The sequence below is a fragment of the Paramisgurnus dabryanus genome, chromosome 7, assembly GCF_030506205.2.
Source record: "Paramisgurnus dabryanus chromosome 7, PD_genome_1.1, whole genome shotgun sequence".
Lineage (NCBI taxonomy): Eukaryota > Metazoa > Chordata > Actinopteri > Cypriniformes > Cobitidae > Paramisgurnus > Paramisgurnus dabryanus.
Window position 1 is genome coordinate 21,716,530 of NC_133343.1, and position 143,587 is coordinate 21,860,116.

General features: G+C 36.0%; 3 protein-coding genes across 6 annotated transcripts; 2 read left to right on the plus strand and 1 right to left on the minus strand.

Annotated features, from left to right (window-relative positions):
* The first annotated feature begins 1,170 nt into the window (after positions 1-1,170).
* On the plus strand, positions 1,171-64,036 carry ghrhrb (growth hormone releasing hormone receptor b). The gene is made up of 13 exons (XM_065298708.2): positions 1,171-1,496; positions 8,380-8,485; positions 22,748-22,855; positions 38,193-38,293; positions 43,202-43,299; positions 43,700-43,832; positions 48,239-48,392; positions 48,724-48,784; positions 49,007-49,076; positions 51,144-51,238; positions 51,546-51,675; positions 52,309-52,350; positions 52,441-64,036. Exons 1-13 carry the CDS (start codon positions 1,413-1,415, stop codon positions 52,621-52,623), a joined length of 1,365 nt encoding a protein of 454 aa, XP_065154780.1. The 5' UTR covers positions 1,171-1,412; the 3' UTR covers positions 52,624-64,036.
* Positions 64,037-64,109: 73 nt separating this feature from the next.
* Positions 64,110-100,952, minus strand: adcyap1r1b (adenylate cyclase activating polypeptide 1b (pituitary) receptor type I). Of its 4 annotated transcripts, none has more exons than XM_065298687.2 (14): positions 100,496-100,952; positions 90,988-91,162; positions 82,427-82,523; positions 72,731-72,841; positions 72,363-72,463; positions 71,924-72,024; positions 70,374-70,506; positions 69,875-70,028; positions 69,725-69,785; positions 68,908-68,977; positions 68,697-68,788; positions 68,464-68,593; positions 68,100-68,141; positions 64,110-66,561 (listed from the first exon to the last, which is right to left on the minus strand). In XM_065298687.2, exons 2-14 carry the CDS (start codon positions 91,042-91,044, stop codon positions 66,373-66,375), a joined length of 1,338 nt encoding a protein of 445 aa, XP_065154759.1. In that variant the 5' UTR covers positions 91,045-91,162; positions 100,496-100,952; the 3' UTR covers positions 64,110-66,372. The 4 variants fall into 4 exon arrangements, with proteins under 4 accessions (XP_065154759.1, XP_065154742.1, XP_065154768.1 ...); XM_065298670.2 differs by having other exon boundaries at positions 72,363-72,466; positions 100,496-100,951; XM_065298696.2 differs by having other exon boundaries at positions 71,924-72,021; positions 100,496-100,948.
* An 18,413-nt stretch (positions 100,953-119,365) lies between these two features.
* Positions 119,366-123,966, plus strand: LOC135788769 (membrane-spanning 4-domains subfamily A member 4A-like). The gene is made up of 8 exons (XM_065298131.2): positions 119,366-119,411; positions 119,706-119,865; positions 119,943-120,056; positions 120,133-120,189; positions 121,157-121,285; positions 121,393-121,506; positions 123,249-123,323; positions 123,496-123,966. Exons 2-8 carry the CDS (start codon positions 119,707-119,709, stop codon positions 123,646-123,648), a joined length of 801 nt encoding a protein of 266 aa, XP_065154203.1. The 5' UTR covers positions 119,366-119,411; position 119,706; the 3' UTR covers positions 123,649-123,966.
* Positions 123,967-143,587: the final 19,621 nt, after the last annotated feature.

Here is a 143,587-nt window from a genome sequence, read left to right on the forward strand (position 1 = left end):
GAGATCCTTGTTGAAAATGTCTCTAAAGACCTACTGTAAATCATTAAAATGAATGTCCTTGGTGCTTCACCACCTTAATTATGTTAAGAAAATACACTCCTTGCCTACAAAATGTATTGTAAACCTTGTGATTAACATACTTTAACATTCCAAATCCTCAAATAAAAGCAATAAAATATTGTAATAGCGCAAGACATGTAATTTATGAAATGAGTAACTTTATAAATTAGGTAAAATATTCTGGTATTAAATGAGTAGCCTGTAACAATGTGGATCAATTTCCCAAATGCCTGATTCGCAGTTCAGAAACACATGGGCTGTAACCTTACAGTAAGTGCTACCATAGTTCTCCATTGTAAAAGAAGTACAGAACTTTATATCATGATATAACCTAGTAGCACTCATCTTGGGAAATTAACTTTGTCATTTTAGGACCTTAAACTCTCTCTCTCTCTCTCTCTCTCTCTCTCTCTCTCTCTCTCTCTCTCTCTTTCTCTCTCTTTCTCTCTCTCTCTCTCTCTCTCTCTCTCTCTCTCTCTCTCTCTCTCTATATATATATATATATATATATATATCCTCATACAGGACATACATGTAAACATTGTATTTATACAGGACAGGTATTTGAATAGCAAACAAAACACATTTTATGGCCATGATCTATGCATATCCATATATTTTAACACTAAAGTAGAAAACATAACCAACTGCAAAAGCTAATATTTAATTATACCCAAGTGTAGAATGAAACGTTTATACCAGCTATGTTCCTGTAGTTCAACTGTAGATCATTGATTTGGTCACAGAGTGTTCCATTCTCAGAAAAGACACGTTTACATAATGTTTTTTTGCATTGAATGCACTATTAGTTAATTTGGATAAATGCGTCTGCCAAATGCATATATGTAAATTGTATTTAAGAAGGGGATGTGCAAACTGAAGTCGAGATGGGGGCACAGATCAAAACGTAAAATATATCACAAATGATGTCACTTTGCAGCAAGTTTTCTAACGTGTAAACCTTTAATTTGATAAAAATCCAGTGCTGGGATTAAGTCTCTAACTATCAGACGTTGTAATAAGTCACTTGCCGTTTCAGCTGGTGCGCGCGTTTGTGCGTAAAAGGGGTGGCGCGCTGGGACTTCAAGTAGTCTACTACATTTCTCCACAAGCGCAGCATTAAAGTCCAGTGTGTGCTGGGTCCAGACAGCGATATTGATTACAGTCTGTTAGAAGGGAGTTATATTAAGATTGTCTTTATAAGATAACATGTAGGATTTAGCGTTTGTGCCGAACTCCAAAGCGCATTATGACTGAAAAGGAAAATATCCAGAAATCTGAAAAGAAGCTAGACGGTTATTATTTTGTTAGGCGCTAAGAAACTTTATTCAGTTTTCACCGGAGTCTTGAAAATGTTACTCTACAGAACTTCGTCAACTTTAAGACTGGTTGCCGTTTTACTGAGTTTTTGGATTCACCAGAGTACTTGGAAAGCAGTAAGTTATTTTTGACAGTTGTTGTATTTGTGTATGCGCGGGTGCGCGCGCCTTCAGTAAATGCCCTGATGTTCCGCAATTTCCATGTTTTCTATTTATTGTGATATTATAAAGAGAAAGTATAAACATAAAAAAAGTGTAAGTGTATGCTTACATAAACGTAGTTTAAAAGGTGATACTTTCATAATGGTCATGATTCAATCATCAAAGATTTCAGTATATTTGTGTTCCTGCAGCTCAGCTGGTAGTGAATTGCGTAAGCAGCGCAATGGCAATGTGTTCGAATCTAGGAAACCGACACATACAATATGTACAGCCGTACATTTCTACCACTGCTTAAATGTAAATATTGAGGCTCTATCTTATAGTTTTCTGACATCTTATTTAGATTTTTTAATGTGGGTAAAGTGACTTCCGTTGTAAACTGAAATTAGAAAACTACTAACAGTTTTGATATGTAAATAGATGCACACAATACTTTTAAAAGGCATCACTGCACCAGATATGTAGACAAAGTATAAAGCATGCTTTTTGATGGCCAATATATTCTCTGGAGTTCAGTTCTGTGCTATATTTAAAGTGCTTATGCACCACAGAGGTTGATGTGATTAGACTGTCCTGATCTAAGAAATGAGAGCTTGCCCTAATTTTTTGGATGTATACCTTTACTAAGCAAACACTTTCTGTTTTTACTCAAATTACAAAAATGGTATTTAAACATACCAAATTAAATGACTTATTGGACATCAAAATGAACTAACAAGTCTCACTAAACCACCCTATACAGTTAATACAAAGTCTTTCCTATTTCTGAGTAACACGCAGGCCACAATGAGGAAAACAAATCAATGTGGTAATTAAATGTAGTTGTTGTTTGGTATGCCCTCTAATGATACTGCTTTCCTATCGTGAATGGTGCTTCATTTCCTATAATAATGATTCTGTGTATTCATCAGCTTCTTCAATGTCAGATGGATGCAGGATGATAACAGGATGTTTATCTGTCAGTTATTGTTCTCATATTTATTTTCTCCTGAACATCGTGTTTAACATTTGTAATCAGGTCACCAATATAGTCTCAAAAAGCTAAACCAACTGAAGTTAACAGGTGTCTGTTTAGTTGCTGTAGTAGCTGTACAAAGCCATAAAGATAGAATTTGAGGATATTTAAGGACTCTGCTTTGGATAGTTTGTTTAAACAGCTAGAGCCGGTGGTAAATTTTATTGTTCATTATGGTGTAAATCTTTGCCTACAGTGTTGAACAGATATAGAAATTATTCCAGAATCCTTTTCATCATCAGTTGTCCCCAAATTGCTTTGGATGAGATAGGAGCGTTAGGGGTTTACAAGTGCCACTCCGGTACAATTGCATGTCTTTCTGCGGGATGCAATTTAATCAAAATCAAGCACAATATTGCACAGGTATGTCACCAGCGCTGGCGGGGCACTGGTATGGTCTTCACTCGGCACGTCTCTGCTTTCTCATGCGCCCTCGGGACCCTTGGTGCAACTCTAGGCCCTTTGACTCAAATTAAATTTGCTGGAGTGATGCATTGAGGGCTCCGCTCATTACAATTCCTCTCACACTGTCTATATGTCCTTAGACAGATGAGCTTTGGCTTGAGCAAATGCCAGAGAGATTTGTAGTATCAGTGAGAGGACAGGTGGGGTTTTATATGTAGATTACATGCAATGCGAGTATAAGAAGGCAGGGACTTTTTATTTATTCTGGTGTAAAATGTCCACTGTTCCCAAAGTTTATCTTGCTAAAAGCAATTGAGACATATCAGTATGTTCGGTATGCATTCTCTTTTTACTGAGTAGACACACACATGTAGATGTTGCATTTTACTACAAAATGAAAACTCCATCACACATTCATACATTCATTTTTTGTAATAACATTTAGATTCATTTAAAGTGGTCCTGGATTATGATTTCTTTTTAATCCAACCAGAGAACTTTGAATGTTGGTGTTTGTTGCATTTGTGTGATCGGTGTAAATTATTCTTTGATTAGAGCTTTTATGTAGTGTTTACTTACATGCTCTTACAGGCACGCTAAACATGGTTCTGTGTTTTGTTTGGCCACTGTACAGTATTAAATCTATTGTTTGTTTTTGTAATGGGCTCATAGTTCTGGTGACAGATATTTGGCTACACTTGTTGTATAAAGACCAAGCGAACAGTGCTTTACAGTCAGTAGTGATCACTGTACTGTAAATCCCAGGCCCGGATTGGCTAATCGGGAGCACCGTGAGAATTCTTGGTGGGCCAGTCTATTTTATTTTTTAACAAGAGGGACAATGTTGTTATGCCACAGGGTTGAAGGTCGCTACCCCTTGGCTGCCTGCACTCACAGCAGCTCCAGTCGCGTAATATGCAGGTGGTAGATGTCCCCACCGCTTTATGCCCAAGTTTATTGTGTCCAGACCACTTTTTGTAAGAATTTTTGCATTAGGGTCCATTGACCTCTTAAACTCATGGAAAACACAAGGCATAGATGTAACAATGAATCATCTTTGAATCATCATTATCATCTTTTGCAAGAGTAACAAAAATGTATTTGATGCAAAACGTATCTCAGTTTATTGGAAAAAATTTCAAATTGGAACAGATTTGTAGATCCTACAAAATAATACCTGTATTTGTAGTGCCTACAAATAACAGCGTATCTTAAAAGTATGAGACAATTGCAAACAAAAAACATACCATTCTGAAACGTCCTGTAAGATCTGTGCTTGCAAAGGTTCTGCTCAATCATCTTCATTAATATTCCCCCGGACCAATACGGGCTCAAATTGATAAGACACTATTGACGCCACTGTTTACAATACACCGGAGCACATGCAACTACCTGAAATGGTAAGGGGCATCACGTTTCCAGACATTGTGTGGTAGATGGTTAGCGAATTACAACACTGGGCCAGCTTACCATTCCGAGAATATAGAGGGTATGCATTGACGTCACTTTTCCACGTGACCGGAGCTCGTCCTGTTGAGTGCCAGAACATTCAACAAAATGGCTGGTTTTTATAGCAGCTATCATAGATATGTATAAAGGCTAGATGTCTTACGACCGAGTCCCTAACGGCATCACCTGGCGGCCATCTTACCACAGGGCACTCGCTCACTCATTGAGTTTTAATGATGCAAGTACTTTTAAATGACCATAACTTGCTCAATTTTCTACCAATTTTCAAACGGTTTGGTTTTTTACAAACTTTATTAACGTGGCTATAATTCTGGTTTCATGAATTTTAAATTTTTTTTTTGTATAGGTATGCAGTATCATAGGTACATCTTTGACATTTATAACAAACCAAACCGTTTGAAAATCGGTAATACATTAAGCAAGTTATAGTCATTTAAAAGTACCTGCATCATTAAAACTCAATGCTAAGAGTGAGGGAGCGCCCTGTGGTAAGATGGCCGCCAAAATGCGGACGTTCCACTCAATTGGCCAGCAGCGCGTGCGAGACATCTAGCCTTTATACATATCTATGGCGGCTACGGCAAAACAGCAGTAAAACTGACTATTATCAGCTTAAATTGAATTCAGTTTGCCTTAACAGTGACCCTAACAACTTGCCAAACAACCAGTAGCCTGTGGACATTGGCAAATGGCCAGACATTGCTTTTCCTGACATATATGTTTGTCTTGCCTACACTATTAAACCATTCCACCTTTGTAGAACACAAAGCTCATCATAATTTATGTTTTTTAATGAAGGCTCACTGACAAAACTTTGCAATTACACATAATAAGAGTATTCATTGGTGTATTTTTATAGGATTTTTATCCCAAAATTTTACATACCTGGCATATGTCTAACGCTTTACTGCTCTGGAAAAAGGCCGTTTCAATGTTTTGTTGAATCTGTTAGCACTGTCGATCACAAATTTTTCCATTTTTGACGCGTTTTCACACTAAGTTAATGCTGTCGGTCAGCCAAAATGGCTGGCTGTTCTAGCGGCGGAAGCGAAAATATCTGACAATTAACTTACAATTATCAGCAAAAATTTAATTTAGTTGGACTTGATACAGTAGTGACCCTAGCACCTTGTCAACCCACCTGTCAGTGGACATTTGCATGGACGATCAATTAACTTCTCCTTTCTGTGTTTTTTGGATGTCTTTTAAATGATAGCTCCGAATTCTTGTTAAATCTGTCGCACAACAGCTTTTTCCCATTTAGACGCACTTTCCCTGTGTTTTCACTGATTTCACACTGTACACAAATTCTGCCGCTCTGTCTTTTGCCACTCAGTTGGCGTAAGCGCAGTCACTTTTGCCGAAGGTGATGTCACTTGCATAACCCTCTATTGCGTATTTCTGAGGGAGGGGCTTCATAGAACCAGGAACTCATTCGTTATTGTTTTTTTTTATGATAATCGTACGTTTTTGCATGATTAACATGATGAATTCATACGATTTACCAACTCGTAAAATATGTACAAATGCTTGTGAGATTAGGCTGGTGAATTCACACTGTACCTTAGTTCCAATATATCACTCAATATTGCCCAAATGTGTAAAGGCAAAGGCAGTAGGTGGTAATAAAGGCGGTTCATTTTTGCATTTTTTTGAAAATGTAGATAACTGTTAAATGAACCTTTATGTCGACCAGCTCCATCCTCTGCAGTATGATTAGTTAATGGCACTGAAATTCATACAGTTACTATGTGGAATGTAAATTACCTGAGAAAACGAAGACCCAGATCCCTGTTCTACTCTCCTATCAGCAGGCGACAGAGGTCACTGAATCCAACAGTGTTACCATCTGCTCTGGACTTGATTATAATAGGTACTTTCAGAATTCAAACTTATATATAAGCTTGCTACAGTTACAGTTTATTGGTGAGGACAACTTCATATCAGGCTGCTTATATATAGTAAAGGACCATCCAAAGTGTCGTCAGTTTTTGACACATTTGATTGTAAGAGCACTTTCAAACATTTGCTCTCATTCATGCATAAAGAGCTCAGAAGTGCTCACAGGTACATACACAGGCAATTTACTTTAATGATAATAACCATGAATGCCCTGTCATAAACTCCTTTTTATTGCATCAACTTCTCTAATAACATTAATTTTGCCCCTGTCTCTTTAAAAGAATATAAACACTATGCCACTGGAAGAATAATAAAGCAGTGATGTCTGTTTACCTTGATTTCAATACTTAGGTCATACAAATGATTTGATTTACACTTGGGAAGAATTAGTGTGACCCTTAAACACAGCCCTGAGGCACCCCTATAAATCTAATTATTGCATTTTACACTTGATCTAAAATCACTAACCTTACAGAAAGTAGTAACGTTTTGTCAATACCGCTATGATTCACCATCTCCTCATTTCTTTGATTTGTGGATCTGTTTCAAAAAGTTGTGAATCTGTTTGTACTGGTTGTTCCATCATAACCCCAGGCTTAATCAGATCATTAGCATTCACCCACCTCTGACTTTATGCCTCATTCCTCTCAGGAATAAGTGGGCGGCCATTACAAGCCTTTTTATACAGCAAAAGGGTGAAACCAAGGCAGGTTTCCATTTTTATTTTGTAGATGAGATAAGGGGATTTAACATCCCACATTTTATCTCCATATTTCTCCCTCAAACATGTTGTGAATTGTAGTAAATGATAGCAAGAGATAATGAGATTTTGCTGTCTATTTTGTGTGACTTAGACTTAAAACTTAATCTTCTATAAATTCAATATATCTGAATATGAAGAGTTTGGTTCCAAAACGCAATAAATCCATTTTGACTAATCTGGGTAAAAATGTGTTTTATACCAAGAAGGTGTGACAAGATGAAAATCACTATTTTCTGTTACAAACTCTCAAATAGCATCTTTAGGTGATAATAAAATAAAAAATTTCAAATCCATAATTTGATTTTCAAAGATTTATTATAAAAACTGATATTTTTTTCCGCAAAATGCTATAAATCCATGGCAAGTTTTTTTTTCAAATGCTAAAAATCTATTGAATCAATATATAAATGTGCATTAATCTTTGCCATGTTATATTCATTTAGTTGACTAGTGGGATGCACTGATTAAAAAAAAAAACTTTGTCATATTAAGAACACTGTCATTGCTGCTGTCATCCTTGGGACGTCGTTGCTGAACTTTTTTGAAAGCGATCAGCTGTAAAATGTTTTGGTCCTGCCCGTTTTTCGTTGACTTTGAGTAAAATAATGGAATGTTTTTCATAAGATCCCCAGTTATAGTTGTAGCAATGGACAACAATACATTTTGTTGGTCAAAATTATCAAGGTTTCTTTTATGCAAAAAATAAATAAATAAAAAACAATTAGGATATAATGTAAAAATCATGTTCCATGAAGATATTTTGTAAATTATATCAAAACTTTATTTTTGCGAGTGAATTGCAGTAGCTATTCCCCAATATTTAGCTTTTTTTGCGCCATCAGAATCCAGATTTTCAAATAGTTGTTTCTCAACCAAATATTGTCATATCCCAACAAACCATACATCAGAGTATGTATTAATCTCAATTTAAAAAAATTGACCCTTATGACCAGTAAGGGTTATAAAGTATCCATATGTTTTAATGTCTCCATGTCTGGTCTAAAAGAAAATAAATGGATGCTTTAAAGGTTAAATGCTGCATTTGCTGCAGAAAAAGATTATTATGTGGCTTGGCTGAAAATAGTATTTTGAATCATTCTGCACGTACTTGGAAACCACATGTATATATCATATTATTTTTCTTGATCTTGAGTGTTAATTTTCATAACAACAAGTGATTGAAGTTGGGAACAGCTTCTTTTTCATGTGGTTTTCTGATGGCCTTGAAATGTTTTTGTGCTTCTCCTTCCTTAGATATTTATGATTTTGATTATGGTTTGCAGGTGGAAACGATTCATCCAGCATGTGATCTGGTGGCTGAACATATGAAGGCTCAGGAAAAATGCATTCAAACACAACGACGAGAGGCCAAAAGTCACAATATCACTGGTGAGCTTGCCCATTACTGTATGGTTTTCTAGCATCACTACCACTTATTACCTCATTCAGTAGGTTAAGTCCTCATTCAGGTTTCAGTTTAACTTTTCAGTCATGACTACTCTCAGGATAACTTTAGCATGTTAATGGTCATGTTATTTGAACGTTATTTGGGCTTACAGTAGATCTGTTTATGCTAATAGCAATCCAAGTATGAAGACTTTATACATATATAATGTTAGACACAATTCCTTGAACAAGTGGAGATGGGGATATAGGTGGGTGGTTTTTTGAGCTCTACACTGTAAATTAACAAAACTATTACCTAAAGAGAGATGGTTTGTCAAGTTGATTTGCAAGCTGATTGGTTTGTGGATTGCTATTGTTTCATGACTGAACTAGGACATTTATTTATTTGTATTTTTGGGCTTTAATATAAAAGCTATCAAAGTTAATGTATCTAGTGATTTGTTGGTAACACTTTATATTACGACCCGTAATGTACCGCGTAATTAAACCGAATTTACAGCGTACCTATTTGTAACAACAGTGTACCTTTCTTAGTATGTACTTGTAGGTATAAGGGAACAATATTTTAAGTTTGGGGTAATAAGGGGGTAAGAATATATGGAAAATTATAAATGATTTATTCTCTAAGTATTTCATAACTACAGGGTACCTATTGTAATATTACGTGGTATGTATGACTTTAGGGTTGCCACCTTTGATTTGTGAAAAACCGGGACACTCAGATGAAATTTATTTTGGTTTTGTTTTTTGGAGGGGGAATCAATAATATTTGCAAATATACTATGTTAACAGTTGTAGGACTCTATTCCCTCTCTTACCTATATTTGTCCACTCCTGACATATGCTTTCCCTGAAGTAGATGTACTCCCTGATGTAGATGCACTCCTTTCTACATTAAATACCCTTTTGTATAAACATTGTGTAAATATATACTGCATAATTATATTCTATTATAAAATATAATCATTTGTACAAATATAGGATATATTCTTTAGCAATTGAAACACGATTACATGTATTATAATAGATTATAAACAACTTTTTGTTTTTGTTAACTTAGTAAATTTGGGCAACCTAAAACTGACATTTCTCACCTCTTTTTCCATGTGTATTCCTCATCCCTTTTTGCTGCCTGCAGAAGTTTTGGCTGTCCCTCAATGAATGCTTTAAACTCCAAGCATGATAATTTAAAGTTTAATCTAACTTGAAGTTCAGCTTTGACCAACCCCACGGATCGTTTTAAAAGCTGACTAGCAACTTAACTCAAACTATTTCATCCAGGATGTGTGTGTGGAATCTGTGGATGCGACGCGTGCGACCAACCGAAAGCATAGGTTGTTGCTAGGCGATAAGCTGAGCTTCCAATCAAATAAAAGTGTTAACTGTTCTATTTTACCCGGTTACGGACACAGGATTGGATGAACACAGAAACAGTGGAAGGAAACACTTAAATTTGAAACCAGGAAATTCTGCTTTAAAAGGTCATTTTCACCAAAAACCGGGACAATTCGTGTCCCGGGAAAGAATATAAATTTTCCGGGACTGTGACTCAAAAAAGAGAACAATCCCGGGAAAACCAGGACGGGTGGCAACGCTATATGACTTACGTCTATGGGTAATATGGTCTATTGATTTTTTTGTTTCTTATTTGCTACTTACCTGATGAAAGTGTATTGTATACAGTCGATGCAGCTGCTTTAATTTGATCCTCTGTGTTTTAAGGCAAGTACAATAAAAATAATAGCAACTTGTACCTCTTTGATCTGTATATGTATATAGGAGTTACCAGGTAACTCTTATATATGCGGGCTGTAAATTAAAGTGGTGCTTCATCTGTTGGTGTTCTTGTCCACTGGATGTTGAGTTGATGTCGTCTCACAAATGCTGTTCTGCATTACATATAAAAAACATAAATGAAAGCCTTCAGTAAATGTTTCTTCACTGTGCCTTGACAGAAACTGAGTTTTTGAGCCAGTTATTAACTTTAGGCTAACTGATGTGCTAGCTAACCTGCTGCTACTGTTAGCTGGCAACTGTCTTGAAAAAACATTTTTTGAAACGTGTTGTCATGTATTAACAAATCCAGTCACCTTATCCAGCATGCGGAGCCTCCTCACATCACTCGCAGTCGTACTCCACAGTGTAGAAAGTTTTTAAAAACTCTTTCACCTCAGGATCGCGTTCCAGCAAACCTCCTGCAGACGGGTGCACGCTCTTTGCCTGGGCAGTACGCATGTAGTCGTCTTTTGCTGCAGCGCGAGCTGGATACCCATCTGCTGTTGTTTCATTTAGCATATCCGATTGCAAAGCATCACTTCAAATTTGTCCGCAAATGTTAGAATTACCTGGTAAATAGGGAATAAGTTGCTATTTTTATTGTACTTGCCTTAAAAAAAGATAACCACATTAAATCAGCTGGACTTTTGTTATTAAAAGCAAGTAATATAGGCTACTTGTTCCCTTATACCTACAAGTACGTACTGTAGAGGTACCCTGTTGTTACAAATAGTTACGCTGTAAATTTGGCTTAATTACGCGGTACATTGCGGGTCGTAAAATAAAGTGTTACCGTTTTGTAAGAGAACATGTTAAGGCAGCTGCCTGTACATTATCCCGCTTATTACACAGCAAGATTTGCAGCATCCGGGTTACCGTGTGTTATTTGTTTTAAACGGTTGTTATCTGGGAATAGCATACCCGCCAATCAGAATCAGACATTCCAACAAACCATGCTTTAAAAATCACAAACCCATCTTTTATTAATACTTTGTTCCATTTTCATGCCTGTAGGCAGGTTGTATTATAGATTTTAGGTATCAGATTTTAAATTATTAGAAGCTAGTTCCAGTCTTTGCTCATTCCAGACACTGCTGAGAATATTTCTGTCTCTGGATGTTATCGTAATTACTGAGGTCACAGGTGCAACTATCTATATTTATATATCTATAAATGTACTTTTATATGTATTTACAACAGGAATATTCCCACCAATTCAGTATCTGCCAACTTCAAAACCACTAAAATAATGTTAATGTTACCGTTTTTATTTAAAGTGTGACTAAATGAATAATCAAACATGCATGTCATGTTTTTTTTCTACATTTCAAGTGCGCTTTATCTGTATTCGACAGAAAAGTAGGATTTACACTTTCCGATAGAGATCAGGTCAGCCTAGGGCAATTATAGGATGTAATCGGGTGCAGAGGTTTAGGAGATTAAAGGCAGTTAGTTAAACAGAAGATGTTCAATTCCGGCTGCTGCTGATGAAGGAAGTGAAGATCAGGAGGATGGATCAATATGACTCCTCTTATTGTATTTTCTCCCTGATCAAAGGATAATGACCCGGCTCTAATTTAAATGCATGCATGTTTACTACAGTAAAAAAATGCTGGGTTATTTTTGACCCAGCATCAGTGTTCGAATCATGTCAACGATTATAGGGTGTCCCCTATTTAAGAACCACCCCACCCGCCGTCATTATAGGGCCTCAGTGATTTTACAAAGTAAGATGTGATCCTGGATTAAAAAAATTTGTGGATCCTGCACTTTTAATAAAAAAGAAAATGAAATTTACCCTTAACTCAAATGTTAACCATTTATTACTCCTCAAATTGGTGTGAAATAATAGTTTGAGACAGAAATATATGGGACAAATATTGGAGAGTATAACTTTATAGCAGTGCAGCACGAGAGTTTAAAATTCAGGTAGTATTTTAATTTGAATTAAAAAAAACAGGTCCCCCTATATATAATTTGTTTCTTAATAGGGGTCTCTAAATGCTTATAGGAGGTCTGGGACCACCTCGGCCCCCCCTCAATTCGAACACTCCCCAGCATTGGGTCTAAAGGGATGAACCTTACCCAACCTGTTGTGTTGTGACTTAACGGGGTTGTTTCAACCCATTGTTGGGTCAAATGTTAATTTGAATTTGGCCTGGGGAATCATTTAGTGAATCAGGCACTAAAACAAACATTACGTACAGATAAACAGCATACAAAGCACAAAATTCATGTTTAATGCTTCCCCTGAGTTTCTAAACATTAACGTTAAACTAAGGATATAAATATACACATTTATGTTTAAATTGTTTATCAGACCCCATATTTCTCTGTAGCGCAAAATATGTGTTTCCAATTTACCCTCTTTTGCTAACCTCATTTGTGTAAACGTAACGGCCACAGTCTCCTTACAGGGACTTTACACTTTGTTTCATGTTCTTTGTTATATTTAGTTTGCCAGTATGCGATGATTGTAAGATGTTGCAATCAGTGTTTAATTAGTAAACTATTGGATCCCTAATGTATCCGGCAGGTTATTAAATATAATTCATGGCATATAAATGAATAGAGTGTGTGTTTAACACCCACATTAGGTAATGTAACGAAACTACTGAACCCCCAGGTGTGGATCCAAATTACTGCTGACCTCTGTAACACCCTCTCTAAACTAATGTGATAATTTCTTGGAACGGTTTGGAGGCCCACATGGTATTATTGCTGAAAAACTTAAACCCGTGCACATTTCTACAGTATGGCAGCTGAGACACATGAATATTCAGCCCTGTTTAATAGTCAGGTTTGTTTATTAAATATACACACTTTAAACCAACTGGATACGGGTTTCTTTTATATGAAAATTAATTTTATGTCTGAAAGGATACTCACACATCAGACATTTTTTACACTCTAAAACGTTTTGTCAGGAATAACTTAAAATGTGCTTTATGTAGTGCCTCTTAAAGTAAGTAAACTACTTTCATTCAAGTCAAAAAATATATAATTTAAATATAAAAAATACAGATGAGATCTTCAATTTATTTAATTAACAGTGCAGATAATCCAGAAAATATTAGAACGCTACAGGATGCACAGAACGGATCTAATCAGTTGTGATACACAATATGGACAGTGAGCAATATGTACCAAAATCGGATTTGGACTGACAGTCTTAAAGTCTCCCTTTTGTCAAGAATTTTATCAGTTACAACTCATCTATGAGCGTCATAATATCATATGTAAAAGTTTTACCTGTCACAGTAATTTCTTTATGCTTTAAAACAGCTTGAAAGTATATGCGGATCTTTGAATATGCAAATTAGTGCCTGCCTCTACTCAATAAGTTTGCACCATAGGTATGAATATGCGAATTAGTCCCCGCCTCCACTCTTTTGCCACCACCTCAGACCATAGATATACAGTACCGTATATTTAAAGAGCTACATTCAGCAGTTTTAGACACCTTATTGCTAAGTTTGGTTTCACACAATGCATACGTAAACTGCACATTTGCAGCACTAATCTTTAAGCGCTGATGTTAACAGGTTACAACACTCACCATACATGTGTGAGCACCACAGTGTGCTGCACCCTTTCAGAGCCAAGTCTATGCGGCATCCATTCATAATATCTATAACTCGAACTACTGATCCACGCGTTCATGATTGATTACATGTTTGTAACGTTGGAAACCCAGACGATTTCTAAAAAATGCTGGGCTGTTTTTACCCAGGGCTGGGTCAGAATTGGACAGAACACACTGCTGGGTTAAAACAACTCAGCATTTTTTTTGAGTGATAATAAGACTATCCAATTTTATGGTGCTGAAAGATGAATTTGCACATGGCTTGTCTTAAAACATATTAAAAACACCACAAAGACATATAAACAACAATAAAAAAACAGATTTTCCCCACAAGTGGGACTTTAAATGAAGAGCACTTGGAACCCAAGCCTCCCGTCTAAGTGTTTTTATTAAAAAATATATTTATTAAAGATTTCAATATAAAACTTAAATACTTGCACCCAAAACCATATTATTTTATCTATACAGTCAACATTCATTTTATAGCTCCATTCTTCTAATGTTTTTCAGCAATTGCATCATTTTGTATCGATTTCCAATCTAAAAATATTACTCCTAATCAGATATCCTGAGATAGGAAAAAGCTACATCTCCGCAATAATTTTTTCTCTGGGAAACGAGAGAAAAGCAAAGAGAAGCGAAATATTGTTTAGGGTTAGATAAGGTAGAGATATCTCCAAGTCTTGCCTGTGTACACCTTTAAAAGTGTACAGCACTGTGATATTTCTAAAAGATTCTGTGCTGGATCAGCTAACATCTTCTCAAGAGACTCTCTTTGGCATAGCAAAATGTTATACTTAAACCTGTAACTAAGCGTACTAATGAAAAAGCAGACTCTGCTGGCATGACAATGTTGATGTGATAAATTAATTTTCTTAATTTAAGTTAGTGGAGCAAACAAAATGTAGAGAATTAGAAAAGAAATGGTTATGGGAGTGAATAATAAATAATACTTAAATAATACTCAGTCAATCAATGGAACAATACATCTTTAATCTGCTGAAATTAAAATATATATTTTGCATAAAATAGGTTTAATGAATTACATAACATAAACTTGCCCTGACTGGTTTACTGGTAAATGAGGCATCTTGGTTGCATCCTGACAGTTGGTAGTGCATCGACAATCGTGGTGGAGACATACTGACAGATTTTTCAAGTAAGTCTCCAGACCCGGAATCAGTGCAGGTGGAAGTGTTGCCCTTGAGTTCTTAATGGTGGCCCACGCTGATCTGACTTCTGCTCCACATAGACTTTAATTAACACTGAGCTAATGAAGGAGTAGGGCAGGCGCCATCTCTTCATTTGATTTATTGCAGACCAGCCTGGAGAAAGAGGCAGTGCATAGACTCAATGGGCACTTGTTAGCGGTCAGTCAATCAGATTGGTGGTTTAGTATACAACATGTTCCAATGCATGAAATAATTGGCCTTAAAGAATAATAAAACATAATGAAAATAGTAGAAATTTGAAGGTGCTCAAGAGTAGGATACTTGGATAAAGTACCAAGTGAAAGATTATATTGTCCAAAAGTAGCTTTTTTATAGCAGGAGATTTATGTCTCATAAATTGTCTCAGATGCTCCTCCTTAAATTGTTAAAGAAAAACGCGAATAGATACAAATGAGACAGCATAGTAAAGTATAGAGGTTACAGAGTTTCCACTGGTCCTTAAAATTTTTGAAAATGTGTGAATCTGAGGAGAAAAATTCAAGGCCCTGGGAAGTTTTAAAAAATATACATACATAAATACAGGTCTTTGAAAGTGCTTGAATCTATTTTATGCAAGAAGTTTTCTGGGGAAAAAAAATCCATATTATTCCCTGTGTAGTGTAGGATAATATCATACAATTTTAGACTTTTTAAGCACACATACTTACACTGTTCACTTTAAATGCTTATATCCTCTGTATGCGAATGTTGATTCATACCAAAATGCTTTTTTGCATAGTTGTGTTTGATAAATGAAAACGTCTCGGGTTACGTATGTAACAGTTGCTTCCTGAGAAGGGAACGAGGTGCTGCGTCTCCCTTGCCATACTTCATGCGTCCCAGTAAAGACGTCTTTGGCAATATTTCAGATAGCGATATACTTCCTGGCTCCCATGTCACCCTGTCTTAAACCTCACCATTGGTTGAATTTGATATATACATTCAGACCCACTTACCCCTGGAGGCGTCCCCAAAGTGTCATCACAGTGACGCAGCGCGAGTTCCCTCGAAAGGGAACTGTAACAATGTATCTTTAAAGGTAACACAATGTAACCTTGCTCTCACTTGAAATGTGTTCCCACATTTAGTCCTTGATTTTGAGAAAATTGGACCTTTGAAAGGTCCTTGAATTTGAAGTTAACTAAGGTGTTGGAACCCTGAGGTTAAAATAGCATATTTGAATAATATAGCTTGGAAAGATTTGAAAAGAAATCTTAAAGTTCATACTAAACTGAGATTTCAACTTTAAAGGCTTTTTCCTAAGACTGAGATTTAAGACTTTAGTGAGATTGTTTCAAAAACTTTTGAAGAAACACTTACTGAGTCCTCTTCCCAGAATTCAGAATTATTTGGGTGGGGCTAAAATGGTGGCTCGTATCCAATCAGGTTGTAGCTGGTTTTAAAAGTTGCCAAAGCTGACACACCTCAGTTTTTCCAAGAACTTATTTTATTTACTTGGCATTTATTTTGTAATCATTCAAATTTGGCTGGGTGGTTAATAACATATTTTTTTTCTGTGGTGTGACAAACTGAGAACACATTTAATGTTGGCTTTACGCAGACTTTAAAGGAACAACTGAGATGTTAAAGATAATTTATTTTTGAGAAAAATAGACAAAGAGATCTCTTTGAAGACTCTTTAAAGCTGTTCACGTAACTTGTAATGTCTAATCAGATATCCGATATCGTCAGCATTGTGATGCTCTGCCTTTCCTCCAACTGACAAAGAAGTAGAAGCAGCAAAGGTCATTGATGACCATAACCCCCCTATTTATAGCATATCATGATCAGAAAGTGATAGAAGAGCCCCCCACCGAATTCACAATTAGATTCCATTTATCCAATGACTGCCAGATAAAGATTGAATGGCTTTTACGCTTTGCCCTTGGTATTTACACGGCACATTACACACAATGAGATAAACATCCTCTTCTAGGTGGTAAAATAAAATTGGCCTTTAAATTCACTACAAGCTTGAATATTTAAGTCCGTTTTATTTTTATGGCATTTACACGTTGCGTTTACCATTGAACTAAGGGCAACTTTTGGCAAATTCACTTATGGCTAGTACTCACAGATTGTCATAAAATGTACAGTTAGTGTTCCTGGTAACGTAAAATTATAAAAGCAGGCATATTTTTTTATTTTTATGCAATTTAAAATGATGATCCAAAAAATAACATGGATCGTGATATGTTCTGTATCTGCAATTGATTGCAAGCCGGTTAGTATTGTTGCCATTAAATAATCATTTTCATTTTGGATGTCAAGTGATGATTTGGAGTGTTTGTTTGAGAAATGTTGTTTAAAAAAAATCCTATTTGCTTTTGAATGTCACCTGTTTTATAGCTTACCATTTCCTTGAGCCTTTTATTGACAAGCACTTAGAGACACATTTTTATCAAGACAGAACGACACATCATGGAAATCTTTCTTTTTTTACAATTTTTCTTTGGCTCCCTTCCCACAACCTTGCACTTCACACACAAGCATTAATGGACAGTCACTGAAGAAAAGAGCAAAATAAAACGGACAAGAACAGACAAATAAAAAGGGAATGATAAGACCTTTCTAAATATTTAAAAGCCTCTTCTAAATATTCTGTTCTTTTCTGCCTCATAAAACAGTTGGCAAGCTCACACAAAATTCTGGTGCTATACTTCCAACAATTATCTGATATACAGTACAAGACTAAATTTATGGAAATATATGATTTTAATATGTACCCCAGCTGTCAGCTGTCATTACGTACCATTTACTGTAAACTTTCTGGTTGTAAAGAGACTGCGAAATATTTATATGTGGTCACTGTACCATTGCAAAAACAATAAATCTAGTGGTGACATGGTGACATGGACAGTACTGTGGGAGAAGACAAATGCAGTAATAAGTGTTTGATTTTGGTTGGGCAGAAGAAAGAATAGTACATTTACCATCAACTGACAAATATGATCACAGAGAAAAGTGATAAATAACCAATAATTGTGTTAAAGGTAATATGAGAGTTCAGAGAAAAATGGGAGATTTTATATCAGGATCAATACAAGGCGGACTGAAAAACTAAATAAATGATGTGATTTGGGGTCACTGCTATATTTGTGACCTTTGTACAAAGGGATTCACCCAAAAATAAAAATTCTGTCATCATTTTCTTTACCTCACGTTGTTTTAGACCTGTATGCATGTCTTTTTTCTGATGTAAGATAAACAAATACTATGGAAGTTTTGTGATTAAATGAGTATGAAGATATTTTAATAAAATATGTAAGCATACAGTTTACAGTTCCCATTGAATTCCATAGGATTTGTTTATGGAAGTCAATGGTTTCCACCAACTGTGTGCTTATCATCATTTATAAAATTTTCTCTTTTTTGTGTTCATCAGAAAAAGAAATTCATACAGGCCTAGAACAACATGACTTTTTTGGGTGAACTATCCCTCTAAGTGCTAATAAATCATATAGATATGTTGTTATGTTCCAGTCTCTTTCTCTTTAAAGGGGACATATCATAAAAATCCAACTTTTTCCATGTTTAAGTGCTATAATTGGGTCCCTAGTGCTTGTATCTACCTAGAAAATATGAAAAAGATCAACCAAGTAACTTAGTTTTGGTAAACCATTCTCTGCAAGCATGTGAAAAAATAAGTCATTGAAATCTGTATCCCCTTGTGATGTCAGAAGGGAATAATAACGCTGCCTAATCTGCACTATCCAACCTCGGCCCTGCCATTTAGTGCAGAGATCAGCTCATTTGCATTTAAACGAACACACAAACAGCACATTTTTGCTCACACCTACAAAGTGGTAATTTTCACATGCTATAATAAATTATCTATATGGTATTTTGAGCTAAAACTTCACATATGTACTCTGGGGACACCAAAGATTTATTTGACATCTTAAAAAAGTGAAATGTCCCCTTTAATTGACAGTGATTTCACATAAGCAGGGTTGGATTGAATGACAACACAGACAGAAAGCAAACTATTTAGGCGTATCGCAATGCCATGAACTAGCATACTCTACATTGACACTACTTAGTCACTGAGCTATGAGCCTATAACCGTTTCACTATATTAAGCTGAATTATCTGTGAAATTATTTTGATTGGCAGTTCTGCTATACGGCCAAATTTGATTGCGCTTCAATAATGAGAGTTGAAGTTAATGATGTTTATCTCTCCAATCCGTTCTCATTAGAGCTGCAGATCTATAGATATGTTAAACCACCTTATGCAATGGCAAAATCTACTTTGAAGAACGTACTTAAAGTGTTTTAACTGTGGTTCTTTGATTATATGTACATTAATGAGGTGACACTAGGCCTTCAAAGTCTTTTTATTCCTGTAGGGATCAGTCCAAGCTTGCATAAGTCCTGACTGTGTGCGCTATGCCCGATCACTCATTCTCCTTTCTGAATTTTCCATATATTTTATGTTAGTGGATAATGTAGAAGCAGCCCTTTTTTATTGCAAACCCTGACAGGGTGATCAGGACCGGATACAAGTGAATGGGTCTAGTATCACCCTGAAATGAATTTTAAACAAAACAGCAAAACAAGATCTTCATATTAACTTTGTGTTTAAATAAAAGCTGTTTTTATTTACTTACCCTCTCCTCATTCCAAAATATTACTTTTTAAAGGGAACATTTCACAAGATTTTTTTAAGATGTCAAATAAATCTTTGGTGTCCCCAGAGTACATATTTGAAGTTGTAGCTCAAAATACCATATAGATAATTTATTATAGCATCTTAAAATTGCCACTTTGTAGGTGTGAGCAAAAATGTGCTGTTTTGGATGTGTCCTTTTAAATGCAAATGAGCTGATCTCTGCACTAAATGGCTGTGCTGTGGTTAAATAGTGCAGATTAAGGGGGCGGTATTATCCCCTTCTGACATCACAAGAGGGACTAAATTTCAATTACCCATTTTTCACATGCTTGCAGAGAATGGTTTACCACAACTAAGTTACTGGGTTGATCTTTTTCACATTTTCTAGGTTGATACAAGCACTGGAGACCCAGTTATTGCATTTAAACATGGAAAAAGTCAGGTTTTCATGATATGTCCCCTTTAAGGAATTTTCACTATGAAAGATTTTTTTTAACCATGAGCTATAAAGGACTTAAAGCCACCATAAAAACAGTAACTCATGCTTCAAGTCTACTGAAGCCAGCTTTGTGACATGAAATGTAAACTATTATTCAATTGAAAATGATACAGCTGTGGTCACCATTTACTTTCTTTTTTGGAAAACAGCAACTTTTGCAATACACTGTCAAATGTCTACTAATTGCAGCCCAGTCTCACGAAATTTCGTTATATAGTCACGTATTTTTTTGATTCTTTTTTCGTGCTATTATCACGAATTTTCGCGTTTTTTCGTAATCGTATCACGAATTCCTGTTTTCGTGTGATTATCACGTATTGGTTACTCAACTGTTTTGTCCTATTTTCTTACCATTGTCGCTTCGGTTTAGGGTTAGATTTACATAAAATGACATCCCTAACCAAACCCAACTCTAACCCTAACGCCAGGCGACATATAAAAAAATAAATCAGGAAAAATAGTATAAACCAATATATAAAGTGACATTCTAATGCAAGCACCAAATCTAACCCTAAACCGAAGCGACAATGGTTTAAAAATAGGAAAAAGCAGTTGAGTAACCAATACGTGATAATCACACGAAAACAGGAATTCGTGATACGATTACGAAAAAACGCGAAAATTCGTGATAATAGCACGAAAAAAGAATCAAAAAAATACGTGACTATATCACGAAACTTTGTGAGACTGGGTAGCCTAATTGCCATTGGGGCGGGCGGTATCCTTAAAGTACACATTTGCACCTTCACAATACATATTTTAAATTCAGATGCACATACTGTACCAAAGAGTACATTATGTTGTTACCAAATGTATATACCTGAGTAACAGCTAGGGTACATTTTTTTAACTGTTTTTATGACAGTGTAGATCGCTCTTTTGTGTTCAATAGAAAAAGTATGGATTTTGACAGACATAAGGGTGTGTAAATGATGGGATTTTGGGGTGCCAGTAGCTGAACAGCACGATAAATGATAAAACAGTTTCAGACAGCTTCAGTAGGGTATACTAAATTATGAAAAAGTTCTCTCAATATGTGTCCACCATGTCCTCATGGCCCAGATCTGACCAGCCGTCACCATCATGTGAAGACAGATGCTATCACAAGTGAAACTTTTAAGGAGAATTTTGCAATATCCTGTAGAACAGAATGTTGATGATATTTAAACCTGGACACATTGCAGTGTTGTCTTTCTTATTACATATTTTGTGCACAAAGGGGCAATGATGTTGTAAAGATTAATAGACGAGTCATTGTGATAATAGAAAAAAAGGAACTAATGGATTAATTTCTATAATTCAGAAAATGCCACGACTCTTTAAAATCAGAAGCAGGTTTTAATTTTCACTCTGAATCAGATTTCCAGATCTTTCCGTTCAGGAATGAGGACACTTTATTTATAGACATCATTGCGGTATTACTTGATGTGAGCAACAGTTTTCCCGAATTTGCTTTTAAATTAAGCAGTTCCTACACTCTTAAAAATGCTGGGTTATTTTCAAGGGACAAACACTGTTGAATTAAGTTATTCCAGAAAATGTTTATATTCAACCCAACAATGGGTTAAAACAACCCAGCATATGTTAAAATACAACCCAGCATATTGGGTTTGTCCCTTTTTGGGTTGAAAATAATCCAGCATTTTTAGAGTGTAACTTGTTTGAAAAGTAGTTGCTAGTTGCCAGTGTGTAAGTGAAATGTGTGTGTATATACAGTACTGTACAGTATTGAAGATATGTACAACCGGTGGAAATTTGATTCATGGCTTAGATGTGTCAGTCATGTTTATTTAGCCATGCCTTAATATGATCCCTGTGGCTCTCATTATACGCAAGATCTTCTTGGTTGATTCAGCTTCTGTTGTCTTATTTCTCAGTCAAAGATCTTTTATGAACAGCGGAGATGCCTGACTTATCTAAAGCTTTTTAGCAATTCTCAGTGTCCTTGCCCTCTCCCGCTCTCTCCTAACATCTTAGTGCCCATCGTCTGTGCTCCTGTCAAACTGAGGGGAGACAATCTCCTTTGTTCTTTTCTTTCTCTGAGAGTACACATTCTGTTGCTTTGCCTGCAGCTTCCAGCTACTTGCTTTTATCTACTGTATGCTGTAAAACATTTGGTCAGGTAACCAAAGTAATGTGCTTGTGGTTAATCTTAATATGTTAATTACTTCAAATCAAGTCATAAATATTACGTAACAAAACTGTATTGTAGAACAGTGGTTCCAAAAGCTTTTTCACTTCAAGGCCCAAACAATATTTGAAGGCCCCCCACTCACTTAATTTTTCCACATAAAATTAAATAGAATTTGAAAGGACTAGACAATGTATATTCTCTACTAAAATGGCCAAAAAAATAAGAAACATCTTGATTTTTGCTTATTTTAGCTTATTTTGTTTTGTCCAATTTTTTTATAATTTTAAGTCATCTTAAGGCTCCCTTGGAAATCTGCTGAGGCCCCCCTGTGGCCCCCTGGTTGGGAAACACTGGTATAAAATATTATATATTACATGTATAAAATAGTTTTTACCAATACTTAACAATTGTTTATTTATTTTAGGATGCCGCACCGAGCGAGATGAATTTTGGTGCTGGTACAAGGCAGAAGTTGGACAGGTGGTGAATGTTTCATGTTCTGAAGTCTCTCAGTTCTTCGCAAAAAACCATGGTAAACTACTACTACTATTTTTAGCTATTCGTTTATATAGGATTTGTATTAAATCAAGGAATGAAGAAGAGTCTGTGTATTATGTTATCATGTTTTTATTTTGCTACTTAGTTGTATTTTTAAAGTTATGAACACTGTTAGACTTAATGTCTACAGTTACTTACCACAAAATGCCCAGTAAAATACCATAATTTTTTTCCAGTTCATTACTGTAATATGCATTGCATTATGGGTATTACCATTTCATTTACAGTGATTTACTGTATGTTTTGAGGTTTTGCGGTAGACTGCTGTAAAACAACAGCAGTAGTGCTACTGTAGTTGAATAAAATAGTGTTATAAAGGCATATAAAATGGAAAAATAAAATATATCTATGAAATGAAATACACCTTATTTGTTATGCTTTTAGCACTGAAGCAAATTTCAAAATGTGAATTGTTTTTCAGCAGTGTAAATAATTACAAATTGTAGATAGAAACTATGGTACTGTAATGGGGCAGTTACAGTAACTCACTGGCAACACGTCTAACAGTGAAGGCTTAAATGAAAACAAACCAACTGCAGTTTGATTGATATTAATTGGAATCAGGGACGTTGTTTGACATAAAGCTCTACTGGGGCACAGGCCCCCCATTTTTTGCTGACTTTTTTTGAAAGCCTGCTGTGTGCAAGAAGGGTGCAACACTTCTATACAATGTCCTTTGCTTAACCCACTATTCTACAGTGCAACAATTACTGCAAAAGATACATATATACAAGTGTAATCTTCATCATACCTAACATTATTAACATGTTTGGAGGCATAAATGGCATAACATGTTTGGAAATAATGACAGCAGAGAAATATTTTCTACATTATACAATGATAGCAATGATTAATAACTTATTTTTCATTTTATTTTATTTTAACTTATTTTTACAAGAAAATTTTTACAAGAATATTTTAAGAAACCAGTCATATAGACTGCTATACTAAATAATCTCAGTCATAGTTACTGCTAACTGTTATGTAAGTTTGTGTCCTTGGGCCCTATCTTGCACCCAGCGCAATTGACTTTGTCAGTGATGCATGTATCATTCGTATTTTGCGCCGGCGCACAGCGGGGTTTTTCCCTCCACAGATGCACGTCAGCAAACTAGGGAATGAACTTGCGCTCCCTGGGCGGTTCAGCGCAAAAAGGAGGCGTGTTGCGGCGCAAACCATCTCTTATGCTATTTTGCAGTTTCAAAAAACAATTGCGCTACTAACCAAAAAAAACTAGTCTAAAGTCAGTGGCGCGTTGCGCGTGGTTCATTATGCTATTTTAAGGGCGCATGCTTGACCATAATGTATAGCGTGCACAACGCGCATACACTTTGCTTATCTAATCTACACAGATGCAACAGTTATTTTTGCAAATCATAAATTGTTACACTTAAAAATATTAATACACGAGATAAGGGGAATCATAGTGGTGAGCATTGTGGTGATAGTTTTTATTTATTCTCATGCAAATAACGATTAAAATATTTTCATAACTTTGTTGTGTGGCTGTATTACGCTTATTTTATGTAAATAATAGTTAAAATGTTTTCATAAGAAACCTTAATGTATATGAACTTGATTTGTAAGAGTACTTTGGGGTTGGACCTTGCTTGCGTTTCTTGGGTCCGATTTCAAAGCCCCCAAACCCTTTCAGCGGTGAGGGTGGACGCAGCGATGTCCTCTGCTGGCGTCAAATCCTGAGGCAGATCCATCTCCCGTTACACGGCGTGCCCGATTTATGCTGGCAATCGTGGGATTCCCCCGTACAAGGACGTCGGTCTCCTCGGCTGTGAACCGCTCCTGGCGTGCGCCTGGTAAATCCGTCATAATAATAGCAACCCGCCATGGAACTTGCGCCCTTGCGTTTAAAGGGAATGTTGGCTAGCGTTCTGATTGGTTTATTTGACGTTACGCCCAAACCACACCTATGAATAATGAACCTACTTCAGACAAACACCTTATTGATTTGCGCCCGGCGCAAGAGTTATTTCTCACGCCGGGAAAATAGCAACAGCGCCCAAGATCCGCCCACAAACTCACTTGCGCGTTGCGCTTCGCACTTATGTTTCAGATCGTTAAAATAGAGCCCCTTGAGTTAAATAATAGTAAACTAAATATTAATTTCATATCTTAAAATACAGAACAGTATAACACATACATCTATGGATTTTCTCAGCAACAATGCAATTCTATAGACTTGATAAAAGGTTTTCCTGAGATTTTTCCTCTAATGTTTAAGACCTCACAGGGTGAGGATGTAGTTTGTCTTAACTCCCTTAAACTCATCATCTCTCCTTTCTTCTTCCATTTTCCTGCTTTGCACAAAACATTTCTGATGTACATCTACAGAAGCCACCAATGATCGAGTCAAAATAAGATTAGCATTATTATTTAGAAACTTCCTTTAGTCTCGTCATGTTTTCATAAGCTAACACTCGCGTGGCGTCACCTTTTGAATGCGGTGGTGCACGGATGAACGCAAAGACGCACGCGGACATGGATACGTGCGTGCAATGCTTCGTCTCTTTTACAAGCGTAAATTGGGTATCTACATTGCATATAGATCCGTTTTTCCACGATTGTCTTTGTAAAGGATTGCACTAGTTAACTGCTAAAATTTAAACTTGAGATTTACACCGGGGCACAAAAGATTTACACTGGGGCACGTGCCCCAGTAAAAGGGGTCTAGCGACGCCCCTGATTGGAATGCACAATCAAAAAACTAGATTTTTGAAAAATGTGATATTTTTATTTATCTCGTTTTGGAACCAAACTCTTCATATTTTGGCCACAGAATGTGAGGTAGAAAGCCATGTATCAAGTCAAATGTATAATATATTAATGTTTTTTTTATCATTAACTTATTACTTTAACATGAACTTATAAGGAAAGAAAAGTTGAAAGGAAAGCATCCTGTGGACTGGTTAATTCATTAATATTTTATTATTTATAATAAACACCTCTTCCATAGATCTGTGATTACTTTTGGAAATACCACACTGTAACATCATTTCATAATAATGATGTAATCAAATATTTAGTTTTTCATTTACTGAAATCACATGGTCGATAATCAAAATGTCAATACTTATGGCTCCAAACTGTTATTCATGTACATCCCTGGTTCATCCGAAAATGCATCGGTATGTTTTCATTTGTTTAAATGTTAATTTCTTAAATCACAATTTAGCAGAAGTAAATTTAAATTACAATAATCCAATCATGCAGTTATCCAAAAAAATTACTTTTAGTTTAATTTTAATTTTTGCATTTACATTGTATAATCTGAAAATTAAATTGTGAAGCGTTACACAGACCACAAAGACACATAGAAGTGCCAAACAAATGTTTAAATTATCTATCTGTGAAAACGTGGCTAGCGTTGTTTTATTTGTGATTTACTGTTTTCTCTATAAAATCATCATATATAACACATTCTAAAATATAACCTTGATATCTTTAATATTGACTGAGTAAGGCCATGTCAAAGATTGAAATTAAAGTTTACATGTTCCTAATCTCAGAATTAGATTATAAGACTTTAGCCTGGATTTCACAGACAGGTTCACCTTTATATATAATAAGTTGATGTGTGCTCAGTTGATTCTAACACTGGTGGTCTTGAAGCTTTATATCTGTGCGGACCAAAAAAGCAATATTATGACAACCTTTATCTTAGACTGCCCATGTAAATGTCAAACACCCATTTTTTAACCACGTCCAAGCATTTATCTTTAACAGTATACACCCTGTATCAGATTGTACTCCTTGCCTGGTCTCCTGCATCCACAATTGGTGATGCAAAGGAAACAAAATATTTGAAAGGCTCTCCTGGCACATGCAATAAAAGTGAAAAGGCAAACACGCACACAGACACATCAGGAGTGCTCTGTAAACTCTTTTTCTGAATATCCGGATATCATAAACACTGCTAATAGTTGCTAAGGGACACTGAGTGTATTTGTTTTTGTGGGTTGTGTAGATATTACAGTTGTTCTTCACTGTCTTTGCAATATGTGATCACAGGAATTGTACACGTGATGGACTGTAAGTGCTGTGTAGTGCACAGGAAATTGTTTCAAATTTTTACAAATGACAAATCTTAGGCTACATTTCATGCTAAAGCGCATACAACATTAATATGTTTAAATTGAAAATGATGGAGCAATTTTTAAGAGTGCTAAAAAAATGGGATATTATAGTCAGCGGATGGCAAGGGTTTTTTGAGCTGCTAAGAAAGAAATGCTGTTTTTTGTGCTACTTGTATAACAACCTAATGCAGGCACATACAAGTGGCGGCTCTTGACTGCTCTTCCGAGGGGCCCAAATTGTGAACCATGTGCATCACATGTTTTGCCAAAATAAGTGCCTGGTGCACATGCGTCAAAACCGTTTATGATAAAATAGACGCTCACATTCACAAAAAACACATAAGACACTCCAATAACAGTAAACTCTAATTACGCATGAGATTATGCGAGTATCTGGCAAACGCAAGTGTCTCTTATATTATAAACCCTTTAGTCGTGTCTGCAGCAGGCACTTTTTTGATGAGACACGTGATGCACATAGGTTCACTCGACGCACCAAACACATATCTTGAAATTACGAACCACACACATGACAGGCTACATAAATGTTGTGACGAACTTCACATCATGCACCCTCGAAAAAGAATTCACCGGCAGATTTTTTCAGATTTTTTTATATATAAATATCAGATTCCAGTGTAAACAGGTCATGTTAATGAAATGCGGATAAATTTGCATCTTCTTGTGAAATACTTTCTGTTGACAAAAAAATACTATCTTTGACATTTAGGTCCATCACTATTGTTCCAGGCATCATGATAGAATGAATGAAATACAGGCTGACTTTGGTTGATCATTCATACAGTACAGACAATATTAGAGCTGGGACTGTGCGTTTACACCAGACACAGAAAAGGCGGTAAGCGCAAGTGATTTACATTGTTAAGTCAACGTAAAGACGCGAATAGGCTTCCTGCAGCACTGTAAGGGCCGATTCAGACCGGATGCCTGGCGTGTCTGTTGCGTGTCTTTCGCATGGCAGTTGCGTGGCGTTTTCTATGCCCTTGCTTACCAGAAGCGTTTCTGACGCGGTGCTGCTGCTGCTAGCCTATTCTGTATACATGTAAGTTTCCTATTGATAAACTGACCTGACTCTTCCAAGACGCTTGCGTGTGGTGAAAAAGAGGCGTCAGTCCTATTCCTAGCATGCATGCGTTTTTGGGCGGGTTGGGCCGCACCTGAGACGTGCGTGTCATGCAGGCGGTGTGCGCGGTCAAACCTGCTAACATGGGAGCCTAAATAAAAACGGACACGCCACGCATCTGAGACGCTCACGCCACGCATCCGGTATGAATCGGCTTTAAGCTTGAATGGCGCGGAACACGAGTTGAAAAATCTGATCTTTGGCGGAATTCGCGCCACGTAAACCAGGAGCTTGCTCTAGCAGTGACGTGATTACAGGAAGCGAGCGGGACAATCATCATCGCTACACGAGACATCTTCATACTTTAACATGAATTAAAAGGATCTTTGTTTGGAATAAAGTGAATGAGGAGGTCAAACAATTTGGCAAGTTAACTCAATTTTAGCTATATAAGCCCCTCCCATGATGCAAATTTCCACGTGAATGTCTCGAATGACTAGACTTTCTTCCTTCTTTCTTATTTTTGAATTTATGTCAACCTATAGACTTTCAAACATCAAAATGTAATTAATTAATATGTATTTGTGTACAAAATGACATATAAATATATTTTCCTATTCTATTTTGGAAACGCTTCCAACACGCCTGCGGGTTGCGTGAAAAATAGGCGTCGGTTTTATTTCTAGCATGCACGCGTTTTGGAGCCGCGCCTGAGATGGACGTCTCACGCTGGCAGTCTGCAAGCTCTAACCTGTTATCATGGGAGCCAAATTAAAAACGGACATGCCACGCAGCTGAGGCGCTTACGCCTCGCATCCGGTGTGTCACCGGCCTAAAGTTCGCATAAATCAAGTGAGCACAAAATCGTTTTTGTGAATTAAGGGATTTTTAATCGAAATTTGGCATTTCCATCACTCGTTTTTGATGTGATACTTTAAAATGTGCATAAAATCATGCTGATGGAAAAATGGCTATTGTACAGCACTATCTTTAGGCATCACTGATTAAACTGAAGTGGCTGCTCTCTGCTTTTGTTTCAATTTGCGAGGTTTGAAAGTTGCGCGAGCTTATTTCATTAGTTGCTCTGAAATGTCAGAGAAAGTTCTTACATATACATGTATAAAGCTTTGTACAGCATGTTTACTAACAACACAAGCAGCGGACTCATAATACTCATAATCAAAATGTCATAATATTAGTTTGCATCAATTTAAACCCATCATTTCTCCAGCTTGCGTTTAAATGAAAGGAGAGGGACTCGCCCACAGACCACCCCCTCTGTTTTCTGGAGAGAAGCGGTCGAAAAAGTGGACAAAAAATACCAGGTGTAAACGTGAATATGTCTCTCTCATCCACTTGCAATCCAGTTGACCAAAACACATCTTAATACCAGGTATAAACAGCCACTTACAGTGCATTATAAGCTATACATTTATATCAGCATGTGGGTTGAACACATGACCTCTTGCGCTGCTTACACAATGCTCTACCACTGAGCTATACAGGAACATGACTGTAAGTAGTAAATTGTAGAAATGAATATATATTGCTTGTGGCTGAGCTACTCCTTTAAAATCTCGAAGCAAGCATAACTACCGGGGGCTTTGGAGAAATCAAAAGAGAGGTAGAAAGGTTGCGGAGGCTTTAAAAAAACACCCCTGTGTTCCAAATCCTGCTAAACATGTGCCAAGGAAATAATAAAAAAATCAAAGAGGGCCAAAGCAATGAATGTTAGCACTGGTTATTCGATTCTTATAAATCTCTCCATTCCTCCGAGGCCAATGCCTCATACACAGAAAGCAGCAGCGGTCAGACCTTTACTGGTCCGTCTTCTCCCACTGTGGCTTGAGGGAGTGAGACTTGCATCATGAACTCTGCTTTATGATAATGCTAGAAACAGCGGGTGGAAAGAACTCCCATTGGCAAGCTTGCACTAAAACACCCACTTAGCAGGCCTTCAGAATGGTCGAGTTAAGAGTAGGTGAGAAAACCGGAGGTTATAGGTTTGCTGTAATGTCAAATCTTGCCGAGTTTACTGATTCATAGTAAGTGTACTGTGCGAATGCATACATAAGTATGAGCATATTTTTAGCCCCAATAGAAATCCCTTATGGAATAGCTCATCTTTTATAGAGTGATGAGTTTTTCTGTGATTTTTTTTACTTTTAAAGGGCCAGTATTCCATTGCTAAAAGGCACATTATTTTCTGTAATTGGTGTAATGCAATGTGTTTGTGTGGTTTATGGTTAAAAAAGTGCATTATGTTCCACATATCGTACATTATTGTAGCTCCTCTATGCCTCGCCTTTCTGAAACAAGTCGATTTGTACAAAGCTCAACGTTTTGAGAAAGTGTGGTGTGATCCTTATCAATACTAGCCAGAATCTGACTCAGGAAATGATGCAGATGACCAAGCTGATCGATGAATATAGCCAGCACGACTGGAGCACAACATAACAGATTAGTAAGGTAAGGATAGGGGAGAGCGGGGCACAACCTAATGCTTTTTGGTTTTGGCTCAGTCATTCAAAAAATATTTGAGTTTGATCAATTATATTTTTACATAAGCAACACACACATCTCAGCTACAAATGAACATTTGAAATATGTTTCTAGTATTTACCATTCTTGGACAATTACACTAAACGTGACCGAAGTGCAAACGTTACAACTTACCCCATAGGTGGGGTTAATTGTAACAGTTAGGGGGTTAGTTGTAACACTTGCTAAAAATTAAGTTTGCAGGCAAATATTTCAATACTATTTTGTCTATATACTTGAAGTGGATGTTGTTTATATATCTGTCTATAATAGACAAGTATCCACACTATATTCATTCATCCAGCCCTTTTCTAACAATAGTTTAATTATAAATGGATACAAATGTCTAAATATGTGAGAAAAAGCAGCAGAATTATAACAATTTTTTTTTTATATGTGACCCAGTCTGTAATAACCATACTACAGTTTCAAAATTAAATTCTGAGATAATGAGCATCAGAGTCTGATTTTAGCCATTCATTTCATTATGATTTCAATCTTTGACGTGGCCACATTTAATCAATATTAAAGATATGAACAAAAATAAATTTGATACATGATTTTTGATAAGACAGGCACATTTATTTTGTTGGCAGCTAGCAATCATTCATGTGTAGCCTATTTAAAACAACGCCAAGAATTACGCTAATGTTATATTGTAAGTGCTGAGGGGTTCGTTGTAATTAACCCCGCAGCGTCAAAATATTTTCAAGCCCACCAAAAAAGTTGCTAAGAGCTGCAGACATTTTTCAAAACAATGCTATGTTTTAGTCAACAAGACACTGATTAATATGACATAGCATTGGAGTTGGTATCTTACACCCAACTTAGAAACCGAAAAAAGCATTTGATGATTACTTACATGCCACCAAAACACTCGTTCATCAATAACTCTCTGGAAAAACATTATACATTTCCAATAAATTGTAAGAGTTGGTCTATTGGCAGCCTGAAAAAATACCAGAAATACAAAACGCTCAACCTTGTGCAACAATGTAAACAGTCCGTGTTACAACTAACCCAGCGTTAGTTTTTGCCCCGCGCACCCCTACTAAAACCATTTCTGTGTCTGAAACTGCTCCCTCATTCACTCATTGCAAAAGTTCCCTACCGGATGACCTCCAACTGTGGCAGTGTGTTTGAACCGAGGGGCCACCTTCCGATCTCTCCGATGAAGCCAATACGGAAGTGATGTTAAAATGCCCAACTTTAGAGTAGAAACAAATTGTTTTTGGTCTGTATAGCTAATTTTGCCCTTCATGACAACTGTGAGGGGGGTGAATTTTTTTAACTCATTTGTTTATATTAAGCCTTAAAGTTTTGCATAATTAAGTGACGGTTGAACAGCCACTGCCGTCACTGAAGTCGACCTAGGCGGGCTTGGTTTTAGCAACCAGCCACCTCAGCTTCACCCATGTCCGCCTCTTTACCCATTTTCGGATATCCGCGTGTGATGCGTGGCCAAGATGGCAACAGCAGGCACCACCTACTATTGGCTTCAAAACGATCTTCAGAAACCTATGGGTGACGTCACGGACACTACATCCATCTTTTGTACAGTCTATGGTTTGAACGAGACGTTTTAAGAAAGGGAGGACGAGGCGTCCCTTTTAAATTATCTATTAGGGTTTAAAACTTTAATATTTGTAACTTTACAAATCTTCTATATGCAGAGACAGCTTTTAATACTGTAAAGACAAAGTAAAACATGAAATTGGGTCATATGACTCATTTAACTTTAAGTTTGATTTACTGTAAAAGGAAAAATTATTTCAGTAAAGAAATAAGTAAAGATGGTTCCGTAAAGAATCTTGAAGGCATTTGCGTTTTCCCTGTTCTGATGCAGGTTCATAATTGTTGTACATTCTTCAGTTCATGCTTATGTGACTGTGGGAGTTCATAGAACAAAAGGTCTCACAAACTCTTTGTAATGGCTGGACAGTTTATTTTGTAATCAAAGGGAGAACAGCTGGTTTTCAGTATGCCCACTGCTCCAGTGGACTTTTTTCCATCTCCCACTGAGTAGAAAAGAACATTCGTGATTCTGTCTGTAAAATGCAGACTGAAGTCTCATTTTCCATAAGATTAGGAGCATCAAAGTTTGATTTCACTCATTGATTTCACATAGATTTTAATCTTTGATATGACCTACCTCAGTCAATATTAAAGATACCAAGGTTATATTTTCACAGAATGTTCTTTACATTATAGAATGATTTTATGAAGAAAATGGTAAATCGGTAAAAAATGACTTTAGCAAGCAGGGTCACATTTGTCTTTGGAGCACATTATTATTTCCTCAGTGTATCAGAATTTGAAACTCAGAGGATGGTATGTGATTGTGTGAGTCTGATTCTTATAAGGTTCAGGGGATCAAATATAGTCAACCTCTTACCCTGTACCCTTCCATGTCGATTTAGGGCTAAGTGCTTTGTGTCTGATCATGTACTCAATCACACTTTGACCAATAACATATTTCATCATAGGTCAACAAATACAAATCTATTTTTACCCAATGTGACCTTGACAACATGCAGGCCGTTTCCCAATCCGAAGGCTTTGGCCTTCAGAGGTCACATTTGTAGGCTGCTTACTGTATGTCATAAAGTGTATTACAGAATTTTAACAATTGCTGTATAAAGTTGACTATTATTCTTAGTTAATTGTAAATTGTAATAATATGCTTATGACTTGCAAATGAAATGCTTAGTTAACTTAAATAAACAAGCTTTATGACGTATTCAGCTTACAGTGACGTGCTAACAGTGCGCATATTATATGCCCACCATGGCTTCAAAACAGGGCTATTTGATTAGAGCAGAAAAAAAGAAAAAAAAAAACTTAAAAGCAAGGGAACCACATGAATGCACTTTAATGTGTTTGTCTTTCAGTTTGATTAGGTTTGGTAAATGAGTAATTTTTTAAATGGGTAATTTTACTGTATTAACATTATGTATTTATATTTAATTCATTAAATTAATTTAAATTGAAATCAGGTTTATTTTTTTAGTGCTTCTCACAACAAGTTTTAAATCAAAACAGCTTTACAGCAAATGCATGTTTCATGTTATAATCAGCAAGTTTATCAGTCAGAGGTGGGTGGCAAAGTAATGTACATATGGGAATAATATACAGCTGTAAGATAATATAATATGCGGTTAGTCAACAACTAACAATGAATGGGTTTTATGAATGCACTGATAGGGGGCTCACAAAGGTTTGCTTAGGGCCCCCCAGCATCTAGTACCCACAATGTAGCTTATGTTTAAAGGGATAATACACTGAAAATGAAAATTCTATCTTTATTTACCTCATTATAAGCTCCTTAATAGTAACCCATTTATAAAGATAAACTGCAATTTGCAAATAAAAAAAATATAAAAAATGTAAACAACATTTTTTGGTATACTGGATAAAGAACCAGCACCATACTAATAAATACTACTCAATTATATTTTTTTATTTGACATCATGATTTAAAATGTAGTTATACATATTATTAATAATATTGAGTGTTTAAAATCATATTATTAAGTATTATTAATTTCATCTGATTTAAAGGAACACACCGACTTTTTGGGACTTTAGCTTATTCACTGAATCCCCCAGAATTAGATAAGTTCATACATACCTTTATCATCTCCGTGTGTCCCGTAACTCTGTCTGACGCACACACCGCTAGCTTAGCTTAGCACAAAGACTGGAAGTAAATGGATCCAGCTATCAGTGATTAGTGCAACACTCTCTGATCCTCACCACAGGGCTTCGCCTCATGAGAATATAGTTCCCAGTATGTATACAGTTAAAAGATGGCTGTGTCTCATATGACCTTGTTATTTGTACACGCTCTGACTATACATATCACAACATATAAATAGGAAAATGTTGGGGTTATTTTGTCACTTATTGGGAGCAGTATGCTAACTGAAGCCATTTACTTCCAGTCTTTGTGCTAAGCTAAGCTAGCCTTGTGTGAAAAGGGTATGTATGGACTTTTCTAACTCTGAGGATACGGTGAATAAACTAAAGTCTCAAAAAGTCAGCGTGTTCCTTTAAGAATGACAGACAAAGATGAATCAACTCTTATTTTATTGCAGTCAAAAGAGCAGGAAAACAAATGCTTAGTGGTGCTTTTGTAACAGTTTAAACTTCAAAAATTACATTGCAATGTTCACCAAGGTATTCTATTATGAAGCAGATGACTTCCTTTCATGTCACATCAACAGAACTTGACTCATCCTAATAAAAGAGAACTTCATTAGTGGTTGAAAATATTGGGGCAAGTGGTGGCAAAATTATGTGCCTGGCTTCTCCCAAGGTTTTTTCTCCACCAGTGATCTTTTTTATTCCCTGCTAATGTCACCCTTCTGCTTGATCAGGTGGGTCTTTATGACAGCTAATATTCAGTAATTATACTTAATCGACCGAACCAATTGTTGCCACTCCCCCATTCGTCTGCAATAAACTTTATTATCCGTACCAGAGTAAGTTACGTCATTAAAAAGATGATTTTTTTTTGAAGAAAATCATGTCCATTGTACAGATCGTTTGGGAATGACATTAAAGCAACAGGTCATTTGGAATGCGGTGACATGTGGCTGTATGCATATCAGTTTTTCAATGACAGCTGAAGTTTTGCATTGCAGCCATGTCTCTGTATCAAAGCAAGCCATGCCCAAGACCATCTCTATAAAACGTACTAGGGTACGCTTAAGCGTACCGCACCCTGGTACAGTCCTAGGCAAACACACTATCCAGCAAACTGTACTTTGGGGTCAAGTATGCACAAGGAGTGTGTTTGCACTCCTTGTGCATACAAAATTCTCATTGGAATATTACAAATATATCAAAAAGTGTGTTTTCCAAAAAAACAAGAAATTAATTTTATTAAATAAAGTTTTCAATTTCATGAAATTTACAAACCTACAGAAACCTGACTTTTTACAGTGTGTGTGTATATAAGTAAATGTGTGCAGCTCTCCCCTACTATAAAAAAGGCAGATAAAGTAATGATCTGCTTCAGTAAACAGTGCTAATGCAATGCACTAGATCATGATCTGGACCCTTTAGGTTTTTCCATCTGTCATCACATATCAGCTAAATACTGCACAAATAATGTATAGTGAATCTCTTTTAAATGCTCTCCAATTCATAAACATTTACTTATAACTGAGATTCAACTTGCATCATATATGTGAATCTGTGTTTGTGTAATACAAGTTTACCTTTGGATTTTCTCTTATTATTTTATTCTTACTTATCTATGTATCTACAACCCTGCATTTATCATTATGCATATTTCATAGAGAACCCCTAGAAGTTTTTCTTCATATTAAAAAGAGGTTTGACGGTATTTTTTATTTCTCTTTACAATCAGTTTCCATGCCAGTTGTTTTCTGTTGCATGACTCCCAAAGCAATTTCAGTCTTTAAAGGATAATTCCTGTATTTAACGCTTTGAGTCTCATTTCTGGTTTGTTTTGAATGAACTACAGTGATGGACACTGAAATTTTGACAATGGGTCGTGTCTTGACTTTTTGACTCATTTATAAGCGTCTCTTGACTGCTTCAGAATGGAAGTCAATGGCCACCCTGCTGAAAAAACCAGCATACCAGCAAGACCAGCATATGTTGTGTTTTGGTGCTGGTTTGCTAGTGAACACCAGCTAAACCAGCATCAAACCAGCATTAGCACCAGCTAAACCAGCAACAAACCAGCATTAGCACCAGCATCCCATGCTGGTCATACCAGCATATGTTGTGTTTTGGTGCTGGTATGCTGTGACCACCAGCTAAACCAGCATAGACCAGCATAATTCCCATGCTGGTCCATGCTGGTTTGATGCTGTTTTTTTTTCAGCAGGGCATGCAAAAACATGTCATTAAAACAACACTTAACGTTCATTTTCAAAACTGTGCTGGTCACCGAGTGGTTTGTGGTGTTTGTTGATGATTAAAAACAAGTTGTGTAGCGAAATACAGTTTCTGTCATGTTTTATTTGGCATTTTGTAAAATTCTATTGACTTCTCTTGGAAGACTCATTGCTCGCTGATATATCACTCCGCCGCTGGAAACGGAAAAGGGGTCTGTTTACATGTGGTTGTAGTTTTTTCGCTCAGTTTCTCTCAGAAGAAATTTTTCCCATATTTGATGGCTCAGTGTGACCGGCCTTAGATTTGAAGTTGAGCTCGATTGTGACTGTCTATACGCTAGACACCGAGCGTACTTGTATGGCAAAGTGGTTGTCGCCATCAAGTGGTCGGGAGTGTGCTAACGCTTCAGACTCAAATATAGAGCGGAAGTATTACGCGGTTGTAAGGTATCTGAAAAAATAGTTCCACTATAGCAAATAACACGGATTGAAATCATACATTGCGCCAATATATTTGTTTTTAATCATCAACGAACACCACAAACCCACTCCGTGAGTAGTACAGTTTTGAAAATGAATGTTAAGTGTTGTTTTAATGACATGTTTGTGCATGGCCATTGACTTCCATTCTGAAACAGTCAAGAGACGCTTCTAAACGAGTCAAAAAGTCAAGACACGACCCATTGTCAAAATTTCCGTGTCCATCACTGCAGTTCATCCAAAACAAACCAGAAATGAGACTCAAATGTTAAAATCTGGAATTATCCTTTAACTTCCTTTACATAGGCTACAGGTGACAATCTCTTCATTCCTCCTATATGTTTGTGATACAAGGCCCACATCCGCAAGCAAATAAAACGTTGCATACAACCTTGAGGAATCTGATCTATCCATCTAAACTCTCAATTCTCAACTCTAAAACTCTTGGTGTAAGCAGACTAATAAATATATAATCCCTTACTGTGAAATGAGGCAGAGAAAGGACCTTAGTGGATTACGGTACCAGACACAATTCCGTCCTGAGTCACTTCTGTTGTATTTAATGTTATGACCTTTCAAGATTTTGATTTACAATATTACTTTGGTTTTGTAACATCAGTTTTTTTTCAGTTGTGACTAATTTCACTCATTAGTGTGCTGTGTATCTATCACAGACATTTTAAAGTAATAACCAGATATTTGTGGTATTTTAGAACAAAGAAGTTTCATATAAGCAAGAGTGCTGTTGTGCTGAAAAAAAATTTGATTGTCGTGATTCATATGCAGAGTGTTGAATAATCATTATTATAAACAAAGTGTGATATTGATTTTATAAATATTTATTTTTTACACAATATGGTTATTTTGCCTATTTGTGCTTTAATGAAAAAAAGACCTCAAGCAGTACTTACAGTGTTTATGTAGCTCAGTTGGTAGAGCACTGCATTGAGTTTTATCCCAAGGAAAAACTGATTAAAAATGTATAGATCAAATGCAGTTTAAGTTGTCCAGCTGTTGGGCTAAATTAGCCCAAAAAGTTTACATGTGACTCAACAAGGGTCAATCAACCCAGCAATTTAGCATATGTTAAATAACACTCTCAACAGGTTGGGTTCATCCCTTTTTGACCCAACGCTAGAGAATAAGAAATCACTGTTTCTTTTTCCAACAATGAATTAAGAAATGGCTTTTATATATGGCTATATTAACTAATCAATATGTTTAATATTGTTTTGAATTTAGGTTACATACTCAGGATTTGCACTGAAGATGGTTGGACAAAAACCTACCCATCTTATGAGAATGCTTGCGTGTATGCAGAGGATGTGGAATCAGACACAGAGGTAAACATTTATGTCCTTTCATTACATGTTGGATTTTATCTACGCTTCTTCAGAGAAACTCACCAATTCAATTCAGTTTGATTCGATTATTAAAGAGAGGTCATATTCAGCACACACAGACTAGTAGAGGAGCGTGTTCCCAATGTTAACAAACTCATTACCAGTTACCAGCCCTAGAATAAGTCAGACAAGAACAAAATACCATCTCTCTCTTTCATGTGTGCTAAATTTAATCTCTGCCACTTAAACTCCCTATTCATAATGATTTTCACCTGTGCCTGCATCAAGGGAAGGGGCAGTGAGGTTATAGATTATGCATTATTATATGATATAATTAGTTGTATATTCTGTAGTACCAGAACAACACGACCTGCTTTAATGTGACATTTATGCACTTAAAGATGTAATACAAATAGGAACTGCTACAATAACCGGAATAAAATGGTAATTGTTGGTAAAATATAATCTGCTTCTGAAGGCCCACAGATTTAAGTACCTAAACCAAAACATAAACTATGTATTTAAATTATCAAGTCTAGCCTAAGCTTTTTTATGTAAAAAAAAACTAAGATCACTTATGCTGCGTGCACACCGCCAGCGAGTGACTAGCAAGGGTGGAGCGACGCAATCTCATTTATTTCAATGGAAGCTTGCCAACTTTCTGCAACACGAGCGACAGTGGCTGTTTCTCAATATACGTTCTTCAGCGATCTTGCATCCTTTTGTTCTCGCTCTAAGTCAGGGATTCCCAAAGTGTGGTACGCGCACCCCCAGGGGTACGCGAGCTGCCACCAGGGGGTGCGCGAGAGGAAAAATGTAATGGCGGTCTGTTTCTTTAAGTGGGATTTTTCCATACAATAAAAAAATAAAAAAATGAACAGTAAACATTTCCTTTGTAATCGCATTTATTTTAAATAAAAAACTATAATTTATTAGTTTTTGATAGAAACGTAGAAGACAGCTGCTGTCTTTTTCTACGCACTGCTTTTCTGTTATGCACTGCAGCCGCTATATGCGTGCCAACTCGTTTCATTCATTCCATATATATTATAAATATGCTTAACTGACTGAAATCAGGGAAACTGTCATGTGGGACGTCTTATGATAAAGTTGTTAGTCACGAAGGAGGAGAGGGACCAAGAGAGAGAGACTTTTTTATGGCAAAAATAGAAATAATGAAATGTGACGAGACATGGGGACAGGATACGCGAGCAATGTGTTTTCATGCATGGTAAAGAGACCGCCAATGAATTATATAATAAAATACATAAATACTTACTGTAGAGAACTTATTAAAAGCTTTCATTTAATTTTGTTTGAAACTTGAGCTGTTATAATGAATCGGCAAACTATTATACACCTTTTGTGCGAACAGTAAAGGCTTTCGTTAATGTGTTTGATGGGTCTGCACGTGACGCACTGGTAAACATGAGGAAACCTCTCATATGTCATCTATTAGCTGACGGCAGTAAGTGTAAGTTTTTTACCATAGTAAACTCGAATGGCGTCTAAATATCACAGTGGTTAAACGCATACACGGGGGCGCGCATCATCTACGCTAAGCGTAGTTTCAGATGGTGCAATAGGCGTAAATATTTTTCACAATGTTGGACGTAGCTAAGCCCGACGTAGGACTATTACACCCAACTTCTTAACGTCCGGCTAGTGCAACCGGCCCTTGGGTATTTGCGCATGATTAAACATGAGTATTTATGGTGAGAAAACAAAGCTTTTTTGGATTTTTTAAAAATGGGGATTGGGGGTGCGCCAACCCGGTTGGGACATAGAAGGGGGTGCGCAGGAAAAAAAGTTTGGGAACCCCTGCTCTAAGTCATCATTAACCGTCAAAGTTAAATTCTCAAGAACGCAAGTACAGAGGGCGCATGAAAATACTCGGATGTGTTCTTGATGACGAGGATTCATCGAGTGCAGACTTGCGCTGAAATCGCTTTAACGCCCCAGAAGTCATTGCGGCAAAACAATGGCGGAGTTCATGTGACCAACAGGGAGATTGCACACATCTCAATTCTCACAAGTGCGTTCTGTGTTCTCGCGACCTTCTGAGTTCGTTCTTCCAAGGACGCCTGTATGAGGGTAAAATAACGTCAAAAAGATTTGCATGCGCAGGATAAAATTTTTAAGAATGTACTTAACATTGCAAACGTAAAATAAATTTGCATGTGCAAAAACAGTTTTGTAAAGGTGTAAATAAAGTTGCAAGCGTAAGAAAACAAGTTTTGCAACATACTACTGTTAATCGTAAGTGTTATTCATGTCTTGTAAAACTGAAACTTCATATTTACACACAAATAAGTATGAACTGCATCTGACCTCAGTTTTTCCGCGCTTACACTTTTGTCACGGTTTTTGCGCTGAAATACTGCCAAAAGCATTGCAAGTCTGCAAACAGTGGTGTGCAATGAAAAACACACGTTTATGAATGGCAAATATGAATTAATCGCACAGAATCTGTCTCTGTGTGTAAAATAAACCAGTTGTAAATGACTTGTTGAATACGGAGGAAAACTATTTCCTGAAATAACCCGACATCTACTGGTCCCTCTGCGTTTGCAGTTTTGTCACGATTCTCTCACTGATTTGAGTTTGCAAGCGTGGAAGGCGGGGCTATGAAATGAGGCTCCTGATGACTCATTGTTTTCTCTATTCTGATTGGTTCAATATAACGCCAGGAGTTCTCTCAGTATCGTCCACGGCTGCAGGAATACTACTATAATGACTTAAAAAAACTGTCATGCTTTGTTGTTCTTTCCCTTTATTTTCTATTTAATTTGAAGCTGCTTTGGTATGATGAACAATTGTTAAAAGCGCTACATAACTAAAATTCACTTTTATATCTAAAATCTATGGACCCTAAAAAGGCGCCTGGACCCGATGGGTTGGATCCTTTTTTGCTAAAGGTGGCTGCACAGGTTATAGCTGAGTCTATAACTTATATTTTTAACATGTCATTAAGTTCTTATCAGTTTCCAGCTATATGGAAGCAAGCCTACATTACACCCCTTTTCAAAGCCGGCGACCGATTTGACATGAATAATTTTAGACCCATCTCTAATCTTCCAGTTCTTTCTAAAATATTTGAATCATTAGTTGCTACCCAACTTAAATCATATCTCCACTCGCATAATATTTTAAATGATATGCAATTTGGGTTCTGGTCGGGGCACAGTACAATATCCGCCACTTTAAAAGTTATGGATGACATCAAAGAGGCGTTGGATAGTAAACTCAGTTGTGTTTCTCTGTTCATAGACCTCACAAAGGCGTTTGATACTGTGGACCATTCATTATTGGTTAATACCCTGCTGAGAGCTGGTATTGGATGTAACGCAGTCAAGTGGTTTCATAGCTACTTGTCCAATCGTTCACAAATGGTCAAATATGGTGACGATATCTCAAACCCAGTATCTATAACTAAGGGCGTTCCACAGGGTTCAGTTTTGGGTCCATTGTTTTTTTTTAGTTTATATTAACAATGTCTGTGATAATTTTAATTATTGTAAATATCACCTCTATGCAGATGATACAGTTCTGTATTATTGTGCTCCCACAGCCCAGTTAGCTATTTCTAACCTGCAGGCAGACTTCAATACCCTGCAATATTCTTTAATAGATTTGAAGCTGTTGTTAAATCCGCATAAAACTAAATTAATGGTTTTTCAAACTGGGTGAACAAAGCTATCCCCCTTCCACATCAAGTCACTAGATGGAGTTTGTATCCAATCTATGGATAACTACAAATACCTGGGATTTTGGATTGATAAAAACCTAAACTTTAAATATCATGTTGATTCTCTTGTAAAGAAATTAAAATTCACAATGGGTTTTCTTTATAGATTAAAGTCCTGTTTTTCCTTGGCTTCAAGAAAACGCTTAGTTGCCAGCCTTTTTCTGTCACAGATTGATTATGGGGATACTATTTACAGATTTGCCTCTCTGTCCACCTTTCCAAACTTGATCCCCTCTATCACTCTGCTCTCAGATATATTACAAATTCTAGTTTTAGGACACATCATTGTTTACTTTATAGTTTGGTACTATGGTCATCTTTGCATTTGCGCAGGCTTGAACATTGGTACATTTTAATTTATAAAGTTATTTTAGGAAAACTTCCAAATTACTTATATAGGAAATTTTTATCATTCCAAAGTTGCCACAATCTAAGGTCACATAACTGGTTACAGTTTAAAGTGCCGCCTATCAAATCTGAGGCTGGAAGGTTAAGCCTGTTCTATTATGGCCCCTGGTCATGGAATGACATGCAGACTAAACTTAAGCTGCAGTCCCTTATCTCTTTAGGTGACTTCAAACACAGAATAAAAGAATTGGACAGTGTTAAGTGTAGGTGCTTTGAGAATTCCACTTGCTCTTAATTTCTTCGTTTCTGTGAACAGTATTGAGTATCTAAATGTTTATGCCCGCTGTATTCTTTGTTGTATTTATTAATGATGTTGGTTTTGTTTGTGGATTGTTATTTGTTTATTCTTGCTATCTAACCCTGTCTTGACTAGGTCTCACTTGTAAAATGTGATTTTCCTAGTTAAATAAAGGTTATATATAAATATTATATATATATATATTCTTATATTTATAAATATTAGATTATTATATATTATATATTCCAAAAACACCTGCTTAAAAGTCTGAATCAACACATGTCAGCCAGCTTAAAGGTTTATGTATTAAGTATATAGACTAGGATGGAGTATTTGGTGCTACACTGAGTCATTTCTTATTATAAATAGTAGGCACGCAAAACACTCACAAATTACGTGACTATAGGTAAATAATTTCGTGATACAGGGTTGTTGAAAAGACATCAAGTTTTTCTAAATCTGATTTTCATCTGTTCTAACTCTCTGTCTTTATTTATATTTTATTCTGTTTCAGACCACATACTTTTCCACTTTCAAGCATGTGTACAGTGCAGGTTATGCCACCTCTCTGATTTCCCTAATCTCTGCCATCATTGTGTTTACAGCCTTCAGGTACTACACAATCTTTCAATTGTGTATTCCACATAAGCAAGTGCTTGGGAAAAAATGATTATTTAAAAAAAATGAAAATTCTCACATACAGTAATTACTCAGCTTCATGTTATCAGGTTATAAAAACAACTACTTTATTTGTGTTTAGTTGAATAAATGATAAGCCATACCTAAGAGATTGCATGATGATGAATAACTCAACAGAATTCCATTTATTGTGATTTTTTTTAAGCAGACACAAATTATTTCAAAAATATCACTGTTGTGCATGCCCACCAACCTCAGTTAAACACAGTTAAAAATTAACTAAAGCCCAGGGATACTTCAGTACTCTTTTTAACTGAGTTTTGTTACAGTTTTTTGAATTATTTGCTACTCTATTTTACTTCATCCACAACAGAAAATTCCACTGCACCAGAAACTACATCCACATGAATTTGTTTGTGTCCTTTATCCTGAGAGCAAGTGCAGTATTCATCAAAGACGGGGTCCTATTTGCAGATGAAAATCAGGACCACTGCACCATGTCATCAGTGAGTCTCATGAAAAATGTATACTGTATAGACATAAATGCACATGTTAACCTCTCCCACTCCCCTTCATACCTCAAAGGCCATGCCAAATCTTCTCTCTGATATACAATATGCATAAACATTAATGTTTAGACAGACTAGCACACTATTGGAATATGAATACATAAGACCAGCTACTCCTATATTATGATAATCTTTGTACAGTTTTAGAATAGTAATTGACAGGTACCCCCTTTTTTATATATAATTAGCATTTTTTTTACATGTGCATAATTATGACCTTTTATGTTTGTTTGTAATAATTACAGAGGGTACCTGTCTGTGATATTTTACCATATTAATGGTTTTGAAAAGGAGAGAGGAATTTTTTGTAGTAAACTCTGCGATGAATTATGAACATATGAAGCAGTAATCAATTGTATCAATACAATGATCATTGTAATAAACTATTGCAATAAATTATCCAACAGCCTTCACTTTCAGAAAAATAAAGTCAAAAAATGTCCCAAGCTGTCACTGTGGCAATACCCTTTCAAAAAGTTCACCTTTGCACCTAAAGAAATGGTTCATATTAGTATTTTTACCGTTTTGGAATCCATTCAGCCAATCTCTGGGTCTGGTGGTTACACTTTTAGCATATTTTACTGTAGCACAATTCATGAATTAAATCTGATTAGACCATTAGCATTGTTCTCAAAAATGACTTAAAATAATATTACCACTGCATAATTTCATTGCACCTGCTGCACCCATGGAACGGCAGCAAAGTCTTTGAATTATTACCCGGAATGAGAGTTTAGTTCATAGCCATATCGGCCTAGAAAATCGCAACTTTAATTTTCCGTCGGTCTTGGTACACGGAGTAACTACAGAAGAGTCAAGTTTTAAATAGGAAAAATATCAAAACTCTTTGGTCATTTTTGAGGGTGATGCTAATGGTCTAATCAGATTCAATGAATTGTGTTAAGCTATGCTAAAATTGGTACCAGTGTCATGAGCTATTCTGTCCGCCTGGCAATTCTGATTTGATTCTGACCACCTAGGCCCCCGACTGGTACCTAGCAATAATGCCTGGTCAAAATTGGGATATCTCGTCTGTGTTAGCGGTCTAGCAAGCTAATTACGTTGTACAAAATAGAAGCATACATTTTTTTTATATAAAAGTTAACAAAAAAATAATATACAGTCTTGTTCAAAATAATAGCAGTACAATGTGACTAACCAGAATAATCAAGGTTTTTAGTATATTCTTTTATTGCTACGTGGCGAACAAGTTACCAGTAGGTTCAGTAGATTCTCAGAAAACAAATGAGACCCAGCATTCATGATATGCACGCTCTTAAGGCTGTGCAATTGGGCAATTAGTTGAATTAGTTGAAAGGGGTGTGTTCAAAAAAATAGCAGTGTGGCATTCAATCACTGAGGTCATCAATTTTGTGAAGAAACAATTGTGAATCAGGTGGCCCCTATTTAAGGATGAAGCCAACACTTGTTGAACATGCATTTGAAAGCTGAGGAAAATGGGTCGTTCAAGACATTGTTCAGAAGAACAGCGTACTTTGATTAAAAAGTTGATTGGAGAGGGGAAAATCTATAAAGAGGTGCAAAAAATGATAGGCTGTTCAGCTAAAATGATCTCCAATGCCTTAAAATGTAGAGCAAAACCAGAGAGACGTGGAAGAAAACGGAAGACAACCATCAAAATGGATAGAAGAATAACCAGAATGGCAAAGGCTCAGCCAATGATCACCTCCAGGATGATCAAAGACAGTCTGGAGTTACCTGTAAGTACTGTGACAGTTAGAAGACGTCTGTGTGAAGCTAATCTATTTTCAAGAATCCCCCGCAAAGTCCCCCTGTTAAAAAAAGGCATGTGCAGAAGAGGTTACAATTTGCCAAAGAACACATCAACTGGCCTAAAGAGAAATGGAGGAACATTTTGTGGACTGATGAGAGTAAAATTGTTCTTTTTGGGTCCAAGGGCCACAGGCAGTTTGTGAGACGACCCCCAAACTCTGAATTCAAGCCACAGTACACAGTGAAGACAGTGAAGCATGGAGCCTGATATGGGCATGTTTCTCCTACTATGGTGTTGGGCCTATTTATCGCATACCAGGGATCATGGATCAGTTTACATATGTTAAAATACTTGAAGAGGTCATGTTGCCCTATGCTGAAGAGGGCATGCCCTTGAAATGGTTGTTTCAACAAGACAATGACCCAAAACACACTAGTAAACGGGCAAAGTCTTGGTTCCAAAGCAACAAAATTAATGTTATGGAGTGGCCAGCCCAATCTCCAGACCTTAATCCAATTGAGAACTTGTGGGGTGATATCAAAAATGCTGTTTCTGAAGCAAAACCAAGAAATGTGAATGAATTGTGGAATGTTGTTAAAGAATCATGGAGTGGAATAACAGCTGAGAGGTGCCACAAGTTGGTTGACTCCATGCCACACAGATGTCAAGCAGTTTTAAAAAACTGTGGTCATACAACTAAATATTAGTTTAGTGATTCACAGGATTGCTAAATCCCAGAAAAAAAAATGTTTGTACAAAATAGTTTTGAGTTTGTACAGTCAAAGGTAGACACTGCTATTTTTTTGAACACACCCCTTTCAACTAATTGCCCAATTGCACAGCCTTAAGAGCGTGCATATCATGAATGCTTGTTTGTTTTCTGAGAATCTACTGAACCTACTGGTAACTTGTTTGCCACGTAGCAATAAAAAATATACTTAAAACCTTGATTATTCTGGTTAGTCACATTGTACTGCTATTTTTTTGAACAAGACTGTAATACACAAATTTTCATGTTGCAGACACGTCAGTAGATTTGTATCATCATCTGCTTTACAAAAACAATGCTTTTATTTTTGTAAATTATTGTCATACCTTACGAAATGTAGTTTTTTTTTATAGTAAAGTAATAATCATGGCTTATAAATGATAATTTTAATGTGTGATTCAACTGTGTATTAATCATGTTTTGTATAAGTAATTTATTAACTTTACACAGTACAAAAGTGGAAAGGGTACATTATATAATATAATACGTGATGCCCAGCCGATGGCGACCAACGACCACCGGCTGAACCAGTTTAATCCCCTTACCCGCTTCCTATCCCTACCGTGTCTATATATGTAAATATATATTAATTTCTCCCAAAGGTTTTTGTCCTTGTAGGAGTTTTTCCCACCGGGTTTTCTCCTAGGGGGTTTTTTAGTCCCAGGGAGAGTCAGCCAACTTTGGCTTAACTTAGCACTTTACTGTATATGTTACCTTATTAATACGCTCGCTTGTACGGTTTATCCTTAGCCGCTATATTCTACTTATACTATTTATTGATTTTCTGTGTTCTCCTCTACATCTACTCATGTAAAGCTGCTTTGCAACAATTAACAATTGTGAAAAGCGCTATATAAATAAAATTGAATTGAATTGAATTTAATTGAATATCTAAATAATAAAATGACACAAGCAATGTGTAGATCTCACCATCTATAGCCTCATTTATATACTACTCTATGAAACATATTATTTAATGATTTTGTTGGAATTTTAATAAGGCGCTAAAAAACTACCCATAAGGAGTTTTTTCAGCCAATGGAATCACGTGGGGGTCCTATGGGGGCAGAATTGTCAAGGGGGACCGAATTGCTCATGACACCGGCAGACCCCGAGATCGGCTGAATGGATTCCAAAACGGTAAAACTCAAAGGTTTAACTCAAGGGGAGCTGTAATATGTAATATATTATATTTTCAAAAAGTGGAGTGTTTCTTTAACAACATTTTGGCTTCACTTTTCAGGGCTTGTGCGGCACGCTTGGTATATCTTGTTGACAAAGAGTGTATATTAGTACCTCAATGGTCCTGACACCTAAATAGTATATATAAGGACCTTCTAAAGGGTACTGCCTCAGTGACAGCTAGGGATCATTTTTTGACCATGACAGTGTATATATTGTTGTTAGCCCAATCATATAGCATAGCAATTTCAGTTATGACAAGACATTCATGTTAAGGAAGACATTTTTTGTGTTTGTGTTGACGAAGAGACATTTGAGTTTTAACAATTAGGTTGTGGGCATATACAGTACAACACAAATTTTATGCTTCTTACCCCCAGTCAGTATCAGAACCGCAAACCCACCAGCGCCTACAGACACACTTTTCAAGAACTGCCTCTGCTAAAACTTACAAACCTTCTTTGAAGTGTAAAATCTTACACAGTAGCCTCTGTTCAAAGTTAACACTTTCCTGCACTGCAGTTCTATTTGAACTGTGTTTCTTATTACAATTTATTATTTTATCAACCCTAATATATGATTCTTCTAGAGCTAATATATCTTTATCTTCTGTGGTAAGAAACATCTTTGATGGTATCTGACTGTCTTCCTCCTTAGACCTCGTGCAAGGCGGTAGTGGCTTTCTTCCAGTTCAGTATTCTGGCTAATTATTTTTGGCTGCTCGTCGAGGGGATGTATCTTCAGACTCTTCTAGCTCTTACTTTTGTCTCACAGAAGAAATATTTCTGGTGGTACATCCTTATTGGTTGGGGTAAGTTGGGTAAATAGTAGACCTACAGAATATTACCACATGAGTAGAAATTGTTGTAGTTATAGAGTAAACAATGTAAGATACATTGCTTGTAAATACAGAAGATTAATACAATATTTAAAATAACCATAATCTGATGTTAATGGTAATTTGTAATATGGTTGCTCTGTGATTACTACGAATATGTATGTGCTATTATAACATAAGTGACATCTCTAGGCATCAAATGGAAGATTATAGCTTTTGTTAAATCTAAAAGGGATTCATCTTGGATGTTTGTCAATGTAATCACATTTCCTTGTGTAATTCTGCTACCTGTTGAATCCTTTAGGTCTTCCAACAGTAACGTTGACCATTTGGGTTCTGGCAAGGAATTTTTTTGACAACCACGGGTAAGACCTGCTTAATGTAACAAATTCTCAAACTTCCCACATTTCCCAAAAACAGCCGAGTGTCCTGCATTGTATTGATAGTTTGAATTAAATGACAAAAAATATGTTATAAACAAACATGCAATGGGTGGGGATCAGTAGGTTTTTAGAAACTGTGGTAAATATGCTACATTTGTGTTTAAATTTCATAAATAACCATAATGTAAATTGTGAATGTTGAAGGTGCTGGGATGACACAGATATTCCTTACTTCTGGTGGATCATCAAAGGACCAATCACAGTTTCTCTCTTGGTATGTGGAAGAGTTGCAGTGAAGCACCCTTGAGTTAATCATATTCATGAAACCTAAATTAAAGGGATTATAGGACATTTTCTGACCTAGTTGTCATGATAATTTCTGTTTGTATCTTTTAGTGGCAAAATTGATTTCAGAACAATCAATAGATCAATATTGCATAATTAGAATTGAAGGCAATACTCTTGGTTAAATGAGATGTGCCCAGCAAGGGTTCTGATGCAAATCTAAGGTTCGAGTCAATGTTTTTTTCCATAATATAAACAAAAAAAAGACATCAAATTAATTAAAACAAATATTGACATGTCTGCACTATTTCTTTGTCGCAAGTCAAATGAAGGCAAATCTGTGACGTAAACTACTTTTAAATGGTTTAAAATGTCTTGCTTCCATTAGGATTTAAAACATTCTTAGATTCCTCTACTGTATGTGTTCTTATAGCTCAGTTGGTAGATCATTAGCAACTTAACTCTTTCCCCACCAGCGTTTTTTTTTTTTTTTAAGTTGACAGCCAGCGGCAGCATTTTATGATTTTCACAAAAGTTTAATGCCTTCAAGAAATTGTTCTTCTTATAAGCATACAACATATCAAATGAAAGAACAGACCCTCTGTTTTCATAATAAAACAAACAAAAACCTCATCCTACCTTCATTTGTTTCCTTTTTATCACCTCTCAATATGGGTAGGTTTCTTCAAAATACCAAATTTTGAGCAAAAAAGCTGAGGTGATTCCATTATTATGAAGGACTTTTCAGATTCAGAGTGTTCATTAAAATATACGCAGAGTTCTTACTGTTTGTCCTAAGTGGTTGCTTTGGGGTTTTATAAGTTGGGTAAGAGCACCAACTGGTGGATAATAGGAAATAGGAGGAAATACGGATTGCAGGAAAAACTCGTCATTGGCAGGGAAGTGTTTTCTCTATATTGACTAGTTAACTTGTCAGGGCCGGCCCTTGGTGTTTTGGGGCCCATGGCGAGACCTTGAAAATGGGCTCCACTGGTGTAAAAAATTTCATAGCAGTGCAATTTGACAAGTGAAATTAAAATACAAAAATTTATATGTTTAAGTGTAGAAGTTTTTATTAAATAGAAACATAATCAGCAATTTTGTTAGTGCAACAATTGTAATGCAACAGAACTACAGTACTGTATGTATCATAATGGATATTAATACAGAATAATTACTATAGGGCGAAACAGTATTCTGTATACTGTTTTTGAACTTTACTGTAGTTTATTTTTAGTATCTAAGAATTTTACTATACAGTTTATAGTAACATTATATAGTATAATGGTCTTTATTCATGTGGGTAAATTTAGAAAGGGTGAAGGACATTTTTCTACTGTTTTTAAATGAGCATAGGCATTAAACAATGTAAAGCAGAAAATACCTTTACTTTGTGATTGCTTTTCTTCCTCTGCTTTTCGCTTTTTCTCTTCAGCTCCTAAAAGGTATAATTTTAATGCCATAGTTTGCCAAAGCCTACCACCGCAACCTGACTAAAATAAGTCTTGTTTTTATCTTTATTGAAAGATGTAAAGTAAACATTGCGTTGCTATACGATACTACATTACCCATAATCCAAAACTTTAATTTTCACACAAGCGTAATGAGACACATCTCCGCAAGCGCGTCATTAACATTATCCAAATTAGCCCGCTCTGTTAATGTTTTATGTCTTTACTTATACTCATGTTTTGTATTTAAGTTAAGTTGCTTTGAATAAAAGCATCTGTCAAATGCATTATGTAAATATACCATACTAGATTTGAGCAAGAGCCAGTTCGACCTAATTTTCAAATTTACTCGAAATTTTTTATTTTACTTATACTATTAGTATATTAATAATAATTCACATTTCATACAAAAGTATAAAGTTTAAAAAATCAGAATAAGATCACTTTAATGAGTTGTTGCCTCAGTAAATATGTGATATCACGTCCTATCTAGAACATCACAAATGCTCACCACCCTAGTGAAACATAATTTGTTCATGAACATGCATATTCGTTGTTCATAGACATATAAATAGACAATTGTCTATGTTTTTATTTTGATCTAGATCAATTTCTTCATCTTCATAAATGTGATCCGGATTCTTGTGCAGAAGCTGAAGTCTCCAGGAATGGGAGGGACTAATGATACCAGTCACTTTATGTAAGGCCTGAGATACACACTTAAAACAATGGGTTACAGTTTAACAGAATACAGCAGCAATGTATTCACAATTATTCAATGCTTGTGGATCAAATACTGCAACCATATAGTGCAAAACTAAGAAAAGTTTACTGTTTCCAAAATGCCCATACCACACACGCACGCACACACACACTCACACACAGAGAGAGAAAGCAAATTTTCCTTAAGAAAATAGGCTGCTATTAGTTACAGCCACCTAATGAAAATAATTTGATTACATTGTTTGTTATTGAATTAATGCTTAACTTTACATATATACTTTTAGGAGACTGGCCAAATCAACTCTTTTCTTGATTCCTCTGTTTGGCATGCACTACATGGTGTTCGCGTTTCTGCCAGAGAACACAGGCGAGAACGCACGCCACTTCCTTGAGCTCGGCCTTGGATCTTTTCAGGTACAGTACACTCCACCCTCTTTGAAATCCAATTCACAGAATACTAATGCTCAAAGATTTAATTCAAAGCTAAAACTTTAAAGTTGAAATCTTTCCTCATTATTTAGTTGAATGTTACATGGTTTGATTATTTTTGTTGACTTGTTAACTGAGATCTATAGAAAATTATTACATGTGGGTTGCAAAATAATCTAATTAGAGAGCAAGTAATTGATTTCACATTTATTTTTATCTTTGACATGGCCTTACTTATTCAATATAACTTAAAGGCGGGGTGCATGATCTCTGAAAGCCAATGTTGACATTTGAAATCACCTAAACAACATGCCCCTACCCTAATAGAATCCGGACCGTCTTTTGATAGACCCGCCCCACACATACGCAACCCAGGCAGCGATGTCGGTTAGTAGACACGTCCCCTTACTGCTACTTGGCCTGACTCCCATTTCCAAAGTGTTTTTCAAAAATTATGCACCCTGCCTTTAAATGTTATATTTTCACAGAATGTTTTTTATGGTTTATGTAGCAAACAGTACAAATGACTGGGTCACAAATCAACATGTGTTGGCTCCTTATTTAAATAAGATTTATGTTAATCCACCTATAGTGATATATTTTTCTAATGCATTTCAGGGTTTTGTGGTCGCTCTGTTATACTGCTTTCTCAATGGAGAGGTAAGCCACAGATTTTCACAAAGTTGTGTAAAACAGAAAATGTATTTTGCTTTCTAGGAATGCACAGATGTGTTTTTGCGTGTGTTTCAGGTACAAGCGGAACTAAAAAAGAGGCTGTGGAAGTGGCAGACGCAAAGTTATTTGAGATACAGTAAGAGAAGACGAACCCTCTTTACTGAGAGCAGCACGGTCACACAAATCTCAGTTTTAGAGAAATCCAGTCCAAAGGAGCTGCCCTTAGTTGAGCCCCAGAACAGTGTGTCCACTGTCTGAGACAAGGAGAGTGACAACTTTTGATTTCTCTCTCCATATCTGTGTCTTTCTCACTGTCTTTCTCTTTCATTTACACTTTTCAGCTAAAGGGGAAAATTTAAAGGCGGGGTGCATGATCTCTGAAAGCCAATGTTGATATTTGAAATCACCTAAACAAACCCGCCCCTACCCCAATAGAATCTGGACCTTCTTTTGATAGACCCGCCTCACACATACGCAACCCAGGCAATGATGTCGGTTAGTAGACACGACCCCTTACTGCTGATTGGCTACAAGTTTGTTTCGGTACTTGGCCCGACTCCCATTTCCAAAGTGTTTTTCAAAAATCATGCATCCCGCCTTTAAGGATATATTTGAATTTAAACTAACCCTGAAAATGAATTTAGTTGGTATGACCTCACATATTGACCTGAATGATGTTACATGATAAAACAATTACAGTGCACATTTTGTTAAGGTTTCTGAAAGAATCAAGTATCAAAGATATTCTCTTTGTTCCACACTGACAAGTTATCCATCTAATGATGAAGTTCATTCACTCATAATAACAAAGCACAAAATTACACGAGTTAAATCACATTGTTGTTTCTAGCAGGTAGTGATCATCATCTAACAATGTTCTGTTATATATATTTATTAAGTTGCATAGTTTGTCATTTTAGACTTTGTTCAGTTGTCTATTTGCTAGAAAGCGGTGATGCACAATTGCCTTATAAAAAACAAAAGATCAATCTTACTTTGGATTCTCCATTTATGATAGCTAAGACATATTTTCATATTCATAAAGTCATATTCATAATATTTTTGTAAATTGCGTTGTAATGCAATATATTGCACAGTGCACTCGCCCTATACTAAAGTATTAAATTGCGACAGCCAGGGCATTCTTAAATAACAGGTATTTTCAGGATATTCATTATGAATCAAAATTGATAAAACAAGTAAAAACTGTTGCATTTGATAAAAGATGTTTCTTTAAAAGGTATTTATTAAAACACTAAATTATTCTTGTTAAAAAGAAACGTGTAAAGTGATTACAGATTGGGAAAATCTTCAATAGTAATTATTCTGATTATATAGGGGCTGGTTGTATAATTAGAAAATTATCAAAAAGTTGATTTATTTCACTAATTCCATTCAAAAAGTGAAACTTGTATATTATATTCATTCATTACACACAGACTGATATATTTCAAATGTTTATTTCTTTTAATTCTGATGTTTATAACTGACAACTAAGAAAAATCCCAAATTCAGTATCTCAGAAAATTTGAATATTACTTAAGACCAATACAAAAAAGGATTTTTAGAAATCTTGGACAACTGAAAAGTATGAACTTGAAAAGTATGAGCATGTACAGCACTCAATACTTAGTTAGGGCTCCTTTTGCCTGAATTACTGCAGCAATCCGGCGTGGCATGGAGTTGATCAGTCTGTGGCACTGCTCAGGTGTTATGAGAGCCCAGGTTTCTCTGATAGTGGCCTTCAGCTCTTCTGGATTGTTGGGTCTAGCATATCGCATCTTTCTTTTCACAATACCCCATAGCTTTTCTATGGGGTTAAGCTTAGACGAGTTTGCTGGCCAATTCAGAACAGGGATACCATGGTCCTTAAACCACGCACTTGTACATTGTAAAAAAAACTTTGCTGCCTTAAAATTTTTTGTTAAATCAACCCAGATTTACAAGTCATGTCAACAGAAATTAGTTGTCACAACTTATAAAATATAGTTGAGAAAAGTCAACTTAAATTTATAAGTTATAACAACTCACCTGTAGTTATAACAACTCATCTCTAGTCAAGATAAATAATAGTGCTTGTAAATCCGAGTTGATTCAACAAAACATTTTAAAGCAGGAAAGTATGTTTTACAGTGTAGCTTTGGCACTGTGTGCAGGTGCCAAATCCTGTTGGAAATTGAAATCTGCATGTCCATAAAATTGGTTAGCAGCAGGAAGCATGAAGTGCTCTAAAACTTCCTGGTATACGGCTGCGTTGACCTTCGACCTTAGAAAACACAGTGGACCAACACCAGCAGATGACATGGCACCCCACACCATCACTGACTGTGGAAACTTTACACTGGACTTCAAGCAACGTGAACTGTGTGCCTCTCCTCTCTTTCTACAGACTATGGGACTCTGATTTCCAAGGAAATGCAAAATGTACTTTCATCAGAGTGAGAACATAACTTTGGACCACTCAGCAGCAGGCCAGAAGCGAGACACTTCTGATGCTGTTTGTTGTTCAAGAGTGGCTTGACACAAGGAATGCGACAGCTGAAACTCATGTCTCGCATACATCTGTGTGTAGTGGATCTTGAAGCACTGACTCCAGCTGCAGTCCACTCTTTGTGAATCTCCCCCACATTTTTTTATGATTTTTATGTTTGACAATCTTCTCCAGGGTGTGGTTATCCCTACTGCTTGTAAAAAAAATTCTACCACATCTTTTCCTTCCCTTCGCCTCTCTATTAATGTGCTTGGACACAGAGCTCTTTGAACAGCCAGTCTCTTTTGCAATGACCTTTTGTGTCTTGCCCTCCTTGTGAAAGGTGTCAATGGTCAACTGTCAAGTGAGCTGCGTCCCCATTGTGTAGCCTACAGAACTACTGTAGACTGAAGATGTGTTCCAATTCGGAGGCTGGGGCCTTCTAAGGACATATTCAAAAATCCCAGCAGGGCGACTTGAGGCTAGTAAGGGCGTCCCAATTCAAAGGATGCTAAGAATGAAGTCTCAAAATGCGTCCTTATTTCTCCGCGCTGTTAAGGATAGAATGAATGGATCCTTAATAGTCAAGGCTATCCCAAGATTGATTGCGTGCCTGCATATAACTGCATTTATTACACGGCTCTCTGGAATGCTTGATTCTGATTGGTCAGTTGAGACATTTGCAGGTTCGTTCTTTTCGAATAATAACCGCTCCAAAATAATAACGCATAGCCGGTACTACTTTTACGAGTTAGATCGCTCCGCGCCAATAAAGATTACTGTTTGTTTGGCGCCATCTTGTGACAAACACTGGACAACCACGACAAGACACAGAGAGCTTACTGAGACTGAACTTGACAAAATAGAGCATGACAGCTACGAAGCCAACACACAAAAAAATACAGAATGGGCATTAAAACTTCTCAAAGACTGGCTAAAAGAGAAAAAAATGGAGACAGACAAGTATGAAGCAGAGGATCTTAATAAGGTATTACGATCATTTTATGCATCTGTGCAAAGTTTCGCGGAAGGATAAAAATGTTAATTTAAAACAAATATGCCAATAAAATGTTTCAAATTCATATTCATGTCCAGTTTTTTTTCTTATGTGACAAGTAGCCGTGTAATAAGCGGGATAATGTAGAGTCAGCCGGTAGTTATCGGGAAATAAGCCCCTTCAGTGTGATACAAGACCCTCCGCTTCGCGTCGGGTCCTGATCACACTGTCGGGGCTTATTTCCCGATAACTACCGGCTGCCTCTACATTATCCCTTACATAACGGCTGGATATTCTTAAATAAACAATTAAAACCTTTATTAAATAAAAGTGTGTATTTATCAGAAATGTTTTTCTTGTCACTGTTTTAGTAATAAAGTTAGTTAAGTTTTGTGTTAATATTATTCTGTTTATGTTGCGTATATTTCTAAGGTTGATTAATTTGATATACTGTTGAATAGTTTAATCTACATCAATGTGTCAATATTTTTCTGATTTCATTTATTTTAATAAGTCAAAAACCTCTCCGCCTGTGTCCTGCTGACAGGCGTGGTGGGCATGTGCAGAAGGTGACGCAAATTATGGGTTCTCCGAAGGTTAGACTGAATTTGGTATTTTTCAAAATAGAAAAGAAAAAAAAGAAAGAAACATTTGAAATGACTGTGTGTGTAATGAATGAATATAATATACAAGTTTCACTTTTTGAATGGAATTGGTGAAATAAATCAACTTTTTGACGATATTCTAATTATATGACCAGCACTATGTATTAGTAATGAATATTTTTGTTTTGAAAATGGCTTATTTAAGAATCATTTGCAGTGCACACACCTGGAACACTACACTGTAAAGTTGCTTGTTTTGTAGAAATGTAGAAAAAAGTTTTAACCTTTTTCATTGTTGCTATTTGTACTTGTAAATATATTTGCTGTATATACTGCTTTATGTATTATGTGTGCAAACACATTTGTGCACTATTTTTTTGTTGTTGTGCTTTTAAAAACTGTAAAACGCCTGTGCTGTTTAATAGCAGTACAAAACTGCCAGCTGTGTTTGCAAGTAGTCTACTGTTAATTTACAGTTCTACTACTGCTAATATACAGCTCATCTATTTAATAGTATGTTACCATAATAATACTAACTGATGCCTTGGACCATTCAATTTTAAAAACGAATGTTTATTTGGTGTTAGTACTGTGAACTTGTGAGTCCATTAAAAAACAAACATTCCTCAATATAAAACGAAACTGAAAACACTTTATTTTTAATTTAAGTGATATAATCATGTTCACACAACACAATTACTGCTTTTAACAAAGCAACAGGCAACATAGATCAACTTATATCCAATGTACGCAATAATTACGCTATAATCGAACACTATAAATATAATAAGACATAATAATTTATTATTTACATATTTTTTGTGGATTTATTTATATTTTTTTGCTCTTCTTTAAAGTTTTCTCTGTACATGGGAAAAGGCTTTACATGGAGTTGGTTTGGGCATGTATTATTTAAATTATATTACTTACTTTGTGCACACATGCTCATTCAGAACATTCACTAGCATAAATTTTGGAACAAATGTATATGTTGTCAATTAGGTGGACATTTTTTGTGAGAAGTTGAACTGACTTGTAAATCTGAGTTGATTCAACAGAAAACATTAAGGCAGCAAAGATTGTTTATAGTGTGTTAAAATACATCACTATGTTTACTTCATCTTAGATCTTTAACCCTTTTAACCACAGCAAAACATTTGTTGTCAAATGAACGATGCTTAAAGTGTCCACTGTAAAAAGAGAAAAAGTAATCAATGCAGTGTTGCCATTAATGAGATAATGAAGTAATGTTTCAGCGTAAGTGATGAACACCTGCTGCTAACAAGACTGTGAAACTACAGTTTGATACTACTGAATCAGCTGGGCACATATAGACCATTTCAAAAGATGTAAACAACACTGGTCCAGAAGCACTTTCTGTTTCCGTTTTTTAACACTAGATAAACATTGGGATAAAATAAACCAACAGAACATATAAACCTGAATTAACTGAAGGTAAACAAACATCTTAAAGATAATAATATATGTGAAATAAAAAAATAACTGTCACAAACTGTAACAGGAAGTGTTTCTGGACCAGTGTTGTTTACATCATTTGAACTGGTCTATAAAGACATTAAGAAACATGAAACTCAACAATGATGACAGTCCAAAAAAAAAACATTCATGCCGCATTATATGGCGAGCATCAGCATTATAACAAACTTATCCATGACAACTCATGAATGGTGATTGATTTTTTTATTATTTTGATGATTGTCACCATTGTTAAGGTTTGTATTATGAATTTCTATGTCTGTGGGCCATATTTAAACGATCTAAGCATGACCTGTTTTAGTTGGACAATGATGCAGTCATTTTTAGTTGCCTCAAGATAGCAATGTGCCTACAATGCGCCTGAACACATTTCGTTTAGTCATTTGCTATTTAATCAACATGCCGGTGGATGTGAAAATGATAAATGCGTCATAGCCATAACATTTTTACAAGTCCCTAATGGTCTCATTGTTACCTACATTAACCTATGTTTCATTTTTTAAACATCTGTTTTTTTCACGTTTCTGATCGAAACGTTTCTGGTGAAAAATAATTCTCTTAAAGGGATAGTTCACCCAAAAATGAAAAACATTTACTCACCCTCAGTTGTTCTAAATCTGTACTGTATAAATGTCTATGTTCTGCTAAACATCTTTTATATAAAAGGAAGATATTTTGAGCAATGTTTATAACCAAACCATTTTTGAGCACCATTGGCATAGTATTTTTTCTGCACTATGGAAGTCAGAGGAGATCCTGTTTCTGACTTGTTTTTAAATATCTTCCTTTGTGTTCAGCAAAACAAATACATTCATACAGGTTTGGAACAACTTGAGGGTAAGTAAATGATGACAGAATATTTATTTAAGTCAAAATACAAATACCTGAGACAGCTTTAAGGTTAAGCTTATTCATATTTGGCAATATGAATCTATTCTAAATTCCATGTCCTTTTCATGAGCTCCATGAAAAGTTAGAAAAGGAATGTATGCAGCATCAGGGGAGACTCCCAGTCTAAGACACAAGAGAAATCCCCCTTGAGAACAGAGCATGCATGCAACAGTGATAACAAAATAAACTTGATAATGTTTAAACACAAGTTAAAGGAGTTGTTTGGTAGGAGGTGGGTTGCAAGCAGTGTGTTTAAAAGGTTGTTTGCCAATTAGGGGCACATGACTTAAATCAACTGGCATGGCTGGGTTTGACTGAGGGCAGAGCTTGACTACAAGACCTGCCTGAACTAACACAGATGCTTGATTTTTGGTTGAACTATTCCTTTAATGAAAGTCAAATGAAGAGCACAACAAACACTCATCACCATATTAGTGTTTTCCAAGTAAACATCAACAAAACGTATTAAATGTTAATTCCCAGTACAAGCTTTTTTTAAAAGAAATAAACTGGTTTGTAATAAGTAATGGTAATGGTGTTTGCAGAGTTGTTTAATGTTCCTCTGGTGAGACCTTGAGAGATTTAATGGGTTCTGTTATTTGCAAGTGATGTTCATTATTCAGTTTTTGTGGCTGTAAAACTGTTGCTGTTGTGTTCATCTCTTGTCTTTGTTTCTGTTCTTGTTCACATGATTCTGTGATTCTGCTTGTTAGCAGCAGGTGTTCATCATTAATGACGAAGATTAATATATAGTTTTTAAAATTTCTACAGTACTGTTTTTGTTGGAAAACAGGATTTTACTGTAGAATTTTTCAATTTCTTTCACAGCATTTTTAGTGTAGCCTAGTTTAATATTATTACAGTATCATTTTTACTGACCAGTAGCATATCTACATTAGATGGAGGGGGCGCTGTTGTGCAAAATGTGTGGGATAACAAAATAATACTAATTTATATTATATAAATATCATATTTATATTATATTAATCATTGTTTATTTTATGTCTATTAAGTTAGAAAATAATAGTTATATTTTTTGTTATTACGTTTATTATTATTATTATATTTAAGCAATTAAAATGGTCCTCTATGTATTTTGCCTGAAGATTTGGAGAACGTCATGCGCATGCATAACAAATGTATTATACCAAAGGAACATATTAACCTTGGCAAGTAATTCAGCAAGAACCATAAAAATGATTTAAACATTGATATGAAATGCAATAGGTCAGGGAAGGTTAAATGCTCCTGCTATTGTTTTCATTAAAATGAATTCAGCAGAGCTAAACTGGTGAGTCAAGCAAGGTTTTTTAATCATTTGTTGGTTAGTCAGCTTGAAGCACTGTTCAATTTAGTTAATGTTATGAGATGTGATCTTGATGATAGATTATGCAGTCTATTATATAGCCTTTATTTTCACAGATTAACTTTAATTTGCTGTATGACTTTCATGTGTTATTGGTGATTTGTAATAAATTATTATTAGGGACATTTGTGCATAATGGTCTAAACTGCTTAACTGCAAAACACTGAACTTTATGTTGTTTAGGTACACTTCGGTATTGACATATTATATGTATTAATTTATGTTTCATGCTTTTATTTTGCTTTAAACTTAAAAGAAAATATATATATATAGAACACTTTAAAAATAAACCATGAATTTAAAATTATAAGAGACTGTGAACTCAGAATACATTATACTTGTTGGAGCCTATACCAACATGTATTTGTTAAATGTTTGTTTTTAATATTGTATTGTTATTCATTCATCCTGTGAAAATGTTATAGATGCCTGTTCAGATAACAACCTCTGTTGTCCTGATAGCAAAAGTTGTTGCTATATTCACCTACTTGCCTTAACGTAATCTGTTATGAGATGTGTACTGGTTTTGTTGAACTTTGCATGTGTATCTTTGTTATGTGAGAGACATACACTCATCTAACGGATTATTAGGAACACCATACTAATAATGTGTTTGACCCCCTTTTGCCTTCAGAACTGCCTTAATTCTAGGTGGCATTGATTCAACAAGGTGCGGAAAGCATTCCTTAGAAATGTTGGCCCATATTGATAGGATAGCATCTTGCAGTTGATGGAGATTTGTGGGATGCACATTCAGGGCACGAAGCTCCCACATCCCAAAGATGCTCTATTGGGTTGAGATCTGGTGACTGTGGGGGCCATTTTAGTACAGAAAACTCATTGTCATGTTCAAGAAAACTATTTGAAATTATTTAAGCTTTGTGACATGGTGCATTATTCTGCTGGAAGTAGCCATCAGAGGATGAGTAGATGGTGGTCATAAATGGATGGACATGGTCAGAAACAATGCTCAGGTAGGTTGTGGCATTAAAACAATGTCCAATTGGCACTAAGGGGCTTAAAGTGTGGCAAGAAAACATCCCCCACACCATTACACCACCACCAGCATCCTGCACAGTGGTAACAAGGCATGATGGATCCATGTTCTCATTCTGTTTACGCCAAATTCTCACTCTACCATCTGAATGTGTCAACAGAAATTGAGACTCATCAGACCAGGCAACATTTTTCTAGTCTTCAAATTCCAATTTTGGTGAGCTCGTGCAAATTGTAGCCTCTTTTTTCAATTTGTAGTGGAGATGAGTGGTACCCAGTGAGGTCTTATGCTGTTGTAACCCATCCACATCAAGGTTGTGCGTGTTGTAGCTTCACAAATGCTTTGCTGCATACCTCGGTTGTAACGAGTGGTTATTTCAGTCAAAGTTGCTCTTCTATCAGCTTGAATCAGTCGGCCCATTCTCCTCTGACCTCTAGCATCAACAAGGCATTTTTGCATACTGGATGTTATTCCCTTTTCATACCATTCTTGTAAACCCTAGAAATGCTTGTGTGTAAAAATCCCAGTTACTGAGCAGATAGTGAAATACTCAGACCGGCCCGTCTGGCACCAACAATCATGCCACGCTCAAAATTGCTTAAATCACCTTTCTTTCCCATTCTGACGTTCAGTTTGGAGTTCAGGAGATTGTCTTGACCAGGACCACACCCCTAAATGCATTGAAGCAACTGCCATGTGATTAGACAATTGCATCAATGAGAAATTGAACAGGTGTTCCTAATAATCCTTTAGGTGAGTGTATTATTATTATAAGCACTAGGTATAGTAATGTCACTCTGATGCCCCCTAAAGGATGTAATTTAAAATGCATTTTAGTAGTTCTGTAAATAAGTAAAGCAGGTGCATTTACTGTATCACGGTATAATGCCCACAGCGTCATTGTTTGTAGATTTGTTGCAATCAGCTGTAAGCAAAAAGACAAATTCATAAAAATAAGATTTTGGTGTGCTTAATGACATAATGTAGACTGTTATGCCTACCTTCTTTACTCGCACAGCTGTCTTTAGTGAGGAATAATAATTATTAGAAATGTTCTGCTTAAAATTTTAAAATCATTTAATGGTGTTTCAGAAAACAATATTCTATAACCGGCACAAAAATTTGCAATACATAAAAACATAAAAAGCCAACAATAAAAAAAGACATCATAGTAATAAAATACAAACAACATACAGGAAGCAACCTTTTTACAAATGTAAAAACATGATTAGCTGCATTATGCTGTAACATTGTGTAAAACATTCAAAAAGATTATAAATCTATTCCCAATAAAAATCCTTTGATATATTAGTATTCTAAACACTATTATTATTCGGTGAATGGTGTGCTTCATGTGGTTTTAAATAAGACAAACACTCACAATTGACACATGTAGTTTGCCTTAAATACCACTGTAATGTATTATATCACTAATATTTCCATTAAAGCAACATTGAATATACTATACATCTATTTTCCATACTTTTTCTACAGTACATGTTACTTACACATTTACACACTTTTTACATTTACAAGAGAAAGAACAACAAGAAAAGCTATCAAATCTAATTGTCTGCATGGGTTTAGGTAATGTTTAGCCAGCAGCCTGTATATATGTAGGACAAAGACATCGTTATGATGTAGTTGATTATTTGTAGGTAAAAAAAGTTGTGCAGGTTATCTGTCTCTGGGTGAGGCATGGAAAGATCCAAACCCAGTTTCAATGGTGGACCTGTATTAGGGTGGTCTTGTAAAATAAATGTATGTGCAGTACAAAGAATTGTTAAAAAACTTTCAATAAACTTGAACACAAAATTATACTGTATAACAACCAAGTTAGCTGTTTGCCTTAAAACTTTCAACAATATTAGTTTTATTTTTTTTCAACGAATATTTTAAGTTAAATTAACTAAAATATTTAAGGCAACCAGGCAAACTTACTTTTTTAAAGTTTAACTAATTTTTTTTAGAGTTTACTGTATTGAGAAATCCAAAGTCGCTTATTTAAAAAAAAGAGTGCAAATGGTTGTTGGCTTAATGTCAGACTAGATGATACTAGATCTCTTTTTTGTGGTGTGACAGCTGTTTTTGTTTGTCTGAAAACAATAATATTGCTGCACATCAATACAATAAGCCACCTACTTGTGTTGTATGCTTTAATGGCCACAAATGACAGAAAAGCATGCATCGTTTGCAGCGAATCTGAGAACTTTACATTTAAACATCACATTGCAGAGAAAGGTTTTGTGTTATTTTAACATGTACACTGAAAAGTACTCTCTGCATAATCTCTGCATTAAGCATCCACAGTGTATCGCTCCAGCATCTTTACTCTTATAACACTGAGCAAAGTGTAATGCTTCACACTGTCATTAAACAAGAATTACAGAGAATGATATACAGATGTAGTGAAAATGCGAAGGGTATATTTAATGATTATTATTAAATTATTCATATTTTATATTTCTGTCATCGCTTCATTATAAGTCAGGTTAAAATTCAGATTAATTTGTAAACACTTAGCTTAATCATTCTGCATAATTCTTGATAGCTTATGGAGTTACTAAAAAAATCTATTTCGTAAATAAGTAGTGATCATATGAAACATACCTGTATAACATATTTATAATTATGTGCCTTTTCTTTTTTCCAGTTATCGTATGAAAACAAGGCATTTTGTTTGTGATGGATCCATCAAAAACTATAATCACAATGCTTCACAAAGATTAGATCTAAATATAAACAGTTTGTTAAATAAATTTGGAAGTAAGATGCAGCATGTCTGCAACACATCCTCACCCCATGTCGTCAATATTTGACGACACTTGGCCATTCGTCAATATGTGACGGGGAGTTTCGCGTCATTTTTTGACGAACTGGGGACTTCAATACTATTACGTCCGTTGCATTCTCTTTCCTATTTTCTTACCATTTTCGCGTCGGTTTAGGGTTAGATTACGCAAAATTAAACAGTGTACGCGAAATTAAACAGTGTACGCGAAATTAAACAGTTGTCACCTGGCGTTGGGGTTAGAAACAGTTGTCACCTGGCGTTGGGGTTAGAGTTAGGTTTGGGTAGGGATGTCATTATGTAAATCTAACCCTAAACCGACGCGAAAATGGTAAGAAAATAGGAAAGAGAATGCAACGGACGTAATAGTATTGAAGTCCCCAGTTCATCAAAAAAGTACGCGAAAGGTATACCCTCCCCGTCACATATTGACGAATGGTCAAGTGTCGTCAAATATTGACGACATGGGGTGAGGATGGGTTGTCTCATAATAATTTTCATTAAAACTTACATTATATTTAAGCAAATAACCTACATTCCCTTTATTATTGGAGTTCATCAATTAACACAAAGCATTTGCCATTTTTTTTTAACATTACTGACAATGAATGCCTTTTTGTCTTGTTGGCTTTGATGAACTCTTGTTTTATAAGCGTAAAAATTAAAGCACTTTCACACAGGGATGCAGTTTTATATATGTTGTAGCATTACTTTAAAATAAAAACAAATGTCTCTTTGCAAAAACAGGCACTTTGAAAAAAAACATGAGAATATTTTCAGTTTAGTGACATCAGTTGCAAAGACTTTTAATCCTCTGCAAACTAGTACGGCAGGTGCTGTCTCGTAGGGGTCAAAAACAAAAAACTCTTTGGAATCTTTAGTGCTCTATTTGTAAATGTGCTATCTGTGGTATCTTACTAGTAATATTTATTTCATCAAATTACAAAATGAGCAAAACGTCAAATAGTATTAGAAAATTAGTCTGAAAATTTTCCTTTAAAAAAGTTTTACAAAATTTGCTTAGTCGATGAAATTATTCAGTGGTTTTGGTCATTTATTGTAAAGATTCATAATTATTTATTTATTTTAAATTCATATTTATTTTCTTTCTCTAAATTCACTGTAAAAGACCCAATAATCACTGTTTGTTGCGGAAATAGATGTCTTATAACAAACCCATTTTAACCAATTATATAAGTAAATATGCCAAATCTAGTGGCATGTCTGTTGTTGCATTGCCATACTTTAATTGACATTTTCTGTAATAGCGGCTGTTTCAAAAACTAGAAGCACATCTAAACCACATTAAAAATGAAATGAGGAGTCCTCTTATGAAATCAAGTGATGTAACACATGAGGTCATCAGGTTCCACGGAAGAAAAATCTCATCTAACCAACCAGAGTAAAGTATAAAAGTTTCAGCTCTTCGACTGAAATCGGGGGCGTTGTACAAGATCTTGGGCCCTATGCATAGGCAGTCCTGATGGGCCCCCATTCCCCATAATATATTCCAGACTTTTCAATGCCCTCTCTTCCTTTGGGGCCCTGGTAATCAGTACTGGTTTTACCCCCGGTCTGACGCCCCAGACTGAAATGTTCAGATTGAGGTTTAAGCTTCACTTTTAGGCTGTGTCTGAAGCTGAAAAAAGGTCACATGACCATGTGCACTGTACTGCTCCCAAAAAAACATCCATTCAGATATACCAGTAAAGAACAAATCACCAAAAAGAATTCATGGCATCTATCATTTTTTCTTTAGACTTGAGGATATTTACATGACTTTGACTTGAGTCTGTGTATCAAGAGTCGGAATTTAGGGACTGATTAACTCCTGTGGGAAAATTGTGGTTCGTCCTCCTTCAAAAACCTTTTCGTGGCACGTGTCCCTTTACCACAACACCAGATGTAACTCTCTTTATATCTTCTTCAGCTGTATCCTCAGAAAAAAAAGTGTCTTATTGAGCATAAACACAAGTTTCACAAAATAGAGAAAGTGAAACAGATTCACTGTTGGTATGTACAAAGACATCCACCTTGTTCTTCATTACCCGATCATCACTAAAAACATTGGCTTTCAATGGATTCATCAATTTCTATAGTACACAGCCTGTGGCCTTAGTTTCCAATCCTTTTAGATCAACTCAGTTCATAGCAAAAGTATCCATCATTGTTTGGCACACAATAGATTAGTGATTGTGAGCTCCTTAGATTTCCATAGCAAAGCCTGCCCTCTACAGACCATCAATGTTCATTACACCTTTATCCAATACAATACAAACCCCAAAAAGGAGGACACCTTGCTTGGATTTTGTTGTAGATTATTATACAGATGCAGTTTTGAGGAGTTTGGTATTCAGTCTGCACTTCTGAACGGTGTGCGGTCTTCTGAGCTCTCATGTGGCCGGAGTTTCAGCCTGCAGGCTGGACATGCGAATTTGTGAGCTGCTTTTGCTGAGGATGGAGAGCTGGGTGCCTCCGTTCACACCACTGCTGGCCAGGGACGGATGCCTGTGCTTCATATCCACGGCGAAGTAGCGGTTCACCGTCCAGCTGCGCCATTTCCGTTTGATTTCTGACTGCACCTTTAGAGAGAGATGTCAGAGGGTTATAATCTGATTGGATTTTATAGATTGATATCTTTGGGTCTCTTTCTGTACTCATTATGAACAATCTTCATTTTAAAATCAGTATTGTTAATAAATTAGATATTTGGCAAGTGTAATGAGTACTGCAGTAAGAAAAAAAAAACTTGTATCTTTTGTAATCAGTATTATTGTTACTTTAAAAATATCTAAATAAATATTTTTTACAATTGCAATAGTGCAGTATATGTAAATACAATAGTATTCAATAAATACTATTGTATTTACATATACTGCACTTTTGCAATTGTAAAAATATTTATTTAGATATTTTTAAAGTAACAATATATATTTGTTTTCAATAAAAAACACCTCCCTTACACTCATTAAACCTCTAAACTTAAAAACGATTTCTGAATTTTGCCAGAAGGCTGCTGAATGAAACCAGGTCGGTCTACTACTGTATTTCTTTATATTGAAGTGATAATGAAATTGGACACATACTGTAGTCTCCAGTTTCTAGACTTATTTACTATGAATAACAAGCCTTTCTGGTAACACTTAAAGGGGTGTTCATAACACTGCCATGACACCTTTATAATCATGACATGACACGTCTCATAAACATGAAGGAGATTGTACGCACGTTTATAACAACTGTTATGAAGTGTCATTTGTTCAAATGTGACATTTTTAATGCAAAAATGACATTGTTTGAGATTGACATTAACCAATACATCATAACTTTTCATGACAACTTGACATTACCAAGACAACATAACTGACCACTTTTACCAGTGATACAAATATAATTTGTCATTAAAATGTCATTAAGTGTTGTTAATCCTCTGTCAAAAACGTCATAAATATTCATCAGTTCATAATGGTTTTTTTCAGTTTTCCATGTGTTTGAGAAATAAAATCAATCATCCAATAATAATAATAATAATTAAAATTCATAAAATTATATTTTATTGCATTTGGAGACTGATTCTCCTAAAATTAAATTAAAACGTTGCAGTGTTGGGTCCATATCACTGCAAAAACAGTAAATTACATTAAATTAATTAATTAAATTAATTAAATATTTTGTTAGCTTTTTCTTCTATGTCAGAAAATTTCAGAAGGCTCAGTGCGAGGAAGAACAAGTTCTGTTAGTTGTCAGTTTTGCACAAACATAAAGTTAAGTATAATCTTTTGACGTGTGTTGCATTTTGTTAAGGCATATCAAATTATTTGACACAGTATTAACAATTATTGACATTTTAATGAATAAGTTCAATTTGTATCACTGTAGTTGAGGTTAAGAAAAATATTCATGATGCTGTTATAAAACGTCTTCATGTTCATGACACGTGTCATGCCATGATTATGAAGATATCATGTCAGTCTTATGCACACCCCTTCAAGTAAAGTGTTACCGACTTGCCTAAAAAGACAGGGAGTGACACTGAGCTAAAATTTCTATCTTGGATCTAGTGTTAAAAATAGGACATTTTAGGACAATTGTTTTTATTTATCGACAAAGAAACACTTACCTCTCCATTAAGAAAGCAGTAAAGGACAGCTACTACAAAACCCTAAAGAGACCAGAGGATGAGAACAAAATGAAAAGCATGAAAAGTACTGTATTAGTAGATATGCAAACCTAGCAAAACAGATCAATTAAATGAAAATGTATTACTGTAGTGCATTTAACAGTTTTGCACTGCTGCAAAGCTAAAAACATATTTGTGTAGAAAGACGACGTGAAACAATATATACTATATTATAATATAGATATATTTTTTAAAATATATTTTTTTAATTTAAAACATTATAACATGAAAACTAAAAATAAACATCTTAAGTTCTGTTGTATGCGACTACTTGACCTTTTTAAAGGAAAAGCGAGGCTTTTACCTGAAATGAGCCAAGACCAAGTTCAAACACAAGTCTTTCTCTCTTGCTGACATCTTCTGGTGTAAAAGCAAACACAGTATAATGGATTCCAAACAGGGGAATGAGGAGAAGTGTGGAACGGGCCAGACGCCTGTCAATCACATCAGTGAATTCACATGAATATACTGATGTTTATTTAAAAATGAATATAAATAAAAAACAATTCATAAATCAAAGTTATATATAAGACTAACAGATAAATGCTGGATTCATTCCCTCCAACATCTGGAGATTGAAGCTTTTGCACCAGGATTATAATGATGCCAATGAAGAGTAGAAAATTAATCTGAATGTGCATAAAAAAGAAAGAAAGCTTAATTTATATAAAGCTGCACAGTTAAATAAAAGTTTAAATGCGATATCTTTAATTGTGTTGTACAGTATAGTCAATGTTTTATAACATACCATGATAGAGGCAAGAACAGGACCCTTGATAACCCACCAGATGGCAGCATTGTCATTAATGTCCCAACACCTGCACACAAAGTCATTTGTCCTTAGTCTGACCTGTTATAATGGTTTGTTTAGAAATAATATTAAAGGGATAGTTTGGCCAAAAATGATATTAAACCGATTATTTACTCACCCCCAAGCCATTCGAGATGCATTTTAGACGAACACATTTTCAGTTATTTTAGAAAATGTTTTAGATCTTTCATTTAATTAAATTTAAAGTTACGGGGTCCACTCCTTCCTTCATAAAGTAAATCCAAATGACTCCAAAATATCCATATTTAAAACTTTATAAACGAAAAAAACTAGCTGGTAATGCGGCCATTTTGGTCACGTCCGCATTTAAGATGAAAGCGTACGCTGTTTATGGGGGATTCTGTGCCGCTGCTCTGTGCCCCCTCGCACCGAATTTGTCATACGTCACTAAGAAAAGTGCGTACACTACGCTGATACTCTCTCCTGAATACAGAGGAGTCTAAGATGGTGGCGCTACCGGAAGCTCATTATTTAAGTTTATAAAATTTTAAATATGGATATTTCTACAACAAACCCTCAGAAGGCCTTTGTTTATCAGCGTGGAGCCGTTTGGATTTCTTTTGTGAAGGATGGATGCCCATTTTTTGGACTTGAATGAGTGGACCCCATTACATCTGATTAACTGGCAGCTTGGGGGTGAGTAAATCATGGGTTTATTATCATTTTTAGCCGAACTATCCCTTTAACTACTAATATAGTATTTAAAGATTATATGAATAAATCATTTATTTACCCAATGTTATCAAAATGAGCTCTAAGGACAGCCCAGACTGTCACACAAATCGCTGGAGTACCTGAGTGAGAAAATGTGGGAGTAATTTCAGTTTTTCATACAGAAATAATATATGTGTGTGTATGTCTGTTGGCAAATGTTATGCCTCACCCCATCCAATAATGGTGTACCAGTAGAAGTATCTTTTCTCAGGAAAGAATGTCTCAACAAGTAGAGTGAAAAGGTACAGGCCCTCTATAAACAGCCAAAAGTAGTTTGACAAAACGCAACAATGGAAAAATACCATCACCGCCTTGCACTCCATCTGCAGGAAAAAGAACAAACCTTGTCTTTGTGATTTTGACAACCCAGGAATTGTCCTACAAGCTTAACTACATTAAATATACCATGACCTAAAAAGACAACTCACTGGAGAATCATACAGTATAACATTCAAAGCACATTAAATGTGTTGGCCAAGCCAAAAGGAGCTGCGGGTGACTACAGAGACCTCATTATCTGAAGCAAATGAAAGCACATAACAGCTACACAGATGTGTCAGTCTGAAACCAATTCCTTTCACAAAGCAATGACATGGGCGAGCCGGAATGTTAATGGGTCCGTCACCATGACGGACTGTGTATGTGTGTGTGTAGGTGTTGTGACTCACGGTGTGCATGAAGCAATGGTTGCTGTCCTCCTCTGCATATAAAATACCGTCTTTAATAAAGACTGAGATTGCCCTCAGGATGAAGGATACAAACAGGTTCATATGAATAAAATTTCTGGTGCAATGTAGTTTCCTGGAGGTAAAGCCAATAAAAATGAATCATTGTTACAAATGATATAAAACATTTACATGAATAAAACGGTTCGTTATTGTCCTTTATTCTGATTTTTTCCCCGATAAAACACAGCTATGACCGCTGCACCCATCGTTTCTGTGTATCACTGTGCAGCATGTTAACATATATGAAACATTCTGTTGCTGTAGTCAGTCAGGGACTACGTTTTTCAGCTGAAGGAAGGCATTTAGTGATTTTACGTCATGAAAGTTGTGTTAGTAGATATTTTTAGCACAGTCCAGCAAAGCTGCACACATAACAACTAGTAAATGTATAGCAAACATCTCTTTTCATGCGCTTGTCATTTTAGGCGGAGGTTCCGCACAATGATGGGGGCAGGACGCTTTAGCATCTAAAGAGCATTTGATTGGACAGGAAGCTAAAGTGTAGAATGATGTCATCAAAATTCTAGATTTTTTTAGCGCAGTACACTTTGAATGTTTATATCTTCTGGATGTGCATTTCTTCAGTGTTTTGGACCATACCAGCGTATATATACCGTTAAGCTCAACATATTAATGCTATAAAGAAAAAAGTTTCATTTTGATTTCATGGGGACTTTAAAGGGACACTCCACTTTTTTGAAAATATGCTTATTTTCCAGCTTCCCTATAGTTAAACATTTTATTTTTATCCCTTTGGAATCCATTTAACCGATCTCCAGGTCTGGTGGTACCACTTTTAGCATAGCTTAGCATAATTCATTTAATCGGATTAGACGCTCTCAAAAAAATAACCAAAGAGTTTCAATATTTTTCCTATTCAAAACTTGACTCTTCTGTAGTTACAGCGTGTAGTAAGACTGACGGAAAATTAAAAGTTGTGATTTTCTAGGCCAATATGGCTAGGAACTACACTCTCATTCTGATGTAATAATCAAGGACTTTTCTGCCGTACCATGGCTGCAGCATAGGCAAGGATATTACGCAGTGCCTGAAAGTAGTCCCCTTGGTTACTTTCAATAGCAGGGGACTATTTTCAGGCACTGAGTAATATCATTGCCCCTCCAGCTATGGTATTGCAGCAAAGTTAAATTTTACATCGGTCTTAGTACACAATGTAACTACAGAAAAAGTCAAGTTTTAAAAAGCAAAAATATATCAAAACTCTTTGAGTTTTTTTAGCGCGATGCTAATGGTCTAATCAGATTCAATGAATTATGCTAAGGCTATGCTACAAGTGGTACCGCCAAACCCGGAGGTCGGCTGAATGGATTCCAAAACAATACAAATTTTATGTTTAACTCTAGGGGAGCTGGAAAATATTTTTATAATATAGAGCATATTTTCAAAAAAGGGGAGTGTCCCTTTAAGGGTATAATAATGGTTTATGAAATCTTTCACAACTATCAGGTTAACCGGAGCTAAACTCTCACCTGAACCTGCAGAGAATGACCATGGCAGTGGTGAGAGACACCAGTGACGTACTGTAGCCCACAGTATACAGAGCCTTTACTGACACATAGTAGATATCCTGCTCAACAAAGAGAGAAAATATACAGAGCATGATTGTTAATTATTCAATTTGTTAAATGTATGTGTATCTTTTTATAGCTGCACAACATATTTGATTTATTGAAATATTGGACATGTGCATATGGCAATATGCAGATCACAATAGTTTACAATAACTGAAAAAAAGTTATTACAAGTTATAACATATAGCATTTTCTTTAAGCCAATCTGGTTGTACTTAAAAAATATTAGGCAGTCAAATATTTTTACAGTGTACTGTACAGTTCACTGTATACTTTTTAGTCAGGGATTGTGATGAAAAATTCAATTAATAGAAGGACAAATGTTAGAGATACTTACTGGGTTTGTTCCATTGTCATTAAAAAGGCAAACGTCAACATAGTGAGGTAACATGTCTGACCAGCCGTATTCTGTGCAGTTACGACTCACCTTTCCAAAGTCTACTAAGAAAGGCAAACAATAAAAAATCGTCAAAGAGTTACTTTCACAATAAAAACATAAAAGCTCATGTTTTAGGGTAAGAGGTAGAAATTTAGTTTCAGAAACGCTGTGGATGGTAACTATCAGTGCCGCATACCATTATAAAGGCATCTAAACGATTTTAAATGGATAGTTCACCAATGAAAACCCTCATGTTGTTATTTTGTTAAAATGTGAAATTTGTATATGTATGCTTGGCTTGACAAGCACAACAAAACAGTACTCACCATCGTTTTCTTGGCTCATGAAGTCAAATAAATCAGGGCAGGGCATCCAGACAACCTGACCAATTCTTGCCGGCTGCCAACAGGTGAGATTGTCCCACATCCATCTGCAGACTGAGGAAATAAAAAGACATCCAATACATTAAAGTGGTTGTGTCTTTATCTCCTCATGTAGATCACAAAAACATCCATGGACACTCCCTTGTTTATTGGCTTTAAACAACCAAAAGTCTTACAAAAGTAAAAATTGTATTGTTATAAATACAAATATATAAATTGTTGTAATGTGGATGAGTAGGTAAAATATTTGTATTAAATCTTTTTGCTACACATCTAACAAATGTTTAGTATGTGTTCCCAGGCCTTATTTTAGCATCTTCCAAACTTAGAAATACAAACATGTTACTCGCATATTATTGTAGCACAGGTTGTGCTGAATACAGTGCTATGTAATTTTAGCCATTTATGTTTAAGCCACTGAAAAATGACCAAATGTAAGAGTGTGTCACAACTTCTCCAGGGCCCCAAAACACCCTCAGACCCCAGAGGGTTCATCTCTAAAAAACCCATACAATAAGTGTATAAAAGTATACTGTACATACTCATCATGTATATACTATTATGCTTTAATAAAAGACTGCCTCTCACAGGCAGACTCGGTCAGTAAATGAACTGTGAATGTGCTGTCCACCCAGAATTGTGTTGGGCTTGGGACCTCAACACTGCTGTTATGTGATGTCTTTTTGTGGTGGGAGTTCTGTGATTGTAAGATTCTGTCTCTGAACCTGTTTATTTTGGGGTATTTACGGCACCTGAGAATTGAACAGCCTAATTTAAGATATATTTAGGTGTGCTACTTGACACATACAGTGATACAGTGGAAATCAGTACAGATGACAAGTGACAGAAGTAGTTCTTTATCTGTTCTTATCAGGAAATTGATGGAGAGCTCAATAAAAACAATCCATAACTAAAACTAAAAATCCATGGGCTCTATTTTAACGATCTGAAACGCAAGTGCGAAGCGCAACGCGCAAGTGAGTTTGTGGGCGGATCTTGGGCGCTGTTGCTATTTTCCCGGCGTAAGAAATAACTCTTGCGCCGGGCGCAAATCAATAAGGGGTTGGTCTGAAGTAGGTTCATTATTCATAGGTGTGGTTTGGGCGTAACGTCAAATAAACCAATCAGAACGCTATCCAACATTCCCTTTAAACGCAAGGGCGCAAGTTCCATGGCGGGTTGCTATTATTATGACGGATTTACCAGGCGCACGCCAGGAGCGGTTCACAGCCGAGGAGACCGACGTCCTTGTACGGGGGAATCCCAAGCTTGCCAGCATAAATCAGGCACGCCGTGTAACGGGAGGTGGATCTGCCTCAGGACCTGACGCCAGCAGAGGACATCGCTGCGTCCACCCTCACCGCTGAAAGGGTTTGGGGGCTTTGAAATCGGACCCAAGAAACGCAAGGTCCAACCCCAAAGTAGACTAACAAATCAAGTTCATATACATTAAGGTTTCTTATGAAAACATTTTAATTATTATTTACATAAAATAAACGTAATACAGCCACACAACAAACTTATGAAAATATTTTAATCGTTATTTGCATGAGAATTTTTTAACGCAGCCACACAATAAATAAAAACTATCACCACAATGCTCACCACTATGATTCCCCTTATCTCGTGTATAAATATTTTTTAGTGTAACAATTTATGATTTGCAAAAATAACTGTTGCATCTGTGTAGATTAGATGCAAAGTGTATGCGCGTTGTGCAAGCTATACGGTCAAGCATGCGCCCTTAAAATAGCATAATGAACAACGCGCAACGCGCCACTGACTTTAAGGGCCCTATCTTGCACCCAGCGCAATTTACTTTGTCAGTGACGCATGTATCATTCGTATTTTGCGCCGGCGCACAGCGGGTTTTTCCCTCCACAGAAGCACGTCGGCAAACTAGGGAATGAACTTGCGCTCCCTGGGCGGTTCAGCGCAAAAAAAGAGGCGTGTTCTGGCGCAAACCATCCCTGATGCTATTTTGCAGTTTCAAAAAACAATTGCGCCACTGACCAGAAAAAAAAAGTTTAAAGTCAGTGGCGCGTTGCGCGTTGTTCATTATGCTATTTTAAGGGCGCATGCTTGACCATAATGTATAGCGTGCACAACGCGCATACACTTTGCTTATCTAATCTACACAGATGCAACAGTTATTTTTGCAAATCATAAATTGTTACACTTAAAAATATTAATACACGAGATAAGGGGAGTCATAGTGGTGAGCATTGTGGTGATAGTTTTTATTTATTCTCATGCAAATAACGATTAAAATATTTTCATAAGTTTGTTGTGTGGCTGTTTTACGTTTATTTTATGTAAATAATAATTAAAATGTTTTCATAAGAAACCTTAATGTATATGAACTTGATTTGTAAGAGTACTTTGGGGTTGGACCTTGCTTGCGTTTCTTGGGTCCGATTTCAAAGCCCCCAAACCCTTTCAGCGGTGAGCGTGGACGCAGCGATGTCCTCTGCCGGCGTCTGTGTAGAGGCAGATCCACCTCCCGTTACACGGCGTGCCCGATTTATGCTGGCGCAATGATGGGGATGCCAGCTGATGAGACAATTGTGGCTATTTCCTCTCACGCCTGTTTAACCTACGCTGATTTGGTCGGGTTTCTCCTATCCCCATACAAAACAACTTCTCTGTCTTTGACGTGGGTCTCCTCAATTGTAAACCGCTCCTGGCGTACCCCTGGTAAATCCGTCATAATAATAGCAACCCGCCATGGAACTTGCGCCCTTGCGTTTAAAGGGAATGTTGGATAGCGTTCTGATTGGTTTATTTGACGTTACGCCCAAACCACACCTATGAATAATGAACCTACTTCAGACCAACCTCTTATTGATTTGCGCTCGGCGCAAGAGTTTTTTCTCACGCCGGGAAAATAGCAACAGCGCCCAAGATCCGCCCACAAACTCACTTGCGCGTTGCGCTTCGCACTTGCGTTTCAGATCGTTAAAATAGAGCCCTAAACTTTTTTTTCTGGTCAGTGGCGCAATTGATTTTTGAAACGGCAAAATAGCATCAGGGATGGTTTGCGCCGGAACACGCCCCTTTTTTTGCGCTGAACCGCCCAGGGAACGCAAGTTCATTCCCTAGTTTGTCGACGTGCGTCTGTGGAGGGATAAACCCGCTGTGCTCCGTTGCAAAATACGAATGATACATGCGTCACTGACAAAGTCAATTGCGCTGGGTGCAAGATAGGGCCCTATATATTTTTCACATGTATTTCATATAATATATATATATATATATATATATATATATATATATATATATATATATATATATATATATAGACAAAAACAATGTAAATATATAAGTAATGGAAACCATTTGCTGTTTTATTTGATGTTTATTGTAGTGTGTTAATTTGCTTACAACAGTTTTGGTGAAAAGGCCAAGAAGGAGGGAAGGAGATGGCTGGATGAAAGAATTTTGTTTGAATAATATGCAGTTCAGATTGTGTAATAAATAATAAATAAATGTTTATAAATAAAGATGTGAAATAGTTAATCTGGCTATTTTCTTTCTCTTTCTTTGGCTCGTAGAAGTTCTGAATGGCCGGTAACTTAAAAATTTAGTAGCCAGATTTGCTTGTGAGTGAAAACGTTATGTATTTATGACTTTTGGCATAAAAAAGGCAAAAATCTCTATGTGCTTTGATCGTGTTTGTATATGCGTGTATGTATGAACATCATAAATTATTCATCCCTTTATCTGTTTTATTTGGATGAAAATGATTTTACACCGAACTTAGCATGTAATGCCGAAGCATCTTATCTTATCAAGGATTAAGGGCAAGTTCATGTCTGGAGGATATTGCGCAGATCTTGATTTACATGGCCAGAAGAACATCTCTCTGAAGTGTTTTCATCAGCTCATGGAGTAAGCTTAAAATGTTTACTTTCTTGCAAAGATTTGACCAAAACAGAAGAGGTCTAATGTGGCATTCCTTTTGCATTATGGGAGCATGGTCACACACAGAACTCCTAATAAATTGTCCAAGTGTGCACATCAGATAATATACAGGAGGGGCGGTTCTAGACCCTTTTTAGAAGGGCTTCAGCCACCCTGTCTGTCGTCTTAGCCACCTTAAAATTAGTAAGTCTATCAAACTATCAAATATATTTTTCAGAAGTTTTATTGCGAAAATAATTTATTTGAAAATAATTTTGTAGTAATAACATCCACAGTGTCATATAACTGTTAAGGGTAAAATAAAATGTGTAAACATACTGACTGTATTGGAAAAAATTACAAAAATGACAGGTGCATAATAATGTGGAACACGGTGTAGATGTTTCGACTATCAGTTGACTATATAGAAACATATGACAATTTTGTTCCGAATATGTAAATCCTTATTCAAGGACACCCCTTAAGGTAATGTTACAGGACCTACACTGGTTCTGGGAAAGAAAAAAAACTAAAAATCTTTGTCTGGATAGACACTTATTAAAAAGCAAAATGGTTTTGTGATCAATTTTAGTAAAGAATGTTTTCCTGTTTTAAAATGTACATCGGCATTCAGACATTAATAGATCTAAAAAAATGCTTATTGTACTTTTATAAGCAGAAAAATAATTGTAGGCAATCATGTTAAAAAAGGTATAGATGAAATGTGTAAGGGTTAGATTGTATACAGTTGCTGGTTTGCGGTGGCAAAACTCCATTATTCACTGCAAGGCAGGGCCCCAAACTTATCCCTGCGTAGGGCCCCCAGCTGGCCCTGTCCCTAAAGTAAACTTTGACTATACATATACAGTATATAATTCAAGATTTACAAAAATAAATATTAATAAATAAATAACTTTTATAACTGTATCGCTGTTTAAGAGTTTTGGTCACCATTACTACAATTGTGTAATTGTTTTTTTTTTTACTTAAACTGTATGGGTCAGTAATATATTTATATGAATGTATTTATACTAATTGATATAATCATACCGGTCCCAATTTATTAATCACAATGCTCTTTTCACATCATCACTGAGGGCTAAACTCCCCTAAGAATGAAATCCTAGAACTTCCCCTGATATACAGTGCATAAATTTAAGTGACATAGAGTTGACATTTGTTTCTTGGTGGTCTGAGTTAATGCAGCACATCTGTAATAACAAAAGCCTGTGAATTATCACTAGAATGAGTGTTATTGGATACAATCTTCTTAGTTAGTGTTAACAATGTTCTCATTTGTGCCTCCTGTCTTTCCTAAGGAATTTTAGATCATTTAAGAGAAAGTTGATACATGCATGAGACAAGTGAGATCCCTAATAATTCTAAAAGAGCAACCTCTTAATACAAGGTTAACATCAGTCTTCCTTTCTTTGTGGGGACAGTATTATACACAGCACCAGAACAGCATAAAATGCTTTAATGCAAATAACAACCGAGACATTACTATACAAACAAGCACTGCATAAAGATTCTACAGTCAAGATTCTTAATACTGTATTAATTCTAGCAATAAACTCCATATCTACATTATCTATGTAAACACAAAGAAACAAAAAAATAAGTAAAATTCTTTGAAACATGGATTTAAAAACGAATTCTTTTCCTGGAATACACTGTAACACACGCACACACACACACACACACACACACACACACACACACACACACATAATGATTTTGCTCCTAAACGCAGCTTTAAGTACTTGTGTAAATTGGACACAGATGCGTAATTAGATAAAAGGCAGGGCTGTTCGTCATTTTACTCTAGAATGTTTCAGATATACTATGGTCCGATACACACTGCATATTAATTCAGTTGTCACTTCACTTTTTAATGCTTAATCCTGTTTTGTACAAACACAGTTCAGTAATTTACAAGACTGACAACCGCATTATACAACCGAATTAAGTCCTGCAAAATGCAGGTAGTGACAACAACATTTACAGAAAATATAAAGTATTTAAACGTGCGACGCCATGGACATGACAGATCTCTCTTCTAAAAAAATAAATGCCTAGAAGGGGAAAATGTCTTTTGTATTTGCGGTGCAGAATAGTGTGAATAGTGTTGCCAGATCTTGCACGAAAAAACAGCAAACAAGAAAAATCTAATAATAAACCGAAATAAATCCAAATGCTTTACCCCAAAGATCAAAATATTGGTACCGGCATCTTCACACTTTAATAACACCAAAAACTTGATCGCTTCATGAGCCAAAAGCCATAGTACAAAAAAGACGAGGACCTGGCAACACTGCAAAACAGCGCGCTGTGGAGCAGCCTCACAAATGCGTACAATACACAATGCCAAGACGGAGGTTTATTGCAAAACATAACACTTTTCAATTATTTTGGTCAAAGCTGTGAGTGATAAGCATGCGAGACGGCAGAACGTTGCTATGGCTATCTCTGTCTCAATCATCACATTTTCGGGAGTGAGTCTTGTTACATACAGACATGAAACGAACATTTAGGGGATTCACTCCCGCATTTAAATGTGGTTGTCACTCCCAAAAGATTTCAGTGTGTATGAGGCCTATATGTCACAATCAACCAAAAGCTGCATTTTCAGACCTGAGCCTTTGTTTCAAAACTCGGTACATTTACTCCCTTGGTTCGTTTAGGCATATGTGAACACGGCAATCGTGCTTGGATCCACACTGAAACAATTTATCCGAGACCGCCTGTACGAGGTGATCTCGGTCCGATTGCAAACGGACTCTGGAGCAGTTCGGTTTATGTCTGAAAGCAATCCCACTTAACGGACTAACGAATAGGCTATCTTATTGCTTTTTTAAACATGAACCGTATAGCACTTTGATGACGAATTCTGGTAAGCACTGAAAGCCGTTTTTTCCACACTTAGCGATGAGCACCGAGAGTTGAAAAATATTTAAGGGGTTGTGCACACCAAAACTTTTAAACGTGGCTGAAAACGACTGGAGGACCCCGAAGGCCAGCTGTTTTTTTACCTGAGTGCCGGCTTTCCTCAGCACTTTGGTAGCTGTGATACATGAGCTGTGAGCTGGTTGGTTGTTGTGATACTTGTCCCGCCCCTCCTCCACTTTGATTGGGTGGGCGTGTGAGATTGACGAGTGGAGCTTTTCACCCAAAGTGAATCTCTTTCAACTGTTGGCGCTCAGAGCTGAGCATGGGAAAACCGCAGAGCGCCGGCTTTCAGTACGGAAAAATTCGCTAGCTGCTGGCTTATTTGAAAAACGTTGAGCTTCCATTGGAAACAATTGAAAACATGCGCCGGCCGCGGGCGTAAAAGCTCTGTTGTGCACGCCCGCTAACTTTGGGTAAAAAGCTCAGCTCGTCAATGTCGGCTCTCACACAGCCGTCCAATCACAGTGGAGGAGGGGCGGGACACATATCACAACAACCAACCGGCGCATCGTACAACGTCTGATAAACAAAGCAGAAGTATCACAGCAACCAAAACGCTCAGTGGGCTGAAATAAAGCTGTTTGCCAGGCGTTTTCAGCCGCGTAAAAAAGCTTTGGTGTGCACGCCATCTTAATTAAGAAAACCCAAGAAAATTTACAAATAAAAACTATTTGTTTAAATCACTCTTTGGTTAACTTTTAGCTAACTTTTAGCCTAATTAAATCAAGGGCAGAATTTAATTCTGATCATAAAGTTATGCAATATAATGCCTTCAAGCATTACTTATAGCAACATTCAAAAGTAACTTAGCAAACCTAAGCAAATGCACTTTATTTCTACATTTACTCTCATTATTTAGTCCCAAGAAAGCATGCTGGCAACTAGAAATATTCTGCCTATATAAAAAATTTTTTTTGTTGAATTAAGATTAAATAAATAAATAAACAGGACAACATAGCAAATGTATTGTTTTGAGCTATTGACTGAATTATGTTCTTTCAAAATAAAAACATTGAGTTAAGCAATAGAGTTACAATTTCAAGTCGGACATTTTAAAATGATGCAGCTGTGTTTCAGCATCCCTTTGCATCCCTCTGTGGGCTGTTTCTATTTTATGTAAATGCATTGGCCTGCTCGCTATATGGACAGCTCCTTGTCATATTAAACTGTCAACATTTCATTACTGGTGGTGAATGTTACTGTCCAAAGGATTATGATCAATCCTCATGCAGGCAATGCAGAAGCAATGTCAAAATCTAAGCTCTTGTGACTTTCCTCCCACTTCCAGCTAAGCATCACAGTGTCTTAAGGATTAAGTAAGGAAAAAAGACTTTATTTTCATTTTCTAATTTATTTCAGATCACTCTGAGCTTGGTAAAATCCAAAATCTAAATAAAACTCCTCTTTACATATCACAGGTTATATGTTCATTTTCAAAGTCTCATATACTGTCAGTGAATATCAGAATAGATAATAATTTTAGCTGAGTAAAACAGTTTCATGTAAACCTTTCTGTTGCTTCCTTTTACAATACTGTAGCTTTGAAATGTCTTACATTATATAGATTTTCTTTATCTATATACAGAAAATGTTTATATTTGACCCAGCAGTGGATTAAAACAACTTTAGGGAACAAATATGACCCCAAACTAAACTAAAATAAAAACTATTTCACACAAACACATATAGATTTGGCAGAAGGTCTGGACTCAGTAGCAGCTTCAATTTGCAAAGGACCACCCAAGAGGATGTATGACTGTCATGTAAAGCAACCTATTTATATTGTCAAGTTTTGCGCCTTTAAAACCTAAAGTAGTTGTCCCAGCATATCTTAGAAATCATGTAGAAACCAACCAGTCATATTCTAACTCAACTCAAATTTTGTGTGCTTTATGCATGAGACGTTCAGTCAGTGGTGTTGTGACGTGAAGTTGGGACAAGCTGAGACATTAGTCCCTTTCACACATACAGTCTTTACTGGTAATTTAGTGGTAAATTGCAGTTAACATGTCATGTGTGAACAGAACCTTTCCGGTAAATCAGTGCTCCCAATTTACCAGTAAGACAGGTTGTAAGATTACCAGTTATTTACCGGTAAGCGCTATGTGTGAACGAAAAATATAGGATTACCGGCATTTAGAATGAACGACGTCAGACCGCGCTGACAGATCGGGCCAATCAGAACGTTTTTAAACAGATGATGCGTTTACCACCGCACTGTTTACGTTAGTTTCCACACCCATGCTGCTTAAAAGTCGAGCACAACTGAAGTTAACATCCACATTTCTTCAAAGTTGTTTAAAACAGCTTACCATATATTTGCCAAATTGCCGACGTCCTTAGCACACCCTCGGTGAAGCCTAATGTGCAAACACAGGTTCCGTTTGACGCCGCCTAATGCAATGTTGTTTGGTCACGAGCAACTTCGCGACCATTTGCCACAGATGTAAAAACAACAAAATACGGACCGACGATATTAAGTCATAACCCGCCATTTTGTACAAATACGACACGGAGCTCGCGGCCGCGCGCCACAGGTAACTTCTGCTTTCTCTCCGAGTTTACCGGTATTTTGATACTAATGTGTGAATGATGTCTTACTGGTAAAAAGACAGGACGTCACTGCATGTGTGAACAGCACATTTTTGTATTTACTGGTAAATTCATTCTGGTAAATTCATGGTAATTTACTAGAATTACTGTGTGAAAGACGCTATTAAAAGACACCTGTACTGAGCACCCATGGATACAGGGCTCGGGACAGTGTTCATTAAATGTGATTCTTACCTAATTCAGGTTCACTGTTAGGATCATCCATTGCCATTCTTTCCATGCACTTCTCTTTCTCTAGCTGCATGACACAGTCTGGGTGCATGCATGAGATCTAAAAGATAAAAAAACATGAGGTGCAACATTACAATCATGTTCAAGAACTGTTTCATTTATAAGAAAATACTGCATGCTTTCAGAATATGAATATAAGAATAACCAAAAGCTTGCAATAACCTATAAAGTCGCCATGTACATTTTACACTTAATCACATTTACCACGGCAGCATGTAGAATTTATAGTTGTTTTGTAAACTGCAATGGGAAAACTGGGTTCGAACTGACATAGGGCTCTATCTTATACCCGGCGCAATGCAGCGCAATGCGCAACGCAAGTGTCTTTTGCTAGTTTCCACCCTGCGCAATTATCATTTTCACGTTTAGCGCCACGTTGTTTAAATAACAAATGCATTTGCGCCCCCTTTTGCGCCCATGGGCATTCTGGTCTGAAAATGAGGGGTGTTCAGGCGCATTGTTGGAGCTTTGCTATTTTGAGGCAACTAAAATAGACTACGCCATTGACCAACAAAAACCTTGTCTAAAGTCTAAAGTCAATGGCGCAATATGTTTTTTGTTATTTAAAGAGCGCATTAGTAATATGTGCCTATAAACGGGACGACAACGCGGGTTTGCTTATCACATACATGAATGCGCAGCAGCACAAAAACGCTTTTAAATATGAAAGATTAAAGGATTTAATGTAAACGATTATTATTGAGTCTCTTGGACATAAATGAGGACTAATTATGAGACGTTAGAAGGCACAAAGAGCTGCTTCACCTGCAGCCTGGTAAGTAAATAAATGCTTTGCTTTAAACAAATGCATCTGTTTTAAAATGTGTTTTTTTTAAATGCTACCTCACTGATTTATTGTATATGATGACTCTGTACCTGTGGATATGGTGAGATGAGAAACATTTTTAAGTAAGCTTAAAACTTACGCAGTGCAGGTGCTGAAACGTGTGGAGAGCAGTTTGTAAATTCTTTATCTCCTGTTTGTTACAAATAAACCTTTTCTTCCAGAAATTATTTTTGATGATATTGGATAGCCATACATTTAAAGCAATTAAAAGCCAGCTTTTTTACTTCCAATACAAGTGACAATTCCAATACAAGTTTAAAACAACACAATAATTTAACATTAATCTTAAAATGGGGGTCTTCTTCCTCCGCTTAGTTTTTCAGTTTACAAAGTCCGTCATCTAAATAGGGATTAAACATAGTGCCAGCGCAACTGGCTTTTAAAGGGTTTGAGAGCTGAGACTCTCATTGGTTTATTGCACGTTACGCCCAAAATACTCCCGTTACTCATTAAAAAAAAAGGACCAACCTTTTCGGCCATGCGCTCGGCGCACAAACCATTTTTCCCGTCGTTAAATTTGCAAAAGTGGATTCGGACACGCCCAATTAGACGTTGCGCTGTGCGCTTTAGACAATGCGCTTAGATCGTTAAAATAGGGCCCATTGTGTATGGCACCTTACCAACCCCTGTCAATTTGCACAGGTGGGGGAGGAGGGAGGACCCACTGTGGAGGTTATGTAGCGGGAGAGGAATACAGTAATGGCGCACATTCTGTCAGGGAGTAAGACCGCATTGACACAGGGGAGATACAGGTGGCCCCATGACAGGGTGTTGGCAGTGCTCGCAGACATCTTGGAGCAAGAAAAGAGGAAGAAACAACCAGGCAAAGTAAGACCATTGCTGAACACAGCCAAAGACCTGTCGTTCACGGCCAAGCAGTCAGCCCACGGATAGAAAATGAAGGTTAATCTTGGGAACAAACTCCACTTTCCCGAGGCAGTACTGTCTACAGCTCTTAGGCATGATATCATCATGTGGTTTCCAGAGCGAAGGAAGATCATCCTGATGGAGTTGACAGTGCCGTGGGAGGAGGGGTGGGAGGAAGCAAGAGCCAAATACCAGCAACTTGTCCAAGACTGCAAGGACAAGGGGTGGACATGTTGGCTGATGACAGTGAAAGTCAGATGTTGAGGATTTCCAGCTCAATTTGTGTGGAATCTATTGAGAAAAGTTGGACTGAGGGGCCACTTAAGGAAAGCAGCCATTTGTAGGCTGGAAGAAGCGGCAGAGAGAGACTCCTGTTGGCTTTGGTATAACAGAGAGGACACAAGCTGGAGGCTTGGAGGAGAGGGGATGAGACCTGTCCAGTCGCTTCTGACCCACCAACTGGTTAAGGGTCGAAACACCCAGTGAAGGTTAGGGACCGCATGACGACCTCTTTTCCAGGCCAAGGCTTCATCCATTAGAAATAGGTGTATGATAGCATCACAGATCTCTTACTTTATATAAATGAATTGTTATAAGTTGACTTATTAAATAGTGGGACAATTAATTATGCATAGGATTTTTGGAAATATACTGTATGTGGTTACTACTGTATACATTTCACTATCAGGCTGATGAAGATCAGTTGATCGAACGTTGCAACGCAATTTTCATTAAATACATTTTTTCAGCAAGCAGATAGTGTGCGGGAATTGTTCTTTGTATATTTTGAGACTTTTTGTCGTCTTATCCTACGCACCTTTCTATTGACTTCAGGTGTGCGACGCTAATTTGTTTAAATAAAAATTTTTAGCAAAAAGATGAAATACTTGCATTTTTGTGAAGGAGTTTTGTTAAGCCCAGAATACACTGCAGGATTTTTGCCCTCTTACTGTATAAGATCATTACCTTATCGCACTGTGCGACATGGATCGTTAAACTCAGGTACAACAGACATGTAGACTTTACGATGATCACACGGAAGCTTCGGCGGCTGCGTCACACGTTAGTGCAACGTCATCAGCATGCGCTCGTGGTAAAGAAATACCAGCGCGCAGGTTGTAGCAGCAAACACACTGTGCGGTGATCATGCTGAATTTCTGGAAATCGTAGGCTATCGTAGGCTATCTTTGGACGCAACACCGGGAAAAACAGCCGTCTTTGAACCTCTCTCATTATACGACATAGGAACACAGATGAAGAGCCATGATCACAGAAATAGGCTTTATGCCCAGCTGCACTACTTCCTGAGTTTTTAGCCAGCTCCTTGTTTCCTGTCTGCCATTATTGGACAAACTGATTAATCCAGGAGTGTCTGATTATTGTTGTTGCGACTACTGAGGTCAGGCACACCTGGATTAATCAGTTTGTCCAATAATGGCAGACAGGAAACAAGGAGCTGGCTGAAGTTCAGAAAGTAGTGCAGCTGGGCATAAAGCCTATTGCGACGATTGTTTCACGATGGCAATATTTTATCTGGGACAACCAATAATCATGAAGTGTACCCCGGGCTTAAGAGATCAGATTCAGAACGTTATCAAAACATACACAGAGTTTAAAATTAGTAAATAACGTTTTGGCTTCAGTTTTTTCATAATTTGCGCCATTTAGTGGATAATCTTGGATAATTGCAGATTAACATAAAAATACAAGTTTTATATGCAAATGTTCTCTCTTAATTGATAAGATAACTCATCAATGGCAGGGAAAGAGTTAAATACACTTATTGGGTTTACTAGAGATTATATGAAACAATCAAATCCTAAATAGCCCTAGTGTTATTCAGAAACCATGGAATTGCCATTTACATTATTATTTTTTGTCTGGCAGTCGTTCACTTGGCCTTGTCAAATGAACAGATAAAGCTTAAGCATTTCTGACAGCGTCGGGCAGTTTGATGTGCTCATCATTAGCTTATCGCCCTGGATCAAAATCCGAGTAGTCAGGCAGTAAGTACAGATCCATTTCCACATTTCCATATTGAAAGGGTTGTGACTGGGAAACTTGTAAAACGTACAATAATAATAATGTGTCATGCTTTTTTTGCAATTTTGGTATAAACCTGATGACATCTTTACCGAGCCATTGGTGACATTGGAGTTTTTTAAAGTTTAGTTTCGCGTGCTTTTAAACTAAAGTAAAAAAAAGAATTCTGCACATGAAGGTTTTGCGTGAGCACATGAAAGTTTCGCCTGAGCACATGAAAGTTTCACATGAGCACATGAAAGTTTCGCGTGAGCACATGACACTAAACTTTATTTAATTTTTGCTCCATGTCCCCTTAGGGGCTCCGTACATCTTGGAGTTAATTAAAATTTTTAAAAATGACATATTTTATATTTTGTTTCAAAAACAAATCATGAAATTAGTTTCAAACATTTGGAAGAAAAAAAAAAGTGTATTTTGTATATTTTTGTCATTATCAGTCAAATCAAAAAAGCAAAGCAAAGAATGCAAAAGAAGTGCTGCACGGGAACACCCTGTTACACCCAGTGTTCGAATTATGTCAAAGCTTATGGGGGGTCCCCTACCTAAGCCCCACCCCCTGGCCAAGCCCCACCCCCCTCATTATAAGGTCGCTGTGATTTGACAAAGTAAGATGTGATCCAGGATCAACAATCATCTGATCCTGGTTTTAATCAAAGAAACCCCAAATTACCCTTAACTCAAAACCTAAATGTTTTTACCCCTCAAATTAGTGTGAAACACTGCAAGGCCAGAAATTTTAAACAGAAATGGGGTGAAATAGGGTGGACCTAAATGCCTACTCTCAAATTACATAATGTTACTATATAGTATTGGTTAAATGGATTTCATTGCGTTTTAAAATCATAGATCGAATAATTTTCGGATCAGCAAAACTGGGGATGGGAAAATAAAATAAGAACAAATTAAGAAATGATGAGCATATAAAAATAGAAAAGAACAAAGTTACAAATAAAGTAAGATCTAACAGTAGTATTAAGGTACATAAATAGAATCAAATAAACATTAACACTGTCTTCTTTATTATATAAATTAAATATAATTAATCTTTTTAAAGATACAGAAGTTATTTTCCTTTGTTTTCTGTTGTTTAATTAATATGAATGATACAAACATAAGCAGATAAGAACTGCTACTTTCAGACCAACACAAAGAGTTGACTTCTTTCTGAACTGTTTGCACTCACTTTAAAACATAACTGAATGTTTTTATGAGAATAGGTTCCAAGACTGTTGTATTTCAAAATAATTTTGTGTTTGCATGCTTTAGAATCGCGCGTCTCCGTGCTCCGCTTATTAGTGTGCGTTCATTTGAGTATGTGTGCGCGTCATTGCCTGTGCAAACACACAACAGCTCACTTTAACATCTTGCGCTCAAATTGTTTAAAATCGCTTGCATGTTAACATTTGCAAGGTTTAAAACCACACATGCAAAAAATAAGCTTTCTATAAATAGTTATTTATTTCTAAAAGATGCCTATTTGAGTGATTAGTATTAAAGAGAGTATCATTTATTATCATTTATGCGTGATTTCTTCTGCTTTCCCAATAAAATATTTTGTGTTTCTTTTGACTTGCTGGACCAGCTGTCAGTTTGAGTGTGTAACCTCGCCACTGTTATGAAATAATAGTTTAAGAAGAAAAAAAAAACCCTAACCCTAAAGATTACTAAACATTCTTACCGTCACTGAGGTGAATCCACATGACACGCAGAAACATAACTCATCTGTCAATTCCTCCAGAAAACAGCAGGAGGCGCACTTGCGAGTTTATATTTATTTCAGACAGAAATCATTTGAATGAGTTTTTAGCGAAATTGGGACAAATAACAGACAGCAGCCTATCGCTTTGTGACAGCGCAACATGAGAACTTTAAATTCATGTAGTATTTTAATTTGAATAAAAACCAGGGGACCCCCCTAATTAATATTTTTGTGGTTTATGGGGGGTCCTTCGAGGCTTATAGCAGGTCCGGGACCCCCCCAGACCCCCTTCAATTCGAACACTGGTTACACCCTGACGAAGGCTTGTAAGCCAAAACGCGTAGATGTATTTGTCACCTGTTTTTAAAAGATTAAGCCATGTAAAAATAAAGGCTTTTGAACTTTTTCTATATCATTCGAGTGCCTTGGAGATTCTTTATATATTGAGAATCCAACCCATTTTGGCATTGGAAGCACTAGCAACATGTTCCACCAGTGGACCATTTAATTTAGTCCAACTTCATTTTAAAAGTTATTTTAAGGTGCCCATAAAATCCACCTGTCTCTATTTCTCTTAATTAGCATTCATACTGCAGAAAGTGTTAGGGTTGCTGTATTAAGGATAAGAGGGTGTCACAGAATCTTAATTTGGAGCTATTAATATATTCATGTCAAAACACCTTTCATGCTGAGAGGCAGTTTTAAAGCACTAACACTTTAAACAACATCAGTCAAGTAAAAACATCAGAGCACACGAATTACAAGGTTACCAATTAAACAATGACAGCAGCTCAACGGCAGCCAAGGACTGTGACATCTTCAAGGAACTGTTTGCTATGAGAAAACATTAAAGGCCAAACCATAATGCAGAAAATGAATAAACTGACCTACGGGCCACGGTTAATGAAAAACTATTAACATGTGATGGGCTGGTAATATGAGAACCCTAGTGTGTTCATATTAAGAGATAATCTAATACATTTGAATTACAGTATACCTGAAGGTTGTTTATATTGGTTGTTTGAAAATTTTCATTAAACATCCATCATATTTTGGATAACTGTGTTATGCCAGCCGGGTCTCATGAGAATTTGTATGTCTTTTACGTGTTGGCTTATTCGTATGAAGTAAATCGTACAAAAACATACAATAATCATAAAAAACAACATGATCTCATGGAAAGTCGTGTTATAGTCATGAAAATTTTGATTAATTTATTTGTGTCCATGGCACGAAATTCAGCTTTTTCATGCCTTGAGCACAAATGTGTTTTTTTATTCATGTCACTCGCACAAATTTCTATACAAACTTTTTTGTGTCTGTGGCATGACTTTTTGTTTCAAGTCATTTTATGTATTGTTTTCTCCTTTTTTTTAATATTTTTAAATCATTGTCGCTTGGGTTCGGGGTTAGATTTGGGTTTTGGGTTAGAATGTACTTTTATGTATTGGTTTCTACATGTTTTTCTTTCGCTTTTAAAACTATTCTCGCCTTGAGTTGGGGTTTGGGTTAGGATGTCTAAAAATGTAACAGAAAGTGTTTCTAACCCCAACCCCAAGCGACAATGGTAAGAAAACAGGAAAAAAACAATGAGAAAACAATGAAACGAAAAGGAAAGTCATGCAACGGACATGTAAAAATAATTATAGAAATTTGTGACACAAAAATTACATTCTTGCTCAAGGCACGAAAAAAGCTGAATTTCGTGCCATGGAAACAAATAAATGAATCACATTTTTCATTAGTATAACACGACTTTCCGTAAGATCGGGCTGAAAAAAAAACAATAGTGACACTATTGCAAATCGTACAAAATGTGGTCGTATAATTAAATACGAATTAGCCACCTCGTAAAATAAGTACAACTTGCAATGAAATAGCATGACCTTAATTTTAAAAAACATGTAAGCCTGGAGAAGAAACATCCTAAATAACATATTTTAGCAATAGAAATGCCTGTAAAATGAAACAGAATATTAAATAAATTTAAGAAATACAATAAATAAATCACCTATGAAAGCACTGGTGCTCATGCTGATACCCTGCGGATGTGTACTGACATTGCAGTTAGTTTGATAATTGGTCTCAGAGCACTGTGCTCCTTGTGTGTTGCCTCGAAAACATGAGCAGAATTTAATAAACATGAGCCCTGCATTAATATTCAAGGCTGCACTGTCAGCTCTCACCCGCATCACAGGGTTGATTTCCATCATAAAGGGACTACACAATTTACTCCAACACTATGGCAGTCACACAAAAATGCACATGAACACACAAAATAATTGTATGTTTCTTTCTTTGCATCTTTTCCTGCTCCATAATTAACACTGTTCACTCAATAAAAACAAGGGTATAAACGATCCTTTGCAATGCACCTGCCTTACTGTTAACACTGTGAAATAAAACAGCATGGCCTTTGCTGCTTCAAGTACTCACTGTACCAAAACTACATTGGCACTTGGACAGTTTACATTTGGCCTGTCTGGTGCCAGTGATCCTTAGATGCCAGGCGCCTTTTCGATGCCAATGTGTATGTGACGTAAATTACCCGTGGATGTTTGTTTCTACTTGGTTGAAAGCAGCAACGGTAGACTAAAGAGAGAACGATTTTATTATAAACAAAACATTGCACTTCTCTCCTTAATTACGAGAGAAAAGCATAAAACGACCAATTCTAGTGAATTGTTCACAGAAGGCAAAGAAAAATATCTGCAGAGAAATGTGCACAGGTCTCTTTTTCTCCACACCCCACTATAATGTTTTTACACACATACTCTCTCTCTTTCCTGGTTGGTCTCTATCCCCCTTTGTGCTTTCAGCCTTTATTCCCATTTTCGAAATTTTCCAAGGCTATTCTGTCTCATTAGTTTAAATATCTTATTAGCTCCAGAGACATTCATTTTACTATAAAGAATTTGTTGTGCTTTTTGATGTAAACATGTTTAAATCACTGTCAATATTTCAATTCCACGCAATTCAGCGTCCAATGATAAATCTGTCATAATTATATACAGTACAGTGACATAAAATGTGCACATAGCTTACCAAAGGCAAAAGGATGAGCAAAAACAAGTGCTGACATTTTCTCTCTATGGAAGCCATTTTGTCTGGAGCACTGATGCGATTATATACTGATCAGCTGTGGAGATGAACTATAAAGTGCAGGACGGTAAACAGGTTCGCTGGAAAACTGCTGCAGTTCTTCAAATTATCTTTGAACCTGAAACACACACATACACACACAAACACTGTTTTAGATCCGATTGCATAGGTCTACTGGTTTAAGTACATTAAAAGTCTATTTAAAGTCTCAGTATTCTAAACACTGTGATTAATTATATCTCACTAATTTATGCATGTATTACATGCTTAACTGAAGTTTTTATTGGTCCCGCCGAGGTTCCTGCTGAAAACCAGCATGAGTAGTATCCATGACAAAACATTTTGATAGCTGATCCTCGGCATAAGCTACTGGAGTGCTGTTTTTCAAACATGGCGTGATTGGTAAACCACCACCACCAAAAGTTTCACCAGTTACACCAGTTTCAACCCAGTACAAGACAAACAGGTTGTGTTAATTATAAAAAAAATTTACGAAATGACTCATTTGGGTGAATTCGTATGACCAAATTTGTAAGATTTGCTTTTGCCCAAAACGTTAGGTTTAGAGGTGGGGTTCATTTCTAATAATCATATGTTTTTGTACAATTTATGTTGATCACTTTGGTTTCCTTTGTCACAAATATGTAACCTATCACACATATAACCTAACACAATTGAATTACTGTAGTAACTCAGTAGTTCAAGCCATAGATATGCATGGATACCACATAAACTCGCAGCTGAAACAACTGCAGCACAGCTGCTTCAATTGTATTTCTGTGATGTGTAGTGTGCAATAATGCTTTAACCTGTTAATATCAGTGCCCAAAAATTTTTTGCTGCTTAATGTGCAGCTTACGTATGCAGTGTGAAAACTGACTTAGGCCCTGTCCCAAATGGCACACTTTGGACTTGTGGTCCTCCTCAGAATCCACACTTTGATGACATCCTGCAGTGCAGGCTTTGGGGACCCTTGATGCGAGTCCACCCGGGTGCACTGGAGTCGTAGTTTGGGACAGACTCGAGCGTCCCGCCGTAAATAGGTAGAAAAGTTGACCGTCAGTGTGAACTCCTCCCTTCCCTTTGTCTGATTGGTCTGATTGCCCTTTCGCAAGGACTTCTGGGTTGGTAAAGTGCGCGAAGCCTGCTGCAGTGCGGGCTTCGCTGAAGACCGCATCAAGGGGGCAAAGGAGGGGCTGATGAGCACACTTCAAAGCGTAAAAATGACAGATGGGACACCCTACGGACTCGTAGACTAAGCAAGTATGCGCAATTTAAGGCCACAAGACCGAAAGTCCACATGAAGTGCGCCATTTGGGACAGGGCCTTAGCAGCAATATGGCTGAAACTGCCAAATGTAGCATCTATGTACATATATATCTATGGTCAGAGTATGTGTAATAGAGATCGGATAATGAAGAAAAACTCTTGAACTGTGTATTGCATGCGCTTGTTGAGTCATAACCTAAGGAATTGTGTTTCCGGGTCCAAGTCTGCACACATTTCAATAGAGGATATTATATAAACAGCCGTTTATGAACACTATTTTTGCATATTACACATTTACGCAAAAAATAAAGCTCACAGTGTACCAAGCAGTCTTCAATCAAACGAAATCACAGGCAGCAATATATTAATAATCCGTAAAAAATCTATGTCCATGAGTCCCTGTCTGGCCATCTCGGATTTTCTTGTTATATCCTTATGGCATTTGAGATCGGTTTTGTCTCAGATGTAGTGCATGACGTGAGACTTAACAAGCAGATATGTAGACTGACCCTAATTTGCATACATATGATATAGTGATTTAAAATATCGCTTATTAAAGTGTGCATTTTCAAAATGTCAACTAAATGAATATAACATGGCAAAGATGAATGCACATTTACAGTATATATTGATTCAATAGATTTATAGCAGTTTGAAATAAACGTCTTGGATTTATTGCATTTTGCGGAAAAAATCATCTGTTTTTAAATAGATTTGAATTTTTAATGTGATTTTAACCTAAAGATGTGAAAGTTTGTAACAGAAAATAGTAATTTTCATCTTGTCACTTTCTTGGTATAGAAAACACATTTTTACCCAAATTAGTCAAAATGGATTTATTGCGTTTTGGAACCAAACTCTTCACATAATTGTAATTAAATTGTTTATCCATAAAGTCCGTTATCATAGACCACAGCCTTATGACGCAACTCAGACAACTGCACAGTACTGCTTGGGGATAGTTGCTGATTCGATTCTGTTCAGCACAAGCACCAATCTCATAAAGGCAGTGCGAGTAGGGGGACTTTGGTACAGTGAGGGAGAAAGGAATGAGATAATAGGGAGTATACATGTGATAGACAGATTGATGGAGTAAAAATGGGGGAACGAATGGAACAGCTGTTCTGGAACCTGCCCTTGCTGTAATTACTGGCTATAATGAAGCTGACTGGCTGAGAGCTCACCCAGTTAAGTATAAACAACACCCAGACCCACACTAAGCAAGGGTTCTCATAAAAACTGCACAAACACGCATACACTTTCACATCTTTAATAAGTGGTATTTATAGCAGGCATGCAATAAAACAAACAACACAAAAAGCAAATTCTCTTTTAAAGCTGCAAGTCATTTTTTTAATGTTGATAAACATTCCCTTACTTCACTTTAACAAATAAACACTGTAAAAAGTGAAAAGTCGGTTGGTAATTTAGTGTACATCTTTTCAAAGTGTGAGTCTGCTATTCACTGAGAAATACAGTATTGTCTTAGTATGTGTGCATGTATATAAGTGTCAACATTCCCGAGTGTATATTTAAACTATCAGAGGCCACACAGAGGCTGTGTGCCAAAACACTTTGCAGATACCCTAATCCACATTTACCACCGCAAATCCTCGGCGAAAAGCCATGAACAATTTATTATATTGACAGAACAGCTAATGAGAAGTTGACTGTCTTGTTTGAGAGTATTTCCGATATGAAACTAAAGATGAAATGCCTTTACAAACTAAATTAATTAAGGGCTTTCATTTTTACTGTTTTGACTGCTGTTTCCTTAGATGGAGGTTATGTATTATGTGACTGTGTTGACATTTGGATGGCAAACACAGTTTGACTAGTTGAAGGACATACTTAAGGGACAGGTGGTATGGCTTGTATACAGTAGTATGTGACAGATTTAGTCATCAATAATTTTTCTAACCTTTAGGTCAATGGCAACCCATGAAATTCCAATCTACTATCAGACCACATGAGGTTTCATTTCAGATATCACTGCAGAAGTAATGATAGTTGGGTTTGAGACATGGTTATGGTGTGTTGTGTAAATTATTTTGAAGTTATTATGACATGTCGATATGAGTATTTATTGAAGTATACACTTCGCTCTGGATTCCTTGGCTAAGATTCTGTATGCAACAACAATTTTTAAACATTAGTTTCTTCTTTATAAATATTTATCTAAAGGCCAGCAAGGCTGTCTGCACTCAGTAGAAGTTTTCAACAACCATTTGTATTATGCATCAGTTCTATACAGCTACATAGCAAACTTTTAGTAAACAATTTCAAGCAAACAGATTTTCTGCTTTCGAACAACACACACACACAAAACTATTAGTTTGCATCCTTATTAATGTACTTGATTATTAATTTAACATATACTGTACAAAAACAATGTATAAACTATAAAACTTATCTACCTTATTATGCTGATACCTTACTTGCTGTTAGCTAAATAATCAAATTCTAGAGACTCAAAATAACTCATATAAAACTTTAGAAGGATACATCTGTAAAAAAAATAAGTCAAGCTAGCACTCCCAAACCTCCAGGGGCCAGTGACTCAGCCAGGGTTATAACCACACTCCAAATGACTTTACAGAGGTGATATGGCATGTCAGTCCGACCAGCTCACAATTCTGGTTTTAACTCCCCATGCTAATATCTATCACAGGTACCCACAGCCCACAGATACCATAATGTTACATTGTTACATTTTGAGCTATGTGCAATATCTAGTGGTCACCACTATTCTCTCAAGCTAATTTTCTCACACGTCCTATTTAAGTAGAAATTATTTTAAAAAAATGAAGTGTGGGAGGATGAAAGAAAAAAAGAAAGAAAGAGGGAGAGAAAGAAGGATGGAAAAATGAAAGATGGAAGGTAGGAAGGAAGAAAGAAAGCATGAATGAAAAAGCTGCAGAACAAAGAAGTTATGAAATATGAAAAGAAAGAATGAAAGCCCGAAAGAAGGAAAAGTGAATTGCAGAATAAAAGATGGAAATAAGGAAGAAATGGAGGAAAAGAACATTAATAAAAGAAGGATGGAAGAATGAAAGAAGGAAGAGTAAATGATACGATAGAATGAATAAAGGAAGAATTAATGAATAAATAAATAAAAGAAAGGGGAAAAAATAAAAGAAGAATGGAAGGAATTAAGGAAGGATGAATGCAGTTTGAATTAAAAGATTTTCATCCTTTAGAAGAGTGAATGAATAAATTGATGAAAGATGGAAGGAAGGAAGGAAGGGAGGAAACATGAATGAAAGATGGAAGGAAGGAAGAATGAAAAGAAGGGCATAAGAAATTATAAAAAATGAAAGTGTGGAAGAAAGAAGGAAAGAAACAAACAAACAAACAGACACAGAGGGAGGGAAAGAAGGATGGAAGAATGAAAGATGGAAGGTAGGAAGGAAGAAAGAAAGCGTGAAGGAAAGAGGAGTGAAACAAAGAAGTAAAGAAGGAAAAGTGAATTACAGAATAAAAGATGTAAATAAGGAAGAAATGGAGGAAAAGAACATTAATAAAAGAAGGATGGAAGAATGAAAGAAGGAAGAGTAAACGATACGATAGAAGGAATAAAGGAAGAATTAATGAATAAATAAAAAAAGAAAGGGGAAAAAATAAAAGGAAAGAAGAATGGAAGGAATTAAGAAAGGATGAATGCAGTTTGAATTAAAAGATTTTCATCCTGGAGAAGAATGAATGAATAAATGGATGAAAGATGGAAGGAAGGAAGGAAGGAAGGGAGGGAGGAAACATGAATGAAAGATAGATGTAAGAATTAAAAAAAGAAAAGAAAATTGAAAGGAAAAATTAAAGAAGAATGAAAGATGGAAGGAAGGAAGAATGAAAAGAAGGGCTTAAGAAATTATAAAAAATGAAAGTGTGAAAGAAAGAAAGAAAGAAACAGACAAAGAGGGAGGGAAAGAAGGATGGAAGAATGAAAGATGGAAGGTAGGACGGAAGGAAGAAAGAAAGCGTGAAAGAAAAGAGGAGTGAAACAAAGAAGTAAGAATGAAATATGAAAAAAAGAATGAAAGACCGAAAGAAGGAAAAGTGAATTACAGAATAAAAGATGGAAATAAGGAAGAAATGGAGGAAAAGAACATTAATAAAAGAAGGATGGAAGAATGAAAGAAGGAAGAGTAAACGATACGATAGAAGGAATAAAGGAAGAATTAATGAATAAATAAATAAAAGAAAGGGGAAAAAATAAAAGGAAAGAAGAATGGAAGGAATTAAGGAAGGATGAATGCAGTTTGAATTAAAAGATTTTCATCCTGGAGAAGAATGAATGAATAAATGGATGAAAGATGGAAGGAAGGAAGGAAGGAAGGAAGGGGGAAACATGAATGAAAGAGAGATGTAAGAATTAAAAAAGGAAGAAAATTGAAAGGAAAAATGAAAAAAGAATGAAAGATGGAAGGAAGGAAGAATGAAAAGAAGGGCATAAGAAATTATAAAAAATAAAAGTGTGGAAGAAAGAAAGAAAGAAACAAACAAACAGACAAAGAGGGAGGGAAAGAAGGATGGAAGAATGAAAGATGGAAGGTAGGAAGGAAGAAAGAAAGCGTGAAAGAAAAGAGGAGTGAAACAAAGAAGTAAGAATGAAATATGAAAAAAAGAATGAAAGACCAAAAGAAGGAAAAGTGAATTACAGAATAAAAGATGGAAATAAGGAAGAAATGGAGGAAAAGAACATTAATAAAAGAAGGATGGAAGAATGAAAGAAGGAAGAGTAAACGATACGATAGAAGGAATAAAGGAAGAATTAATGAATAAATAAAAAAGAAAAGGGAAAAAAGAAAAGGACAGAAGAATGGAAGAATGAAAGATGGTAGGTAGGAAGGAAGAAAGAAAGAAAGCATGAATGAAAAAGGAGTGGAACAAAGAAGTAAGAATGAAATATAAAAAAAAAGAATGAAAGAACGAAAAATAATAAAAGACGGAAATTAGGAAGAAATTAATAAATGAAAGAAAAAAGGAAAAATGAAAGAAGCATGAATTAATGAATGAATGAATGAATAAAGAAGAGAAAAGGGGAAGAAAAATAAAAGGAAAGAAGAAAGGAAGGATGATAGAAGGAAGGCAGGAAAGAAGGAGGGGAAGATGCATAAATGAAAGACAGATGTAAAAATGAATGAAGGAATTAAAACAAGGGATCCATTTTTATCCTGGAGAAGAATGAATAAATTAACAAACGAAATAAGGAAGAAGGCTGGAAGGAAAATGAAAGAAGAATGAAAGATGGAATGAAGGAAAAATGAAAAGAAGGGCATAAGAAATTATAAAACAATGAAAGTGTGGGAGGAAGAAAGAAAGAAAGAAAGAGGGAAAGAAGGATGGAAGAATGAAAGATGGAAGGTAGGAAGGATGAAAGAAAGAAAGCATGAATGAAAAAGGAGTGGAACAAAGAAGTAAGAATGAAATATGAAAAAATAGAATGAAAAACCATAAGACGGAAAAGTGAATTAAAGACAAAAATAGGCTCCAGCCTCATTTCTACATCAAATATTCTCATAAATCTTATTATAGAGTGTTAATACCACACACAGGCTGACCAATCATGAACATGAAGTCACTAATGTCTGCATAGCTATATTTAGGCTATCAATTGTTGTTTGAAAATAAAGGAGGGGGCCTACCATTACCATACAGACACATTTCTATCTTCAAAAAAAAGAGAAAAAACAAGAACATGAATTCATCTTTTTTGATCTATTACTCTTAATCCTTAATCCATTTTTAGTGTAATTTACAAGGGAGTTCATGGGGTGACTTCAATTACTGTGCCTTAGCCCCCAGGAAGAAAAAGTGATTTATTAATATTAAAACAGCACAGTGGTTCTATGTGTGCATTTGATACAAACACACATCATTTAAACAAGGTGTCAGAAGCAGACAACAAGCAAGCAAAATAAATTTTCACATCTTTCACATGCAAAAGAGAGGAAGTCCAATCATTTATACATTATACAACACTGAAGCAAGTTAATTACACATGTAATTTGTTTAAAATGTCAATTGTCTGCAGCTAACCCCAAGGGTGCATATTTGGTTTAAACATTGGGGGGTGGGATGAAGTGTCAACTGTACAAATGTTTTAGGTAGACTAATTAATGTAAATATTTAGGGGGGTGTAATTTAGTTTTGACTATTGGGCAGGTTACTGTCCCTCCAACCCACCAGAAGCTACACCATTTAGATGCATCTGGTGTGGTCTATTGTCTCGCCTACTTTTCATCTATTATATCATCTATTATTTTATTATATCATCATCATCGAGAGTGAATGAAACACAACACCAGCAGTGGGTGAAATCTAATGTGGTCTTTAAATGTGCACTGGCATAACCCTGTACAATAGACCCGAATTTAAAACTTCAAATCTGTTCATTTGTTGTACACAGTGAACTGGCACAGTAACTTGATATGTCTGCTTTAAAAGAGACCAGAGAGTAACAAGATTGCCAATGAACTGTAGAAGGCACTGCAGTGAAAAACTGACTGAAATGTTTAATGCAGTTAAATTAAATCAAACGCTTGCTTTTTGCTGAGTTCATTCAAAACAGAGACCACAAAGTAACATACATCTTTTCTAAATGCAAGAAGGAGAAGCACCGATCGAATTTAAGAGAAAGGTTGATACAAAGGTATCCACATCTAAAATGTTATTTTATTTAATTGCAACATATGAAGGTCCCACTTTATATAGGTGTCTTTAACCAGCCTGGTCTCACGAGAAATCATACACATTTTATGAGTTGGCTAATTTGTATCAATTCATTCAAAGTTAATCATGCAAAATTTTACGGTTCTCATAAAAAACAACAATGAAACTGAACCACTAACCCCGCACCTAACCCCAATGTCACATGGGTCAAGGCAAATCGTGCCAAGACTTACAAATGTGGTCATATGAATTTATACGAATTTGCCAACTCGTAAAATATGTACGAATTCTCATGAGATAGCGTTGCTTTAACTACTGTATACGTACATACGTTGAAATTACTTAAGACATTGCACTTAGTGTGTACATGCTTATCATTCAGGGTAGCTTTAGATCTAGGGGTGGGTTGTTGTTAGGGTCAACATTGTAATTAAATACACATACTTTAAATGTAAGTACAATGTAATAACATGCATACTACACAATAGTTATATTGTATATATTTTTCTCATGTAAGTACATGTGGCCCATATGAATTTAATATACATTAAAATGCATTTATTATATTTGCTTTAAACACAAAATAAAATTACGCATTAAACACAATACCTCAACCAAAATACTCTAAGCAACACTCAATATGTGAAATGTATACTTACAGCTTATATTGTCTGTAACAACTTGGTGATGCCATAGCATATACTGTTATAATCATGGTGATGTTAATGTAGTTTCAACATCTATGTTCCTACAGAATATATCTGATCAGAGGTGTAGTTTCTGGGAGGACGGGGGAAGGTAACCCCCCAATAATCCAAACTAGCAACCCCCCCCCCATCATTTATATAATGATTAATGAAAACAGTTGTCCAGTTAACACTACCCCCCAATGTTCCGACCTAAGTGTTCCTTAATGTTCTCAAGTCTTAGGCATCCATCAATACAATAAAAATAAATTATGAGACTGTGTGGAGGAAATCTGCTTTTGGTTATATGCGCATTTCAGGCACTTTTATAAAAATGCAGGGTGCATGAATAATTGTGTTATTTAGGCATTTGAGCTCTTACTAACGTGTCTGAATAACATCATGGGACGATAAAACTGATCGTGTGAAATTTAATGCATTTGTCTTTATCATAAGCATTGGACTATGCACACATTACAGTCTGTTTAAATTAATTAAACTACCAACATGATATTCAGTTTAACGCTATATAGTAGCAAACAACCTCTAACCAACATATTGTGTTTAATGGCAAATTTATATTGACTTTGAACAAATGCTGGCTTGTTTCAACCCATTGTTGGGTAAAATATGAACGAAAATGTCTATATTTGACCCAACCATGGGTTGTAAGAACCCAGCATATGTTAATTTAAATCCAACGCCTCGGTCCGTCTATATCAGACCCAACCAGGGATTAAACAACCCAGCATTTTAGAACATAGGAAAGAAGCTAAGAAACTAAATGGTCACTTAAAGAATGTATAATAAAGCACGAATCTTACCGTCCATGTAGTCAGGAGGTCTCGCTAAAGGACGTGCCGAATGCAGACTGTCTCGCGCTGTCTCTCACGGCTGCGGCGCGCGCTTGTGCACGGACATTACCTCAAGACGAACCGAAAAACTTCAAGTTCAACAGACAAAGAAATGTTCTCCCTCCCACAAAAATAAGGGGATGGATGTGTCTCTTACAACAGTCTGATTGTAAGAAATGAGAGATAGTGAACATATAAAGAAAAGCCGAGATGCAAACTAAGAAACGTGGTCTGGATATCACTCGCTGTTCTCTTGTGTTGCAACACCGGGCGCCTCTCTGCGCAGACTCGCAATGTTCCCTGATATGCGCTGCGCATTTAGATGAAGCCCCTAAAACACCCACAACTCCCTCTCACACTCTTTGGTGTTTTAAGGTTGCTGTTTTGATTCCATTGACGGCTTAATGGACCGTTTTGCGTAAGCATAACAACCTTCACGTTCTCCGCATATTTTCTGTCAGATTGCTCACATTCATAAGGTTACATTTTCACAGAGAGTAACAGCGGTCTTGTGATTACACATAAAAGACCAGCGAGTTGAAGGATTTCACCATTCAACTCATGCTTGACCCATTTGCAGGACCAGCTGCATGCGTTGGAGTGGAGCAACGCCAGAAAACGCATCAGGACCCTGGACAGCGGCCGAAGAAACTTCGAGTCATTTCATTAATCATGTTGCATCAACTATTGCGTTGAAAAAAAGTCGCTAATAAAAAGCACAAGCAATTTCATAAAATGTTAGCCTTTATGGAAACTGAAATGCTGTACCATCGAAGCATTTCTGATTTAACTCAGCAAATATCATATTTTCCAAATTTGACACGTTTTAACATGTTAAAGTCCACATACAATTTTCTTTGTAAGCACAGATTTTACTAAATTAGCCTAGGCTTACTTTTTGCCCCTCATATTCGGAATCATATCTGGAAATGGTGGTCATTCTTTAATGGTGTCAGTTTGACAGCTTGGCCATCCTTTAACCACCCCCCTTCCAAATGTTGGTCTGCTTCGAGATCCTTACTTTTATAGATCTAGGGCTGAAGATGGGGGCGAAAACGGTGAAGACACAAGCCACGCCCTCTATTTCCGTTTCATTTGGAAATAGTGACAATGCTAATTAAGTTAAATTGATTGCATTTTTGGATTTACGGAGATTAAAAGGGGTTACATAAACTGTGAAAAGAATAAACTTTTAAATTAAATACCCTAAATATTAAACATTATATATCTTCAGTCAAATTCAGCCAGACATAAATGTGTCTTTAGGTGTGTTCGAGATCATCCGGCGCTGCGCAGACCGATCGGCGAGGTTTGCCGCTTGCAGTTGTGGGAGGAACTGAAGACGGAGCCGTCAAGCCGTACACCTGCTGCTTGCCGTAGTGACGCGTGCGCCGTGTTTCTTTTTTTTTAATCGCGAATTAAGTGAATTAGATGCTGAATTTGATAAAAACTAATCTTTTAATAAAAAGTTGCAACCAGAAACATTTTATATCGAATACTTTAATTGCTGCTTATACTGTATACCCGAAAGTAACGGGAAACAAGCCTGTATTATTAAAATACCAATAGAGTTTGTTATTTTCATTTTTATTTTATTACACAACACAATATAACATATTTATGCATATTAACGTGTTTTTTCCTGTTTTAAAACATGAATTTATAATGTTTATTAGTGGAACTAAAGGTTGGATTAAACTTGAAACGCACGTGATCGTTGTCATCAGTGAGGCGCCCAATCACGAAAAGCTGTGTCGTCATCACAGGTGTGTACGACTTCATGCGGCTCTGCGCAGACCGATCGGCGGCTGACTTGAAGCAGTAGGTTAGTAATTTTGTCCGACTTCAGCTGGCGCTGCAGGCACGTGACTGTGTCATATGGTTTTTAAGTACCGTGAGAGCGTTTCGAGAGTAGCCGGCTAGCTCAGCCGGTGCAGCTTCTCCAGAGCGGCTGCACGGAGTTGTGATGACGTAACGGCTTTACGTGATTGGTCGCCTCACTGATGACAACGATCACGTGCGTTTCAACCCACTAAACACAGGACGTCGGATAGACGTGCAGATCATGTCTATATTGGGTCCGTCGGTCCATGACCAATTCTGGACATGTATTCGACGTCCAAACTAGGTCCACTATTTGGACGTCCCACCATGACCCTATTTGGACGTCATATTGACGGGCAACATTTGACGTTTAAACTGGGTTATTTTTTGGACGTCATTTGGACGTCATATTTATGGGCAACATTTGACGTTTAAACTGGGTAATTTTTTGGACGTCATTTGGACGTCATATTTACGGGCAACATTTTACGTTTAAACTGGGTAATTTTTGGACGTCATTTGGACGTCTATGACAGGTCTATGTCTATATTACATGATTAGGCCTATAAAAATGTGTTTATTTACAAATATCAGCATTATTGTACCAACATGATTAATACATACGAATAGTCTATATTATTATTACAGTACTGTTTTTTCTGCTTTCTGAATTACGTACAAAATTCATCTAAATGTACCATTAAAAATATGTAATTAAATGTGTAGTACTTTATATTAAAAGTATATGACCATACTAACAATTTAACATAATATTATTGTCATATTAAATTGTTTATGATATGAATCCAATAAGAATGCCTTATATACGACCTGAAAGTGTGGCCGAGTGGTTAGAGAGACTTGTTTGTAACACGGAGATCGGGAGTTCGAATCCCACAGCCGGCAGGAAATGTCTGAAAGGCTTCGGTGCGGTGGATGGGTGAAGTGCAGAGGCAATCATGTCTTTTCGCTTTTTTCATGTCTCTTTTCCTTACACGGCGGTCCTACGGTTGTCAACATTTTAGACGTGCAGAACACGTCCAAAAAAAGACGTCACCTGGCGTTACAAAACAACCCCTTTTATGGACCGGATTCGGACGTCCAAAAATTACATGAAAAAGACGTAATTCCGACGTCACTTTGCGCAGTGGGAAGTTTAATCCAACCTTTAGTTCCACTAATAAACATTATAAATTCATGTTTTAAAACAGGAAAAACACTTTAATATGCTTATGTATGTTATATTGTCGTGTAATAAAATAAAAATGAAAATAACAAACTCTATTGGTATTTTAATAATATAGGCTTGTTTCCCGTTATTTTTGTGTATACAGTATAAGCAGCAATTAAAATAGGCTATTCAATATATAATGTTTCTGGTTGCAACTTTTTATTAAAAGGTTTGTTTTTATCAAATTCAGCATCTAATTCACTTCATTTGCGATTAAAAACAAGGAAACACGGCGCACACGTCACTACGGCAAGCAGCAGGTGTCCGGCTTGACGGCTCCGTCTTCAGCTCCTCCCTCGACTGCAAGCGGCAAACCTCGCCGATCGGTCTGTGCAGCGCCGGATGATCTCGAACACACCTCACAACTCCGTGCAGCCACTCTGGAAAGGCCGCACCGGATGAGCTAGCCGGCTACTCTCAAAACGCTCTCGCGGTACTTTAAAACCATATGACACAGTCACGTTCCTGCAGCGCCAGCTGAAGTCGGACAAAATTACTAACCGAAATGCACTGCTTCAAATCAGCCACCGGGTCTGCGCAGAGCCGCATGAAGTCGAACACACCTATACTTCTAAACTGTTTAAAACAGTGGTTCTCAACTTTTTCAGCCTGCAGCCCCCCTTGTGTACAGTGCATTCCTTCGCCCCTCCCCCCCAAGGAAAATGTATGACAAAAACAATTCTAAAACTTGACATTTTAATTAACCCTTGTGTGGTGTTCGGGTCTGTGGGACCCGTTTTTAATGTTGACTTAAAGAAAAAATATGCAATTAATTGTTGTTTCAACCTCAGATTCATTGGCCTTGGCTCATTTTCTATAAAGAACATAAAAATAAACAACTTTATAATGACTGTACACTGTACACCCCCCTACACATTTATATTACATATGTGGTGTTCGGGTCCACTGGACCCGGGGGTAATAAGAGAGTGAAAATTGAATGTGCTATGTAACTTTACTCTGTTTTTCTTCTATCTGGGACTCCTGTGAGTGCATGAGTGTGTTTGTATATATGTCTGTACATATGTGATGGATGCATGGCAGAGTTTTGTCCTTCTGCACTTGCTGTAACAGCGCAAAGATACAACATGTTATATATCAAGCATGAACACTTGACTGCCCCCACTGTCCCAAAAACTTTACCTTTTGTCTAAAAGGAACAATTCTACATTTTACTATTATATTCCTTACAAAATATAACCATGGTTGTATTATAGTAAAAGTGTAGTAATCATGGTAAATTGGTGTATTGATTACCATTCCTTGCCTGAACACATGAGTTTACCACAAAACCTATGGTGTGTGTGTGTTTGTGTGTGTATGAGTGTGTGAGAAAGAGTGAGAAATGGAGAAAGTATAATTTCATATCCAAGCATTTTCATCATTTTAGGTTGTAGCCAAAAACAACACATTGTACTGCAGTGTGTATGGACATAAGATAGACAGGAAGACACAGTATAAGTCTATAAAATGCAAGAAATGCATATGCAACACAGCTACACAGTAAAAATCTGCTTCTTATGTGTTGTGTAGGCTGACATGAACAGGTTATGTGTTCAGTGTAGATAATGTGTTATAATACCGCATCTTTTCAGATGAGGCTTGTGCTGTTTAGACGGACACAAATGCGTACAATTTCAAACTAAGTTCAAATAATTAAATGTCAAAGTGATGAAAAACTTACTTGAGATGAAAAAGTGATGAAAATACTTATTTTATATAAACATCTGGGGGAGAATAGAACTTTCTTCTCTTATTTCATATTATCACAAAAACGAATGGCACTTTAATCTATAAATAGTCCTGTACCAGTGGTAAATGACAAATATTAACCATAAATTATGTCTATATTACTTGCAATAATGCTAAAGTAATCATCTGTAAACAGTTATACATAAATTAGTATGACTGCATTGGTTTAAGATACGAATAATACAGTGGGTCCACTAGACCCACAAACATTGTCTAAGTAACAGAAATATGAACACCACACGAGGGTTAAACAAAACATCAAATTATACAAAGTAGTGCTTTTGGTTAGTAGCCTTTATATTTATTTAGGTTTAATTACACAGAATTCATGATAAATTAATGTATAAAATGTCATAAAACTAAGGGCCCCTGACACCATCTTGCGGCCCCCAGTTTGAGAACCACTCGTTTAAAATTCAGACACGCTTGCGAAATAGCACTTAGATTCTCTACTGTCTCTTCTTTCTTCTTAAAATAACGTGTCTTCTTCTTTTTTTCTTACTACACAGCTAATGATGAGTCCATCGCCTTCAGTTGCTTTAGTGTGTGAGAAAATATGAAGTGATAGCAAAATAAACTTTGTAAAATGTGACATATGGTTCGTAGTTGAGTACACCAATCACCCTCTGACATCTGTATTTTTAATACCTCAATTTCTTAGCAGCAACAATTTTCTCTTTTGTTATACTTTATTATTTTAGGCATGACTCATTCTTTGGCTCTTTGTTATACTGCTGTCAGGAATTCTAGTAGGCCTCTGTCTGAACTATGTATTTTTTTGTAGTATGCTTCGTTTGTATTGTCATTTTTGGAAGAGATATTATGATGATGTTAGAAGATTTGTCACAACAGTAGTCACATTTTATGTATCACTCTGTTTTACATATGACATCACTCTGTTTTACATATGACACAAGCTCAATTTAATGTTATCTTGCGTGATGTCACACATATTTAAATCATGTTCTCAGTTTCGCATCACAGTTAGTTGTGTTTTGTAAGATCAGAGAAAGTTTTGAAATATTTCTCTCTCTCTCTCTCTCTCTCTCTCTCTCTCTCTCTCTCTCTCTCTCTCTCTCTCTCTCTCTCTCTCTCTCTCTCTCTCCATTCAATTGCCTCTCAGTATAAGCTGCATTTCTGCTTTATATCTCCACATGATGCCTCATTGAAATGCAAAAAATATTGCAACACTGTGTGTAGTTACCACGGTAACAGGCATTTCGGATGTGAAGAAGCAAAGATCTGGTATCACATATAGCCAAGGGGTATGGGAAAAGGGGTAGGGGGTTCATAGGGGTCTCTGTACTGTATGTATGTGTGAGTGTGTGAATTTGATTGGGGTATTAAAGAAATGACCGAAATCAAAGGATTGAGCTGCTGGTTAAGAATTTGGTCATAACAGGATGAGAGGACCTCTGATCACATTTACGGTTATATTACTAAAGATCACAGCTGTTCTTTTTCATGGCTGCTGTCCAGTTGCAGCTGTTTGAGTGGAAGTCTCTCTTTTAGTCTGGTGGCTAGAGTTTATTCAACCCCTGTTTCTTGGCTACCAAACAGCCTTTGGTTTTTCCAGTAAAGCCGCTAAAGCTTTGAAGTTCCTTCAGAATCCCAATTGACTTGAAGGGGATTCATCATTGGTAAGTGACTTTAAATGGCCTTTGCCAAATAGCCATTCTCTTGTGGTCCATGTAGGTCATGACTCGTAAAAGGGATGTAATGCACCTATCTTTGCACTTGAAATAACAATATACAGTAATATGGAAAAAAGATTTCAAGGGAATGTTAGGAAGATGATGTTTAATTTAAAGCACGATCATGATTGATTTGAAAAGTTTTGATTCAACATTTTAGAACAACATTTCTTAAAGCTCCACTGTGTAGGATCTACTCCCATCTAGCGGGGAAATTCTATATGACAACCAACTGAATATTACTTTCTAGCCCCCCCATTCGGAACGCGTTTTAACTCGTACGGTGGCCCGGCCGTGTCATGCCAAGGTTAACATGGCTTCCAGTAGCTACAAAATGAAAAAATGAACAATTTGCAATGTCCTTTGCCTGTGATCCGTCAAAGCACACAGATTTATGTTAAACATGGAAAAAGTCTGATTGTCATGATATGTCCGCTTAAAATCACATACAAAAAGCAACCATAAACGTAGCTTAGACACTCCTTTTTCATCGACGCGAGGAAAAATATCTCAGGGGCTGTTACACTTGGTATTAAGATGTGTTTTCGTCGATCGGATCACAAGTGGACGAGAGAGAGACACATCACGTTTACACTTGGTGTTTAAATCCGTCTCTTTTTGTCCATTTTCGACCACTTCTCTCCAGATTACTGAGGGGATGGTCTGTGGACGAGTCCCTCTCCTGTCATTTAATCATGAGCGGGAGTAATGACGGGTTTAAATGGAAACTAATTTTATGTCAGAGTCCAATGCTTATGTTGTAAGTATACATGTCCGTGTATGTGTAAGAGCTTTCTCTGATATTGGTGAAATAAGATCCCTCAACTTTCACACGCTTGTAAAATGAAACGAAAGACTGAAATAAGACTGTCTTGATGACGTATACCGCCTACACATGCAACCTCGGAGGCTTCAGCTAGCGGCCAGCGTGAGTGTAGTCTGAAAGCGCGAAAGGCGGCGCTTGAATTTCAGGAATGTCCCTTTGCGGCGAATGTATTTCAAAGATGGAGGCACAACATGGATTCAGCCAGTCGAGCGACTCGACCGTATGTATTTTAAATAGCAGATTCTACACTTACGAGAATACTTTGATTAGTGGGTGGAAGTAATTACACATGAATGAGCACATAATTTTGAAAGAAAACATGGGTTTTTGCTAAGAATTAACTCAAAAAAGTACACAGTGGAGCTTTTCCATTTAAATAAATTAATTGCATATAACATTTCCGATAAGCAGATGAAAATACTCTAGCTTCTGTGAAATGGTAGTTTAGGTGGAAATCTTGTAGCAGACAGAAACATGTAGCTTATGTTAAAAAATACTAAAATAATTATCTTCTTAGTTCTGAGACTATTGGTGTTGTCATGGAAACAGATTGCACTTTAAATCTGGATTGCGGTGAGTGAAGAAAGAAAATGACGGAAACATATTTTTGGCAAGAGAGGTTTATAAAAGATGTGTGAGAACATCTACAGTAGAAAGATGAATAATAGCCTACACTCTAAAAACAAATGGTGCTATATAGCACCAAAAGTGGTTCTTTGCTCGTAATCATAGAAGAACCATTTTTAGTGCCATATAGCACCGGTGAAGCACCAGTGAAGCACCTGTGTAGAACCATATAGTGCTTTGTAGAACCATATGTGGTGCTATAGTGGTGCTATATGGCCCCTATATGGTTCTACACAGGTGCTACACAGGTGCTTCACCGGTGCTATATGGCACTAAAAATGGTTCTTCTATGGTTACGATCCAAAGCAACAGTTTTGGTGCTATATAGCACCGTTTGTTTTTTTAGAGTGTAGTTGTTAAATTATATTCGAGATATGTACCACAGCTGTCACTGGGGCAGTACCATTTGAAAAGGTTCTAATATGAACTAGTTTCATGTAAGTTTGGTTGCATTGAACAATTAAAATATGCAATCCATCTAAAAAAATAAGATAAATCAGTGTCATTATTATAAAAAACAGTTTGAAAGAAACCTTTTATTGTTAATTGTTTAAAGCTTGAAGATCCGTCAGTGTGTCAATATAAGAAAAACATTGTTTGAGAGTAAGCTTTTATTATTAATTGTTTAATAATTGAAGATCTATTAGTGTCAATATTATGAAAGAGTTGTTTGTCAGAAACCTTTGTTAATTGTTTAATCAATAAAGATCCATTAGTGTCAATATTATGAAAAACAATGACAGAAACCTTTTATTGTTAATTGCTTAATTATTGAAGATCCATATGAAAAAATGTTTGAAAGAATCCTATTATTGTTAAATGTTATATTACTGAAGAATTAGACAGACCCTGTTTTTAACCCTTCATCAAGTTGGTATACAAAAAACAAATAAGACATATGAAATTCCTGCTTTTATTTGTTTCTTTTTTTATTTTACTCTTGTTTATTCTTCTAGTTTGGGCACCATGCTTGTCTGCATGTTTCTAGAGCAGCTCCACTCATTGAAAATCTCTACATGGGGTCCTTATGCCACTCTGTCCAGTCAGGATTGTCATGGTGACAGCAACTCCAGCCAAAACGGTTCATCATTTATTCTCACAACGAGGCATAACATCGTTTTCCTCTTGGCATTTTATGTATCACAGATAATAGGAACATCACAAACAATTTGAGTAAACTATTTTTGTCATATTTATACATGGGTTATGGCAGTAGCCTCATTTTAGTTTCCGTTAAGCTACATCATAAATCTCAATAGTTCAGTTCTTAGAGGCTGAAGAGGTCATCAAGATCTTCTTCACACATCTTCCGAAGCCCAATTTTATCCTACTTTTATTTTTTGAAGCGAGCCACTTCACACCACTTCACGCCCCAGGCCACGTGTGCCAACAACAAATATACTGTAATGCTGCATTCATACTTGACTTTCAACACGTAAAATTTCTACGCAGACCCCTGCACATGGTCTGCAGCCAGTTATGATATCACATTCTAAAGTTGCACCGTTATTGTTTGTGCTTTTGTTATTATTGTACAAAACATTATGTGGTACTGTTGTTTTTAACAGTCTCCTCCTATAAAAAGGACATGCTGTGACATATTTTAAAACTGTAATGGATACATGGCATCTGTTGGTCACGTCTTTACATGATACAGAATTGCAGGTCACTAAACTTGAACTGTAGAGCGTGCTGAAATGGGAGTTTATGATTTGCTGCAATATTAGTACTCATTTGCAACTAAGGCTCATCTGATGTTGTTACCAGTGCTATCTCATGGCAATTCATATACGTATTTTACGTTTTGTACAATTTGCTTTCACCAATGTGATGTTGGGTTTTTTTTGGGGGGGGGGGGTATTATTGTTTTTATGATAATCATACGCTTTTGTGTGATTCAATTTGTATAAAGTAGCCAACTCATTAAATATGTACGGATTCCTGTGATATCAGGCTGGTGGTAACAGAATTAAGCAAACATCTCTTTAAATAACCCATTTACCATATTTAAATTAGATTTTACTAGTTATAATGGCATATTCCAGCCTTTTGCTTTTGTCTCATACCTATAACCTATTGTTGGGTGATATAAATTGTTTCATGGTTAATTTAACACAACGGCTTTATCCCTTTTGAACCAATGCTGGGTTGCAATAAACATGCATTTTTTAGGATGTTTTTATTACATAGGGCTAAATTTTAATTCAGAAAAAGGAAATGTGTCTTTTCTTTTATATTGTAAAGTTAATTATTAATGCATTTGGACTAAAATACATTTCTAAAGCACATTTTACAAATTATAAATTAGTAGAAATATTTTCAGCATGTTGTTACGCCAATACAAAGTAAGTGGAGTGTCTAAAATTTGTTGCTGTGCATTATGTTGTAAAAGTCTGAGCCAGTGTAAAATCTCAGCCTTTATCACAGAATAATCACTGTTATTGTGTTGTAATTGTATCCTGTCACAGACTTTGAAATGTGTATGGAGTGATTCTGAAAAACAGAGGCATGCATGCACAGTTTCTCTGGTTAAAATGCCACATTTTTTTTGTACATTCAATAAGATAAGAACTATAAGCAAATATACTTTGCCTTTTTATGTTTTGCCTTGTACTAGTCAAATTTTGTATTGTCTGCATGCAAGGAATGTAATGCAAGATTTATTATAACATCCATTTATTATAGACAAAAAAAATATTGTGGTAATTGGTAAAATTAACTTAAATTCTGATTATTTTGACAAAGAATCTAGAAATATTAAGTGACAAGTTGCATTTCCTAATTTTCTAAGTAGTAAAACCATAGCAGCTGGGTATTATTAAAGGCCCAGTTGTGCTTACATGAGGATAGTAATTGCTTTTAATGCTTCTAGGGTCAAGAATGGATAATAAAAACATGTGGTGTGAGAAAAAGGCTTGTTTGCAAGTTTATGTTTTGTTTTGAATATACATTTTTATTTCTCTGCATGCAGTGTGATTCAATCTCTGCCTACTTTGACTCATTTTCAGCTTTTTCAAATCCATTTTCACTCCAGGATTCTGAAGGACTCCTCCATGGGAATTTTTTAGGAGCAGAAAAATGCCAAACATCAGAAAAGATTACTGTATTTAGTATGTTAGTGGGTATATGTCAGTGGGTTGACAATGTTTAAAGGAAGAAATTTCATCAAGAGGCAATTTTCCTGTTTGCTAAAGATTAACTTTATTACGTTTTCTTTGTCTAGAAAAGAAAATTAGAATACATTTTTGTTGGATATAAATCATACTGTAAGTGGATTCTTTTATCATTAAGATGAATGAGAATATTTTGATCAGAAGATAGTGAAGGCACAAGCTTCTGCATGCTTTGTTGCCATGGAGATGTTCCTTGGACACCATCCTTATCCTGTATATGGATAAGTAGCCCTTTCAGTGCCCTTGTCGCATTGTGAATAAAACAATGTATTGTCAATGTCTTCAATGCATTCTAATGTCAGTCTAGCTGTATTTGCTCATTTTTTTATTTATTTAAAAAAAATTGACATATTACAGATACTTTTTAATTATAATTTAATTTAATAATTTACATGTCATTTGACATGGACATCACAATTACATTGGAAAAACCATGTTTTAGCACACATGCTAATTTTTAACAATTGTCCATGGAAGGCCTTAGGAAAAATCATCTAAAAAACTAAATACTGAATCTAATTAGCATTTTAATTAAAAATTATCTCATTGCTTCATAATTGTACAGTTAAAATCGCTAACCTGAAATATATTAGCCTCACATGCAGGGAGCATATCACTTTAAATTGAGCCTGTGCTTTCATAAAGGAAGCATTCAGTCAGAACCTGGCTGACTGACAGTTTAATTTTGGCAGCTCAGGACTCAAATGGGAAAGGGATTATTTTGCAGTGATTGGTTGTTGACTAGTAACTCTGAGGAATGTTCTCAAATCATGGTTGGCAGACAGACATTTGTCACTTTCACTTAGTAATTAGCCAGTAATTGACCCTATAGTCCCAGTAGAGGCCCCATTACTGGGGGACAGAATAAGAGTGTTGGGAGAACAAATGGAAACTATGCTACTAGCACTGACAGTTTGATAAGTGCTGTCAAATCTAATGAAAGATCCTGATTTATATAATAGAGCTGCACCAAGTATTGTGTAATTATCTCTTTAAAACTGTTTCATTCACTTAAATGTTTTTTCCTTCAAATATACTTTAAGTAGTGTATATATCTGTGTGTCTATGTGTGAGAGTGTATCAGAAGGAAATGCATTGCGTTGGACTAAATCTAATTGCCATAATGGACGCTACAGAAAACCAGTAGGTCCATTGAAGGCCTAAATCCATCATGCTTGCTTTTCTGACTTCCATATGAATAAGAGATTTAATGTGATTATTGACTGCATTAGAGTTTCTTGAAGAGGGAGGAAAGAGGTTAGAGTGTATTAAAATACATGGACAACTGACTAACAACATTGAAAGGAGATGCTTGATATTCCACTGAAAAGGTCAGGAAATGAATTTTGATATACTGAAAGGGTAGCAAGTCTGCAGTTGTCTATTTACACATTTAAATTAAATTGTAACTGTGCTCCCTCGAATTGAATTATGGGATAAAGACAGCTAAACCACAAACAGCTATTTACAACCTACAGACAGCTATAAACCTCCAACATTTATTTACAACCTACACAGAGATATCTATTAACTGCAAACAGCTATAGACATAATTTGTTTTATTTCATCTGAAAAATAATAAAGTAATTAATAGGTAAGGATTATAAAACAATGATTTCTCTGCAATTATTTGAAGCGTTGGGTAGCTCTTTATTATATAAGATTATATTGAAACTCTCATGTTAATTATGACTGCCTAAATAATAAAAGCCTTTTGGATAATGTGAGTGTGAAAAGCCACAGAATATTTTTTGAGAGCTCTGTAATGCATAACAACCACTCTCACACCTACAATAAATTTCCACACTTTCATATTACAAATGGCTATGCTGGTGATAGAGACATTATTAGTTTCTGTATGTACCAATGACCAGCAATGTGGTTATTCAGAGACTGATGAATGTAAATGTGATATACAGATACAAATAAAACAACTTATGCTTATATTGTTACAGATGTGACCTCTTGGCAACAGACATTTCTTGATATTAACAATGTGTTGGTCTGAACAACACTAGCAATTGAAAAAAATAACCCACTCTGTATATCAAGTCTGCAGAGATGTGTTAAGTCAGGTGTTATAAGTGGCTGAGTCATAAAGATGGGAGTTAATATAGAGAGACATTAGCATATTACCTGTAAATAAAAAAATGTATAAGCATATATTAGCATAAATAAATACTTAAATTAAGCCAGTGCATTAAAAATGTGATTCAAACTAGTTATAAGTGTTTACTATTAATGTAGCTTACAGGACACATAGAAAATGCATGGTTTCGTTTCAAACAAAAGGAGTTAAATGTTACAATTCACCCCATATTTCAGTATTATTTGTATAGCCTGCGGTGAGATGTAACATTTTGAAATAAGGAATATGACAAAATGGTAAACTCGTCCCCTTAATTCAATTAAGTAATGGGTCTCCCAAAAACTTTACTTTGCTTAACTTGGTGGTCACATAGGCTACGTTCACACTGCAGGGCTTAATGCTCAATTCCGATTTTTTTGAAAAAATTAGATTTTTTTTGCAAGGCCGTTCACATTTCCAATTAAATGCGACCCTTTGTGATGATCTGTGTGGACGTGAAATGACCCAGAAGTGACCCGCATGCGCAGAAGAGTACTCAACGGTCAACAACCTCAGTCGTTGTTTGCGGAAGTAGCTAACGTTAAACATGGATGTCAACAACAGTGTAGTCAACAGCGGAGCTCTTTTTGCAAAATTAAAGTTATATTTTCCCAACGGAGCCAGCACAATTACAATCTTCTCGTTTTAAGAAGAAAATAAAAAAGAAGGAGGAGAGCAAGGTTTTTTGCCATGGCATTTTGTGGAGCAGTGTTAGCAACGTCCACCATGGTTGTTGTTTATCTTCTCGTTCCCGCCTACTTCAACGCAGAATTATGACGTTTGCAGCGTATCAATGATGTACGGGTTGGATACATGTGGCATGGTCGTTCAGACGGAGGTCGCATTTCAAAAGATCAGATACGTATCGGATTCAGGAGCACATACCCAAGTGGCATGGGTCACATTTGAAAAGATCGGATCTGTGTCGTTCAGACTGTCATGAAAAGATCAGATACAGGTCGTATAGGGGCAAAAAAATTGGGCCGTTTCAGCCTGCAGTGTGAACGAAGCCATAGACTTAAATTGTTAGCACTACCAAACAAAAAAAACAAAAAAGTTCACAAAAACTGAACTTAAATTGTCATTTAACTTTGTGTAACAAGGTGTAATGAAAGGAATTTAGGACTGACTCTATGTCAGTCAATGCATGACCTTAATTTTCCACAGAAGCACACAACAAACTGCATTGTTTGCATGTATATTTTCATTATAATGGAGAGAAATACATTGAGGTGAAGATGGATATCAAAGCAAACACTGATCACCTGAACGGTGACTTCACAAAAACGGTGACTTCACCCAAAGTTGAACATTTTTTAACTCCTGGTGCTTAGCCCAGAAAAAATTTGCCATTTGCTCTGCCATTGGTGGAAAGTGACATCACATAACAAAAAAGAACAGGAAGTAAAGTACACAAATAGGCCCAAATCACAGCATGAATAATGTTTAAAGTACAGTTAATAATCAGTCATTACATGAAGGCAAACACAACATAGAAAGTTGCTGATGCAGTATCCTTTATATTTCAGTAAATCATTACATTTGTTTTTTTTAAAGACCACAAAGAAGAATATTTTAATCATTCATTTATTTGCGCAATTGTTCACATTTAAGAGGAAGTCTTACAGGGGTGCAGGAGTAGCTACTTACACAGAAGCATACTGCAAGAGTAGCAAGAGCTGACTAGATTTCTTCCAAGGTAAAAAAAACGTTATGATAAAATGCCAATGTTCAGGACTGACTCAATGCATGAACTTAATTTTCCACAGAAGCACACAACAAACTGCATTGTTCGCATGTATATTTTCATTATAATGGAGAGAAATACACTGAGGTAAAGATGGTGCATGCATACCAAAGCAAACACCGATCACCTGAATGGTGACTTCACAAAAAAACAATAATTTACAAAAAGAAGAGCGTCGTTGGAATGCAGTGTTTCTCATACGTTCATTCATTTCTCAGTCTGCCATAAAATCAAATTTAAAACCACAAATAGATGTTTGCACATCAAGTTTATTACGACCTACTTATGTCTCACATGACCTCTGTCTCACCACCTTTTAGCATGGGTGTTTTTCCCTGCTAAAAGGGAGTTTGGTAGCTTACAAAAAAGCACTGATGACTACAGGTTTGCTTGAGACAGAGAATGCAGAAAGATAAAACTAATCTGCATTTAGCAATGACGCTGGTTGTGATGATTGTCTCAGACCAATCAGTGATCTACAGTGTTTTCACGTTATGTTTTAGTATCAGCTCAGATCACTTTAAACCTCAACCGAGGTGGTACTAAAAAGAGTTTTGCATACTACGTACTGTACCCTGTGGAAAGGCCCCCCAAAAGTGAGCAGACCCGACCCAGCCCGTGGGGTACTACACCATAAGTGTAGTCTATACAATCAAACAAAACATGAACCCACTTTTACATAGGTAGAGATATGTATACAGGTGCAAAGTGTGTACTTTTTGAAAGAGCCCTGCCCCAGTGACAGCTATTTTGAGCAATTCTGACAGTGTAGTGTGCTACTTTTGTGTGTAATGTTTGTAAAAAAAAAAAGTCATTTTAAACATCTAAAATACTAAAGATAAATCTAAATAGATTTCATGATTTCATCTTATCAAACACAAATTAATGAGACCTGTTTAAAGCCATTTTTTGTGGAAAGCAGTGGCGGAGCTAGAATTTTATAAATGGTGTGCAGGGGCCAAGGCTAGTTTAGGAGGTCCATGGTCGATTAATGAAAACTATATGTAACCCTGTATCAAAATGGCATGAATATATTTAATGACTGCTGATTACTTCACATTACCCACATTAGATAAATATTCCTGCATGCATTACTAGCACAGATGTAAACATAATGTAAGGTTGAATTTAAAACTTTTCTATTTCTAACATCTTAATTAATGGCTGTTTAATAAAGTAAAAGAACTCATGTTAACTGCAGTAACTTTAGTAAAAGTTGTTCAGGAAATCTAAACTCCATGATAAACCTTAAACTTACTTCAAATAGCAGAGCTAAACACAATGGATTTTGGCATTTTAATAGTTAATATGGATACAATTTTTTTTACAGTGTTACAGAAGTTAGTCAGTGAAAGGTGCAGTGTGTACATTTTGGAAGGATCTTTAGACAGCAATGCAATAGATGACTTTGTTTTGAGTGTTGTATAAAGACCTTACAAAATAAACTGTATTGTTTTTATTACCTTAGATTAAGATGTTTTTATCTACACACACCACGGGTCCCCTTACATGGAAGCCGCCATTTTGTGCCTTCATGTTTCTACATGAAATAACGTCTTAAATGGCATGACACACACAATGTGTAAAAATTTAACACATCATTTTTTGTAGTGTAGCCCTAAACCAGGGGTCTCAAACTCAAACTGGCTTGGGGCCATTTCTAAGACAGACATTTCATTAGGGGGCCGCAAAGCTATTTTAACGTTAAAAAATATTTATGTAAATGTCATGTTTATTTTCTATTATTTAATGCATAATAATACTTGAAAATATATAAGCAGTGGTTTTATCTTTTTAAAATACATTATTTTATAAAAGTAAGTAAATCTTTTCTTAACCTTATCTTGCTGTTGTAGTCTGTCTCATAGTGTGAACATGTGCTCAGTGTTTCCTTACCATCGTTGCTATATTGTCCATTACATTGTTGGCATTGTTTACTTCTATTATATTGTGTTATGTGTCTTATAGTGTTAACATGTGCTCAGTATCATTTACCATCATTAGTATATTGTCTTTTATCATTGTTGATATATTGTCTATTATTATCGTTGGATATTATCCGTTAATCATGGTTTGGATTGTACGTTTATTATTTTGTTGGTAACAATTGATGTTATATAAACTAATTTGTTATTGTGGTAATGCCACCGTGATATGTTTTTTTTTTTTTTTTTTTTGATTTTTTTTTTTTAATCAATCTGAGAGCACAGTAAATATGAAGCCTAAATATTAATTACAAATGGTGACGTAGGGGTGGGATTAAATAAGTTGTCTTCTTCCCACTCCCTTTCAGGCAGAATATGATTATTATATCTGTATATTTGAATATTGTATATTTGTTTGATCTGTATATTTGAATATTGTATATTTGTTTGATTGTTATTTTTTCTTCTTTTTTGTTGTTTTTTTTTTTTTTTTGTTTGTTTTTGCACTATATGATTTACCATATTGTTTACTGCCTGGAATAAAAATTAAAAAAAAAAAAAATAACTAAGACCTATTAAAACCTTGCACTAAACCAACAAATTTAATTCCTGTATAAATGTATAAACTATTATAAAAAAAACACCAGTAAGTGTTTCTGTTTTGATTTATTTTAGATTGTTTTCAGTCATAGTATTGACTTCATTATATTCTTTGTTATTTCAGTTTTAATGAATTTTCTATTATATGTGGAAAAATATGAATAAGTGAAACTGATCCTAAAACTTTTGAATGGGTAGTCAATGTTACATAAGCTAGTTGGACAGAAAAAAATAATAATTCTGCTCTATGTGTAATTGAATAGTAAGCTACATAATAATATATTATACTTCATTATATATAGCAGTATACATACTTTTATTTTCTGTACATTTCTCCTCATCTTTTCCCTTTTCTTAACCTGGGCACTTTGATGGCTCTTTTCTTATCTGTATTTTAAAATGTGTTGTATTACATCTACCGCTCTGCCTCCCTCCCTATGCCGTGTCTCCATTAGAAGCTGTGACTTGAGGTGAACTAACCACCAAATGGCCCGCGGGCCGGGAGTTTGAGACCACTGCCCTAAACGGACAAACTTTTCTATAGACCGCGTTTGTCACTTCATTGTCTCAAACGATGACATGTTTGTCCTGTGACAGCTGCCATAGCTTCTCTAAGTGCTTCGAAAAGGAGGGGTGCAATACGCAACCTCACCACTAGATGCCACTAAAATCTACACACTGCACCTTTAAGAGCAGCGAGTTATACTGTATTCTCTTCTTTATTTGTTATTTATATTTAACTTCAATGACAGAGACCTCAACAGGACATCTAGCTAACTGTTTATTAGACAAAAGATGCATCGTTTAAGACATACAATACCAATTACCCACTAAGGGGGCGTGCACACCAAAGCGTTTAAATGTGGCTGAAACGTAGGTGCTTTCCAGCTTTTTTTCAGCTGAGCGCTTAAGTTGCTATGATACTTCTGCTTTGTTCATCAGGCGTTGAACATTGACGAGCTGAGCGTTTCAGCCAAAGTTGAACATTTTTTAACTCCCGGCACTTAGTGCAGAAAAAACTCACCAGCTGCTCCGCCACTGGTGGAAAGTGACATCACATAACCCAGAAGAACAGGAAGTAAAGTACAGGCCCAAAATCACAGCATGAATAATGGTTACAGTATTAATCACAGTCATGACATGAAGGCAAACACGACATAGAAAGTTGCGGATGCAGTGTCCTTTGTATTTCAGTAAATCATTACATTTGTTTTTAAAAGACCATGAAAAATGCTGTTCTAATCATTAATTTATTTGCAAAATTGTTCACATTTAAGAGAAAGTCTTAGAAGGGTGCAGAGTACTTACACACAGAAGCATACTGCAAGAGTAGCAAGACCTGACTAGATTTCTTCCAAGGTAAAAAACTTAATGATAAAATGCCAATGTTCTTGACTGATTTTAGAAATGCAACACTACTGCTCTTCTGTTTTTGTTTTTATCACAGACAGGTAAGGTCTGGTACAATGATTAGTTTATATTTTATGGGGCGCTTTCAAAAGCTTATTTTAATAATGTATATTTTGACAGACCAACACTGTGACAGCTTATTCATTCATGTTTAAGGCTAAGAGAAAAAGTGGTTTATAAAATGTACCACTCAATACAAATGTAACTGATTTCTTTTGCCCATATAACATTTTATTTCTTAAGGATGTCCACAGTTACTTCAGTTGATGTGAATGGCCTAACAGTCAATCAAGAACTCCCACAACAAAGAGCTGGAGCAGGAACCATTTATGAGAACATGACCACAGTTCAGTCTATTCCTCATCTGGAATTTTTTCCAAAAACACATGCAGTGGCACTTGGGGTAAAAAAAAATTTAAAAGTAAACTTTTCAAATTTAAGATTTTCCAATATAAACTTAGTCTTTATTTCTTTTCACAGACTGTCCAGATCATGACTGGTTTTGTGATTGTGTTACTTAGCATTGTCATGGGATTTGATTCCCCCATTACAGCTGGTGTCGTCAGCTGGATTGTGTACTGGGGACCTCTTATTGTAAGTCAGTTTTATTGTGGCCTCGAAAGCTTAATCAAAGTATTAATAATAAAATCACAAATATTTTCTTTCACAGTTTATTGTAGCAGGTTCTTTAACCATTGCTGCAGAGAACAAACTCAGTCCCTGTCTGGTAATACAGCTTTTTTAACATTTGGATCTTTATTTAGCTCTTTATCTTTTTATTTAAAATACTTTAATTAATATATAGTAACTACAGTGAGGGAAAAATAACTTGATCCCCTGCTGATTTTGTATGTTTGCCCACTGAATGTCACGGATCTCCCAGAGCGCTTGATCGGTAACGGGACTTTCAATCCCCCAAGTATTAATCCACAAACTCCATCTCCCGTAATACTTTGCACAGCCTGATTACCGCACACCTGAACTGTGTTATCTGGGACTATTTAATGCCCTCTAGCTCATGCATTCATTGTGAATTCTTGTTTTGCCACAAATTGACGTCTCTGACACAAGCCTTGGTCTACAATATTGTCCCTGACATCCTTGAAAAGCTGTTTGGTCTTGGCCAGGGTGGAAAGTTTGGAAAATGTTTGATTGATTGTTGCTGTGGACAGGTGTCTTTTACATAGGTAACCTTGGAGCCAGAAATGCTGATTGAGGGGGATCAAATACTTATTTCACTCATTAAAATACAATTAAATTGATAACGTTTTTAAAATGTGCTTTTCATGATTTTTTTTTCAGGCTCTCATTGCTCAAATAAACCATTAAAATAATAGAGCGAGAATTTCTTTGTCAGTGGGCAAACATACAAAATCAGCAGGAGGGGACCAAATACCAACCCTCCACCCACTGTATTAATCTATGAATCAGGTTGTTATGCTATATTAAAGGTGCTAGAAACATTCATTAGAGTTCAGACAAACATTTTAAATAGTAAGAGTCACCTGATGCCATAGGAGAACATTTTCTTCCATAAAGAACCTTTTACATTACAGGATTACAGTATATGTATGAAATGGTTCTTTAATGGCATCACTGTGAAGAACTTTTAAAGTACCTTTTTTAAGAGTGCATTCTGTAATAAATGCCACCTATCGTGTACATGTGTTTATACAACTGTTTTCTTTTCGTAGGTGAAATGTTCTCTTGGAATAAATGTGATAAGTGCAGTAACTGCAGGAATAGCCATCTTTTTACTGATGCTAGATATTTACACTATCTCATTTTATGGACCTCTACATAATCAAAATAGTGCATCCTTGGTATGCATCTGACAATTTAAAGATAAGAAATTTAAAAGATGTACTGCTTTACTTATGTTAATTATTTGATTTAACACTGTTTATTACTGAAACCCAATTTCATTCAGCTATACCTTCCTGGGATTAGTGGTGTGTTGGAGGTGTTCTTCATCCTTCAGTTTATAATATCCATCTGTCTGTCTGCATTTGCATGCAAAACCATCACCTATTGTCACCTTTCAGTGAGTATCACATCACTATAATGATTATTTGTATGTCTGATGTTTTGGTCTTTAAGAAATATTCTACTTTTTGTACAATTGTAATTAACAACATTTGTGGCAAATCCTGGTGATAGTAAAAGTAGAGACTTGGGTCATTCTATATTCAATACATACAATTTTACATGAATTTTTACTATCCTTTTTGTAATATTAATCTATGTGTAAATTTATATTGGTAACACTTTCAATACATATTGATGTATTGATATAAAATATTTTCCTAATTTTTCCGTGGAATTGTCACGGATTTCCGAATTTTTCCGAGGCCGTACCACAGACTTTCTTTTCCGTGTCATTGTCAAGGATGGGTTACTCAACTGTTTTTCGTGTTTTCTTACCATTGTCGTTTCGGTTTAGGGTTAGCTTTACATAAAATGACATCCTTACCCCAGATTTCCACCGGCTGCGGAACGGCTGCGAATCCGTTGCGGAACGGCGGCGGAGTCAATCGGTTTTTCAAGTCAATGTGTGTATTTCCACTGACCGCAGGGCGAAGCCATGACTTTAGGGCGTGATCATACCTGAACTCGTGAGAACTCGTGTTTTTTTATTAAATCTTTGCAATACAAACATTACAAACACACACAAATAAAGTCATTAATACAGAAACAACAAATAATAGACAGGAACAGAGCCAGGGGGAGTTTCAAATAAATACATTAAAGATAGAGCATAAATAAATGTTTTAGCAGCCTTCTTATTTTTTGAATTTTGGATGGATTTGATGTACTGCTCTGTCTACGCGAGATCTCGTGTTGTTATCTGGGCTGGTTTGTTAAAACGTGATAATTCAACGGCATAATGGGCAGAGACAGAACTAGGTATCGCGCGATCATCACGTGAATTTGCGAGACGTCATGGGTCCTCGTCACTTTGGCACGCAGCCGTTCTGCAACAAATACGGAACTGGTGGGTATTGACGGACGGCGGAGTGCGGAGCCGTAACGCAGCGGAGCTGATCTGCAGCCACTCCGCAGTCGGTGGAAATCTGGGGTTACCCAAACCCAACTCTAACCCTAACGCCTTAGTAATGCTCAGACACATCTCAGTGTTATAATTGCAACACACTTTGTGTTGTTTTAACACATCTTGTGTTAAATAGGATAACACGAAACAATGTTTAAAAAAACATCCTTTCTAAGAGTGTAACACCATCAGGCTGGTGTAATTACAAAAATATTACTTCACAATAAGTAAATCCTGAACATTTATCATTTCAGTAGTACATATTCACTACAATTATTAGCATTTTATTATACCTTTAAATCAATGCAATTGACATTGTTATTGTCTGGAAACTGCACAGTAATTGTCTGGATATTACACAGTAATTACTTGTAATATGTGGTTTAAAAATGATATTACGGTGAAATTATGTATATATTATCATATATTACCATACATTACACAGTAAAGTAAAGTGCTACATTTCTTACATTAAAATCATGCAGTATAAAGTTTTTGTATTGCACTTCCATTGTACACACTAAGTTTTTTTTTGTTATAACTATGCTGGGTTGTGGTTGTTACCCAACTATGGGTTGAAATAACACAGAATTTGGTTTTAATCAACTCAGCATTTGGGTTAAAATGAGCCCAACTATTGGGTTTGTCCATACTTGACCCAATAATGGGTTCAAACAACCCAACATTCAGTGTATGATTTATAAAATAAATCTTTGTGTGTTATTTTTCATAAGCAAGCAGTTACTTTAACTCCAAATGAACAGTCCTTCTCTGAGCCGGTTCCCGTCACCATTCCCAGTGTCACAGAGGTAAACCATTTATGACCATTTTCAACCTGCCTGCATAAGAGAGAAAGCCTCATCCTCTAGATTTCTTTAAACCTGTTGTAAACCTAGTCTATTAAATGTTTTCATTTAATGGGTGTTAAAGAAACATTTTATATGTACAAAATGCTATTAACACTGTACTGCTTTCTCTTAGGGTTTACAGGATTATGTTAATATGAATGGGATGTCTGAAGTGGTCAGTGGACAAAGCGACCCCTCTCCAACAACAAGAAACAATACGATTGGCCAGAACAATGAGCATGAGTATGAAAAACCAAATAACAATTACATGCTCACAATAGACTAAATACGGTTACACTTTATTTTGATAGTCCAGTTTAGACATTCTACTAACTATAAATAACTTTGCAACTACATGTCAACTAACTTTCAATATTTTGCAACTATACGTCAACTAACTGTCATCAGTGTATTAGTAGACTGTAAGGGTTGGGGTTAGGGAAGAGGTTTGGGTTAGTGGAATAAGTTGACATGCACCTGCAAAGATACTTATAGACAGTTGAATGTCTGTTGAGATATCATCACAATAAAGTGTTAGTAGATATTAAGCAGACAATCTACTAATTCTCTAAAGATTGGTAGTTGATAAGTAGTTACAAAGTTACTTATAGTTAGTAAAATGTCTAAAGTGGACTATCGAAATAAAGTGTTACCCTAAATACACAATTAAATCAACACAACAGACGCTATATATAATTTAGATCATAAAGACACAAAGGGACTTAGATTAATCCAGGACTATATGCCTTAGTTATGTCAGGACAAGTCGTTTTTACTAACATACTTAACAAAAACAATACTGGTATGGTATACATCTTGAGACAAAACAACTAAGGGTGTTTTCACATATAGTTAATGTTAAAAGAACCAAACCAAGTTCACTTAAAGTGAACCAGAAAAGGAACTAGCCGAATGTGACCCCAGTCCTTTTGGTGTTCACAATATAGTGGAGTCAAAAGAGGACCCAGTTCTTTTTTTAGTCCTCTTCAGAACTGAAGTGATCTCAGACCCTTTCTTGTTCACATCACATCTTCAAGAACTCAGACCCCAGCTTTCTGTGCAGCAGTTTATTTTGATACAATGTCAAAACCACACGCAAAACGGACCGGGACCTCATTGATTTCACACATCAAAAAGAAATCGAACTACAAAAGAACTCAGCAGCGAACCGTACTCAGACCACCTCCAGACGTGGTCTGAGTTCGGTTCGCTTTTGGGTCCTTTAAGGGGGGTCTGAGATCACTTGGTTTATTCACATATACACCCTGAACAGCTCTGAGAGCGTTTGGAGGGCTCAAACGAACTAGGTGTGAAAACACCCTAATACAGTATATGTTGAGATATGTCAGAGCTACATGTTTCCTGGAAACATATAGAAGGAATACAACTTAGTAAAATCTATTATACATTATACATCATTATAATGCTGGTGTATATGGACCAGAGTTTTATTTACACAGTTGTTGTTGTTGTTCATTTTGGTGTACTGAGATGATGTTTTTGTTATTATTCAACACAAATTACCCACTCTTACTTTATAAGTGTGATTTGTAAAATTTACTGTCTGCAAAAAAAATAAAAATTAACTTCTTCATTTTCAGTGCTATTTTTAATTTTATTTGAAAACAACAAAATGCAAAGTGCTTGTTTAAAAAAAATTGTGGTTAAACCAATAAAGAAGTCTTGATGCTACTTATCTTTCGGATCTACTGATAGAACATTGTCCAGTTATGTCTTTTCGGTCCTCAAACTGAGATTATTATTTATACCAAAATCTAAGTTGAAAAGTAGGGGTGATCGCCCTTTTTCAAATGCGAGTCCAAGATTGTGGAATGCGTTACCTTTTACTATTAGATGTGCTCCATCCTTGTCTGTTTTTAAATCTAGGTTAAAAACCTATCTTTTTGATTTGGCATATGCCTAAGGGATGAAATGTATTGTAGGTATTTTGTATTCACATATTTTTTATTGTTGTATTTATATAAAGCACACTGGTCAAGTGTTGTTGAGTTTAGTAGTGCTATAGAAATAAATTGACATTGACATTGATGCCCTATACTCCTCCACCGGTCTATTTGGTGACACCATCTGTTCTGTGGTTGATAGATTCCAAGAGGTTAATAAGCAAGCAGCATCCAGGGGTAGAAATATCATCTTATCAGAAATAGGAAACACTCTGCTATAAATTCAACTCTTTCTTTCTTTAGTATTTTAGTATCATTTAGTAGTGTTAGTGTTTAGTTTTCTTGTTTATCTTTTGTTAATAAATTCTATTTTATTACCACTGTGTCTTCCTTGTGTTGATAATACAGTTAAAGGTTTCTACAAGCATGGTCAGAATCTCATGAAATCTTTCACATAGATTAGATAACAAACTCCCTCTAATTTACATATTTTCTTATTTGTTGAATGATCTATTTCGATCTATCTAGATTTAGCTGGTGCCCCAAAGTACAGGAGGGAGGGGTCATCTGACACACACACTAAAAATCACTAAAGCAATTTGTGCCCATGTCAAAATCCCTACATATGTAAAGTTCTAGTTTAAAATATCATATAGATTATTTATTATAGCATGTTAAAATTGCCATTTGTAGGTGTGAGCAATGTGCTGCTTTGGGGTGTCCTTTAAAATGCAAATGTGCCGATCTCTGCAAGTGCCATGCTGGATAGTGAAGATAAGGGTGCGGTATAATCCCCTTCTGATGTCACAAGGGGAGCCAAATTTCAATTACCTTTTTTTCACATGCTTGCAGAGAATGGTTTACCAAACCTAAGTTACTGGGTTGATCTTTTTCCAAATTTGTCTAGGTTGATAGAAGCACTGGGGACCCATTTATTGCACTTAAACATGAAAAAAGTCTTATAGGAAAATAAGTCTAGTAATTGGTTAAATAATATCATTTTAAACATCTTAGTGAATATACTTAATGCAAATGTAAATAGATTTCATGGTTTCATAAAATCAAGCACAAATGAATGAGACCTGTTTAAAGCCATTTTTTTGTGAAAAGTGACATCACACAGTTGATAGGGCTGATTGTTACAACATAATTAAAGGGAAATAAAGTACACATATCGGTACAAATCACAGTATTGCTCACAGTCCAGATGAAAGCAAGCACAATATAGGAAATTGCTGATGCCCTTTGTATTTCAAAGTTAATAATTTCAAGTTTTTGACACACCAGGAAGAATGATATTCTAATCATTAATTTATTTGCAAAATTGGATTAGTCTGCAATGGGTACAGGAGCACTTACACACAGAATCATACAAAAGAACTCTAGCAAGAGCTGACTGGATTTCCTTCAAGGTAAAAAAAACTTCATGATGAAATGTAAAGGGTAGATTTTTCTTAACTGATTCTAGAAATGCAACACTACAGCTCTTATATTTTTTTATCACAGACAGGTAAAGGCTGGTACAATGATCCTTTACTATTTTGTGCTGGTGCTGTTTAATTGTGTGCTCTTTTGAGAGTTAATTTTAAGAATGTATTTATTTTGACAGAAGAACACTGAGATTTTTAATTCATGTTTAAGGCTGAAAGAAGAAAAGCTGTTTGTTTGATTTAATAAAATGTGATTTAATGAAATTTATTCCTCAATACAAATTTATAACTGATTTCTTTGGTCCATATAACATTTTATGTTCTTAAGGATGTCCACGATTACTTCAATTGATGTGAATGGCCTATCAGTCAATCGAGAACGTCCACAACAAAGGGCTGCAGTGGGAATCGTAAATAATAACCTGACCACATTTCAGTTTTTTCCCTATCTGATTTTTTTTCCCAAAACCCATATAGTGGTGCTTGGGGTAATAGAATTTTCAAAGTAAACTTTTTACATTTCAGATTTTTTTATATATATATATATATATATATATATATATATATATATATATAAACTTAGTCTTTATTTCTTTCTACAGACTGTCCAGATCATGACTGGTATTGTGATTCTGTTACTAGGCATTGTCATGGGATTTGATGAATGCACTACAGTGGGTGTCTTCACCCGGATTGTGTACTGGGGACCCCTTAATGTAAGTCTTCCTTTTTTGCCTTGAAAACTTAATAAAATGTATAATAATAAAACCACAGATAATAAATAGTTTTGCTTCTTTTACAGTTTATAGTAGCAGGTTCTATAACCATTGCTGCAGTGAAAAGTCCTTATCTGGTAATACAGCTTTTTAACTTCTGGCTCTTCGTATATATTTTTTATATAAAATACTTTAGTTAATGTATTGTAGATACACTCATTAGCTATGAGTTTATAAATCAGGCTGTTATGCTATATAAAGGGGTAGTTTCTTGGACAGGGTTTAGATTAATCCCGGACTACACTCACCTAAAGGATTACTAGTAACACGATACTAATTCTGTGTTTGACCCCCTTTTGCCTTTAAAACTGACTTTATTCTACAGTACGTGGCATTGGTTCAACAAGGTGCTGAAAGCATTCTTTAGGAATGTTGGCCCATATTGATAGGATAGCATCTTGCAGTTGATGGAGATTTGTGGGATGCACATCCAGGGCAAGAAGCTCTGTTCCGCCACATCCCAAAGATGCTCTATTGGGTTGAGATCTGGTAACTGGGGGGGGCATTTTAGTACAGTGAACTTATTATCATCATGTTCAAAAAATTTGAAATGATTTGAGTTTTGTGACATGGTGCATTATCCTGCTGGAAGTAGCAATCAGAGGATGGGTACATGGTGGTCATAAAGGGATGGACATGGTCAGAAACAATGCTCAGGTAGGCTGTGGCATTTAAACGATACACAATTGGCACTAAGGGGCCTAAAGTGTGCCAAGAAAACATCCCCCACACCATTAAACCACCACCACCAGCCTGCACAGTGGTAACAAGGCATGATGGATCCATGTTCTCATTCGGTTTACACCAAATTCTGACTCTACCATCTGAATGTCTCAACAGAAATCGAGACTCATCAGACCAGACAACATTTTTCCAGTCTTCAACTGTCCAATTTTGGTGAGCTTGTGCAAATTGTAGCCTCTTTTTTCTATTTGTAGTGGAGATGAGTGGTACCCGGTGGGGTCTTCTGCTGTTGTAACCCATCCGCCTCAAGGTTGTGCGTGTTGTGGCTTCACAAATGCTTTGCTGCATACCTCGGTTGTAACGAGTGGTTATTTCAGTCAAAGTTGCTCTTCTATCAGCTTGAATCAGTCGGCCCATTCCCCTCTGAGCTCTAGCATCAACAAGGCATTTTCGCCCACAGGACTGCCGCATACTGGATGTGTTTTCCCTTTTCACACCATTCTTTGTAAACACTAGAAATGGTTGTGCGTGAAAATCCCAGTAACTGAGCAGATTGTAAAATACTCTGACCGGCCCATTTTGCACCAACAACCATGCCACACTCAAAATAGCTTAAATCACCTTTCTTTCCCATTCTGACATTAACTTTGGTATATATATGTCAGTACAAGGTGTTTTAAAATTAAGGCAGCTCAAACATGCACTTTAATCTGGGTATAATAAACCCTGTCAGGGAAACTGCCCCAAAAAGTTTAATTATTTAAAGCCATGAATTCAACAAGGTGCTAGAAACTTTCCTTAGAGTTCATGTAAAATAGTCACCCACACTTTTCAAATAGATGCTTCACAGTGATGCCATAAAAGAACAATTTCTGGCTGAATTGTTTAATAAAGAACCTTAGCATGCAAAAAACCTTTCTGTTTCACAAAGGTTATTTAGATATTATAAAGGATTATGGTTATTTTAAGAACCTATTTTAAGAACCTGGCTGAATGGTTCTTTGAGGAAACCTAAATTTGTACTTTTAGAGGATCACTGTGAATAACCTTTTTAAGCACCTTTATTTTTAAGAGTGCATTCTTATATGTCACCCATCGTGTACATGTGTTTATACAATGTTTTTTCTTAATAGGTGAAAGGTTCTCTTGGAATAAATGTGATCAGTGCAATAACTGCGGGAATGGCCATCTTTTTTCTGATGTTAGATGTTTTCGGTTTTACAAGGTTTTTTGAAGAATGTTCACGATATCAAAATGTTGCATCCTGGGTATGCATCTGACAACTTTTATTTAAAGATAAGAAGTTTAGACTGATGCTTTACTTATGTCAATTTATTTGATTTAACACTTTTTATTACTGAAACCAAATGTCATTCAGGTGTTGGTGGTATTCTTCCTCCTTCAGTTTATAATTTCCATCTGTCTGTCTGCATTTCCATACAAAACCACCACCTACTGTCACCCTTCAGTGAGTACTACATCACTATCATGATCAATTTATGTCTGATGTTTTGGTGTTAAAGGGATATTCTGCATACTATATATATATATATATATATATATATATATATATATATATATATATATATATATATATATATATATATATATATATATATATATATATATATATATATATATATATATATAGTATGTTTTTTAATTGTTCAGTTTAATAAACATGTCATTATACACTACTCATGTAAACCACATATACCAACCCAGACACACAAATGTTACAACTTTGAATTTAAAAATGTATTAGTAAATCCTGAAATTAACTAAACTAAGATAAATTAAATAGCTGTAGAAGTATAAAAAGTGCCGCAGGGATCATGTATTTTTGTAGGCAAAACCCTTAAGCGAATTAGCATTTTAGCACTTCTGTCCCAAAGTAAATTGTTTTTTTTGAACGAGGTTTTTGGTAAAGCGCCAATAATAAGATCTTGGGTAAACATGAGCCTGAGATATTTTCACGTTTTAAAAAGCATTGTGTCGTTAAAATGGCGGTTGCTATCAAGATGCTACATGAGACTATACAGACTTTGTCTGTGACTTTAAAGTCCCAGTAAACCGGAAGTCATGATTCACTTTACTTCCATGTTGTGACGTATTTTTAAGTGAAACAGAATGTCACGCGAAAAAAATAGCGGTTTTGGCTTGTGTTTTACACTATGCTTTGTTTGGGTATAGAAATGTAGGCATTTCATTCTGAAATGGAACTCGCAGCAGACTGATAGTCGGAGGGGTTGGGGGTCTAGCTGACGTCAACAGAGAATGATTGAAGTAATTTTTTTTTTATTTTGATTGAAGTTTAGGCCAGATGCATTTCTTTAAAAAAATATAACTTTACAGATAAATTGTTTATAATAAACATTGCAATATTACATTTAAAAAAAATTACCGTTTTGATTTCATTGGTACTTTAAGCATCTTCACGCTTAAAGATCTCAAAAACAATGCAACATGGGCACAATTTCTAAAATATTCATCAACAGAGTATTTCCTGATGAGGGAACATATTGTTGAATGTGTTTAATACAATTGGAAAGAGCTGTCAGAAACTTGGTTGTGATCCAAAATGGACTTTTTGGTGAGGAAAGTGTCTCGCTAATGCTTCTGGTTTTGCTTAGAAAACTATTTTATCTCTGTGTTGTTCATTGTTAGTTCAGTTAGCTAATCTATTAAATAATGTAAACAATACAACCTTATTGTAAAGTTTTACTGTTATATCCAATATTACTTGAATATCAAACTGGTCAGTTAATCCAGTTATATAATATTTAAAACTATATGTGTATGAAAGTCTTCATTTAATGTCTGAAGAAGAAACATTAAAAATGCTATTAACACTGTAATGTTTTTAATGGGTTTTACAGGATTGTGCTAATATGAATATGACGATGTCTAGAGAGGTCAGTGGACAAAGCGAACCCACTTCAATTCAAAAAAGCAATACAATTGATGTTTCGCAAGGATCTGCCCCCTATTGGTATGATCGACACCAATCTCACTTCAGTAGATATGATTATTTTTAAATAATTATTTCTGGAAAAAATAACATAATAATTTCAGACAAAATAGACAGAAGGTCTGAAATATGCATCCAAAGTATAAATCCAGGATGTGAAAGTGACTTGGAATGAAGTAAACAAAATAAAGATCAAAGCTGTATAAGTCAACAAAACTTATACAGTTGAAAATCCTGCATCACCTGCCGATTAAGACTTACAATGACTGTTCCTGTACAACTGGGTTTAGCTCTCTATTTCCTATTATCATCATTAAAAAGCAAAATCAGAATGTATTTATAACACCACATTCAGTAAATAATCATAGTTACAATGTAACAGTAATATAGTGTGCTTGCTATAACCACATAGTGTGTGATTAGCATCAGGTTTAGGGAACAGGTGAAACTGTAAAACTGTGATAAGGACAAAAGTGATCAAACGAAGCTAAATTTCTGGCAGTGTCAGCTAACACAACAATAATCAACAAAATATGTTTAAAAACAAAGTGTGCAGCAGGTTTAACTGTGGTTTGATTGTCAGGCAAAGTGGCGGGTCTATTGACCAAAGTAATGAACATGAGTATGAACAACCAAATGACAATTACAGTACATGCTCACAGTAGGATAAACTGTGTATATACAATACAATAAAATATTCGAGACACTATATCAATTCTATGATCTTAAAATGTACATCATATAAAGACAAAATGTTTTGAATTACATTAATCATTCATTATTTTATTCTCAGATGTGTTAGAATTAATATGGCATGAGCATCAGGGAGACACATTATTTTGCCACAGTGCGTATGTGGTGAAAAGAGTTACTGCTTAACTTTTAAAAACATTTGTGGAATTAGACCTAGGGAACAAAATACACTAGAGGAATTCACAGGCTGCATAAGGAACAAGGATGTAAACAACCCCCAATACTAAGTGTTAATTTAAGTATTAACTGTTAAGACCTTAAACTTGGTTAATACTTCAACAAACAATGAAATAGCCCAAAGCATTTTTTTATTTCTTTAGTGCAAATATTCTGTTTGTTTCGTTACTGTACAAGAGACAGAGAACAGCAACTGGGGAAAAAATGTCCTTTTCACCTTAACAAAGAGAACAGCAAGGATGCCATTTTGACTTATGTGTCTTTATGTACAGCTACTTAAATTAATTTACATCTTTTTGTACATTAAACAAATTATTTTGTGGTGAATTCATTTTTTCAGATTTCTCATTTAAATTTAATAAGTTAGTTGTATCTTAAAAGGTAAGCATAAATTAAAACTTTCATATAAATTTTATATAAATATAATATTTTATTTAGGCTTGCTTTTTATGTTTTGAAAACATCTTAGAAGGTACAAAACTAAGTAAAATTATTGGTGGTGGTTTAGAACAGTGGTTTTCAAACTGGGGGCCACGAGATGGTGCCAGGGGGGCCCCAGTATTATGACATTTTATGAAATACATTAATTTATCATGAATTCTGTGTAATTAAACCTAAAAAAAGTGTTTTTGTCACAAATTTTCTTTGGGGGGCCGCTAAGGAATGCACCGTACACAAGGGGGGCCACACGCTGAAAAGTTTGGGAACCACTGGTTATAGAAGAATCCCCCTTTCATATATGTAAAGTGCTTTGAGTGCTATATAAATGTAACAAATTGTTATTTTATTATTACTTAACATTATTATAATGCTGGTGTTCCTAGAATGCACTGGACATGTATATTTAAAGGGGACAGAGAATGAAAAAACATTTTTACCTTGTCTTTGTTGAATAATGGTAGTCTACCGCATTCACGAACATACAAAAAGTGCTAGACATGCTAAACATTTCAGTCTCATAGAAATTCCTCTTTTAGAAATGTCAGCCAGAAAACGGCCCAATCTGAAAAACTGATGCTTATGACATCACAGGCATCTCACTGCCCCTCCACTTTAAAATAATTGGCTACATTTTTTGAGTGGCAGCAAAGTCAGCCAATCAGTAATGAGATTGCAAGTTGAGCCAGTAGGGGGAGCCAAATAGATGCAAAACCACTTGTTTAAAATCCCCCACCCTAATAGAGCTATCTGAGAGAGGTTTTTAGGAAGCTTCTAAGGCATTACAGACCCAAACAATTTTTTTTTTGTCTACACGTTACATCAAGATCAAGGATAAATAGCCGTTCAATCATTCTATGTCACCTTTTATAAGGTTGGATTTGGCTGTTTACCAGTTGTTTTATTTGCACTTGTATATTGTTCATTCATTTTGGTGTAGTGACATGTTGTTTGTTTTATCAATATTATACTCAAAATGACCCAATCTATATAAGTATATATATGATTTGTTAGATGTACTGTGTGCAAATGATAAAAATAGGTTTATTTTCAGAGCACTTTTTTCTATTTTATTTTTTACGAAACATAAAGGATTTTTTGTGGTTATATCATTTTTATTGGTGAAATAAAATGTATTATGCAGATCAGTAATTATCTAGAGTAAATTGTTCGAGTTGATGACACAATTGTTCCAAAATGTTCTAAAGTGTTTAGAAGGTCCTTGAGGCAAACGCAAATTGCCTCCAGCTGCATCCAGTTGTTTATAAAAATGCACTTGAAAACATTCATGCCATTGTGCAAATGAAATATCCAATTTACATTACTAGCTACATGCCACAATAGATTTCTTTAAAAGAACACATCGTTCATCCTGCAACATTTTTTTCATGTGCTATAAAAATCCTAAATTGTGTGGCTTGTTGAGAAGAATGCTATAGCACATTTCACGTAACTCCAGAGCAATCCATCTAAAGATGCCATGGGATACGCTTCTTTTGATGTAAAGATGCGCTGTGTAAATATTTGTTAAGTATTTGATCAGGACAGAGACACAGACAGGAAATTATATACAGAATTGTATATACAGAATTAAAAACATAGAAACAAACATGGCCTAACCAAAACAAAAAAATCCCAAACCCAGTCAACAGTGCTGACAAAAACAGATTTACACTCATGACAGGGTAAATTGACTTTTTAAAGCCACAGAGGACACAGCAGTTTTGTTTAATTTGACCATAAGTGGACAGCAAAGTGTACTTCACATGGTGTACTGCCATTTTAATTACATGCAAGATTGAAATGCACAGGGAGCAAACATGTTTATTTCAAATGGTGCTGTGAACGGCATGGGGAATAAAGGAACATCGATACACCACTTTACAGGAAGTAGAAAGGAAAAATCCCCCAACTGTTAATTCCACATTAGAAGTGATAGACTTTAAGTATTAAGCATTTTGTTATCATACAAACTAGACTATTTGTACTGTATTTATATTAGAGAGCAAAGAACACAAACAAAGGCCACGTGCTTCCAATACAGAACACAGAAAAGAGGAGCACATACCAAACAAAGATCATAAGCCATGTGTTCCAACAAAAACAACACACAAGATTAACACTGTTAACAAGATCCTGACAGCAGAAACAAGAATCAAGACTCAAACTAGAAGGTTGGGATCCAAACATTATATAACAAGACATTATTGCCATGACACATGGAGCATGAGTCAGGATTCCAACCATGTAGCAAACTAGAAGTGGTGCCATTCAGACCCCATGCCCCACCTTAAAACACAGCAAGACAAAGGACAGCACATGGCACCCCAGACAGCAGACGACTCTGGTCCAGAACCGTACCAGATCCGCACCTACGTCAGCAGCTCCAGTTCGGATCCGGTGCAGATCCGGCCCAGAGTTGACAGCTGTCAGGGAAAAAACATATCAAGGGGCCATGTGCCCACAAAAACCACAGGGCTGATAGGACTGTGTCAGGTTAACATTTACACTAGATATCTTCAACACAATTTAGTTTACTATCTTAAATTAACTGCACTATTTATATATTTTCTATTTACGTAACTAATTATGTATGCAAAGTGATTTAGTAAAATGCTAACAGTAGTCTTCCCATAAGAGTTCTTCATATTTGGAATGTACTGTATCCAGTCCTCTGAGACCAGCAGTCGGATGTTTAACACTTTTTAAAAAAACTAATAAAGACTGTATAATCTAATAAACATACACAACTCAATGTAATGTGCAAGTGTCCTATGTGTGCCTGTTATGGGTGAAGAGCTATTGCCGTGATGAACAGCCAAAAATGCATAAAGGTTTTCTGTGTAAACACGCTCTTAATTTTGATAATTTTAATATGAATATTATCATTATGATTTCTGTCCAACAGAATGAAATGTTTTAGAGTTTAGACAAACAGTCAGTCAATCCATAAATTGGGGTTTTGCGTGCAGTAGCTCATCACAGGGGTAAAGAACTCCTGCTTGGAGGCCATATGTAAGGTTCTGCATTGTGGCAGAGTGTTCACAGTTGGTGACCCTTTTTGAAATAGCTGGGGAAGAGGAAACCAAAGTATGATGGAATGAGAGTGGGTATATTGTTCATTTATCAATCGCTTGCTTGATGCATAGATCACCATGGCAACCTCAGCCAGGTCTCACCACCCATTCTCCCATCTGTCATAAATGAGAACAGAATGCTCTAAAATGAAACACTTATCATAGCTGTTCTCTTATTTATAGTCTGTATTTTGTCAATCATTGTGTAGTGTGTTTTTCTTGTGAAATTAACATAGCAGCAACACTGCTTAGTGTAAAGATGTGTTCTTTTAACACCAAAAGAATGAAAAAGATTTACTGCCTTGTGCAAAATAAATAAATTATAAGTGAAACTGTCTACCGTCTCCTTGGCACAGTCGTTTATCTAAATATATTTGAAACTAGTAGCACAGAAACATGCACACTGTTGGTTTCCTTTGTTGTCTCCTGCTCTTGTGATAAACCCTTGAATTGATTATTTTGTATTTTGTAGAAATCTTTTGAGTATAAAACAGTTGCGTGTGTGTAAGGGAATTAAAATGAATAGTAAATAGGTAAGAAAGTTGTGTCAATATATTTCAACTTTTGTTAAAAAAAAATGTAAAACCCCAAAGTTTTTCCCGATCCTCTGGTTCCAACTCCCTATTAGGAAAGCGAGCCAAGTCCGTTTACTATTTATTAAGACTGAATGCGCAGGCAGGCATGAAAGTTTTAATTCTTTTGTAAACACGTATTCCTCTTTTAGTCAAAGTTTCAACACGGGAACAATATGCCCTTTGACCCGTGTCTCCAAGGTGCCCCTCTCAAACTGCCAGTCATTTGCAGGAGAAGCCAGACAGGGCACTGTAATGCTCAGACCCCTGCTGCTGATTGTCTGTCGTCCCAGCATCTGGCTAAAACACAACAGGCAAAAGAGAGGGAGAAGAAGAGAAAAAGAGGGAAAAGACACAACGACACACAAGGAGTAGAGAGGACAACACATACACCAGGAAGAAACATTTTTGTGTTCGCCACTGTGGTATACTGCAGAGCTCAATTGGTAACACCCAACTGTAAAGTCAAACATGTGCTCTACATGGGAAAAAATTGTTATACTTATTTTTATTTTAACATTGATTATACCACCACCACTGCATGTACATTTGGTGCAGAATGTATGAAGAGATTGGCCTAGATTGATTCATTTTCTAATGCAAGTGTTCCCAAACGTTTGACAGGACAGGTCACCTAGACAAGAATTAGCTAGGAATCTCAAGACAATATTTTAAATGGAAATATAAGAGGGCAAAAAATATTGTTTGAAATAAGTTTGAAATAATATATATTTTTTAACTTTAGTAATAATGTGTGATGTCATGACTCAGATATGGGCAATGCAAAACACACTGCCCTCTAGTGTTACTTTTCAGTATTACTGAGGTGTCTTTAGAGACCAGACACGCATTTCTTTGAAATGTCCATCTTTTTCAGATATATCTATATGTCTGGAGCTATGTCTAGCTTGAAATGACAGCTCCTCCAGGGACAAGAGGTATTACATGAGGAGTTGCATCGGAGGAAACTGTCTTAAAACCCTTACAAAAATTAACCATTGTTTTACTACAGTTAAAACCAAAAAACATGGTTACTACACTTTTACCACAATAAAACCATGGTTAATTTTCGTAAGAGAAAGCCGAGCCCTACTCTACTGATGATACTAAAAAGGCTCAATTCTTATCATTATCTATTTTAATAGTGACAAACTGTTGCCATATGGTCAAAAACTAAAATTCAAAAACACACAGACTTGCACAGGGATGCAGTGAATTGTCATTGAATTACTTTTTTCCTTAAACAATTCAAGAAAAAAAATTCTCACCCATTGGCATATAATTTTGCTTTTTTTAAGCAAAATTTCACTTAAATTGTATATTTTTGGTCTAAAAACTAGACTTATTTTCTTAGGCCATTTTGCTTATAAAGAAAATACATCTTGATTAACGAATTTTTAGATATTTGTACTGACAACAAGACCAAAATAATAAGAAAGTCAGTTTTTGCATTGTTGTAACATTAATAATGTAATTCTATTTTACACTACTAAAAATAAAAATTCCTGAAAGGTTCTTTGTCAGGCTGTATGGTTCTGTAAAGAACTTTTAAAGAGCACCTATTGTCTATTTCACGTTTATAAATTTCCTTTGGTGTGTAAGTGTATTAGTACATGTTAACAATATGCAAAAGGTACAAACCCCAAAGAAATGATAACGCAAGTTATCGTCTGCAAAGTAAATCTCTTGGACTACAACAAACACGGATTGCAGCAGGGCCGGGTCTACGGGGGGGCTGGGGGGGCATTGCCCCCCCAGATTTTCCTTCTGCCCCCCCAAAAATGTCCAGCCAACCTTAAAATAATAGAGTGTCTTTAAACAAAAATGTCTTCTTTAGACAAGTGCTACAGCTCCCACCCACTCTCATCTGATTAGCTTATTCAAACCTTAAAGATCTTTTCAGCAGTATTTAAGTCACAGGAAAAGCACTACTGTTCTCTATGATGGTAACTAAAAAAAAAACACATCTTTAAAATATATATCAGAAACAATGCAATTTAGTATTACATAAACGTAATAACCCAACACATATTAATTTGAAAAAAGATTTAATAGTAAAACATGCCCAAAATAGCCCCTTATCCTTTCTTGGACTCACCTCATTATTTATTCATTCAAATACAACAGCCAATGGCAAGTCTCCAGCAGCATTTAATGTGTTTGTTTTAGACGTAGTTCTGTTTATTAAAATTAGAATATGCAGTTTGGTTGTGGCATACTATATAGTAGATATAAATGATATAAGATGGTTTTACAGTAAATATACAGTATTGTAACAGCTGAGCATCGCGTGCAGTTTTAAATTCAAATTTTAGCGGTTTTGTCATCGTCATTCATCATTCAGCTCGCGTTTGAGGAAAACTTCACACGCAAAAATCTACAGACTCTTAAGTTCAGGAGCAACTTTCACTCCGCAAGGTCATCGTAAGGTAAAACGTTGTATTTTATAATGTTGCGTTGTATTATAATATCTAATTTGCTGTGTTATGAACAAAGCAGTGTGATTTATCTTTGTTCTCGTCGCAAATCACACTTACAGTATTTTACGGCTTGTGCTTTTGTCTGGTGCTGTTACAGGATAACCTTTGACGAATTTGTCATGCATGTCAAATTGCATGATGTTTCAAAATATATTATTTAAAGCGTTGTGCTTTGTTGTGATATTTGAGGTTGCTGCAGCAGCAATGATAGGGTCAGGAATTAATGACAATACAGCTTATCACATATATCACATTGAAAATACATTATTTTAAATGAAGAAAATGTTTGAGAAGTAGAAATAAAGTTCCTAACAAGTGTTTATTTAGAATAAAGGCATATGTTGGGTAGGGTATGTATAAGAATGGCTTTAATTTATCTATAAGTGAAATAAGAGATTAAATGCAGTGTAAACATTAATAAAATATAGCTATATGTACAGCTTTGTATTAATATCACCTGCTGCCTAATTTCATTAATTGTGACTAAATGTGTCAAACTAGTGTAATCATTATAACATTATAAATTATTAATCTAATTGCATCTACTTTTAAAATTTGAATGTGCAAAATGACATATAAATGGCCTTTTATTATAAGACATATGCAAAATAATATTGGATTGAAAATACATTCATAATTTTAGTGTATGAATCATTTTAGTCGAGAAATGGCTGCCCACCCAAAAATCCTGTCTGCCCCCCCAGTCCAGCAAGCCTAGTACCGGGCCTGGATTGCAGCCTACTTGCTGGGATTGGTGATGTAGACAAGACAGATATTATCATAATTCCTCCTGAAATCTAGAGCTAAAAAAATTTACGGTATGTGGAAAATAATGTGTTTTTAACCATAAACCACGCAAACACATTGTATTACACCAATACACAATAACGTTGTTTTTTAGCAATAAAATAGGTGCTCTTTAACATCCACAGAACATTTCTGTTTTATGAAACAGTTCATGTATTGTAAGTTTTACAGACTAAAAAGCTAAAAAAAAAAATGACTGAAATTCTTTGGGGAACCAAAAAGAGTTATTCTATGGCGTCAAGTTTGTTTTTAGGAGTGTACATGATAAACTTTATTTTAAAAGAATGGTTTGATGCCAGGATGTTGTTGTTGCTTGTCAAGCAGATTGGTCATCTCCATCCAGGGAAGATCCCACTGGATTTCAGTCACGTCCTGCTTGGTTTTAGGCATTTCCTGTTGGATTCTTTCCCTTCTGGATGCCCCATTGAAACAGTCAAGCAATTTCTCCCTGAAAACCGTTCATTGCTGTTTACTTTATAATGATCAATATACAACAGAAGTAGTCAATAAATTAATATAATACACTCATAAACATAAGCTATCACATACTGTAAATAAAATGCACATACTGTAATCAAACAAACCTAGCTTAAATTGTAAAAGAATTAAATTACATTGCATGCATATGCATTTTTAAGTTTTAAAGTATACCTTTAAATATAAACATATGCTAAATGCCTGGACTGACTGATGCTAATTATTATATTTTTACACTTTCAAAAAAAAGGTACCATTTAAAATGTCCTACTATGTAGAATTTAGGTACAGATATACATTTTGTGCCAATATGTACCTCTAAGGCAGGGGTTCCCAAACTTTTTTTCCTGCGCACCCCCTTCTATGTCCCAACCTGGTTGGCGCACCCCCAATCCCCATTTAAAAAAAATCCAAAAAAGCTTTGTTTTCTCACCATAAATACTCATGTTTAATCATGCGCAAATAACCAAGGGCCGGTTGCACTAGCCGGACGTTAAGAAGTTGGGTGTAATAGTCCTACGTCGGGCTTAGCTAAGTCCAATATTGTGAAAAATATTACGCCTATTGCACCATCAGCGTAGATGATGCGCGCCCCCGTGTATGCGTTTAACCACTGTGATATTTAGACGCCATTCGAGTTTACTATGGTAAAAAACGTACACTTACTGCCGTCAGCTAATAGATGACATATGAGAGGTTTCCTCATGTTTACCAGTGCATCACGTGCAGACCCATCAAACACATTAACGAAAGCCTTTACTGTTCGCACAAAAGGTGTATAATAGTTTGCAGATTCATTATAACAGCTCAAGTTTCAAACTAAATTAAATGAAAGCTTTTAATAAGTTCTCTACAGTAAGTATTTATGTATTTTATTATATAATTCATTGGCGGTCTCTTTACCATGCATGAAAACACATTGCTCGTGTATCCTGTGCCCATGTCTCGTCACATTTCATTATTTCTATTTTTGCCATAAAAAAGTCTCTCTCTCTTGGTCCCTCTCCTCCTTCGTGACTTACAACTTTATCATAAGACGTCCCACATGACAGTTTCCCTGATTTCAGTCAGTTAAGCATATTTATAATATATATGGAAAGAATGAAACGAGTTGGCATGCATATAGCGGCTGCAGTGCATAACAGAAGAGCAGTGCGTAGAAAAAGACAGCAGCTGTCTTCTACGTTTCTATCAAAAACTAATAAATTATAGTTTTTATTTAAAATAAAAGCGATTACAAAGGAAATGTTTACTGTTCATTTTTTTATTTATTTATTGTATGGAAAAATCCCACTTAAAGAAACAGACCGCCATTACATTTTTCCTCTCGCGCACCCCCTGGTGGCAGCTCGCGTACCCCTGGGGGTGCGCGTACCACACTTTGGGAATCCCTGCTCTAAGGATGTAATGCAAACTCTTTCTGTGTCATTTTTTAATAGTGACAGTCAGGGATATTTTTTCTGACATTGCAGCAATGTGAGAAAATTAATATACTATACCTGAGACCTGGAAACAGTAGCCAGAGCACAGGAAGAACCACCAGAAGAACCAATATGATCAAGAGCACTGGCAACCATACCAGATATCCTGGTTAACATAAATACCATTTATAAACACAGGCATTATTATATATATATATATATATATTACTCCAACATCAATCACAGGTATAATATCAGATTCCTTACCTGTAGATGTTGTTTCATCTTTTGCGTCAGCTGTTGATTTCTCTACAGAGGCAAGTTTACGAAGTCACTAAATTAGAAAGTTAAATTACATGCACACAGATGTTAATCAGACCTTGCACGAAAATCAGACATCGCACCTCTAACTGAAAGCCAGTTCTCTGAACTCTCCAGACTTGTATTGGCAAAAGCACATTTGTAGAAGCCCTCATCATCTTGGGTGACATTCTCGATTGTCATCTGAGTGCTGTTCACTGACAGGACTTGGACTCCATTTTTGTAGAGGAGAGTCTGGCTGAGCTCATACAACCAGGATTTGCATTCCAGAGTTATTGAATCTCCTCTCATCACGGGGTGAACTGGGCCCAGGAGAACTATCTCACCATCTGGAGAGATAAGAACAAGGACTGATGCAATATCCAATTTAATCCTGTAAATGGTTTTGGAACATATAGCTGGTTTATTGGATGTTTCAAGGTGGTAGTCCATCTTGGACCAGATATGTTACAAACCAGCTTACAGCTTTAGGTGATCAAGATGATTTTTTGCATCTATATTTTTCTCATAAATATAGAAAACATCTTTTAAGCCAACGGCAACAAATTTAGATGCAATAAGTCACTAGAAAATTTGAAGATCAAATTTTATTTACAGTGAACAAGAAATGTAAATTTTTATTTAAAATATATTATTAACATTTATGTTCTTACAGCTCACAGTGATGTTAACAGAGTTGCTTTTCTTGTCTCCGTCAGAACTCTCACACCAGTACAATCCGCTGTTCTTGCTATCAATGTCCGTAAATCGACAGTTTTCAGGGTTGCCTGGAAATTCTGTGCCATTTAACGCCAAACATCCAGATATCACTTCTGCACCTTTAAGCCTCCGCAATATCCAGCCTGTTGAATTACCGTCATTTACAGAGCAGTAAAGGGAGAACTCTTTACCCCTAAAGGGTTGTCTGCTGTCAGGCCAGACTGCCAGGGAAGCAGGGGGTACATCTGAGTGAGATGGCAGAAGGTTGGAAAGAGAAAGAAAGATAACAGCAACCACAAATAGCAATGATTTAATCATTTAATGGAAAGAGTAAAAAGAAAATGGAAAGTTGTTACATTTGGGGGAATATTAAAATAACAGTAAACATAACACGATGAGTGTTGTATCAGCAAGATTTATCCATTGATTTATATTAAATAAAGTATTATTTCTTACTTTCATAGGCTCCATGTGTGAACAATGATGAAAACAGCACTAAAAAGATACATAATGCAATAACATTATGCTACAGTCGGACAATTTTTACCTCTGTATCTCTTAATTGAAACATTTATATTTTAATGATGTATCTGATATACACATCTCCTTAGCCATATCTTTAAAACAAGTAAATCCTTAAAATATAATTTCATAATGCACAATTCACAAGTTTTGCCTATGAGCAGCATGCGGTATAAATAATTATTGGCCTAACAATTTTTAATCTTAAAATTAGTTAGAATGCTCACCTAAATAAACAGCAACCAATAAAGGTCTCATATTATCCTTTAGTGCTGCTAAATGGCAGAGAGACTTAATGACTGGTCAACATCCAACAAAACATTTAAAGGCACTTATTTACCCCTCCTTTTCCGTTTCATCCAGATAAACTGATAAATTTGTTCACATGCCGTTTGTAAACAGGGAATCTGGCTTTAAATCTCTGCACGTGAAAGAAATATATAGTAATAAAAAAAGTTAAAATAAATACCAAAAAATAACAATTGTAAACATTACTGTATTTTTTTATTAAATATGTGGAAACTTGCAAGTGAATACTTTTAGTTTTCACTTGGGGACATTTCTGACATTTAAAGCCAATGGACATCTAAATTTTAAACAATTTTGTGATGTGGGCCATCAAAATGTACTTCAAAGGGACTACTGCTTGGTTATTTTTTTTTTGTAATGTTTGGTTTGTAGGTATTTTTATAACACCTAAACATTGTATTAGGTTA

Coding starts and splice junctions, on each gene's coding strand:
- LOC135788769 (XM_065298131.2), top strand. CDS start 119,707: ATGTCCACAGTTACTTCAGTTGATGTGAATGGCCTAACAGTCAATCAA. Junction 119,866..119,942: donor CACATGCAGTGGCACTTGGG/GTAAAAAAAAAT, acceptor TTCTTTTCACAG/ACTGTCCAGATCATGACTGG. Junction 120,057..120,132: donor TGTACTGGGGACCTCTTATT/GTAAGTCAGTTT, acceptor TTTCTTTCACAG/TTTATTGTAGCAGGTTCTTT.
- adcyap1r1b (XM_065298670.2), bottom strand. CDS start 91,044: ATGGCTTCCATAGAGAGAAAATGTCAGCACTTGTTTTTGCTCATCCTT. Junction 68,789..68,907: donor CTGTTCTTGCCTCTATCATG/GTATGTTATAAA, acceptor ATGCACATTCAG/ATTAATTTTCTACTCTTCAT. Junction 66,562..68,099: donor ACTGCTTTCTTAATGGAGAG/GTAAGTGTTTCT, acceptor CTCTCTCTAAAG/GTGCAGTCAGAAATCAAACG.
- ghrhrb (XM_065298708.2), top strand. CDS start 1,413: ATGTTACTCTACAGAACTTCGTCAACTTTAAGACTGGTTGCCGTTTTA. Junction 43,300..43,699: donor ATTGTGTTTACAGCCTTCAG/GTACTACACAAT, acceptor CATCCACAACAG/AAAATTCCACTGCACCAGAA. Junction 51,239..51,545: donor AATGATACCAGTCACTTTAT/GTAAGGCCTGAG, acceptor ATATACTTTTAG/GAGACTGGCCAAATCAACTC.